Below are 133,835 nucleotides of genomic sequence, written 5' to 3'. Positions count from 1 at the left end.
CATCAGCGACCAGAGATGGAAGAAATGTATGGATGAAAATGATACACTGCAGGGAGATGAGGCAGGGGAAGTCGCTGGTCGAGAGAGCATGCTCCTCCAACCAGCAACCATTAGGGGGCTGAAAACGGGAGCGTGCACCTAGCCGGTGCACACACCAATCGCTGGCAATATGGTCGCTTAGCGACCATATTGCCAGCGATTTATGCCCGTGTGTACACAGCTTAAGATTTGGGTGGGGTTTTACTTCAAAGTTAGATCTACTGTATATTGCAGTGTAAAATTAAAGCAGTCAGTATTTTCCCTGCACAGAAACAAAGTAACACCCAAATCTAACTCTCTCTGCATGAATTACATCAGCACCACATGCAGTGGACATGGTTTTGTCTATTTGAGAAGGAATTTTCGGTACTTGTGTAGTTTCACGGCGCCACCGCGCGCACAGTCTGATTATGCTGATAACGTACATTACATCTAGAGCGACACGCGCACAGTAAACACAGAGTCTGGCAAGCTGCCAAGTTTCATGAGAGACTGTGCGCGCGGTGGCGCCGTGAAACTACACAAGTACAGAATTTTCCTCTCTCTAATGGACAAAACCATGTGCACTGCAGGGGGGGGGGATGTAACATGCAGAGAGAGTTAGATTTGGATGGGGTTTTCTATATTGCAGTGTCAAAAAATAAAGTGGTCATTATATACTCTGCACAAAAACAAAATAACGCACCAAAATCTAACTCTGCACATGTTCCATCTGCCCCCAACTGCAGTGCTCATGGTTTTGTCCATTAGGGAGAGAATTAGCTTTTTTTCAAGTGAACCAGAATCAGGCCCTATATCCAGTGGAGTTGCTCCTGGACCCACTACATGGGTCCCAGTTGTCTACAGGGTGAGAATCAGAAATCTCAGCCAAATGGAATAGTGTGACACTGTCAGTGGTGTAGCTAGGTGCCCCATGCCCCCTGTGCCTGCTCCTTACCATGTGCACCCTGTGGCTGATGATACACTAATTTATCTCTCCTCCCCCGACCTATCCCCATCACTCCAGTCCAAGGTCTCCGAATGCCTCACGGCCATCTCAGCCTGGATGACCCAACACTTCCTGAAACTAAACATGGCTAAAACTGAACTTCTAATCTTCCATCCCCCGAACATCCACACTTCTCCCACTATCTCCATCAGCATTGGTGAAACCGAGATCACCTCCACCGACCAAACGCGCTGCCTCGGTGTCATCATTGACTCCTCCCTCTCTTTCACCCCCCCCACATTCATGCTCTCTCAGTCTTGCCGCTTTCACCTCCGCAACATCTCGCGCATCAGACCATTCCTCTCCACTGACGTAACCAAAATTCTCATTCACTCTCTTGTCATCTCCCACCTTGACTACTGCAACATCCTTCTCTCAGGGCTACCTCTCGTCCGCCTCGCCCCTCTCCAATCCATTCTTAATGCCGCTGCTAGGCTCATCTTCCTCTCCCGCCGCTCTACCTCTGCCTCCCCCCCCTGTCTATCTCTTCACTGATTCCCCATTCCTTTCTGAGTTCTCTTTAAACTCCTCACCACCACCTACAAGGCTCTCTCCTCCTCCACCGCTCCTTACCTCTCTTCACTGATCTCTATCCACACTCCCTCCCGTCCTCTTCGCTCCGCCACCGACCATCGCCTGACCTCTCGCATAATCACCTCCTCCCACTACCGTGTCCAAGACTTCTCTTGCCCTGCCCCCCTGCACTGGAACAACCTCCCGCCACCCATCAGGCTTTCTGATTCCCTTACCTCCTTCAAGCGCTCCCTCAAAACCCACTTCTTCTGACTAGCCTATCCCTCCTCCTCCTCCTAACCTCTTTCGCTCCTCCTATCCTGCCTACCCTACCCCTCCATCTGTTCCCATCCGTTCCTACTTATCCTATTGTTTTTCATTGGTCCCCCCCATCTCCTTTTAGTCTGTTAACTCTTATGAGTAGGGCCCTCCTTCCTCACGTACTCACCCTACCTCTTTACCTCACCAGTGCTCCTGCCCTGTTCTTCCCTTCCTCTTCTTCAGTCTCCTCGACAATTTGGACACCTACTTCAGAACTGATGCTGATTTTAGTTCTACCAGCTATACCCCTAGTTATGCTGTATTTTATCAACACACCCTGTATGTTACCTTGTAATTTGTTTTATTTTTGCTATGTACGGTGCTGCTGATACTTTGTGGCGCCTTATAAATAAACAAACTACTACTACTGATGTCTACCCTGTGCCCCATGTGTGTGCTCCTTACACCCCGTGCCTGCTCCTTTCCCCGTTGTCCCCCCCCCATGCCTGCTCCTTTTTTCTCCGAGCCTCCCCCGTGTTTGCTAAATCCCGGCCCCGTGCCTGCTGCTTACCCTGCGCTCCGGGGATACTGCCAGCGGGCCATGAGGAGGGTGGGAGCCGGGAGGAGACCCAGCTGGAACCAATGATACCACCGCCGATCAGTGGAGGGGAGAAGAGGGGACCAGCAGCAACCTTGTCCATAGTAGCGCTGCACCTTCTCACCCCACCCCTCCCTGCCACCAACTTGCAGTTTTTTGTCAACTGACCCAGGCCATATGTACCCCCCCCCCCTCTCTCTCTTGGCAGGCCTGCACTTCACCCGGCACAGCGGGGAGCCGGGAGTGGGCGGGGGAGCGTGCAGAGCTGGCGGTGCAGGCACGGCTCTGGAGCTCATGCTCCACCGGCTCCACCCTCGCTACGTCCCTGGACACTGCGATGGTTCTTACCTGCCGTCAAATTCTATGTTTCTATGATATATTATGACAGAAAACGGCATAGTAGCCCCAGAGATATGGTATGTGTAGAAGCAACAGACCATTCTGAAACTAGTATTAGTTGGCTCACCAATTTCAGGGTCACTTTGTGATAGAATTGGGGTAGTCAAATAGGGAGATAGATGTACTGAAGGAACAATGTCACGGTCAAAAGGAGACATCATGTGATTACATTTACTGCATACTTGCCTACTTTTGAAAATTAGTTTCAGGGAGTATATAGTTGGTAATAGAATTTTGCAAAGCACCCAATTGAGGGTGGCGTGTCATGCTCCACCCAAAGGGCGTGTCTAGTTCCATATATGGAGAGATTGTGAAAAGAAATTGTGAACGTGGCACCTAGAAGTGTGGGTGTGTACTGTTACATCTGAGAGGAATCTTTTAAAATTACTTACATCCAAATGTAGATGAGCCCCAAAGAAGTTAGTAAGAGATACTATACTTGGTAAAGTGCTGGAATATGGTGCTGATGATACAACGTAAATGTATCCATCTCATTCCTTTTTCCCCAAAAAAAGTAACAGTATAACGTGGGCTAGGTGAAAGAAGGGAGATTGCTAGACTAATGAGGGAGAGATGGAGATTGCCGTTATTTCAGGGAGTCTCCTGCAGAATGCAGGAGGGTAGGTAACTGATTTACTGTCTATGTAAGGTATCAAAATGTTTGTTAACTCTATCGCCAACTGAGTAGCAATACCATTGGTATCAGACATTACATACATTGCCATTACCCATAGTGAAATGAAAGTGAGTTAGAGTAATGGAAAAACGTCTCCAATTGAGTAACAAAAGTATATCATGGAGAGCACACTATACTATCACGTTTATAAAAATAACCACTAGGTGGGGGTGTTGTTACACAAGGTATATGTAATACATGTAAATAGGGAAAAGAAAATAACAAACTACTTAAAAAGAACCTTGACGTTCTGTGAATCATAGTTAATTATGACAAATGATACAGAACAGGAGTAGCTGTGGGTTTGACTTACCCCAGCATTATTACTGTTCAGCTTGCATTGGGGAAAAAGAAAGCAGTAATTAATGCTGATAGTTTATAGCATTAGCAGGGGACGAAGTAAAAACCGGACCCGGACAAAATCCCGCAACATCGGGCCAGACACTACAAGCTCCGAAATGCAAAGTTTGATGTCCTGTCCGGGTCCCCTGCTATTGTTATAGACTAATGTTCTCTTTTTCCCCATTGCAAGCTGAACAGTAATAACAGTGGGGGAGTCCCGTCTGGGTTGATGCCTGTGATAGCTTTCATCAAGGACATGGGGAAGGGGATATTACAGCCTCTCTTTGTTTTTCAGACGTGTGAAAAACAAAATTTAGGAATGAAGATTGGCAGAAATGTCCCATGGTAATGTGTGCCTACCTAGCAGCCATTGATTAACATTTGCCATGACCGAGCATAAAAGCATCATACAATGCTTTACATTTCCCATAATACACCATTTGCACATTGGTAGAATGGGCATAGTGACCTGATTTGGCAGTAGGTAGTCTCAACCCAATGTGTTTGCAGCATAGAGCTCCAAGGGCATTAGGCATGTCTGTGAGGTTATAAAAAGTTACCCTGACTATATGCCACTTTCACCCCTGGCTGGGACAGCAGATACAGGTGTAGGTTAGAGGCACTATTGCTGGCAGAGGCACCTATATGGTTGTCTGACTATCAGTGACCATCTGGAAATTCCTAGTTGCCAATAAAGTATACCCAAAGGTTTATGGCCTATGGGGCATTTGTGGTCTCTGCATTAACAGGTGAGTGTTGTTTTTTGCTCCTGGGTCTTTTCAGTCTGGTGATATGGTCAAAGATATCTCATCATTCTTGAGTCAGGAATTAATGCTGCTCCTTTCCTAGGCATCAGGGTAGCAACTGTATGAATGTTAACTATAAACCTATGCAAACATGCTGCAGTGGAGGTTGTTTATTTGATTGTACTATTTTAGTCAGATTTTTGTCTTTAATTTCAAACTTATTTCCATTAAGCTTACACTGTTACCAACACTCAGGGATAGCTACAACCACCTAGCAAGGATGCAAAGCAGGGAGGCAATCTTCCAGCACTGCATCCATACTGCCGTGCTCTGTTACCGATGGCTGTCTCTGCCGGTCACAATATGGCAGGCATGATATGCAGTGTCAGAGCCCCCCCCCCCCGCTCCTCAGCACGGTTTATTACATTTCTTATATAGCGCATAGATATTCCGCAGCCCTTTACAGAGTATAGTTGAACATTCACATCCTTGCTCCAGTGGAGCTTACAATCTATATTTCCTATTACATGTACCCACAGATATTCTAGGGTTATTTTTTGTTGGAAGCCAATTGACCTACCAGTGTATTTTTGGATTGTGGGAGGTGTGAGGTTATCAGACTCACTGTAAGACTGTTATTATTATATTTTAGTAGGTGTAGTGATTAATGTACTTTTTAGTCCGTCGGTACCCTCTTGTTCTCCATATATGTCTATATTCCCCATAGCTGCATGTATTTCCAGATCAGATCGCTCTTGCCCAAATATGGTCTGACAGGAAATAGCCAGGAAAGAACATTGCATGGATTCACCCATATGTTATGTCCACAGGGGGTGATCCAATTCCCCTGCTATCAACAGGAAGGTTGTTCACAGGGGGTAATCAGGACATAATTTAATCAGACTGTGTTTGTGTCTCTATCTTCAGTTCCTTTGTGTCAATACCAGACTTAGTGGGACCGGGCACCGCAGGGGGTGATCAGCACACAACGTAATTAGCTGGGTATTGTATCTTGTGTTGACACTGCTCTGCATATCTCTGGCCACTTCCAGACTTTCTGGAACCAGACCCCAGCAGGGGGGGGGGGCAGCAGCAGTAGCTGGGAGGGGGTGATACCTGACTCTTGAATCCACCAATCAAGATCCACTGCAAGCCCACTTTTGGTTTGTGCACCGTGGGAATTGAGAAGTATGACTTGCACACAAGCCAGGAGGGAGATTTTGATGGACTGTCCTGGACTAAAAGGTTATGCTCTGTCTAGGTATCCTGTGGACTTATCTGCTATCACTGCTGTGTGGAGGAGTGATAGTTTTGTGCTTTGGAACTGCTGCTACAAGGACTGCCATTGGACTGCTACCCGATAACGTTTATATGCTACATTTGCCTCTTGTTCCTGTCTTTATCTACATGTGTGTGCTGTGATAAAAATAAACCATATTTTGGTTTCATCTGCTCGTGTCTGAGTGATTGAAGAACCCGTATCTTCACATTTGGCGGCAGCGACAGTGGGATCATTCAGACACCAACCATCGAGCACAGAAAGCACAGAGAACAGAGGATCAGACCATATGTAAGGAAACAGAAAATGCAATAAGGTGATGTTCAGCAAGTGAGCAGGTGTCATTCCTGTGAAAGGGAAAATGTTTCCAAGGAAAGAAAATCGATGCCTCAAGACCCCTGGAGCAGAGGAGCTCAGGGATGGAGGTTCTTCAGTGTATCGGCAGGCTGGGAAGCCGGATCTGTTATTTATTTTCAGAAAAATGCAGTATATTTGGGAGTACTGGGAAGAAGCTCAGCAAATGATCAGCGGGTGGAGAGTATCCAGCATACAGGACAAGTTGTGTTACCTGGGGGATGCATTCCTGCACTGTAAAGGTGAGGCGACCTCGTGGAATCTGCTGGGGGAGCCAGAGTTTGTAGAATTTACAGAGGAAGTGATTGCTACAGTTACCCAGATGCTACAAAGAGGACAATATTCTGAGGCTGAAGAACAAGTCCAGAATAAATTGATGCCCCAGATAGAACCAGAGGAAAGGTCTAGAAGGGGGCTACTGCAATCTGGGCAGACAACCGAGGGGTCTGCCACAGAATTAATTGTTACCGCAAGAGAAGGGTCGTTGTCAGGGGGGCCCCTAACTGCCCTTGAAGAAATGAGTATGGAGGAGCTGATAGCAGAATGTCAGCTGCGAGGTATACCCATCCAATCCTGCACTCGCGGGGAAATCCTTCAGCAGATCCTTCACGATCAGGGGGATCCTACAAAAGCATTTACCGATTATCGGGCATGTACCCTCCATTTTGGTGCACAGCTGAGTGTGTGGGAACAATTGGAATGTCTGGAGGAGTGCTTTATTGTGGCAGAGGAAGAGGCGACTGATCACAGGCTCCTGGACACCCCAGCATGGCGAGACCAGTGTCGCAGGGTGGCTGATGAAAGGCACTGCCTGCAACAGCTTCTCCCACAGCCTAGGGAAGAAGCTGCTCAGTGTTCTATACAGGGGAAGGTTATCCCCAAAATGAAGGAAGTGGGGCCTGTGAGCCAGGCACCCCAGGAGGAGCTGCACTACAGCTTCCCTTTTGCTGAGGTGGAAGATGCAGAATTATTAACCTGCTGCCAGGGGATCTTTGAGGACTGCGTCCAAGAGAAGATCACCATGATTAGTGGAGTATCCGACAACATCCAGGCCACAAGCATACCAGTCGCAGATGATGTCTTGCTTCAGGCTGCCCAGCATATTCAGCTGGGGAAGGTGGTTATCCTGGAGACTGAGGACTGCGCAGAGGAAGCGGCAGGTGAGACCCAGGCTTTTGAGGGGGTAGGACTGGCCTTGGACCAGCCTGCCCTGCAGCCACCAGCGGAATTGTTCCTGATGGAGGGTCCCTTCTCAGCCCTGGGCATTGAGACCAAATGCTGTACTGAAATTTGCCATGCCCCTAGTGTGGGTTTGAGGGAGGAAGGACTTGACAGAGTGGCGGAAGTGCCAGTGCCAGGGCTCCGATATTGGGCTGCCGTTTGGCAGATGTTCCTTGGGCAAGAGGGGGAGGTGGAAACTGCTCCCTGCCCCATTGTGCCAGAGGCAAAAGTATTAGCACACCCTATAGGTGTGCCCGGTGTGAAAGTTTACGATGTTGCAGAGGGGGGGTACCCAACATTTGAGGACGGGGGATTGCTAACTCACTTGTTAGTTAACATGCATAACTTATATTGTGATATTGCCCTTGCTGATTCTGCAAACCAGCCGCCTCTTCCAAGATGGGTTTGGTATGATGTCACTCTGTGGGACTCAGGTGGTCCATCCAAACCTCAGATTCTCTGCTCTGCATCCCACTACAGGTTGTTATTGGTTCCTGAACAACTTGGTACCGGGACTAAAATAGTAGGGGAAGGAATGTGAGGTTATCAGACTCACTGTAAGACTGTAATTATTATATTTTAGTAGGTGTAGTGATTAATGTACTTTTTAGTCCGTCGGTACCCTCTTGTTCTCCATATATGTCTATATTCCCCATAGCTGTGTGTATTTCCAGATCAGATCGCTTTTGCCCAAATATGGTCTGACAGGAAATAGCCAGGAAAGAACATTGCATGGATTCACCCATATGTTATGTCCACAGGGGGTGATCCAATTCCCCTGCTATCAACAGGAAGGTTGTTCACAGGGGGTAACCAGGACATAATGTAATCAGACTGTGTTTGTGTCTCTATCTTCAGTTCCTTTGTGTCAATACCAGACTTAGTGGGACCGGGCACCGCAGGGGGTGATCAGCACACAACGTAATCAGCTGGGTATTGTATCTTGTGTTGACACTGCTCTGCATATCTCTGGCCACTTCCAGACTTTCTGGAACCAGACCCCAGCAGGGGGGGGGGGGGGGGGGGGGGGGGGGCAGCAGCAGTAGCTGGGAGGGGGTGATACCTGACTCTTGAATCCACCAATCAAGATCCACTGCAAGCCCACTTTTGGTTTGTGCACCGTGGGAATTGAGAAGTTTTTAAAATGACTTGCACACAAGCCAGGAGGGAGATTTTGATGGACTGTCCTGGACTAAGAGGTTATGCTCTGTCTAGGTATCCTGTGGACTTATCTGCTATCACTGCTGTGTGGAGGAGTGATAGTTTTGTGCTTTGGAACTGCTGCTACAAGGACTGCCATTGGACTGCTACCCGATAACGTTTATATGCTACATTTGCCTCTTGTTCCTGTCTTTATCTACATGTGTGTGCTGTGATAAAAATAAACCATATTTTGGTTTCATCTGCTCGGTGTCTGAGTGATTGAAGAACCCGTATCTTCACAGGAGGAAACCGAAGTACCGGAGTAAACCCATACAAATACAGGGAGACTATACGCACAGTTGGGACCATGGTGGGTATCGAACCCATGACCTCAGTGCCGACAGCAGTGTCACCTTCCCCCCCCCCCCATTACCCCACCATCAGTGTGCAACACCAATGTTGTTTCCTTGCCTGTCACTTACTTCATGAGCACAGCACACCTGCTCTGGGGTGTAATAATGTGTGCGGAGAGGGAGGAATGGTGTATTAATGGGTACTGGTGATGAGGGACGATGTATTAAATGTATGCTGGGGAGGGGGGTGGCATATTAACAGTGTGCTGCACACTGGGTTTGTCTTTGAAAACCCAGCTGTGTGACAAGTAATTCCCCGTTTTAACTACTCCACAATATGTCCAGGCTTAAACTCCCCCATTACCCATGTTCCTACCTCTATTATTTTGCCCTAAACTCCTATACCTCTTCTTTTCCCTCCTGTCACCCCAATTTAATTTAACTCTCCCCCACCATGGTCCTACTATCTCATCACTGGGCCATTCCCTCCCTACTCTCCCTGTAAATCTTATTGCCATTCGTCTCCAACCGAACATGCTCCCTATGCACTTCCTGCAGTTTCCCTTCCTAGCTCAGGTACCCAAACCATCCCTACATAATCATACCAGTCATCCAAGTTAATCTCACCTCAAAACTATAGCAACCCTGAAATCCCACAAACTCTTCGGGGCTCTTTGGAATTACAGATTTGCCAGTACCAAATTGTTCCCAACCCATGACCAATTCCTAGACGCAATAGAAACCTGGGTTTTCCTCACTCATTTCTCCTGCTGTTCTCTCCACTGAGAGCCTCACAATCACAGACACCCCCAGCCCAAGGGACTAATGTGGAGGTGGTGTTGGGATCCTTATGTCCTTCAGTTACTGCCACCAACTCCTACCAACCAAAGTTTCCCTTATATTTTCAACATTTGAGGTCCATCAGGGCCATCTTAAAAAGCATTGTTGGAGATAGGCAAAGCAATGAACTGGAGCCTCTACTTGAGTTTAAAAAAAAAAAAAAAAAAACATAAACTTCCCAGTCTCTCCCACCTGCTATCAGCCATCCAACAATTAGCATGCTTACATCCATTTACTGTTTGGCTGGGGGCTGGTACAGAATGTTTCCCAGCAGCTCTGATTTGTTGTAATTTACAAAAGCAAAGCAGCTGTGCAGCAATCTCTACTAGCCCCACAAAAAAAATAAAAAATAAAACCATGCAGGCACCATCAAAGGCCCCTAGCAGCAGCCCATGTGTTAAGATGGCCCTGCGGTCCATGCTATACACCTGTTCACCTTGGAGTAGCTGTCCTTTACAGACCACCTGGCAATCCCACCAAATTGTTCAATCACTTTGCTTCCTGGATTACTCAATTCAGATATATTTCATCCATTATCTTATTTGATTTCAACATCCCAATTGATATTCCCACAGATTCCTCTAAACTCCTTAACCTCAAATCCTCACTTATTGCCTCCTAGTGGACCTCCTCACCCTTCCATGTGAGTGGGAACTTACTTGATCTGATATTAAGGCACTGTTGTGATATTTCTGACCTTCAACTCCCCATTCCCCCTCTCTAACCATCATCTGATCTCTTAACTTCTCACACACTGCTTCTCCATCTCTTTTCTCAAAGGTAAACATCATTAAGCAGAACAATGAGGCCAAGGACACAATTTCCTTATCCGCTCTGCTTGACTGTCTTCTCTAACTGCGCAGAACAAGCCACTTCCCTGTACTTTTCTTGTTGCTTCACCCTAAAGTGGTTGATAACCATTTCCAATCATTCTGCAGAAAAAGGAATACAGGAACTGAATTGTATTACATCCAGTTTACAGCATGTATTAAAACTGTTGACATATTGCTTCAATAAGAGCACCTGATCAAGAGACAAAGATGCATGACCTAGTTTTGTATGTGTAAAAGGATAACAATGCTGACGGCGGGCCATCCTCGCCATAGGCATTGCTCTGGGGAAAACCTCACCGTCCAAGGTTGGCGAGAATGCCCCAAAACAGCGAGGCCATTGCATATAGCCATGAGCCTTGCCATTTTGACGGCCACAAAAACAAAATTTGAAATTGATGTAACCACCACTGACTAGTGTTGCTTTACAGTGCACACTTGCCCTCTTCTGTGTTTCCCATGACCTCATTTCACATAAGGAGATACCTAGCACCTTCACAGGCTTTCCCTTTGATAGCAATCAAAATGTACACAACATAAATTACTCAGGAACTTTAAAATAAAAATTAATTTTATGTGCTTATAGATACATGCTCCTGTATGACAAGAGGACGCAAAAAATTTTCAGAGCAAAAAAACTGTTGATGAAAATATCTACCCAGCAACAAATGAGGTTGGTGGAAGCATTTTGTAGATATAGGACCAAAATATTTAAAGCTTTACTTTAAACCTTCAGTCTTGGCTACAGCCAAACTAATGACACATTAACAGTGAAAGGGGTATGTTTAACTTTAGGTCGATTTTCAGTTTGTTAAATGCATAAATTCTAATATGATGGGGGGGAAAAAACCCATAGGAGGGGAGGATGTGGGGCACTCTGGCTGCATAAGCCATGGCTTTTAAAGACATTAATTAATTGAAAAAATTGTGGCTATGCAAATAAAGGTGATTGTGGGTAATATAATGCATGTGTAGAACTGAAAAAAAGGTTTTCTAATGTAGAGGGCTGAACAATACTCATTAGAAGATTCCCATTACTACTCCCTCCACAACTATAACAAAACAAAATAAACCAGTAGAAGTGTAAAATAAACATACAAATGGGACAATTCATACTCGTCGTCCTTACTTCTGTTGCATTTCTTTATGCTCGGTTTCACTGACCGTTCAGCGTAGCAGAGAAAATTATGTTCCTTTGAACAGTTGTCATTTCTTGAACACTGACATTGTGTCCCAGATAATGTTGGAAAGTCTTGAGGCCCCCATACACTAGGCAAACTTGTCCTAATTTCCCTTGAGCTGCCCCGGAGGGCTCATCCTGCCCATCATCGCAGGGAATGCAGAGCGAAGATCGCACCTCTCCTGCTAGGCTCTTCCCTGCTCTGCATATAGGTGTATGCGAGCATTGCGGCACCACTGGTACACACCTACACAGACCGTATCAGATGCAATACATTGCAGGTGCTAAAAGGCAAGAGGAATGTGCCACTGATGGCTGCACATATGATTTATCTTATGTGCAGCTGTCTGACCTCCGATCAGATTAAATGTTTTGTAACTCAGTAATAGGCACCACCCATATTTGTTAATACGCACTATAAAATGCTGTGGCAAGGGAATAGCACAGCCTTTATAATTGGTAAAAGAATGGACATGGTGATTGTCCAGGTAAAAGGTAGGAGGCAGTTTGGATAGTGCTGCCACTTTCGGTACTTATGTAGCATCTGGGCGTCCGATTTAGAAATCGGATCGGTAGCATCGCATGCGACCAAATCGTATGCGATGGTCCCGATTTTTCCATAGGATTCAATGTTAAAATGGTCTGAGTCCATTTTAACATAGAATTCAATGGGAAAAAGGGGTCCTTTTCCTTTCCCCACTATCCAAGTGGGCATGGAGTTGGATATAAACCTGTGGCGAGCGTAGCGAGCCACCGAGCCCGAAGCGTGGCAAGCGTAGCGAGCCCCGCGAGGGGGGGACAGAATACTTAAAGAATTCTGCGTCCGCTCGCCACGCTTCGGGCTCGGTGGCTCGCCTCGCTTCGGGCTCGGTGGCTCACTTCGCTCGCCACGCTTCAGGCTCGGGGGCTCGCTACGCTTCGGGCTCGGGGGCTCGCCACGCTTCGGGCTCGGGGGCTCGCTACGCTTCGGGCTCGGGGGCTCGCCACGCTTCAGGCTCGCTACACTCGCCACGCTTCGGGCTCGCCACGCTTCGGGCTCGCTACGCTCGCCACGCTTCGGGCTCGCCACGCTTCGGGCTCGCCACGCTCGCCACGCTTCGGGCTTGCTACGCTCGCCACGCTTCGGGCTCGCCACGCTCGCCACGCTTCGGGCTCGGTGGCTCGCTACAGGTTTATATCCAGCTCCATGCCCGCTGGGATAGTGGGGGAAATGAACAGGACCTTGTTAACATTGAATCCTAGGCAAAATCGCATCACATGCGATATCAGATGCGATTTTGCCGAAAATCGCGTCAAATTGCATCTGATTGTATGCCTTAAGGAAAGTTGGCAGCCCAGATACTACATAAGTACCCCACTTTCTTCTTCATACACACCTCAAGCTGTGCATAGCCTTGTCCTGCTGGTACATTAGTACTAATCATATTGTGAGACAGTTAGTCTGGTTAACTTTTAAGACCATCCATATACAGAAGGCTAACCATATGATATGAGTTTACATACTCGGTAACATGTTTGCATTAAAGGACGCTGAGCTTTCGCGGAAACATTTATAAATTGAGAGTAAAAGCTGTAAAATCAGGTACCAGTACTAGCAGGACAGCCTGTCATGTTCCAGAAGACCACCCTTAATGGACAATTTATCATTTTTATTCAAAAAAGCCCTCATTTTTATTCATTTAAGTCAGGAATAGGAAACCTTCAGCCCATCAGCTGTTGAACTACACAGCCAAAGGTTCCCCCATCGCTGACTTAAGTGGAAGTGCAACCCCCTCTCACCCAGCTTAGGAACAGATCTACCACACGGACAACGGCAGCAAAAGTCCACCAATATACCACCCCATACCATTTTTTGGAGAAAAGGACCAAAGCAAAATTTTCCATTTAAAGAACAGTAGACAAATTAAACACCACACTTCTTTTATTTGACAGCATTTTATTCATGTTTAAGATTACAGATTTCTTATTGCTGATCTAATACAATCACTCATACTTTAAAAATGTAAGACTTGGAAAATGCTGTTCTGGACACTGCATTTCCATACTGCAGTACAGGATGACAAATACAGACTGCCCAAGACCTCTGCTGCTGGTAAGTAAGCTACAGTGGATTGTGCATTGCAGGCTCACCCAGCAGCATGGACGTATATTAGATTTATCAATGCCCAAAGGAGCTTTCATTGAAATAACAACATTTTGCTGGTATCCTGTATCTCCTGCTAGTCTGGAAATCTCAATAGTTAGCTATGTAGAGTATTAGACATTGAAACAAGACTTTGCTGATTAAGAAAAGCTTGAGCAGTTGCAGTAATAGAACAGAGGGATACAAGGCCCTGGGATTCATTTATTTATTTAAATAAAATCAACTTATGTATAACTTTTATACCGGAGAGACATTTTCTGGGCTGCCTTAACACCCACCCTTTCAGTTCACTAAACACAAGAGGCATCAAATTAGGCATGAGGTGCGTCATGCCTCTGTGACTGCATATGCTGAATGATGAATATTGGATCACACAAAAAAATACATCTGCCACTACTGTGTATAGGTCATTGGTATACAAACGCAAACCTTGCTGCTTCAAAATAAATCTTTCAAATTAGTGTGTGCTTTCAAAACAGTTATGGCCGCCAGTCAGGGTGTGGCAGGAATATAGAGAATATGGAGAAAAAGCAATGTCCATTTATAATCTCATCCAGGAATGGCAAATTCATACCGTATTCTCCTATCAGGTATTTCATATGCAATATAACATACACACGTACACAAGTCTATATATATGTATATACGACAGCCATATTCAGCAGGGCTCTGTATAATTGTATATACACATATACATACCCACACTGTGGCAGTAAGTCTTTGTATAGCACAAGATCACAACACAGTCTGAGATTCTGTGGTTACATAGCAGCAGAATACCGCAATATGCAGTAAAAGGAACAAAAGTACTACTAGATCTATATACATATTAAAATAAAAATTAGTCAGAAAATAGAATCATCAAATTCAATATAGATGATAATCCACTAAATTTATATCTGATTTAGAACTTTGGGAGAAAAAAAAATCAAGGATATCCATTGTAAAATAGAAGTGAATTTTAAAATCCGTTTCCAACTGGAGCAGGAATGGAGTTCACAGCTTTAACAGGGAATGTGAGGAGTCCCTATAGTGAGGGTGGCTCAGTCATTGGACTACCATAAGACGAGGAGTGATTTACATCAGAGAAAGTCAAAATGGCCGCATTTACTCAATGCACATGGTCAGTCAAGTGGTAACTTCAACCACTTCGTAAAATTAGCAGCTTTAAGTTAGACTTGGCAAGAAGTGCATACTACCAGAATATACACACACAGGTGACTAGAAAGGAGATGTAAGCTTGTACATTACAATCTAAAACACAATGGAATTTCATTTAAACTGCAAATAGTTGCTGCTCCCGAAGGAACAAGCAGTGATTGAGGCGGCTTTAGAACTTAAGTACACGTTTAAACAATGAATCAATGAGAGGTCACATGGAAATGATTTTATATACAACGTAAATTCCTGAAGACCACTTAATTTATTAAGAGAAAACGGTTTAGTTCTCGAATATATTGTGAAAATCCTACAATTACCTTGTCTGCCACCACCATTGGGTACTTCGACTCAACTCTCTATTCTGAATAGATAATTAATTTATGGCAACAAATTAAGATATTTATCAATTTTGACAGCTTTTGGAGAAATTTTTATTAAGATTATTTACACCTAAAATGCAAGGGAGCTTTCTATACAAACGTATCAATTTTCAAAATACAAAACTATTTGGGGATCTTACAAGATGCCTTACCTTATTAGATAAACTTATTTTGGATTTAGTGTAAAAGGATTTGAAATAAAGGTTTTCTTTGCAAATGATGAAAGAAAATTGTGGTCTGTGCAACCAGACTTGCCCACATCACTTTATGAATGCAAGCCATAACTCCAATTGTCCCGATTTGTGGGCTCTGTCCAACAGTTCAGAGATATATCCAGTTCACAGCTGATTTGCACACCAGGGAGCAAGGTCTTCATAGTAAAGTAGCATTGTGCTTTAAGAGCTCCAAACATGCTACAAGGGCACAGCCAAGACCCAGTCTCTACACCTCAAGGGATGTAAGGACATCGGGGTCATTACAGTCCCACTATTGTTATAGCAATGCTACCTCCAGTGGTAAAGGTGAGGAAATCGAATAAAATGACCACACCACCTGAAATGTCACCTCTCATTGAACCAGGTTCATTAAATGCAGCAGAGACATATATATTCTAGTGAATGCATTTTGCAATAGGCTAGCAATGTATTTTGGGGTGCTGTGGTAATGCAACAAGCACAAGTGTGGACCCTTAGGCCACCAGCAGGTGTAACAGTTCAGTGAAATACTATTTAGTGTCATGTTCTAGAGCTATCACAGCAGCTTAGCAGCGGCAGGCTGATGATTCTATCTTCTCCATTACCTGAAACAAGGTAGAGGGAATGCCACCGCCCAACCCCCTAACAAAAAATATATATATATCTATATATACTATCACTATTAAAATCCACAATAAAATTAATGTAGGTCACTTTACAGTTCATTAAGACATCCACACTTCGCATCCATCAGGAAAATCAATATTAAAAAGAGGAAATAAAAATGCAATGTAATGCAAAATAAAATTCAATTCAGGAGTCATGCTTGTTAACTTGTTCCCCATTCCCGTGTGCTGCTGGGATGAGCAGTGTTAACGGATTGCTATAAGCCTGTAAGTACAGCATACGTCTAGGAGTTACCTGTCACCACCCTATAACAGGCCCCTCAAAATCTGGAAACCTGTGGACTAGCACAGACAGCAGGTGCAGTATTATTCTAGGCATCTTCTGTAATAAATACCCTAATATATTGTTTGCTAATATGGCAGAAAGTCCAGTTCTTCTAAAAAAGACCTGGCCGAAGAGTGGCTGTGAAAGGCTTCAGTTTTTTCTTATTTTCTTTATACCAGATTTCCCCCGTCTTCCAATTGTGCCACACTTGTGGTACTCAATACCTGAGAGAGAATGGAGAAATATTTGAGAACAGACTGAATAATAGCATATGCCAAAATTATTGTTTTGCCATGTTAGTTTGATGCTACAATCCCCATTCATTTTATTTGCAAGCTCAAAAGAAAAAGGTTTTAAAGTATAGCAGAATTCGATCTAAAGCTTTGTCAAATGTAAGTTGACAAAACATATACAGTTGTCCCAGAAGTTATAACTATTAGCATTTCAAGCCTGTAAGAGGAGGATTTAACAACCAGTGACAAAAAAAATAATGTTCTTCAGTCAGTGCTCCTCTCTCTGGAGTACAGGTCACCACGGAATGCATTTAGTATGCCAGCGATCAAAATCCGGGCACCGGAATCCCGACTGGTGGCCACAACACAGGCGCTGAAAATCCAGACATCACTGGAGATGGCCACACTGCAAACCCAACAGTACCCATGCTGATTGTAAGCGTGCAGGGGTTTTATGGGGCCTACACATGGGGAAGACTTACTGAAGCATTCTGAGCAATGCTAGATTGCTCAGCACACAGCAATGTGATCTGTTAGGGACAGTGTTCTCCAGTGAGAACACTGGCCCTGCCTAGCGATTGCATGCTGGATATTCATCGCCGAGCGATAGCATCGCTATCGCTCCAACACACAGATCGATGTAGGGGATTTTTCTATGCAATCTAGTGACATCACTTAGAAAGTGCCCTGAAATCGACCTGTGTAAAGGCCCCATTAGTGCTAGACCTCAGGCTTTCCAAGTCTGGATATGTATAAGTCTGGAGTGTATAAGTAGGGCATTCAATCAGTGTCAGATTTTGACTTTCGGAAAATTCAGCACGGTTGGAAAACCGTGGATCAGCAAATGACTCGACGATCCATGTGTTTGTCGAAAACCGTGGCTGCTTTCTATTTTCCACAGATGTAGATTCGATTTTAAACAAAGTCAAACCTGCATTAGTGGAAAAGTCAGATAAAAATGGCTGCATTGAATAGATATGTCCAGATTTTTCAGGTAGATGATAAATCTGAACATTGAATATCCCCCTCTTCAGATACATCTGTGGAATCCAGTGATCAGAACAAACCAAACTAATGTTCTGAATCACAACTTCTGTCAGTTACAAAACCCCCAATACAAATCGAATATGGACTCTTAGGAGGGGTGTATTCAATCCCCACCACTATTTCCGACGGGGGAAATAGCGGCGGGCGCCTATTCAATGCAGTCTTGCCCAACAGCTTTGAAGAGGCAGATAGACACAACGGGCCTGACTTTAAAAGCTGTCTGGCCCGTTTTGTCGATAATGGGCGTGAATTGCGATCACGGACGAATCTTGACAATCCAACGGCTTTTTAAGTGGACACGCCCCCTTTTCACAGATCGACAAGTGGGACATTGAATCCCGCCTGGCGATATGCCAAAATGAGCCAGTGCCACGGCTGCTGGGACGGATCAACAGTCATGACCCGGGATTGAATACCCCCTTATACACTTTAAGCATAGTTAACACTCACAACTACAGAAACTAAACCCACTAAAAGTAACCAGGTTTAACAACCATTTCGCATTACATAATTTGCAATATTAATGAAAATGTGAAACACCCCACTGCAGAGGACAAAGCATGTACCTGTAGTAGTTTGGTTTGAAAGGCCCATTCTTGTTGAGTCCCAGGTATTTTGCCTGCTCATCTGAAAGTTCTGTCAGGTGGGCATCAAAGGTGGGAAGATGGAGGCTGGCCACATACTCATCTAAAAGTAGACAAAAAAAATAAAATCAAACCATTCAAACATGGCTATACATATACAGAGTAGTGAATATCAAGATGTTGGCACTCAAAGGGTTAATGCGAAACATCTGTGAGATGCTCAAAATATCCACTAAAAATTTGTTACATATATCTTTTTTTAAATAGTGTAAAAGATTATATTTCCTATATAAAATGTAAACATTATAGGTCATTATAAAGTAAATAAAAATTGTTTGATTGCCAATTTTCACACCTATTTTGATGAATTCACTGGGCACTCAAAGGGTTAATAAATCTATTGTTTTCAAAAGGACTTGAAATAAGGAATTTGGTACTTACCGATAATTCCCTTTCTCCGAGGCAGCAGGGGACACTGCAGTACTGACGTATGAGATAGAGTGGGTGCGTAGGAGGAGTCGGCACTTAAGTGAAAATTTCATCTGTGGCTGGCTCCTCCCCCCTCTATCTCCCTCCAGACACCAGTCTTAAAAAACGTGACCGAGAGAGAAAGGGGACAGGCAAAGTAGAACCACAGACTGTAAACAAAAATATTAGGTAAACCCTTCAACCAATAGACATGCATTCATGAAACCAAACAATACAGATAAATAATCCAATCTGTAAAAATACAGAATTAGCAGGACCCCCAAACAATCATGGCAGGAACGGTACTGCTGAAAAAACAAAAAAAACCAAAGCGCTGGGCGGGCGTGCAGTGTCCCCTGCTGCCTCGGAGAAAGGGAATTATCGGTAAGTACCAAATTCCTTATTTCTCCTACCGCAGCAGGGGACACTGCAGTACTGACGTATGAGATGATACCAAAGCTACTACACCCGGGAGGGCGAGCGCTGAGGATCCTGTAAGACAGCTCTGCCAAAGGAAGAATCTTCCCTGGCAAACCTATCAAACTTGTAAAACCTAGCAAAGGTATTGGAGCCTACCCACGTGGCGGCTCTACAAACCTGAGTCAAAGACACTCCCCTGGCAGCCGCCCAGGAAGTACTGACTGATCTGGTAGAATGGGCAGAAACATTTGGAGGAACCTGAATGCAGGCTTTTGCATACGCCTCCTTAATAGTAAGGCACAACCACCTGGCCAGAGTCTGCTTCGACGCTGGCCAACCCTTCTTTTCTGCCCCAAACAAAACAAATAAAGATTCTGTCTTCCGAAACGAAGCCGTCCTATCCACATAGATGCGTAATGCTCTTACGACATCCAAACTTTCAGAAGACCCAGGCAAGGCCGGAACCACGATCGGCTGGTTCACGTGAAAGGAAGAGACTACCTTGGGAAGAAACCTAGGATTAGTCCTTAACTCTGCACGGTCTCTGTGAAAAACCAAAAACGGAGGACGGCAAAGCAGAGCCCCCAGCTCTGAAACCCTCCTGGCTGACGCCAATGCCAAGAGCATCAGAGTCTTCCATGTCAACCACTTCAGGTCCACTGAATCCAGCGGCTCAAACGACTCAGATTTTAGAAACTCCAACAGGAGCCCCAAGTCCCAAGGCTCAGTCGGAGGAACATACGGAGACTGCAACCGTAAAGCTCCCTTCAAAAAGGTCTGCACCTCCGAAATGAGTGCCAATTTCCTGTTGAAAAATACAGACAAGGCGGAAATTTGGACCTTAATAGAACCTAACCGAAGGCCCTTATCCAACCCTGCCTGAAGGAATTCCAAAAGACGAGGAAGCTGAAAAACCGCTCTCTCCACCTTCTTCCTCTGACACCATGCCACATAAGACTTCCAAATACGGTGATAATGCTTGGAAGTTACCTCCTTTCTAGCCCTGAGCATGGTGGGAATTACTGTCACTGGAACACCCCGCCTTTTTAACAGGTCGGCTTCAACAGCCACGCCGTCAAACGAAGCTGCGTCAAGCCTGGGTAGGCGAACGGTCCTTGCTGCAACAGATCCTCCCTGAGAGGAAGACGCCACGGAGCATCGGCCTGAAGAAGCTTCAAGTCCGAGTACCAAGCCCTTCTCGGCCAATCTGGGGCTATTAGTATCGCTGAAGCTGACCCTCTTTTTATCCGTTTGAGTACCTGTGCTAACAAGGGAAACGGAGGGAAGATGTAGATGAGGTCGAAATTCCAATGAATCGAGAATGCATCCACCGCCCAGGCTCCCGGATCTTTCGATCTGGCACAGTAAAGAGGAAGTTGGTGATTCAGTCTGGACGCCATCATGTCGATCTGAGGCGTCCCCCACCTCCGTGTGATGAGCTGGAAAACATCCGGATTTAAAGACCATTCTCCTGGATGGAAATCCTGGCGATTTAGGTAATCCGCCTGCCAGTTCTCCACTCCCGGCAGGAAGACTGCTGTGAGATTTGACGCATAAGCTTCTGCCCATTGCAAAATCGGACGAACCTCCTTCATTGCTGCCCTGCTCTTCGTCCCGCCCTGACGGTTTATATAAGCAACCGCGGTCGCATTGTCGGACTGGATCATTATCGGCAGACCCTTGAGCAGGTCTTGGGCCTGAAGGAGTGCCAACCTGATGGCCCTGAGCTCCAGAATGTTGATCGATAACTTGGCCTCCTGGACAGACCAACGGCCCTGAAAAGTATAACCCTGGGTCACAGCTCCCCAACCTCTCAGGCTGGCATCCGTCGTCAGAATAGTCCAAATGCATGGCCTGAAACTTCGACCCTTCAAAAGATGAGAAGTTGACAGCCACCAGTTCAGAGACAGCCGCGCTTCCCTTGAAAGACGGATTCTCTTGTGGATCTCCAAATGGGATCCCGACCACTGGGACAGAAGATTTTCTTGAAAAGTCCTTGTGTGAAAACGACCATATGGTAGAGCCTCGAAAGAGGCTACCATCATTCCCAGTAGACGCGTGCAAGTGTGTGCTGACACCCTTCGTAAGGACAAAACGAGTCTCACCATCCCTTGAATTGCTCGCACCTTGTCCAAAGGAAGCGAGACAGTCTCGTTTTCTGTATCCAAGATGAGTCCCAGGAACTTTAACTTCCTTGATGGTGTCAGATGAGATTTCTTGAGGTTTAGAATCCAACCATGGTCTACCAAGAATTTGCAAGCTACCATGGCGTGTTCTATCAGCTTCTCCCGACTTGGCGCTTTGATTAGCAAATCGTCCAAATACGGAATAATTGTTATTCCTTGGAGCCTGAGAGCTGCAATCATACATGCCATGATCTTTGTAAAGACTCTGGGAGCTGAAGACAGGCCAAAAGGAAGAGCCTGAAACTGGTAGTGGCAATCGTCTATCGCAAACCTCAGAAAACATTGATGGGGTTCCCAAATTGGCACGTGCAGGTATGCATCCTTGATGTCTAACGACATCAAGAATTCTCCCTTTTCTAGAGATGCCACCACGGACCGGATGGACTCCATCTTGAACCGCTGATAACAGATATGGAGGTTTAAATCCTTTAAATTTAGGATAGGCCGCACCGAGCCGTCCGGCTTGGGCACCACAAAGACGCTGGAATAGAAACCTCTGCCCTGCTGTGAAGCCGGGACTGACACCACTACTCTTGCGTCTAAAAGACCCTGGATGGATCCACGCAGAGCCTGACTTTCCTCCTCTTTCCTTGGCAGACCTATCCGAAAAAATCTTGAGGGGGGGGGCGACGCGAATTGCAGTTTGTATCCCTGGGAAATGCTGTCCAGAGCCCAAGCATCGCTGCAATGGGATCTCCAGATTTCTGCAAACTGCAACAGACGCGCGCCCACAATGGAATCCCCCACGTGGGCTGCGAGACCGTCATGCCACTGGCTTGTCAGTGGCCTTGGGATCTGGCCTGCGGGCAGTGGCGGGTGCAGTAGGGGCCACTCTGGCACCTCTTCCTCTACGGCCTCTGAAAGAAGAGAAGCCCCCTCTTGTCTTACCTCTGAAACCTGATGTACCACGAAAGGCCCGAAAGGAAGGCGCCACAAACTGGCGCTTGGGAGGCGGAGCTGCGGAAGGTAAAAATGCAGACTTACCCCCCGTAGCCTGGGCGATAAGTTTGTCCAGTTCCGCACCAAACAATACATCACCTGAAAAAGGCAGAGCCTCGACTGCCTTTTTAATTTCAGCCTCAGCCTGCCACGGCCGCAACCAAACGGCCCTCCTGGCCACCACAGCTGAAGCCGAAACCTTAGCTCCAAGAGACGCCACATCTGCAGACGCTTCCCCTATATAAGTAGAAGCATCCCTGATAAACTCAGCCAAGGACAATAAATCCTCCTTAGGACTGTCCTGCTCCAAACCAGACACCAGCTGAGAAGCCCATACCTCCATGGCCCGAGCCACCCAGGCAGAGGCCAGCGCTGGTCTCAACAAAACCCCCGCTGTGGAGAAAATAGTTTTTAAGGTAGTATCTAACCGCCGATCTGGCGCCTCCTTTAAGCCGACCGCCCCCGGCACTGGCAGAGTCGACTTCTTAGAAAGTCTAGAAAGGGACACATCTGGTGATGGCGGAGCCTCCCATTTTTCCCTGGATTCAGGGGAGAAGGGATAGAGAGATTTAATACGAGAGGAAATTTGAAATTTCTTATCCGGAACCTTCCATATATCTAACAGCGGGTTATCCAGCTCAGCCGAGTATGGAAAATACACTGGCGTCTTCTGTACCCGACCAAAGATAGAAACCTGAGGCGGAGCCCGAGACTCCTCTAGGTTTAAAGTAGTCCTAACAGCCCTGATAAGGCCGTCCACTCCCTGAGCGTCCTCTTCATCCAAAAAGTCCTGAGGAGACTCCTGAACCTGTGGAGCTACATACTCCCCATCCTCTAAAACCTCTAACCCCTCATCATCATCTGAATGATGAGGGACAGCCAAGAACACTCCTGCCTTCCTCTTAGCAGCTACCTGTGAAGCAGGCATTCTCTGTGAAGTGCCAGCCAGCGACTGGGACAGAGAATCCACAGAAGAAATAAGTGTCCTGGCCCAAACAGGCTCTGCTGCAGCTATGCTAGAAAGCTGAGTCTGCATCAGCTCCCTGTCTTTCCTGGAGGCCACCAATTCAGCAGTAAGATTAGCTAACACACTGTGGATAGGATCCACCACAGACTGAGGAGTCTTAGGGACAGCTGCAGCAGCCTTTGATAAATCATAGCAGGGAGCACAGAGTGAAACACCCTTCATGTGCTGGGTATATTGACCCTTGCAGCTCTTACAAGCATACAGCTTCACAGCTGCCTTGGAAGAAGTACCCTTCCCAGCCATAATTGTACAGGTGACCCAGTATATAAATATATAGAGACACACTGGCTCACACACCAACACACACACACAGAAAAAACACCCCTTAGAAACCAATCTCCCAACAGAGAAAGTCTAGAGTCTGGGTGTCAAACAGGGAGAGAGGAGCCACAAACCCTCCCAATGCTTGTGTGTGTGTACAAAACCTCCGCTACTTACAGTACCCCTGTAGAAACGGAGGAACAGCGCTGAAGTGACGACTGTCAGGAAAGTGAACCAGCCTGCAGCCTCTCAGTAGCAGCAGTCACCTCTCCCAATGGCGTCCGCGCGGAAGAAGTACCTCCCACAAGCCATCTTCCCGCGCCCGCCGGAGTTTGATGACGTCATCGTCGCGCTGATGCCGCGACGATACTGCCCGGCCAGCGCGCTCTCCTCTGGCCGCCCCCTGTATGGTGCAACGCACCTCCTAGCTCTGGATGAGGGGGAAGCTGCCGTGGACCCGTAACGCTAGCCGCAAGCAGCTGCGGCGGGTCCCCGGAGCCGATGCTCCGGTGGCTGGGTACTGGAGGGTAGCTGCACGCAGTACCGACCAGACCCTCCAGAGCCTCCCACGAAGCAGGCACCCTGTCCAGGGATGCCTGTGTCACTAAAAACTGATAAAATAAAAAGAAAACACAAATAAAAACCTAGTCTCCTGTGGAGACCTTGCCGAGGATACCGACTCCTCCGGCACTTTTTTAAGACTGGTGTCTGGAGGGAGATAGAGGGGGGAGGAGCCAGCCACAGATGAAATTTTCACTTAAGTGCCGACTCCTCCTACGCACCCACTCTATCTCATACGTCAGTACTGCAGTGTCCCCTGCTGCGGTAGGAGAAATAACCAAAAATGAAAAGTTAGTTAATCTTTCCTCTACGGACACTCACCCATTTTCTTAGGCAACAGGTAGACATCCTGTTTGTAGCGACCCTCAGGGGCATTATAGAGTTCTATTAGTGCCAGTGCCTAAGAATGTGCAGAGAACGTTAAATTAGTATTTATAGATAGGGGGGGGGGGGGGGGGGGGAAACAAGGTGTAACAAGGTTGCCCGCGTAGAAGATGCAATCATGTCTAGACTTGTGGTTAATAAAATTCAGGTTCAAGGTGTGACCTAATTAGACGAAAGTGACAAAATACCTCCCAATAATGCATATACACGAAAACCATGCCAACTGTGTTTTCAAAGTCAAATTACACTGAAATAAAACCTCCATTTACACAAGGTATGCAGCTGGTTATTCTATTGGCAAAGAATGTTATTCATTTTCAGATGCTTGAAGGTAGTTGGATGCTTATCTATACAGATATTTAATAAAAAGGAGCATGTCATGTGTACTGTGATTACTAGCATTGAAGCCAGAACTCCAGTTGTATTTATAACACACCTGATAGGTACATGAAGGTGATGTAACAGCGCTGACATGAATATGCAACAAACTGGATATTTTGCAAACATTCAACTTTTATCATACGCTTCTTTTGTTCACTTTTGCAGACAACTACGCTTAGGGATACACACACCCACACACTATATACATACATTTTATTGTGCATCCATTAGGTGCCAGATGGCTATGCTCTAGGGCCAATTAGCATGCAAGGAGCACTCAGGCACAAGGATAAACGCAACCCAAGAGGCATGTGATGAAGCTCACACATTAGGGGCCAAATGTAATAGAGAGTGAGACTGAGAAAGTGAGACATCTTGGAAGAGTTTTATTTTTATTTAAAGAAGCAATCAATTACAAGGCAAAATCAACCTGGTTTGTCAGTGTAAATGATCACCGCTTTAAAAAATAAAAAAAAGGGAAAACTACCAAAATCTCTCACTTTCAGGGAGGGGAATGTATCAGATGCGACAAACTTCTGATGTAATATTAAGATGACACGCTATAAATGTCATGACTTGTACAACACTAAAGGTGCCCATACACTAGTAAGATTTATCTTCAGATCTGGCTGGTTGGAACATAAACATGGTTATGGATGAGTGACAGTTTGTCAGTTTTCCAGCATTTCCAAGCAAATGGTGAACTGTCATTTGCTCTCATCCATAACAATGTTTTTGTTCCAACTAGACAGATCTGCAGATAAATCTGCGTGTGTATGGCCACCTTTACAGTTCGATAAACATAAAAAACCTATTTGCCAAATACTGACCTGTGTGGTTGCAGTAATGGACAACACAAACGTCGGGACAGTAGAACAGCTCAGGTTGAGCAGGCGCCCCTGTGAGGAGGATTACAGAGGACAATGAGAGGAACAGAAGGATAAGATGCAATCATTTGGTATAGATTAGTGTTGCATTGAGCTGCACACTGAAAAAGCTAAATGGCAGTGCTTTTACACCGATTATTATCTACAGTAACCCTTTGAGTGTCAACATCTGAGAGATACGCAAAATATTGGCTAAAAATGCACATTTGTTATATCAATTTTAACAAAAAAAAAAAAAAAGGTATGTGAAAAAAAGATTATATTTCCTATACATGGTAAACATTACAGGTCATTATGATGACTAGAAAATGTTGATTGGCAATTTTCACAAATTCACTTGGCACTCAAAGGGTTAATATGTATAGGACTGCTGCCACTTTCTGAAAAACGTTCTATCCACTAGCAGCATTATGACACCAGACACTACGTATATTCAAATCAGTACCTCGGCCAGAAGAACAATCCTCTTGCCATCTGGCCAGATCACATGGTCAACCTGAGACCTGACTCGCTCCCATGTCAGCTCAGGAGTGCGCAGGCTTGCCTGAGAAGAGAATACCAGGAACAAAGTAAGAACTTCAGACCTTAACTAATCCGGCACTTCTGAAGAAACTGCGTGTGTCCTACTTTACCCACCATCTCAGTATAACCCAGATATTATATTACATGTGCACTGCTCACCACATCTATTTCTGTGTTGGAATGTCCCATGTTGCAGACAATACAGCCATTCTTCATACGATCTAGCTGTTCTCTGGTCACCACATTCTTGTTACCTTAAGAGTTCACAACATGATTGGCAAGATATTTTTACAAATCGTTCATACGTTATTATGTTGAACTAATACTGGGCTTACACTAGACCAACTTTCGGTACTTGTTTCCTAGCAGGGCGCCCAAGTTAGTTGCTTATTGGACTATTCTGCATACCCCCAAAGCGTGGCGAGCGTACTCGTTACGCATCCTTCAGACCTTTTCATACCCCACTATCCACGTCGGCGTGGAGTACATTTTATATAGTGTGGCAAGCGCAGCGGAATACATGTGAAGTAATGTGCGGGGCTTCAGGCTCGGTGGCTCGCTGCGCTCACCACACTATATAAAATAAACTCAACGCCGACGTGTATAGTGGGGGTATGAAAAGGTCAGAGGACGCGTTCCGCTGCCCCTCGCGGGGCTCGCTGCTCTCAGCACTCTTCAGGGTGGCGTGGATAGTGCTGCTGTTTTCAGTCAGGGTGCAGTGAATAAATTAACTGAATGAACTACTGAGATTGCATTGTACATCGCAAGGCACAAAAAGGGCCATGCGATGCGATTTCACTACACTATCGTACGTATGCTAATTGGGCTCCCTGCTAGGACACAAGTACCCAACTTTCATCCAACTAGGTAGTTGTAATGGTAATAATTCTTAGAGCACTATTTGTACTGTTACATTTGTCTTTCCTACACCCCTGTCCATTAGTCTTTGTTTGAAGGAAATAGATGACAAATAGATGACAAATCGGTGAATCATGGGACTCATTAACAATGTTTTACCTGTGCATGTGATCACAATATCCACTTGTCTGATGACCTCGTTTAGTTTGACCAGTCTGAAGCCATCCATGCTATAGGACAAAACACAGAGTTCTAATCTTCTTTACACGCTACAGACAACATCCGCTAATCAAGCCGACCTCAGGCATTACACTTACCAGGCCTGGAGAGCACAGATTGGATCGATCTCGGTCACATACACTATGGACCCCATAGCCTTGAGAGCAGCACAACATCCCTTACCAACCTAAAGGAAGAGCTCAATCAGACTGTGGTGCAAAACTAAGTGCGGGTGATCGATAAAATGCTACAATGCGTTTAAACCCTACATATTACGATGAGCTCAAATTGTCACATTATATGATTAATACAATCGACACAACACATTATTACAACACGAGTTTGCTAGACACCATGAAATATAAAAATGTAATAGCTTAAAAAGGTCTGCAAGTAGCAGAATCTGCTGAGCACTCACCTCTCCGTAGCCACAGACCACCACCTGCTTCCCACCAAACATCATGTCTGTTGTTCGTTTAAGACTGAAAAGGAAAAAGTACAACTTTGTCTTCTGATATACATCATTCACTCATATGAACAAACAAAAAAATTACATAGAAATTTTGCTCAACTACAATACATTTGTTCCAAATAGTTACTAAAATACTAAAGATTTGTAAAAACCTTTATTACTCGGCTCCCGCATACCGCCACTCCTTCAATGGAGCCCAAGACCAGGGAAAGAAAAAAGGAACCTTTACAACAAACCAATACCCAGCTCATGCAGCAGGAATTCCGCATGCTGGGAACACACTGGAGGGTTATCTGCCTGATAGGTTGTATCCAGATGAAATGGTATCCAGATGAAATGGAATGATCAAGCATTTATGACTAATTTGCTGCAAATCAGTCCTGCCTATATCTCTAGCAGCCTGTAGTATGCCAATAAATGATTGAATAGGACAGTTCTGCAATTCATTAATATCGTTCCAGTGTGTGCACACAATCTGGGCTGAGCAGGGTACACTGGAGTGATGGGGATTTGTTCGGACATTGGAACGAATCCTTGTCAGCCAAGATTGCCCGTACACACTGGAGCAATGTTAATGAAGGATAGAAGGATTACTGGGCAGTACGGACGGTGTAATGGTTAGCATTTCTGCCGCAAAAGCACTGAGGTCATGGGTTTGATTCCCACCATGGCTCTAACTGTGCAGAGTTTGTATATTCTCCCTGTACTTGCGTGGGTTTCCTCCGGGTACTCCGGTTTCCTCCCACAATCCAAAAATATACTGATAGGCTAATTGGCTCCTAACAAAATTAACCCTAGAATGTCTGTGTGTGCGCGTGTACATGTGGTAGGGAATATAGATTGTAAGCTCTACTGGGGCAGGGACTAATGCGAATGATCAACTATACTACTGTAAAGCGCTGTGTAATATGTATGCGCTATATAAGAAACTTAATTAAAAAAAAATAATAATAATTACTGTTCAGTCCTTCATTTGCATTTATGGTGTCCCTAGCGATTTAATTAGTTTTGAAATGCCACACATGAATCCGGACATCATTGCATGTGACTGCGGGAGCATGCCTATTGCCGGTATCCAGCTTAAGGTACAGCCATGTCATTTTAACTTTGGGAAAAACATCTACATGCCTGAGAAAAGTCTGGTATATTCAGACAGGTGTAAATTATACAACAAGAGCACAATGCATCCAAAGTGGATATGATATATCAGACACATCAATATAATTGCTCTAACATGTTCAAAAGAACTAGAAGTATTTTTTGTGTAGTATCGCACTGGATAAAATTGCCCTAGTATCCCTATTTTAAGATGTAGAGGGATATGCATACCTGAGCAAAATGAAAAACTCCTATACCAATTATAATATTGCCTTAGCAGGCTTTCAACCGTTATTATGGTAGGAGGTGCTCCCCCAAGTCAGAAAGACAGTACATGTACAAACGGAGAAAAGAAGACTTGTGTTGGGGGCACTGTATTATTTTGAATGATCAGAAAATGATGATTTAGGATTAAGACTTAACTTTTATTAATTTTTATTTATAAAATATAGAAAATCCCTTGTATTGACCTCCTGTAGTTTTTGGGGTCGGGACTTTATAACATTTTAAACACACTCACACATATATATTAATATACAAAATTTTGTTAGTCCGACACTTAATTTGTGGACTGTATATTTCAGTGCTGCTGGGTACCAGTAAATATTTACCTCTATTTGAGGACCTCAATAGAGGTAAATATTTACTGGAACCCAGCAGCGCTGAAATATACAGTCCACAAATTAAGTGTCGGACTAACAAAATTGTGTATATTAATATATATATGTATGTGAGTGTTTAAAATGTTATAAAGTTCCGACCCCAAAAACTACAGGAGGTCAATACAAGGGATTTTCTATATTTTATAAATAAAAATTTATAAAAAAGTTAAGTCTAAGGGCGGCATTCAATGAGCCTGATTCGCCATGTTTTTATGGCGAATTTGTGCTGTTTGGCGAATTTTGGACTAAAACGGTGAATCACCCTATTCAATGACCACATGGCGAATACATTTGAAGGTTTTTTTCGCCATGATTCACCGAGTAGCAATCGCTATCTTTGGATGGAGAAGTGGAATGTGAACTTTTAAAATAAAGTGTTTTGTTTTTTACATTTGGTGTCAAAAAATCAGGAATTTTATTCTGAGGGGCATGCTATTTTTATTCATGTGCTGTAAGCACATGAATATATATTTAATTTTAAAAAAAATATTTTTTTATTTTTATTTTTTACACAGCAGCCAGCAGGGGGCGCCGGAGCCGAGCCGCTCATTACATATTCATATATTCACTGCACCCGATCGTTACGATCGGGTGTAGTGAATATAGGTCCCCTGCTGGCACCCCCGGGGGGCAGCCTGTGCTGCCTGGCACCCGGGGAGCCCACCTCCCCCCCACAAACGTTCTGGGGCAGGCAGAGAGACTTCCATCTCTCTGCCACCGTCCTCAGGCTCCCTGCGGCATTCGCCGCAGGAGCTCATATTCGCCGGTCAGGGGCTCGCTGCCCCTGACTCGTTGAATACCGGAGCCGGCGAGGCTCCGGTACGTGGCGAATGTGCAGCGAATCCAAAAAAGGATTCGCTGCACCTCGCAGGTATTCTCATTGAATACCGCCCTTAATCCTAAATCATATCATTTTCTGATCATTCAAAATAATACAGTGCCCCCAACACAAGTCTTCTTTTCTCCGTTTGTACATGTTCAAAAGAACATAAACTATCTCTGATAAGGATACCTTACAATCACATCCTACCTGCAAAGGTTAATGTAATTAACTCATGAAAATGAAAACCAGATAAGAAATCCTCACTAAAGTCACCTTAAAAAGATTAGTACATGCCGAGAACTAAAGAAATAAAAAAAAAAAAAAAAAACACACCTAAAAACCAAAAACAAACCACCAACTTTAAGTGTCATGTAATTGCTGCACTTATTGCGATAGTTAAAGAGATTTAATGCTTCCAAATGCCGTGCACATCATAAACACATTCACATTAGCTGGAGCAAATATGTAGGTAGTGGCTGATCTAATGCTTGTCTATATTGTTGCTGTAACCCCACACCCCATAAGGAGTGTGGTGCTGGACAACTTTATATACATAAAAGAACGGTTTGGAGTGTCACAGCAACTTAAATGATTGCTGCTGCATCAATGAATGCTAAATTAAAGACAAAAGAACACTAGAATTGTAACATGTTTTGCTTCAACAAAGTTGCAAATACCGGGTGCCTCCTCCATAGTGTGAGCTCGACCCCTTCTTTTAACCTGGGTCGAAATGTCAGGTTGCTGGACCCGGAAAAGGCCCTTTCACACCACACAGGAACCCGGGTCAACCCAGGTTATTTTTGTTATGTGAAAGGTATAGGTCATTAAAACAGAAATTGTTAGAAGACTGGAGTATGTCATTGTCTCACATACGAAGTCATGGCCAATTAGAGCAACTTTTAGTAGCAAAATGCATTTTATCCATTCGCTCAAGCGCAAACCATTCCAGTATATTGTGCGGCATACAAACTAAAGAGTTGATGTACCAAGAAAAGGAAATCGCTGTGAAGTTGCCCACAGCAAGCACTTACCTATCATGTTATAGAAAGTACTTCATAAATGCTATCTTGAAGCCAGTTGGTTGCTATGGGCAACATAGCCACTGGTCCACTTCATTGTTTTTACCGCTTAATATATCATCCCATAAGTCATTTTTCTGTAACCCTCTCCATGCATAAATCTCTGTAGGCATATTAACTGCTTTGCTCTCAGTGCAAGTAGTTGGGATATTGTACGTATATACTATTCACAGCTTTAAATTAATCTATATGTGCCGACTATATGGATACACAGAAGTTATATTAACTACCTTCCCAGTTCTGGATCCAATTATATTGTGGCACACTCATCCTGTGCGGACAGGCCACACCCCAAAACTATAATGGTAGAATCACGCTTTGGTTAAGCAAAATAAAAAAATGAAAGCGTAATTGCAATGAACATTGAGCTTTTCGAGAAGAGTGCTGTAACATAAAGAGTCTTCTAAAGCCATCTCTAACTAAGCACATTACACAAGGAGTGACTAAATAAGGTTAGAGAAATATACTGGTCATTTTAATTCCCTCTACCCATGTTGTCCATTAAAGTAATTTCCATCCTCTTGTTAATTTTTAATCTAGCCAAGGTGATTATTACTTTACAGTATATGATTAGCGGTTACAAAGCAAACAGAATGCCACTTATCGAGCTGCCATTATCAGAGTCCTGTATAAAAGGACACAGGACTACAGAAGAAACCTTACATAACCTGACAAACACATTTTATTTTTACACGCAGACAGGAGGTACAGCAATGGATTTACAAAGTAGGTACACAAATGTCACTTTAAAGATGGGTATATTCAGCACTGAATATCTTGCAACAGCTCCGGAGGAAATCGTTCTGTTACTATTTACAAATCTGTGTTTTGCAGTTAGGATTAAATCCATTCATAATTAACTAATCTCAGGTGCATGGAAAAACAGAGACCAGAATGAAAGTGGTTTACAAATGTAACAAATAAAAGGTACTTGTGTAGTTTCACGGCGCCACTAGATCGCATGCAATTTACCATCAACTTCATTTCCTTACTATCCTCTAGGGCAGGGGTGGCCAACCGGTCAGAGGTAAAGAGCCGAAAAATATCAGTCGTCAAGTCAAAGAGCCAACATCATGCGCGCGCCGAAGGTGCGCGCGCCAAAAAGGGGCGTGATCGGGGGAGTGGTCAGGGGCGTGGTAATATGACACAAGGAGAGTGGCCACATGACAAAACTTTATGCCCCCAGTGCCAGATATGCCCCCCACAGTGCCAAACATCACATGGCCCCCCACAGTGCCAAACATCACATGCCCCCCACAGTGCCAAACATCACATGCCCCCCACAGTGCCAAACATCACATGCCCCCCACAGTGCCAAACATCACATGCCCCCCACAGTGCCAAACATCACATGCCCCCCACAGTGCCAAACATCACATGCCCCCCACAGTGCCAAACATCATATGCCCCCACAGTTAGGAAGCTGGGCCCTCCAGCACAGGTGTTGCCCACAGTGCAACACCTATGCTGGAGGGCCCAGCTTCCTAACTAAAGGACCCACCTAGAGGGCCAGGAGGGCCCAACAAACAAATGAGCCACGGGCCAAAAGGGCCCGACTAATGCGCACACAGGCCAGAAGGGCCTGAATTTGCCCACGGGCCTAGTGCCCGACACCCGGTGGTCTAGGGTGGATGGAGGGTAGGAGGCCAAAGGCCCCTACCTGGTGTTGGGAGAGGCCGCTGGGGGGAGCTTAGTCAGCTCTTTTGCTTCCCACCCCCGCTGGCCTCTCCGGGAGCCATCTTCATTTTTCTTGCAGAAGGCGCCGGAGATCTTCTGTCTTGATCCCGGCGTCTTCTGGCCTCTTCAGCGGCGCCGGAACTCTTCTCCCCGCCGCCGTCTTCTGCGCCATCCTCCGGCGGCTTCTCGCGTCTTCAGGAGCGCTCCTGCGCTCCGCCGGCGTGTAAAAGACTTTTCGCCCTCCCGCTGGTGTCTGATGTCAGACGCCGGGGGCAGGGCGGAAACGGCGCGGCGAGCGCTGATTGGCTCGCCGCGGCCGTTTCCTATTGGCCGCCGATGCGGCGTTTTGAATTTGGCAGCCGAATTGGCGCCAAATTCAAAACCCCGCTTTGCAGACGGGAGGCTGGAGCCGCAATTTACAGCGCGGCGAGCCGCGGGTTGGCCACCGCTGCTCTAGGGCGTGGAGTTGATTTTATATAGTGTGGCGGAGGGGACACAGACAGGGGTATTCAATGCCGCAGCGAGCGGCCGGCGAGGGGGTTAAACAGCGAGGATTGCTGAAAACCAGCGATCCTCGCTGTTTAACCCCCGCGCCGGCTGCTCGCTCTATTCAACCTTCTGGGGAAATCCTCGCCGTCACAGGACGGCGAGAATTCCCCAAAACAGCGAGACCCGCGGCTGCTGCAGAAAACTCGCAGTTTTTAGCGGCGGGTCTCGCTGCTTCTGGAGCCGCATCCGCCAACGGAGCGAGGGGGAATTAGCAGATGCAGAGGCTGTGTTGAATGCTGTCAGGGTGAGTGGTGACAGCGAGCAGGAAGCCCTGCTCGCTGTCACCACTCGCAAACAGCATTGAATACCTGCAAGAATGTATTCCATGGAATTGAATATCGTGAGTCGCTGTGAACCACCACAAGTAGCTTAATCAGTGTCCCTTTGCGGGGCTCGCCACACTATATAAAAATGAACTCCACGCCCTAGTGGATAGTGGGGAAATGAACTGGATAGTAAATTGCATGCGATCTAGTGGCGCTGTGAAACTACACAAGTACCCAAAGAAAAAAACAAAATGAAAAGAAAAAAGAAGCAGTTTGTGCAGGTTTAAGAGGGAAAACCGGACATTTTTAAGAACACTTTCACAATTATTAAGATACATAAAACCTTTGACTAAAATGTACTTTATCGTTTCCAGTAAACTACTATAGTTCTCTTTCAACACAAGTCTAATACAGCCTACACACATGCCGATATGAAGGCATTTTCTAAGCGACTTTGCTTAGTTCAGTGGCAAAGTCGCTTAGAAAATGCCCCCACATCGGTGTGTGCGTGTGGGGGCTATATCGACAGCAATGCGCGTCCCCGCGCGTCTTTATCGCTGGCCGAGATTGATGAACAGTGTCCATCAATATCAGCAGGGTTCTCCCACCAGAGAACACTGGCGCTGTCCTCTTGCTCAGCACACAGAGCTGACAGCTCGCTCTGTGTGTGGGCTGTCAGCTCTGTGTGCTGAGAGACTCGGAGCAGAACGGCCCGACATAGCACAGCTAGGTCGCCCTACACACATCGGCATGTGTGTAGGACCCATAAGATAATATGGTTGCTTAGAGAACGCGGTAGTGGTAACTACACAAAAGAACTTTTCTAAACAAACAGTGTAAATGTGTTACTGATTAGTCCAGCTGCACAGACAAGCTACAGTTTATAAAAAAAAAAAAAAAACACACACCTTTATGGAGGTTTCTACTTACAATTTTTTCTGCTAAAACATCTCAATTCCCTACACACAGTCAGCCTCCTGGCCAATCCGCTGACTGACTTAATGATTGGCAAGGTGTATACCCAATAACAAAATCACTGCCCAATAAGTCTAGCAGCAGAGTCATTTTAATACGGCCTCCCAATTTTAACATCATATTCAATGGCTTCTGCCATGGTCGGCTGTAGACAGCCAAATGTACCAATATATCTGGATAATCAAACCGCATCGGCCGTGCTGCAGGACCGAAATATTGGGTGTACATCACCTCCGATCCACTAGCGATCTTTATTGTATGTTCGAATAATAAACTGACCCCCGTGTACCCAGCCTTACATTTACCAGCACAGTTAAATATCACAGTAATTGCCATTACCCGTCAAGGATGGATTCTCGGCAGCAGTACAAGTTGTCAAATTTTTGTTTGGTGACAGAGTCATTGACATTCATGGCAGGAACACACAGCTTCCCAGCTTTAGACAACTGGTATAATCTGCAGGAAAGATAAAAGCCCACGATAATAAGACAACATTGTATGTATACAAGCTTGAAGCAAGTCTCCTACTGCATAAATACACCAGAACTATACTCCGTAACTTATACTCTAGATTGTGCTGGGCCGTAGATGGACTGCCCTGGTAACCATAAGCTTTTACTTACCGATGTACACCAGTTACACTTTCTTCCACAATACCCTTAATTTTTTTGAACATGTTAGGATATTTCTTATATATCCAGTGTGTGAGATCCCCACCATCGTCTAGAATCTGAAAAGAAAAGCAGAAAAAAAATTGGAATCATATTAGATCCATTTCTCAATGATTACCACAGAAAACTGCCTAATCTGGCAATTCACATATACCCAAAGTGTCCATGAGGGGGAGATCGATTTACATTTCCAACAATTCAAAATGAAAATGAAATTTTACTATTTCCAAATAAAATATTCATGGCATTTCAAAAAGGCGCCCCAGATGTTTCTCTTAAGTGTGAGACGACAGCCTTAACAAATACTTTGAAAACCAGAGGGGGGGGGGGGGGGGGGGGGGGGGGGGTAATCATGTACTGCACAGATTCAATTTAGAGCAGGATTATAGTTTATCTGGTGCCCAATTACAGCAAGTTATTTACTGCAGTCAAGCAAACGGTATCTGGACCCATGATAGATTGACTCTAGGTCGACCATTATTGGCGACGTGAAAAGGGTCGATATGAAAAGTGTCAACATGCAATTACCAAAAATTTGAGCCGACATGTGCCGACAGGTGGTATCTCATACCCTACCATCCACTATGGTGTGGAAGGAGAATTTAATAGTGTGCTGAGCACAGCGAGCCATTCGAGGGGAGACAATACATTTAGACAGTGTCCATGTCTACCTGTGTCAACATGGACCCAAAAAAACATGAACTCATGTCGACATTTGGACCCCGTCGACCATATGACTGTAGACCTAGACATTGTAGATCTAATATACCATAACCAAGCAAACACACTTGCAATAAGCTAACGAGGCAACAAAACATGCTACATGCTAAACTTAACCTCTGTTTCATTTGGAAACGGTTACAACTACACAATTTAAAGTTTCCCCTAAACTTTTATGGTATAATATGCATTTACTACTTGAAACACTTATTTAAAACTCCATCATCACACACTAAGATTGGAGAACAAGTTTGAAAAGGCAATTTGTATTCTCCTTAATATACTCATTAAAATGCTACAAGACATCTCCACATTTCACAGTCTTCCTCCTTGTCCAACACGTATCCAGGCAACTCTCACTTTCTTGGCAGGTCTTTCTGTCCATTTGTACCCTGCAGGTCAATGCAAGATTCCTGCTTATTTCACTGCAGCCATTGTGATGTGATCAGGATGATCGATGTTCTGTTCCAGAGCTAACAGTGATGTAGGAAAACAACAACCCATGGACTGATAAAATCTAATAAAACAAACTGCTTGTAAGTTTTTGTAGGAGAAATTGTTAAACCAGACACGTTCCTTCCTGGTTCCTTTTTGCATTCCATGAAAAAGACGACAAAGACCCATGACGTATCTGACACAATCATACCGCACAATACAAACAATGTAAAATGAGGCAAGAGTCAGATTACTGTATGAAATAAAGACCTTTCAAGTTAAAAAATAATCCCCTTGGCATGATGGACTTTGATCATTTAAAATAAAAATATACTGTAAAAATACTCTAAAAAAAGAGCCACACAAACTATGGTAGTCCATGCAGCTGACTGACAAGAGGATATCCAAATAAACATCTTTTTTTCTGCTGCCTTGTAGAGTATTTACAGAGGGATTGGGAAGTTTGTGGCATCTCAATTGCAGCAGCTCTTGAACAAGTTGTGCAAACAAATGTATAGATTTTCACAGATATTATAACAGCAGCTCAAATTATAACAAAACAGACAATGTAGTCATTTAGATTCAACCACATATATTTGTCTAGTATACACTAAGGGGGGTGAAGGTATTCCGTTTAGAACCAAAGAAACGATGGGTGATAAAAACTGAAGATTTCTGTTTAAATATTTGTCCCATGCCATCCAATTTGGTTGCCCGAAAAAAAACGCATACCTTCATAGAAAGCCGTGTGTGTTTTCTGTTGTCACATACCTGTTTTCGCTAAAAAGGTCTACAGCTTTTGAAGAATAGTATACAAACAGGTCATCATAAGAATTCAGGTATACACCAATTGATAATTAGACTCACCATGTTGGGCTGCCAACCTTCCACATTCACACAGCGGTCAATACACCACCAGAAGTCATCTTCGGACTCTCCCTTCCAAGAAAACACTGGGAACCCTGACAGTGGAGGAAATATGTATCAGGCATCATTTTAACCCCTTTAATATGAAAAACAAAATGGCCACTATCCCAGACGGCTTAAATGCTGCCATTAATAGTGAACAGAAAAATAAGCTCGCTTAAAGTAGTTAAGGGGGCAAACATATACCACATTTTATTTAAAAATAAACACAAAAAGGAAAACCAATACCCCAATATCTGCAAATGGTCTGTAATTATAATGCAAGCAAGAGGACAGTCCACAACGATGGAAATATATGACTAGTAATGTTTATATTACCTAGAACAACTAGCTAAACATAAATAAAAAAACACAACCTGTATAAAGAGTACAAACAAAGCTTGGCCATTATGCTCATGTGTAGCCTATGTAGCATAACAATATTTTAAAATCACTCTGTACATAATGCAGATGTTCTAACTATGCATAGCGTATTTACGTTCTGTAGCATGCAGCAAACGCCTATAGAATGTCACCAAAACTTACCACTCTCAGCCAGAGCAGCAGCTACCTCATTCAGAGTGGAATAAATATTGCAGGCAGCCCATCTACACTGAGCTCCCAGGGCTCCCAATGTCTCAATTAAAACCTGGAGAATGAAAGTTTTAAAAACAAAAATTAACCTTTTCCAAATCAAATCATTAGACTAGAAGTAGACCAAACCTGAAAAAGAAGAAATCGCCTCTCTGGCTGCTGTATGTGTGAGGATAACCAGACATTTTTGAGATTTAACAATTAAGCTAAAATTGCACAAATTTATTGAAAGCCAGATAATACATCCAAATATCCAGAAGACTCCATTATCTTCACTACCAAATGCAAAACAGTAATACTGTACGTGCGGCCCACCAGTAATGAAGGGGGTCAACGCTGAACTACAGTGGTGGCTTTTTAACAGTTAAGGAAAAAAACAAAAAAACTATCAGTAAATAGTTGCATCACGTGTGCTAGATTCCTTCAGTTCTACAATCCTGAAGTCTGTTTATAGGGCAGTGATGGCTAACCTTAACACTCCAGCTGTTGAACTACACAGCCCAGTATGCCCTGCATCAGTGCAAGCATGGCCAAATAGTAAAACTGTAGCAGGGCATACTGGGATATGTAGTTCAACAGCAGCTGGAATGTCAAGGTTCGCCATCACCGGTATAGGGCAACAAATACATTACCATTATGAACTACTTATCGGCTTGTGGGGGTATTGCAAAATCTGTATACAGTCATTTAAAAATAGAATTAACTAAACTTGTGGTAAGTAAATATAAATACACTTGAAATTATTTCTGATTAGCACAATGAAGCAATGCTTACCGCAGTTTGTGCTGTTATGTGAGTACAGCCAACAATCTTGGCTCCAGCCAATGGTTTCTCTCCTTGAGCTCTCTTACGCAGTGCCATCAGTGCAGGCATCTCTGCAAGGAAGGAAAAGAACAACCAAATCAGAAGGATCATTAAAACGTATTTAAACAGTAGAAATAGAATTTCAGTACTACTAAGAAACGCAATAGTATTGTAACTTTGGCAGTGATGACGCTACCAACAGCTACCAAGAGACAATACATGGGTCTGGGAAGTTATTCCGGATCCCATGTATATATCGCTCCATACCTTGACCTTTTTCTTCTGGAGAAAAAAATAAAAATAAAGTCCTGAAGTGGATAACAAGATAACGACCATTGGTCATGTATCGAGCTATCAGCCCATTTTGGTTTATTTTCCGGCTGAAAACCCATCAGGGCTAAATGGATACCATAGACAGTATTACAGGTAGCAGGAAGCCATAGCACAGGAGCAAAGGCTTTAGAACTAAATTTTTGAGCATTATACAGCCAGGAAGACTACATGTGAATAAAAGCCAAAATTCCAAGTGCATTTTTGTATATTCTGCAATAGTACACCACAAGTTTAAGGGTGTTCAAAAAACAGACAGACAATTGTCCAGCAAGTTACATTAAATAGACTTAAATAAGAAATTTTAATAGAGAGATGATAAATAACACCTCATGACACTCATGATTTCCAGAGTCCACAATAAGGCCAATCAGGATCATCGGAAATACATCTGTGCCCTGTACTGGCAGTGTGCAGGAATGCTGCGCTTGGGTCTACACCTGTCCTTTGTGGCCGTGCACCTGTTTCTCATACCTCTCTGACCACAGAACCAATACCAAAACCATTGTGTCTACATCATATATTGCAAATAATTCCCACAGGGAAGGTGTCCTGTGAAGATATTATTAAAGTATGGGTTATGTCAGCATTTTTGGCGCTAGCTGTGGCACTTGTCATGGTTCCTGTTTACTGTAAATACCAAGTAAACGTTTTGCTAGACAGTTATAAAACAAGCGGATTCTGAAATACATACTCCATATAGATTTCGCCCTAAACCACCAGCAGAGTTAGACACTTGTATATAAGGCCTGATTCAGGCCCATGAAACCCCCCCCCCCCCCCATATGACCGAGGTTTAAGTAGAGACCAAGTGCGGCAACGGTGGCAGCAACAGACTGTTTGTTGCAGAAATGGAGTATGATGGGAGCAGTCTGGACAACGCAGGTATGCATGATGTCACAAACAGCATCTTGCGACCTCAAAACAAGGCTGGTCTGTACCTGGCTTCCTAACTAGGTTGTGCAGCCAGTACTTTAGCTATATGTCAGCAACATTTTGCAGGCACATTGCGGGCGGAACCTGGCATGCAGAAAGGCCTTGCCCCTCTTGCCCACTCACCCCCCCCCCCCCCCATGCTAGCACCAGGAGCTGCAATTTAGAGAGTTCTTGATAAACTACAATTCACTCTGAATCAGGCCCACACTGAAGCCAGAGCGGAAAAAGTTACTGTTTTCACAATCTTAATTTCCTATTTTTAGCAGAGTACAAACTCAAATACATGGTAAAAAAAAAAAATCCCAAAACAATAAAAATTGGCTAAATACAAAACACCTTGTGCTACATTGTGTATATTTCTTAAAGGCATACATTAAAAGCTAACCTGGTTTTACGAACATTACCTTGCTCTGCAATTTCTATTTCCCTTCTCCCAAATTCAGCCTGCTTGATGTTCTTCACACAAAAGTCGCTGCTGCCCTTGGAGTTCTTCTGCTGCTTGTCCCGCGGAGAAGTCTCATCATCTGAACTGTCTGTGTAGGAAGCAGCTAGTGAAAGAGGATATAATCAGCAAAGGCAAAAACCTAGTTTGCCTCCATTGATGCAGGTTCAGAAGTTTCTGAACAATGTAGCGCAGTCACCTGAGCTGTGCATACTATTATACGGATTACACAATAAGATCATGCTCCTCTGCTCTGAGGGCAGGGAGTTCAAACACGGGGGAGAATCAAGACAAGGGGGTGGGGATTACCCCCCAAAATCCTAGATTTTGAAATATACATGTATTCATTACTTAGTAGTATACATCTTTAAGGCCCTGGAGGGCTGCACTTTTTCTGTGTCTACATACAGTACTATAGATTATAACGGTCTTGTCCCATTATTCTATTTGGTCTATAGCAGTCTGTTTTAGTATATGCTTGTTTGAAGTATCCCAATTTCTTGTCTTTACAAAAACTTCTAATGTTCTGTGGGTGATTATCAGAGCAATTAAACTGTTCTAGCATGTAGGGCGCGAGTGCTGTGTCCACATGCTGTATCGGGATTAGCCTCGCAAAGCAACTAAATTGCATACAGTACTGCTTTGGGTGCATGTATGTCGGAGCCGACTTATCGCACATATAAGCTAGCCACTTCAGGAGGCTGCAAGCTAAAGTTAGTATATTCCACAGTTAATTACACCCACAGCAGAAAAGCTCTATTGGAAGCCATTTAGCAGCAGCCAAAGGGATCAGTTAAATTCCCCCCATGATCGTACGTATAGATTTGCTTTGTGCCCTGCAAACATTAAGCCAATAGTAATCTTCTTATGCAACATATGAAATGTTACTGAGCATTACACTTTCATTTTGTAACTTTATGTTTTACGAAGCATCTTGAAATACCAGTATGTATTAATATTTGTGCACTTCCCATCATCTAGCGAGGGAAGCAATGTTACTTTATACGTCATCCCGACATTCCGCTGTTCCATGTGATCAGGTTTCTGATCTGTAAGGTATGGCTTCCATGTTATTTAAAGGACACAGATTGGTGGGAATAATAGTGTATATTATATGTACCTGCACACCAATGAACATCTTCTCTTTTGTAGATCACATAAGCCAACATTAATAAACATACCTTGATACAACCTGTTGGCATGGTTTACTTTTTCCATATATTTTCAGACAAAGTGGACCTGATGTGGTCTCCTTCAGTAAACTTAAAGGAGTCAAGTTTGTGGTGATTATTGTAGAAGTTATTATTAAAACTTATTTATAGGGTGCCATATGTGGTCTGCAGTGATGTACAGAGGACAAAACTATAAGACAGTACATGGTAACACCGTAAACAGTACACCAACAACACAAAAGCTCTTAACACAGCTAATTATACAAGAGGTACAGGGAAAATATTCAGTGTAAGCTGTAGTGGGCACACATAGGGCTTGGGTGCAAATGTATGGTTTAGAAACAATGAAAGATAAAAAACAAAGTTGTAGACAGAACCAGGAGCGAGTATAGCTGGTGAGCAAGAGTTGTAGACAAGACAGGAGAGCTCAAGAGCTTACATACTGAAGAGGAAAGAGACAAACTGATGACAAGTGGGAGCTGAAGGATGAAAGTGTGGTATAGACTGTTGAGGTGAACTGGTATATGCTTTTATGAAGAGGTGGGTTTAAAGTGCCCGTTTGCAGCTATGCAGGTCCATTGCTGATAGCCCGACAAATACCCCTTTCAGATTGCAAACCCAGTTTTAACCCTTCTTATAACCCAGGTCAAATTGCTGGGTTGCTTGACCCTGGTTAGGTGGTTTGGTTTACACCGCACCCGGGTAGTTCAGTCAGCCACCCCTCAATATCATGGGTCCGAGGTGATTTGTGAAAGGGGCCAAAGTGGGAGATCATCCCAGCTGTGTGTGTGTGTGTGTTTACATATAATTACAGGCATCTAAGTACTAAAAGTAACAAGCTGCTTTGTGACCCTATACTTTTCTGTTATGTCACGTGCTGTATTGTGATTAATCAGTCTAGAGTAGCAAAGTACACATCACATTTTTTACAAAAATGGTAAAAAAACAAAAAAAACTTTACAGCCTTTCTATTTCTTATCTACAAGTGTTATCTGCAGAGTTTTTTATAGCTCAATGCAGAATGCTGGCAATCTCAATATATTGGCCACATAGATACAAAGATGTCAAACTGTTTGCTTCTGTGTAACACATATCCCCTTGTAAGATCTATATATCTTGAGTCATTTATAAAATAGTAAAACACTAAGTGGACTACTTGAACTTTTGTAAAAAAAAAGTGAAGTGTTTAGTTTTTTGGAGTTGTAAAATTACCTTTTTTTTAGGACAAGACAATGTTTCAGATGTGTACATTTAAACTTTTTTTTAGTGTACAGTTTATTTTATTTATTTACTGTTTCTTAAATAGCGCAGCAAATTCTGTTGAGCTAGACTTCTGTAGCTTAAAAAAAAAAAAAGAAGTAACAAGTAGATGAAATCTTCATCGAATTGGTTAATTTCCCTGCAACATGCAGTGTTAGCAAGTCACGCAAATTGAATAAAGCGCCTTAAGGCAGTGCTTCCCAAACTGGCATTTGCATGGGTGCCACTGGTTGGAGCCAATTTATATTATTTATGGTTGATGTGACAAACAAAACCAGTGCTGATGGCTGCCAATCATAACATATGAGAAGAAACAGAAGTGGAACCCTACCACCACATAACTAAACCCAAGGATGACAGGTAAGCAATGTACTTTATGTAATACTTTGTTTCTGAGAAATATACTGATAATATAAAAAGGTGATAGTGGCGGAAGTTCACAGGAGCACGGAGGCAAGATTTTAGTTACTGGTCCGTTCGGGTTGGAGCCCCGGGGCACTTCTGCGGAGTCTCCCACCAGGCTGCCGGCTTGGAGCATCGGGAGGCAATGGAGCCAGTGCCCTCTTTAAGGCTGGTGCCCAATGGCAGATGACTCCATTGTCTCCAGGAGTTCCGCCACTGTAAGGTGATGAGATTCAGTACGTATTGGGAAACACCGATTTAACTAGTAAAGCTTTTCAGATTATATTTCATGTCAAATGCAGTGAAACTGTTCTATTAATGTAACGCAAGCACAATAGGAACAGAGGGGCAGATTTATTAAGCTTGGTGAAGTGATAAAATGTCTGGTTTTTATCACCGGCCAATCAGATACTAACTGTGAAGTTACAGGCTTGGTTTGAAAAATGACAGGTAGGAGTTCATTGGCTGGTGACAAACATTAGACACTATCACTTCACCAAGCTTGATAAATCTACCCCAGATTAACGTAATGTTTTTTTTTACATGTTAAGCTATATTTATTTAGTTTCTTATATAGCGCAGCAGATTCAGTTACATTTATAATAGTAGATAATATCTAGCATACTGTATATTACCAACCACTCAACTTTCACTGTTCATTAGATACATCTACCATAAAAATGCATCTAACGATGTCCAATTCAGCTAGCTTCTGAGAGGGGCAGGAATTTCAAGTAGAGCTCACATGCCCATATTGGAGTCATTGTATTCCAATATCAGCACTGCATTCACATACAAAAATAGTGTTACACAATATACACAGTGTGCAATGATCAGACGATAATTACCTGATTGGCCCAATTATTGCACAGTCTGCACACAGCCATTGCACGATATTAGACTGCAGCAAATGCACTGTGTACAGACATCGACTGGATACTATTAGGAACTATTTTAAAGTATTGTAACTATGAAAATGTAACTCTCTGAATTATACTGTACATCCAAAGCTTCAGTGTATGTGAGAAGCAGAGCATGGAATGTTCATTGGAGACACTGGTTAGCAGACCTTTACTGGAGTTCTTTGAGTGGCTGAGGATTAGACAAGCAAAAATATTTCCCTGAAGGTCAGTCCTCAGCAGGGCTCTGTCCAGAAGCTCACCCAACCCGCAAATCCCTGTGAGACAGAAGCCTTGCATTCTGGGCTAGATTCCCACGTTGACCTAAAGCCCTAGAAATCTCTGCTTAATAAAAAAAAGTGACATTGATAGAATATCTGCATGAGAATGGAGAGACACAGCCCAACTTGGAAAAGATCAAGCAGTTAAAACTGGTTTTCAGGCAGAAGGAAAAGGCAGATCTCGTGACTGACATCATAACCCTTTAATGCCAAACTCTCCTGTTTGTTAACCTTAAAAAAGGATAATCTTACAGCTTTGAAAATAAATTAAGTGTACCATATGAAACTTGCAGATAGTGTTTTATTGGACAGTAACTTATTACTGCTTTTAAATGGAGAATGACCTGACTTTACAGACATCACATGACCTCAAGCGCTGTGCACAGCACATAACTCACACCCACCACATAACCAAAATGATAGTAAAGCTGCGTGTTAAAAAGATCCTTTACACTGAGCACAGGTATTTAATGCTTTATCAGAAATGTTCTATAAAAGGTTCCAAAAATCATTAAAAAAAACTGCCACTTTGTGACATATAGGGTACACAGAACTATAAGGGCATTCTACTACTGTTATTATGAGGAGCACTCCTAAAGATTCTAGTATGCGGTCCTAAATTATGGAACATCTCAAGTATTCTCAATAGGATCATATGCAGAAAAAAAAAAAAAAAGCAGCGCTTAATTAAGCGCTGCTATTTTATTTTTCTGCTTATTGCAAATAGGGGACTGACCCTCTCCTACCCAGCAGCTGCTTTTAAGGCAACCACCCATGATTTAAGCACTCTCTGGTTCCTGTACTCAGTATAAGGAATCTTTGCTTGCATCAATAGGATCATTTACCTGTGCTGAAACAGATTGCAAGCTACACACCACCATTCTTGTGACTACAGCTGGCAGCACATACAGGTCCTTAATTCAGATCTGATCGCAGTACAAATTTGTTCTCATAATGGGCAAAACCATGTGCACTGCAGGTGGGGCAGATGTAAAATGTGCAAAGAGTTATGCTGGGTACACAGCAAAACGATTTGGGCACAACCCCATCAATCTGGATCCAATTCAGACCGATTGGATGCAGATTGGGTCAAAATAGTTTGGTTGGATCCAATTCCGATCCTACCTTCTGATTATAGATGGAATCGGATCATATTCAAATCGGATCGCACGATTTGTATCCAATCCAAATCGTTTTGGTGTACCCAGCATTAGATTTGTGCAAGTTATGTTTCTGTGCAGGGTAAATACTGGTTGCATTATTTTTACACTGCAATTTAGATTTCAGTTTCAACACACCGCACGCAAATGTAACTGTCTCTGCACAGGTTACATCTGCCCCACCTGCAGTGCACATGGTTTTGCCCATTTTGAGAACAAATTTGTACTTCGATCCGATCTGAATAAGTGCCTAAGTGTGAGGCAATAAGGGTCGTTATGCACTGGATTCCAAATGTTTCAAAATCACGGCACACCAGGCCATGATTCAGAAATGTTGCCACAACACCCCTAGGGCAAAAGTTGTGCTTCTGTTTGGTAAATTCAGTTTTTGTGGCTTCCAGTCGTGAAATGTTTGGACAATCAAATTGACCAAAAATGATCTTACCTGGTAGGCCAAACGCTGGCACCAGTGCCCTGTGGGAACCCTTACCATAATGAAAGCATCAAGAATAAAAACTAAATTAAAAAAAACATTACTAAATATACATACCAGAACTGTAACTGTCAGTTGATGACTGGGATATGGAGCGTGATAAGGAACGACGACCAATCTTCGTGGGCCGCTTGTTAAACTCCCTCTTCTGGTCTGCAAACTGGATCTGCTGCGATAAACACAAAAAGCGACTGAAACCCGGGACACAAATACAAATACAGGATCGGCAAAATGGATTCAAAATATGATCAGACTTCATACACAAACATTAAAAAAAAAAAAAAACACACAATAGAACAAAACTGAATAGGTGAGACTATAGAATTAGTTTTTTCTCTTTCTCAATGTAAACACAATCAGTGACAATTGCATCGAAACAGATGATACAGGATTGTAGCTATTTTGTATTCGCAAAGCCAGTGATAGTTCATCATCCTGACCATGTTGGAAGTCACTTCCAGTCTTTCTGCTGTATGAAGACATGCAAAGGGACTGGAAAATTTAGCCACAAATCATTTCTACAGTAGCATCAGTATTCGCTTGTCATGTCCACAAAAGGTATTGTCTTAACATATGTAACAATGATTTTACAGAGAATGCAGGAGGGAATGACCGTGTTTGATAACCATGCAACAACCCGCAGAACTACTTCAGTGTACAAGTTCATGGTCAGTAGCATCACCAGCCAGAGCCATAAACCAGCTCAAGGTGATAAAATACACTTTATGCAAGAAGCAGAACCTTTAAGTTTTCAGACAAACACAGACTCACGTCAGGAGCTGTGAGAACATATATATAGCTATATTTGGTAAATTAAAATGTTTAAATCAATGGAAAAATCAACCTAAATTGACGTGTTCCAAGGGATATGACAAGTATCCAGCCTGGTTAAAACAGTCTCAGAGGTAATATACACTATGTTTATGCATTTAACATGATGTTCAAGTATATATAAGAATGTTCAAAAATGCTAACATCCGAGCCATTTCCACTATGTTGTTTAAAACACCCAACGGGCTGATCGGAACAATGCACCAGTAACATAAGATCTGTTGATATTAAGTTGGTCAATTCAAGAGAGCAGCATGACTGTAATATTACCTTATGCTTGAAATAAAGCAAAACCAATAACCTTGTGTTATCCTTTGTGCTGCCCTCACCTGAGATTTCTCCTCCACATCTCCATTAACGTTGTATTTCTTTTTGTTATTCAGCATGCCAAGAGCCCACCACGTACCAGACATCTTTGGGTATGATCTGGGCTTACCTAAGTTATGTTTTATACCCATGGATCCTGGCAGCTCTGGTTCTATCCTGCCTATTCTGTTACTTTGGAGAAATCTGACCTCCCGAATTAATGACATTCTAGATTTCATTGTTACATCACTTGGTTTAATAGCCAATTACACCAACTTTTACTGACCTCTAAACTGTTAACGGCAGTGCCTAAAGATCAGTGTTCCATTATTATGCAAGCAGCACTCTAATTTACTAGTCCATTAGCTTTATTTGTAATGTGTTAAGCCTGGAGCTATACAAGCTTTATAAACGGCCATCCACACCCTGTTCTGCAGCAAAAGTTTACTGAATACATGACCATGCCATCAATTAACTGTTACATTACTACAAATACAACGGTTATTAGCTGTAGCTCCCCATGTATAGAGCTTATTTAGTGAAATTGTAATAGTCTTAGTTTGGAAAAAGGCTGGTCAGAGCTAGGAAAACAGATTCCTTACATGACTATAAAATTTTGTATTAAACGACTAACTGAACCTTATTTTGTTTTCACCTGTACATTGAAGGGGCACCTGCTGTAGGGATACACATGACTGCTGGAATAGATCAATGATCATTTTTAAATATAAATGTTAAGACATTACAAATAAATGGAAGCCAAAGTAGAAGCCAGAGCCACAGAGCAGCCTGCCCATAGTGTCCACCATGCACAAGATAGGGTGCAGGTAATGCATGTGGACCGATCATAGTAATAGGACTTTTTCTCAGACTACACCCACTCTCATAAATGCCAACCAGGGTTGGACTTGTCAACAGGGGCCCAGAGAAAACTCCCAGAGGACACCACTGTCTGTGGCCCAACCCCTGCTCAAATGAGGATACAGATTGTGCACTTGAATTATACATATCCTCCTTTATACTGCACAAGACTACAGTATTATTAATTTGGTACATTACCATGCATGTGCTAATGCCCCTTTCAGACCGCACTTTGTAAACGGTATATTGCCGTTTTTATACCGTTTTAAAACGGTAATCTGTGCGGTCTGAAAGGTGCAGAACCACTTAAACGGTTAGAAAATACAGTTTTTTCTAACCGGTTAAAATGCAGGGTCCTACCCGTTTCAGAACCGGTATTTTAGGCTCAAAATCGGCTCTGAAACGGTATTTAGGACCCAGCCAATGAGCTGGGTCCTAAATACAGCGCAGTGAATATTTAATGAGCGCTCATTAAATATTCACAGCACTGGAGCCGCCCCGCGCGCGTGTCGACACCCCTCCCCCCCGCGCGTGTCGACCCCCCCCCGTGCAGCCGGTACCTCCGTTGTGGATCCCGGCACTGCAGTTGAGTATGGTCGGAAGCACTTATGAAAAAAAGTGTCTTTCAGAAAATGGCTGCCCCATAGGAAAACCTGTTTAAAAAAACTGTCTTTCGTATGGGGGCAGCCATTTTCCAAAAGTCACTTTTCTTATAAGAAAAGTGACTTTTGGAAAATGGCTGCCCCCATACGAAAGACAGTTTTTTTAAACAGGTTTTCCTATGGGGCAGCCATTTTCTGAAAGACACTTTTTTTCATAAGTGCTTCCGATTATACTCAACTGCAGTGCCGGGATCCACAACGGAGGTACCGGCTGCACGGGGGGGGGGGGGGGGGGGGGGGGGGTGTGCCGACAGGGGGAGGGGGGGGTGCCGACAGGGGGAGGGGGGGTGCCGACAGGGGGAGGGGTGTCGACACGCGCAGGGGGGGCGCGGGGAGCTGCACGGAGGGGAGGGCTGAGGGCTGCACTGGCTTTGACCCTGTATTTGGAAAGTTTGTTACGATCAATTGGCTTACTTCAAAATATTCAAAACTCACAGAACGATAGTGAAATTGGCACAAATATTACAAACCGTACATAGTTATGGACACAGGCTAAATGGCACAGTTGGCATCCACACTGTTTTTAAGCATCAGTCCTATACCCCTATGATGCCACCGTCGGTATCTATTGGTTCAAACCAGCTTGGTCATGTGACTTCATCAGTGGGTGTGCCTATTACATGCATTTATAGAACGTCTTCATTACCATTCATTAGGAAATAGAGATACAGCCATTTTCTTGTAGATTAAAACCTATAAAAAGGTGCATCCACCTTCCCTGTCTCTATGTTATGTTATGCATATCCTCCTTTATACTGCACAAGACTACAGTATTATTAATTTGGTACATTACCATGCATGTGCTAATGCCCCTTTCAGACCGCACTTTGTAAACGGTATATTGCCGTTTTTATACCGTTTTAAAACGGTAATCTGTGCGGTCTGAAAGGTGCAGAACCACTTAAACGGTTAGAAAATACAGTTTTTTCTAACCGGTTAAAATGCAGGGTCCTACCCGTTTCAGAACCGGTATTTTAGGCTCAAAATCGGCTCTGAAACGGTATTTAGGACCCAGCCAATGAGCTGGGTCCTAAATACAGCGCAGTGAATATTTAATGAGCGCTCATTAAATATTCACAGCACTGGAGCCGCCCCGCGCGCGTGTCGACACCCCTCCCCCCCGCGCGTGTCGACCCCCCCCCCCCCCCCCCCGTGCAGCCGGTACCTCCGTTGTGGATCCCGGCACTGCAGTTGAGTATGGTCGGAAGCACTTATGAAAAAAAGTGTCTTTCAGAAAATGGCTGCCCCATAGGAAAACCTGTTTAAAAAAACTGTCTTTCGTATGGGGGCAGCCATTTTCCAAAAGTCACTTTTGGAAAATGGCTGCCGACAGGGGGAGGGGGGGGTGCCGACAGGGGGAGGGGGGGTGCCGACAGGGGGAGGGGTGTCGACACGCGCAGGGGGGGCGCGGGGAGCTGCACGGAGGGGAGGGCTGAGGGCTGCACTGGCTTTGACCCTGTATTTGGAAAGTTTGTTACGATCAATTGGCTTACTTCAAAATATTCAAAACTCACAGAACGATAGTGAAATTGGCACAAATATTACAAACCGTACATAGTTATGGACACAGGCTAAATGGCACAGTTGGCATCCACACTGTTTTTAAGCATCAGTCCTATACCCCTATGATGCCACCGTCGGTATCTATTGGTTCAAACCAGCTTGGTCATGTGACTTCATCAGTGGGTGTGCCTATTACATGCATTTATAGAACGTCTTCATTACCATTCATTAGGAAATAGAGATACAGCCATTTTCTTGTAGATTAAAACCTATAAAAAGGTGCATCCACCTTCCCTGTCTCTATGTTATGCATACTGTACATGCTTCATCTTAACAGATTTTCACTATCAAAACTTAAAAGGTGGCCATATACAGGTCTGACCTCTCTGATGCAGACCGGTCTTCCTTTAAAGTTTCCCGGCAGCTCCATGGGAGAGCTCCATCCGACGTGGAACTATATGTGCCATTTTTTGTATGCGCCAGCCAGGGGAGCTGACCGAGGGAGTTCAAGAGAAATGGGATGCGATGCATCGCAGGTCTTAAAAAGCACCCATGATGTGCCGCTGATGGTCAGATTCAAATTGATCTTACGTGCGCGCATCGGATCCAATCTGATGTCAAACATCACTGATCTGAGACCATTTCACCAGATATAAAGGGCCGATACGACAGAATCAGGTGAAATCAGCCCTGCGTATGAGCACCTTTACTTTATCATATACACATACACAATTATTGCAAATATGAGGGAACATTTTGAGACTAATATTTTAAGTAAACATAACAGTATTACAGAGCTAAATATGTGTTTATTTATAATAGCACTTTCTCTCCACGCACTACAGAAGATATTTGGTTCCCGTGCTGCCCTGCCCAATGTAGAAAAAAAAAAATTCTTCTCCATAGTAGGACTAAGCTACACTTGCCAACTGAGAAGCGCTGAAAGGCAAAGTAACGTAAGTCACTAGGCTTCTGCATGAGCCATTTGCTTCAGGTAATCAAAAGATGTATTAGGGGAATGCAGAAGGAATTTATAAAGAGTCACAAAAGCTCCATCTTCAAAAATTAATCTTTTCAAGAATGTCTTGCTTCAAGTTTCAAGACTGGAAAAGAGCCCATTCCTCCTCTGCTCCCTGAGGAGACCGACTGGTTTCTTTGTACATAAAATAGAGATCAGCCATTTTGATCATATTAACTAAAGCGGTGACACGTGATCAGTATGTCTACATAAGAGCACATGCATAACCAACATAAATCATGTCCAAAATGAATGCAAGAATATAGAACACTGTACCCGACTGGCTAGATCACCTGTATACTAAAGGCAGGCTTCTGAGTGCACTAAGTGATTCTGGCTAGAGCACTGAGCGATTTTGACTAGGTGTGTATTTGGCCTGGCCTGCACTGTATCACCGCGCATCATTATTGCCCACAGCATACACATGGTGCAATTTGGGCTAACCTCCTAGGTGATTTTCGATTAGTAAAGGTTGCCTGGCCAAAACTGCGCTGTATATACACATTTTAAGAGGACTTCAGGCTGAAACTGTCCAGTTGGCCAGCCATGTAATTAATTTGGAAACCGATCAGGATACTTGAGTGTTCCTATTTACAGCCTAAAAACATACTGTAATGAGTTATCAACCGAATGACTAAAAGCAATGCTACTTGTATGGTTACACTGCAAAAAGCACTAATCTGGAATTATTAGTTTTGATAGCTGATCACTGGGCAGGCACTGATGTTTGACCAAAACGCGAAACTGGTGTATGATTACATATTCTCTGTACAGCACTGGCTAATATAATTGGCGTTATATAGCCAACATCTGTCTCTCCAAATCAAATGTATTGTTATAGTGTTGGCCAAATTTGCAGATTATTGAATGCATGATCGCTGTTTGGCTGGCAAGTCATATGTAACTACTGCCCCCCTCCCCCCCCAAAAAAAGTCAACGACCAGGTCTAACTTTTGGCACAATAGCTTCAGCGTGTGGCTCCCACAGAAGCCATACCATAATACCTTGGTGTAAATACCTGAATGTAGCCCATTCAATGTTTAATGCAGTCAGGATGTAAAAGCAGTAACATCTATACCAGTGGTCCTCAACCTGTGGGTCCCCAACCATCTCAGAATGGGGTCAGGACTCCATGATTCTGAGCATCAGGCTAATGACTCCTTTGATATCTCAGCCAGTGATTCGAGGAGTCATCATCAGGCAGCTCCGCCCCCACTCCAGTGCTCTGCCTCTCCTGTCTGGTCCAGGTTCCCTCAACTACATGCAAATCCAGCACTCAATATTCAGGACTCTTAATATGTAAAGAACCTCTTGTAAGTGCAGCCCTGAACAGAGATTTTATGGTTATGCCTGTGGTTGGGGAAAACTCATTAAGTAAACACCCACTGTCTCCCTCTTTCATCTCCCCTCAATTACCTACACTACGGCCTCCCTGTCACATTAGCTGCCACTTGTTTTGTGCCTCTGCAATGCTACTGTCTGCGGACCACACATGGTGGGCATTCTGCAGTAACAGGATCGCAGTGCAAAATAGTTTGAGAACCCTTGATCAAGACAAAAAAAAATGAATATATTAGAGAAATAGGGGCTTTATAACCTTATATGGACACAAACTACTAATCGAATGAATGAATGGTTACAAAGTAGTGTCACCTGGGTGTCAGAATTTATTTACCAACATACAGTCAGGAAAGGTTACCAGGGGTATGCCATTTACATTACTAACATAGTAGGTAGTACATTCTTAATTACTATAGACAAAATAGATAGCCAATTAGAACCTAACATTTTCCCAGTATAGACAGTGGAAATATATGGCTAGGGATTACAACACATATATGCCTAAATGTAATTTCGTTTATAATATCTTGCATTTAAATACATTGTACTTTACAGTGTTTAACATTCCACTGAGACTGCATTCACAAAAGTAATAATCTACTTACAGCAAAGTCTAAAGATGGCCATACATCTACAGATTTATTGTCCGATCTGTCTGGTTGGAACAAAATCCTGGTAAAAGATGAGAGCAAATGACAGTTGACCATTTGCTTTGAAATGCTGAAAAACTGTCATTCAGATATTACCAGCTGTTTGTTCTAACCGGCCCAATCTGACAATCGATCTGTAGATGTATGGCCACCTTTAGATTTGTGTGAGTTATTTTGTTTCTGTGCAAGGTAAATACCGGCTGCATTATTTTTACACTGTAATTTAGATTTCAGTTTCAACACACCCCACCCAAATTTAACTCTCAGCACGTTACATCTGCCCCACCTGCAATGCAGCATTTGTTTTGCCCATTTTGAGAACAAATTTGTACTGGGATCAGCTCTGATTAAGGGCTATTATGCAGTGTTATATTTCACACAGTGTCACCGAAATTCCATTAGAGTATTTGTGCTTCTTCTATTATAAACACGTTCAGGAGAAAACACACAATATTCACAATTGTGACCATGAAAATGGGTCAATTATTAGGGATTTTTTCTCCCACCAAAGTCATTCACTTTGCACTAGGACAATCTCGTACTCTCTTTTACTATGCTAAAGTATATTAATGAACCACTCTAAAGGTGGCCATACACATGCAGATTTATCTGCAGATCTGTCTGGTTGGAACAAAAACCTGGTTATGGATGAGAGCAAATGACAGTTGACCATTTGCTTGGAAATGCTGGAAAACTGACAAACTGTCACTCATCCATAACCATGTTTTTGTTCAAACCAGCCAGATCTGAAGATAAATCTTACTAGTGTATGGGCACCTTAAGGGTCACTTATCTTAGTGGGCTGCACTACACTGCTCCTACAGTACATACCTTTCACTCCACTGACCTGTTTCCAGGTTCACATCATACCCATCATCTCACCATGACACAGCCTCCTATACTCTGACTACACAGGCTGTTCTCGGCCCTCTACATTCCTCAATGTAAACCTCTGAATAAACTCCTAAACTAGCTTCCAGCACATTTAAAGGTACTTATGTAGTATCTGGGCGCCCGATTTTAAAATCGGGTCAGAAAAATCGCATGCGATCTGATGCGATTTTCCATAGGATTCAATCTTAACATAGTCCTGTTCATTTCCCCACTATCCAAGTGGGCATAGAGTTGATTTCATGAAGCGTGGCAAGCGCAGCGAGCCACCGAGCGCAGCAAGCCCCGCGAGGGGCAGCGGATTACGTAAAATGTTTTCCGCGTCCGCTCGCCACGCTTTATAAAATCAACTCTATGCCCACTTGGATAGTGGGAAAATGAACAGGACCTTGTTAATATGGAATCCTATGCAAAAACGCATTGCATGCGATTTTGCCGAAAATCGCGTCAAATCGCATCTGATTGTATGCCTTAAGGTAAGGCATACTATCAGAAAATCGGCAGCCCAGATACTACATAAGTACCCATTTAAACTTTCCTCCCATTAGCTTTCAGTTTGTACTCTCTCCATTTTCCAGTATTCCCTAAATCTCAACTTATCGACAACACAGCATTATCTTGCCACCTTCCTCCCCTTCAATTTCCTTATTTCTATGAGCCACCGAATGTGTTACACTTGGCTCCTATTTTACTCCTCAACCAATCTCTCCTAGTCAAGTGTATTTCAAATATAGCCAAAATACGGGTGGAGGGTTTTCTGTATTTAGTTAATCTTCTGTCTCAAAATCAGCAACATCTAGCTCTATCTTGCATTAGGACTAGAATGCATCAAGATTGATTAATTTGGTGTGATACTGGTACTTTGTTATCTGTATGTAACTGAGAGGGCAGATTTATTAAGCCTGGTGAAGCGATACAGTGGAAGGTCATAATGCAGCAACCAATCAGCTGCTGTCATTTTTTTAAATAATTACAGGAGCTGATTGGCTGCTACGTTATCACTTTACCAGGCTTAATAAACCTACACCCCGAGTCTCTAAATCGGCACGTACAGTGCTATTTCAGGCTAAGTTCTATTGTGCTTAATGGACAGAGTGGTACACAGACATACAAGTGATGCATATCAAATTGGTGCATTTTTTGCACAACAAAAAGGAAAAAACATCTGATGCGAGCATTTTTTTTTTCATCTCCCACTGTGTGCCATATTGAGGCTAGATGTATGGGGACATATCTGTACAAGACTTCTGTCGTGCCACTATCTGATCATTATAATACAACAGCTTTCAAATCATTACATGTTCTCCAACAATTTTTTTTTAGAATACTAAATCTGGACCAATTGCTTCGTACATTGATACTAATATACATGATGTGCCACACTACCATTTGTTTTAGTTCTTTATTAGGATTGTTCAGAGCAGGACCCTCCCTGCAGGTTTGCATTTATCCATCTTGTATGTTACGGTTTTAATTTTACCTACTGTACAGAGTTGTGGAGCAGAGATTAGAATGTTCTACAAACATGCTCTTAAGCTAGGTACAAACCTATACTTTTATCTGCTGAATGATCTGATATCAGCCGATAGGTCCAATAACTGTAAAGATGTAGGTGTGTACGCAGCAGTGATAAAAAGCTTAAAAACACTTCTGCAGTAGGAGCAAAATACGACCAAATTTTGAAGACCAACCTCCCGCTGCAGGGAAGAACGTACTCACAGAGTAATAAATAGCTTTGTGTGTATGGGCACATGCTGACGGGATAGTCACAGAGCGGCCATCTGATCTATCGAGTGTTTGTCATAATGTGTACCTTGCATTACTCCTTAAATGGAAAACAAAAACACCTTAAGATGTCCTAGAGATGATCAAATAAAGAATATTGTATTTTAACCATAAGGGTTTGGATTACATTATACATCCAGCCAAACCTTGAGTATGCGGGAATGCAGAATAATAAACCATATAGAGTTCCACATGGATTACTCTCCAGGCAATTTACTGCTAGAAGGACATAATCTCAATTTATTCTGATCTATTTCCAGGATTTTCAACCTGGAGCTTTATACCCAATGAAAGTGTGAAGCCGACAAGAGCAATTTGTATTTCTTATTTAAATTGTGCAACCTCAACACTGCATTATTTTTTTCTTAATGATTTTCAAAGTGAAATTGATAAATTAAAGTTGAACCACAGTTTGGCAGGGTACAAAGTTTGTGCAAAGATGCATGCTATCTGCTTCTTGCCTTAGCATCATATATAAGAATTCACTTTGCTGGAGATTTGGGAGACTGGAGCAGGAGACACAAAAGGAATGTGTTAGAAGTACATTTGTCACAGAAACCACACTAGGATTGGCTCTGTGTCTGGCCTATACGAATTGAACTACTACTATGTAACAGGCATTTAAAATCAAAAATATAAATTCTAAAAGCACACTGGAGACATGGCATTCCAACCAACAGTAGGTATAGGCCAATGATGTATCTTGTAAGTGGTTGGCCCAGTTGCTAAAATATAATTTCTGGCCCCCCTCATCCTCTCCAACCAAAATTCACAATATGCAACACAGCAGTGGGGCTCCAGTGCAATGCACCAGCTACACCAATGGTAACTCCGCCTCTGGTAAAGGCATTGTATAGGATTACAAGTTACTTACTACATGAAGGGGCAAAGAAATGTACACTTCTGCAAACACCAGTGTGCATTTATTGACAGCAATGTAAACTACCAAAGTGCTTCAAGATTCCAGTACTGTTACGTACTTGGTTTGGGGACAAGCTACAAATCACTAGTTATAGGTAAAGTGTTCACAAAAGTCACATTGATAAAAGGCTGGTATTAATTACCTTAGGTTGTGCAAAACTAAAAAGTTAGAAGCAAAAGTTTAATTTTAAAAGCTGAATCGACAATCACTCTGCAGTTGCATACACTACTGTAGGTGAAGCTTTACACAATTGGTTGAGGGGGGAAAACCCCCCTGCTGAATGGGCACCATGGTTGCCTCACCTGTGATATTACCATTCTATGCAGAACTGCAAAGCCAATGATTGGATTGATCAGCTGTTTGATATTGCTGCTGGATAATCAACCCCACATCTATCGGTCCATTGCCAACTGTGTATGAGAATTGCTGTATTCAGAGTGTACGTTTGCTGAAGGACACCCCAGATTGTTACAAAGGAGGGAATTTATCAAAGCTTTGGGAGAGTAAAAAGGGAGAAATAAAGTACTAACCAAACAGCTTCTAAATTATATTTTAGAGGCGGTGTTTGGAAAATGCCAGTTGTAAGCTATTTGGTTGGTACCCAAGCACAAAGCTTTGAGAACCATTTCAGTGTGATTCATCTCATGCATGCAGAATGGTTAGAGAGCACGTTCATCCACTAGAACAAGTACTTTATGTATCAAAGCATGGATATTATACACCCATAAAGTGTTCGTCCTTACATACGTCCATCATGCACATAGGTATTTAACATCTAAAAAACATAAGCATGTCAAACCTCTCATTGAAGGTCACGGTCTACTTCCAACATGTGTGCTTGCATTATAAAAGCTTGTAAAAATATGAAAGCATGTGGTTGTCAGAAATGGCTTTCAATTGCTAAACCTACATTGTTAACAGCAGTAAATGCACATGTAATGTAGATCAATGCGTGTTCTGCTTCTATAGATCCTCTGCAGCTGGATGAAACCGAGATTGGAAACTGATACTATGGATGAATGTCAGGCTTGAAGACTTCCCATGCCCAAATGTAATGTATGGAATTGAATATTCATATAAGGGAAATTAACCCACCCTATGACTTCTCAAAGATGTACACTAAAGATGCCAGAGGGGCTTTAACTAATGGGGAGGGTAAACTAAAAAATTGATGCAAATGTCTGCTAAACGGCCAATTTCAGTCACATTTTCAGGCACAGTCTCTACTGCACGGTTAACCCTTTGAGTGCCAATGTTGCAGTGAGCGACCCTCAAAATATCATCTAAAAACACCAGCGTCGCTCACAGCGACTGTTTTTAGTATAAATAACTACAAATCGGCCGAGTCAATTAATTGAAGTTTAGTTAAATATTGCACCCAAAAAAAGAGCAGTGGCTGTGAGTGACGCTGGCATTTTTTGCGGATATTTTGAGGATCTCACAGCATAGTTGGCACTCAAAGCGTTAACAAAAAAGGTTTGCTTAGCAATTCTCACACCTATTTTGACATATTCCCTTGACACTCAAAGGGTTAAGGACACCTTACATCAGTGGTAGCCAACACTAGCCCTCGAGAGCTACCAACAGTTCACATTTTCCAGACAACCTAGCTGCTGCACAGGTGCACTCATTAATCACCGACACATTTTAAAAGATCCACAGGTGGAGCTAATTAGCTCACTTGTGATTCTGTGAGGAGACCTGCAAAACATGCACTGTTGGTAGCTCTCGAGGACTAGGGTTGGCTACCCCAGCCTTACATCTTTTCAAAGTACATGGTGATAACACTATTGAAATATAGATTACGTAGTTCAATGGTACAGTACATTACTTTTACACCTTTTTTCCATCAGAATGATTGAGACAGGCTTAATCATTAAACCAACTGCAAGATAGCTAGCATTTTTACCGGTAACACATCTACCATACAATATATGTAATGGAGCCCACACACGCACCGATCCCAGCGTGCGTTGTGGGCTTAACTAGCACACATAGCATCGCATCGTATGCCTTGTGCATACGATGTGCATGCGATGCTATGCTAGAAAAGGCTAGTACAAAAAGTATGTGCAGCACATACTTTTTGTACTGTACGATGAGGTGCCGCGGGAGCGCGCACCCCATCGCACCGCCAGCAACGGTGCGTGTGTGGGCTCCATTACAGTTACTAAAGCAAAATATAATAAAAATGAAAAAATATATAATAAAATAATAAGATGTCTTTCCCACTGCAGTTAGCCCAAAAGGCAATGCTAATACATAAAGAATTCTGCTTCATACAATGAAATGATGTTCTAAATCACGTATGTTCAGTTGCTGACTTTTGGAGCCGAGCAAGATGAATTTGGATGACCCTCTAGGCTGTTCCCTAGGGACAGAAACCTCTGCTTTGTCGCTTTAGGACATGGGTCTTCAAACTGCAGCCCTCCAGATGTTGTGAAACTACATGTTCCAACATGCATTGCCACATTTTTTCCTATAAGAGAATGCCAAAACTGTCAGGGCATGCTGGGACATGTAGTTCCAGCACATCTGGGGGGCCACAGTTTGAAGACCCATGCTTTAGGAGAACAGAAGGAATTTGTTAGTGGGTAGAGTTGTAGCCTTACCATCCAGTCTGGCATGTTAAAGGCAGTGGTATCCTGTGTGCTTTCTGTCCTCTCCATGACTGCACCTGAGAAATTTGCAGCTGTTCCACAAAGTGATCCAAGCAGTGTGAGCTTCTGCACTGCCAAACCAGTACCAGCCACTTGAGGAGCTTAAGTGGGATCCAGCCTCCCTCCTGCTCTCAAATTCTGCACAAAACACACTACTATTCAGGAGCTTGGATAGCTAATCTCCCAGACTCCGCAGCACTCTGTAACAGGACATAGGAAATCAGTCAAGCCCCTCCTCACATTAAATACGACTATCTCACATTCCCCCTTATTGCCCTTTGTAAAGTCAATAGCCTGAAACAATGACTCATTCTAATCTCAAGCTACAAATGTCAATAGTTTTAGATCAAGGTTAAGAAACAAACTAGCAGAGGTAATTTATAGCACTGCACACCTGCCCCTCCTCCTCCTCTATTGTAGTTTTCCTTGAAAAGGTCTCAATCTTAATCAAATAGCTCTAGCAAACTCTAATTACATCAGTAATATTAAAGGTAAACAAACTTTATGATTGTAGAATAAAAGGGCCTCAAACAGGAATGTTACTACATTTTATTTATAAGGCACCACAAATGGTTAGCAGCACCGTACATATGGCCCACATTTGAACAATACAGGGTGCTGTGGGGTAGATGTATGAAGCGTTGATAAAGGAGATAAAGTGCTTGGTACTTCGGGGCAGATGTATGAACTTCTGTTAGTGCAGAAATGCACTTAACGCTAGCTAACTGGGGGAATTACGTTTTCCCCAATGTATTACTAGCGCGCCTAACGTGCGCTAGTGACAGCCGGCCCAGTTACGCTCGGCAGGGCTGTCCCCTGCAATCCCCCGCCCAGTGATTAGCGGTGGGGGCGATGTATTAACAGCCGCACAGGTGTTAAAAATGGCCCTGGCTGCTTTCGCCAGGTCAGGGCTAGCATTGTCCTATCCCCCACTGCGGGGACAATGCTAGCCCTGCTGTGGCTCCAGGCTGCTTTGGAGATCTCACAGTAATAGCGAGATCTCGTGCATGCCCATTAGGGTTGGCGGGGAATGCGCTAGTGTGCATGGACGCCATTAAGGAGAGCAGTTAACGCTGGGCATAACGCTCTCCTTATCGGCTTGGGGGGTTTAATGCATTTGCCCATAATGGGCGCCAGCTTCTTGTTATGCAGGAGATGCGGGCGCACGTTATTTTAAAAATATTATGGCCGCAATAGTACATCTGCCCCAGTATAACCAGCAAATAAGCTCTTGACTGTTAAGTTACAGGCCGGGTTTAAAAAAGGGACAGTCAGGAGCTGACTGACCGATGATAAAGTACCGGGCACATTATCACTTCTCCTTTATCACTGTTTCATACACCTATGTCACCGAACCAGACAGGGGGGGTGGGGTATTCAATGTATACCGATAATTTCTGACAGTCTGAAATACAGATGTACCGGGTGTCATCTTTGCTGGCGGATCGCCACGCACGCGCGTCACAGTATCCGGGCGGCGAGGCGGACGCATTACTGTCCGCCTCCCGCTCGAGGGGCAGGGGGGGACCCGAGGAGGCTACAGGGGGGTGCGGTCGCCCGGTGTGGGCACCGGGCGACCGAGGGCAGCACCGTCTGAAGAGGACGCGCGCGCGCACGTCTCCTTCCGGCATACAGATGGCGGCGGGGCAGGGGATGGCGACGCCATCGCCATCACCTGCAAAGATGAGACCCGACCCATCTGTATCAGCATCAATGCAGCGGTTTCCAACTGCATTGAAGGCATGAAGATAACACTTTCTAGAAAGTCGAAACTGCCTTCTCAAAAAGGGGTGCTAGATTGTCGAATCCGCACCAGTTTGAACAATCGCAGCTGTTCAGACAGTCAGAAGGTTGAATTGTGACTGTTGAATTGATGTTGGAAACTGTTGATGTTCCGACAATCGAATTTAAGATTGCATATCCCCATAACCGTAACTAAAAAACTAAAAATCAGAGCACAGATAACGACGAGCAGAACAAATTTTTAAGCACACAATACACCGGAGATGTGGGGAAGCAAAGTAGTTGTCCAGAGGCAAGTTGTTGTAGGAAGATCTGAATAATAGTGTTCCCGCTAGGCTGTTTTAGCGGGGCGCTGCGCCCTTCCCGATTTTTAAAGGGCAAAATGCGCCCTGCCCGTCTCGCAGCGCCCCACTAAAACAGCCTCACGGGGAAGCCCAGCGTCGCCATTGACGGTGATGCCTGGCGCTTCCCCGGCAGCACAGTGGATTTGGAGGGGCCGGGCCGGCCCCCTTTGATGACTGTGGCGGCCGGGCCCGCCCCCTTTAATTACATCGGCGGCCCAAGCACGCCTCTCATTACGGCGGCAGCCTGGGGACGCCCCTTTTCATGACGTCGGCGGCCCGGGCACGCCCCCAGCTGTGACGTCGGTGTGCCCGGTCCGCACCCCAGCGCCCTGCCCGGTGTCACTCCTAGAGTGAACACTAAATAATTACAAGTGAGATGAGGGTATAGACAGTTGAGTTTGAGAGAGCTGTAATTGAACTGCAAGAGCAGAGGTCAGTAAAAACAGGAGGTAAGAGGGTCCTGCTTTAAGGAGCTTACAGTGACTAGTGATCAGCCAGTACTGCATGCTGCAAAGTGGTACCACACAAGTGTAATACTAAATGTAATATGCTTCTTTTCCATGATACACTATACACTAGAACTGGTTAGCTTATAGTGCAGGGATGGGGAACCTTCGGAACTCCACCTGTTTAACTACAAATCCCAGCATGCCCTGCAACTGTTGTAGCATGGTCACATAGCAAAACTGTAAAGAGGCATGCTGGGATGTCTAGTTTCACAACAGCTGGAGGGCCGAAGGTTCCCCATCCCTGTTGTAGTGGTCAAAGGTTTTAGGAATGTTCACGTTACACCTTTAATTTTTAAAGGTACACTGTACTGGTTCAAATATAGTATAGCTTGAAATATACTACCACCTTAGGTGGGAAGCGGCTGAAAGGTCTACAAGATAAGCAACTCCCAGCATACTGGTCGTTCGCAGCATCTTCAGATCTTACGTGCAGCACATAAGATCTGAGGATCCATTTTACGACTTGCGGGCCCATGCCCCTGTACCGAAACACCCCTTTTACACCAGAGCCTCGACCCTGGTTATTCCGCAATACTCAGGGTTGGTGTTTGGTGTAAATGGGGCCAAAAAAATTTTTTGTGTCCCGTTACCCGGGAATTCAACCCTTAGGGTCAGACACGGGGCATACCCAGAGTCAGGGGCCGTGTAAACGGGTGATCCAGGGACCCGTTCCAACAATGGGGGAGCCCATATCTCCAGACCGCAGCATCCTGCTGTCCATCGGGAGGTTAGGCAGGGGCTGAGTACAGCCTTTGATGCACTATGTAGACAGCAGTGCAGCCGGGGAAGAGGTGAATGGATGCTGTGTGCGGCATCCATTCACCTCAAAGAACGAGGCTGGGCTTGACCAGCAGCTTTCCCGGGTGCTGGGCTTGCACCCAGCATGTCTGTAGTCATCACAAGGGTCCTGGCGCGGATTTCACAGCCGCCAGAAGGGCAAGAAAACAAAGGTTAGAGAGTCAGTTTGGGCACCCAAAATAAACTTTGAATGCCCAATCAAACACTTAAGACAGATTTAGACTCATTGCGCTGCTAAAAAACATGAGGACTGACTAAATGTGTAAGTACTATATAGTTTGTCCAGTTCAGGGGAAATAGCAATATAGTATAATTTGCACTCTAGTGTATGGTTTGCCTAGCAAAAGAACACTGGAGAGCAAGTTAACTGCAAATGCTTGCTTCCATTTTTTATTTTATTAATCAAAGGTTTGGTAAAGCACAGTAGCATGTATTGGAACACAGAAGTATTACAGTGTACTAATGAAACCAATTATTGGGGTAGATGAATTAAGCCTAGAGAAGAGATAAAAAAATGGAGATAAAGTGAAAGGAGATAAAACCCCAGCCAATCAACTGTTTGAAAATGGAAGTTGATTGGTTGGCGCTCTCTCTCTCTCTTCTACAGGCTTAATACATCTGTCCCATTGTTTGAAAGGTTGTTTAAACATACAATCAATGCTGAAACTCAGCTGAAATGTAATTAGAACTCCTTTGTATTTGTTTTAAAATACTACAACTTTAATACATGGATAACTAGAAATAAACAAACATGACCAACAATTGGCAGTAGCAGGTTTCACCTAGTAAAGATACATACACTGAGATTTTGGCTATGTACGAGTTTGACTAAGCGATTTCCCTTGAAGTCCCCAGAAACCAAAGACATTGACTATACACAATGTGCAATTTGTATTATATGCAAATTTGGCAATGTTAAGATTCTGACTTTAATAGAACACTAGTTTGTACACAATATTGTCAAATTTGTGATGCAAGCACATTTATTTCATGTGATGCCATTCCCTCTGTGGCACGCATCGTCATCACAAGCTCTATGCACCATAATCATGGACATAATGTTTAAGATATCGCTATAAGACCCAATTTAAACCTTTCACACTGCATTGCTTCCAAGGTGAAAACGTTAGGAGATATGCTAGATGGCCAATGTTTACTACCATTCCCCTGAAAAATTCTCTTTGTTCCACCAGTGACAAATTTGAAAATAATGAAAGTTCAAAACCAGGCAATGGGGCAGATGTATTAAGCTTTAACAAGAGATAAATGCAAGAGTGATATTGGGGCAGATGTATTATGCCTTAACAAGAGATAAATTCAAGGGTGATAAGGAGAGATAAACGTCCAGCCAATCAGCTCCTTACTGACTTTTTTCAAACACAGCCTGTAACATGGCAGTTGGCAGGTGATTGGCTGGATGTTTATCTCTCCTTATCACACTTGCATTTATCTCTTGTTGAGGCTTAATACATCTGCCCCAAGGAGAGATAAATGTCCAGCCAATCACCTGCTAACTGCCATATTACAGCCTGTGTTTGAAAATAGTCAGTATGGAGCCGATTGGCTGGACATTTATCTCTCTTTATCACCCTTGTATTTATCTCGTTAAGGCTTAATACATCTGCCCCAGTGTTCCTAAACAGGTTACCCTGCCCATTAGTCTCAAGGCCCCCATACACCGCAGGCGTCGCAGAGCAGAGACTGTCGGCGCGAGAATAGAAAGAAATCTTATTCAAAAGACTGGGCGGCCGCTGATTGGCTGAGAGCTCAGCCAATCAGCGGCCGCCCGGTCTTTTGAATAGGATTTCTTCCTATTCTCCCGCCGCACCGACGGTCTCTGCTCTGCAACGCCTGCGGTCCCCGCCTGCACTACCTCCGCCAGGAGCCATCAATGCGCGGGGGGGGGGGGGGGGGGGAAGCTGCTAGTAAGACAGGGGGGCTGTATATAAAGATATATCGGATCTGAACATCGTGGGTGCTAAAAAGCACCCATCATGGCTCAGATTCCGATATATCTTATGTTCTGTAGGTCCTACGCCGTGATCCGATCTGATGCGCGCGGGGCCGCGCATCAGATGTCAAACACATGCGATTTTTGGGCCGAAATCGGATGAAATTGACCGAAAATCGCATAGTGTATGGGGACCTTAACTCCACAAATCTAGACTCATCTTACACAATCATATTCTAGAGGGGAAATCACATTTTGGTTCAAAATGCTTTTAGATCTACTGGATGTCCCTAAATCCAATGGATAGAAGAAACGGGAAATTGATTTAGGTAAGACATCAGACGCTCAATGGAGCAAAATTTTCCTCGTTTCATATTCCATCTCAAGATGCCTGAATCACACAGAAATGCATCTAAAACTGATCCACAGGTTATATCTGGCTCCAGAAATTAAATAACTTAAAACATGAGGGCCAAAAGGTATCATTTTGGTCTTGCCCCTCCATTACTGTATATTGGAAGGAAGTGTTTGACTTAATGTTCTGGATGCATCGCTACCTCCCTCTCCTTCAGCATCACTGTTAATTATATTTCCAGATTATGTCTTGCCCCACAAACGCTAGGTCCTAGGACCTTTATGGCTAACCCTGACACTACAAATGTTGTTGATACACATCCTAGCATGCTCTGCTTCAGTTTTGCTATTTGGCTATGCTAAAACTGATGCAGAACATGCTGGGATGTGTAGTTCAACAACAGCTGGAGTGTCAAGGTTAGCCATCAAGGCCCTAGGACATTTTTATTGTGGCCCTAGCCCAGAGCTGGAAACAATCCACTTCTCCTCAGTTACTGAAAGTCATTAAAAAAAACGTATTTCAACTTTACTATGGAAACAGAATACGTACCATACTTGTACTCTGCTTCCTCCCCACTGGTACGTTGGTCTTATTGGCACACACGTCACTGATGGAGGGCTCACAAAACTTCTCTAAAGAATCTCAAATGTGGCCCCCCCCCCCCAATTCAGTCTCAAGGAGAGAGAATCTAATCCTGTCAACACTATATAGGTTCCCCAACCTATCACTTTACTAACCACTTGCTTGTCCACCTATACAATCCGTGCACTGTTTTCTCCTAACCGCTAATTTATTTGGTACCTTTGGAATTACTTATTAACAATGTTTATGGTCTTTATGATGATACATGTACTGTGCCACATGGTTTAATTGCTCGTACGTTTTCAGAATCTAATCTGTATCCCCCATAAAAGAAAATTCAATTTTTTTAAATAAAAAATAAAAAGCTATAGTTATATGCACCACCCACATAAAAATGACAAAGAAAAGCAAACATTAGCTTGAGAAAACAGAGCTTTGTAAGAAAAAAAAAACAAAAAACACAATACTGCCAGTCTTTTAGAGCAAAGACCAGACTGACCATTCTATACAATCAGCAGCATCTGATATCTGAATGGACGCCAGCCAAATCAGGCCCCATAGCATTGGTATGACTAAAGGCCCCCATATACTAGGGTGATGTACATGCAATTTGGTCAATTTACATGCAATTTAAGCGTTAAATCGCATGTACTGTGCCCAGATTGCATGTACAGGACAAGAAGGGCGATGCAATGCGCGTTCCCTTGCGCAGTGCATCTCGTCCCTTCTTGGTCACCCCTTCAGCAGAGAAATCAGCCGCCGCACCGCCACTGCCCGCGCAAGGCATCGCTGCTCCCTCCCAGCAGGGGCAGTAGCAGCAGCCTCAGACAGAAGCACGTTATGAGGCTGCTGCTGACACTGGCCAGCAATGATTACAATATTTGATTATTATTTATTTTTGCAATCAGCTCACCACCCACAGCCAAGGGGTGGCGGGGACAGCCCCAGGCTTCAGCCTGGGCCAGGATTCCCCTTAAGGGGGGCCCCTTTATTGGGGGGTCCCCACTTACCTAGGGACCCTGCCCGGGCTGACCAAGCCAGGGTGCTAATGTTTTGGTCAGGAGACCTTATGTAAAAGTGTCCCCGGGCTGTGGCATGACACCGCTGGCTGGTTACCAGGATACGGGGGGACCCCCTACTCTGTCCCCCCGTATTTTGGGAACCAGAGCCACAAGTCTGGTGCTGGTTATAGAAATAGAGAGGGACCCAAGCTTCCCCCCCCCCCCCCCCCCTGTATTTCTGTAACCAGGACCGGCTGATTATAGCCGGGCGGGTTTTTTTATTATTTATTTTTCTATTTTATTACACATATAAGCATGCACAGATCTGACTGCTCCATGCAGTCCTCAGCCAAATATGCCTGGAAAATGAGTATTTTTGCTGAATTACCGTCAGAATTCAGCAGTACTATTTAGGCCAGCCCACCCAGCACCCTGTAGTACAGGCCATGAGATAAATTGTATGGTACAAGTGTAAGCAGTAAGATAAATTGCATGCAATATCTGATGCGAAATAAGCACTCAAGTACAGAATCTGATACGCAGGACTCCTAAGAAACTTCCGGGGAGTTCAAGGGAAACTTCATGCAATTTCAAGTGTCCGATAAATTGCCCTAGTGTATAGTCATCTTAACTAGAATATGTACACTAGAAGGTCACAAAATGAAAATTAAAGATTAGAGCATCTAACCTTGGAAATGCCATGTTCCAGACCACTTTACTTACGATGTAAAATATACCACAGACAGCATAACTCAGTAGGCCAGGGAGAATTAAACCAGTTTTGATCAGTGTGCCGATACAGGATTGTATGGTTATTGCTGAACCACTGCACCTGCAATCATTGTGAAAACAATGCACAAAGCACTGCATTGATTTAACCCCATACAGGAGATTAAGCCTCTGAAGAATGGACAGTAATTAGTGTATCAGTGCTGGCTGGGGCCCTGTAGTGGAAGTGCAGGAGCCAATAACGTAACACCCTTATAGTTTTTCCATTTTGCAGAAATGTAAGGCCATGGTCTCAATATGTAGTATGTAAAAGCCTTACCCCGCTGGCATTACAGGTTATAGCACACTGCTGAAAGAATTGTAAGAAAATTCAGTGCTCTTAAATGCAAAGGATTATAGAATGCCTTACTATGTTTCTGTAGTCCTGAAGTCCTAATTTTATTGCATACTACAATGGAGATTTCACAATAAAAAAAACAGTCCTCAAAGTAACAAAAAGGAAGATCACACCACCTACTGGATTGTATTTTAATTGCCATATTTAGGCAAAGTGAACAAGTAACAATTGTATTCTAGTAAAATAAAACCCCATTAAACAGTAATTAAGACAGTGGTTCCCAAACACTGTGCCTGGGGTGCCTCAGGATAGTGATCCAGGACCAAATCAGAATTTTGTATGGTTAGAGGTTTTATAGTGACTATCCACATGCTTTATGGTTTTACCTACCATAAGGTATGTAGATACTCAAAAGCACAACTGTTTACCACCATATAACTGAAACTAAGGGTAAGCGCAATAAACTTAGGTGGGTATTCAATCTTGCCCGCTATTTCCGCCAGATGAAATAGCAGCCGTCGCCTATTCAATGCTGCAATTTCTGACAGCATTAAAAAGGTGGTTTCCGACAAAACAGACCTGACTTTTAAACAAGTCTGATCTGTTTTACCGGAAATGGCCACGGATTGCTGAATTCATGGATGGTTTTCGACAATTTCTGTTAGTTTTCGCCAACTTTCCAACACTCGACAAGTGCGCGCTCCCGTTTTCAGCCCCCTAGTGTCATTTTCATCAGTGACCAGCTCTGGTCGCTGATGAAAACAGGACACTGAGCAATATGATTGCTAGCAATATATTGCTCCGCGTGTACACAGCTTTAATGTAATATTTTTTTATCTCCAAATTTAGCAATAAAGAACTTTTATCCGAATGGTGCTATGAAAAAAAAATGCTAATCTAGGTTCAAGAACTTGAGTCTGCCTAGAAAGTAACATTAGGGGGAAATTCAAATAGAGGAGTTTGATCAAGGTTGGACTAGTGTATGGGGGCCTATAGTGTTTTAGGCTGTGTCTTTAATTTTTGCAGTTTTCCCTTGAGCTTCCCAGGAGGCTCACTTATGATTTGGCACTTGATGTGCCATTTTTGCATGCGATTTATTGTAAATGTAAAAAACTCCCAGGGAGCAGGCAGCGGCAGGGTCCGGAGAGCAGCACAAAGCAGTAGGCACTGGGCGGTGGGGCGGAAAGCAGCTGCTGAATTTAAAAAAGTATTTTGAAAAGACAGGCCAGACACTGATTGGCTAAGAGAATTCTCTCAGCCAATCAGACGGGAGGCCGCTGGTTTGTGATAAATGGCACCTCAGATTTTAGACCTGCAGGTCAGTGAAGCATTATTAGAGCTTGTGTATCATGAACATCTGATATTACACTCCATGCTGTATAACAAAGTAATATCCCTTTCACTTATTTACCCCAAGCTTATTTCCTGGGTTATTGCCGGGTTGACCCTCAGTGTAAAATGGCCCCATAAAAATAACCCAGGTCCAATGACCCTGTAATCCAACCCGAAAAATGTTGCTAGTTGAACACGGGTGAGACCAGTGTGCAGAGGTAGTGTAAACAAGTAACCCGGGTCACCCAACCCAGGACCCTTTAAACATCAATGGGGGTGAATGGACATAAGCAAAATATTGGCAGTTCTACATTTTTACTAGAAGGGTGGAAAGTATTTAAGCCAATGAAAGTATTTTAGGGATGCATTACAATGTTTCACTTACTTTTTTACAGTTTTGTAAATAACTATATTCTAACATCTGCAAATAAAAACCCTCCCCCACCACCCTCATATATATTGTTGCAACTTTTTATTGGCCTCATTTTGTGAATGAAACTTTTAAAAGTGCACGATTATTCATTGGCAGGGTGTGCCAAAGAAAGGAACATCACTATGTATTGACAATGACCATAAAAATTGATTTTCATTAGTTTCAGGGGGAGTACGCACAACCTCCCTCTTACCGCCATGGTCATACACAGAATATAGGCATGCCACAATTTTAATATGCTTGTGTTCTATTCACTTTGTTTTGCGAATATGCATTTTAACTGAAAAGCCCCCCCCCCCCCCCCCAAAAAAAAGACCCCCGCACTACAGTCGCCCCATAAAGTATAAAAACACAACTACAAGGGCTGACGAATGTGAACGGCAGCGAGATGTACACGGACAAATTTGTAAGTATGGAAATGTTTTGTCATTAGCAGCTACAGTATTACTTACGAAGGAACTTGTATATCCAGTTTAACAGGCCTTTAAAGAATTCTACCTTGTCGTCAAAAAAGTTGCTGTGTAGTTGGATCTTTAGCCAGTGTCTTCATTTAGCATGGAGTAAAGCTGGCCGTACATCAGGAGGATTTCAGACACGAAAGCACAATTTTGACGGGTCGTGCAATGAATTGAGTGTGTTTTGAGTGCAAATCTTGAGGTGTTCTGGTATGTTGTGCGGGCCCGCAGATCGTGAGTTGCAGATATTACTAAAGATCTTGTATGAAATTACACAGATAAGACCTATTGTGTGTCCAGGAAGCTGCTGGGGAAATATTTATAGACAACTTGTATCTGATGCTGGTCATCCTGATGTATGGCCAGTAAAAGATATGTATTCAGATAAAGCATCGTAGGGTTTACTACAATTATGTGTACAGATCTCAGAGAGGATGTAATAGCAATAAAAGAAAAAAAATGGGAGCTTACAGTAAATAACGCATTGTCCTGAAAAGTTTTAGTTTTAAAGGCATTGTAACGGAAACATTGGCTGCAGCTACACATAACCTCACTTGGAGTTAGTTGGGTATATAAACTACAATGAATAACACCAATTTGGATAAGTATTGGTCTTTTGCTAGATGGCAAAAGTACTTCTTATAAAAAGTAAACAAAAACAATTGCTTCCACGTAAACATAATAGTTAAACGGTATCCATCATTTTCTAAAAAGGTATTTATTTTTTTAAAGCTGCATTCACACCTTTTTTAGGAGCATGGTCATTGTAGCTCCAGATCAATTTCCTATGCAGAACTGTTGAGTATTCCAATAACTGTAAGCACTTGCATAGGTTTCCAGCTTTAATGTTTGAATCTGTGTGTACCCAATACAACCTAGAATAACTTAATAACTTCAGAATCTAAAACCGTATATCCCTAGTTATTCCTAACTTATTTTGTTAGCCCACCTACAAGGTATGTGTGTAATGCCCACAAATGACCACTAGATGGAGAAAAGAGTCTGTGTCTTCAATAGTCTCAATACGAGCAACACATCTACACACTGGTGCGTGGGAATCACATAATGCCAGAGAAACTTCATTGTGAAAAATGGGATCAGTACACAGGTGTCAAGGTTTAATCCGCCACCACCACCCTCCCCTTTAAGATCTGCAAATGATGAGATGCGAAGTTATGTTACCATGGGGAGCTGTGACAATTAGTCAGCATTCTCCGATAAGCCTAATGTGAAAACTGCAAATAATTTACAGATTTTTGACTCAAATCTATTAACAAAATGAAGCTCATACGTCATCACTTCTTTATTTAAAACTAGTATAGGCATTATTATTCACAGTAGGTCTCTTTGTGGTGAGCTGGAGAAAACTAGCCCGGCACAGTAGGTACCGGTTTGTACAGCAAGAGTATTTAGGGTAAGCCGGCCAATGTACTTTTTGAGGCACTCATGCAGGGTTAGTATGTAACTAGGTGACAGTAACTCCACAAAACCAAACATATAGATGCCAAGCTCAAATGGCCCAAATATGAATGCATACATGTACCATTAAAGCATAGTGTAATGGATGAATTAAATACTACTTGTATCAAGAGGAGATTCATATTTGAATAAAGCTGTATTCTTAAGCCAAACAAAGAGCCCAGCCCCAGCCTAACAGGTTTGTGATAAATGGCACCGCAGACTTTAGGCCTACAGGGCAGATGCATATACAATAGAACTAATCTATACCACGGACTAGTGACGCATTATTAGAGTTTGTGTATCATGAACATCTGATATTACACTCCATGCTGTATAACAAAGTAATATCCTTTTTGCTTATTTACCCCAAGCTTATTTCCTGGGTTATTGCCGGGTCGACCCTCAGTGTAAAATGGCCCCTTAAAAATAACCCAGGTCCAATGACCGTGTAATCCAACCCGAGAAATGTTGCCGGTTGAACACAAGTGAGACCAATGCTCAGAGGTAGTGTAAACAAGTAACTCGGGTCACTTCAAACATCAATGGGGGTGAGCCCATGCCTCCTGACCACAGCATACTGCTGCCATCTCCAAGCACAAAAGTTTTCTAAAAGCAGCAAATGTAGAAAAAAAAAAAAAAGACAGGATGAGCATTTACTTTATGTATATTTATCTTAGACACCAACATTAATCAACGGTGACCACAAAGAACAGACCTGCTGATAAATACTTCTGACACACACTGCGTATCCATGGATGGAAAAGTACAACAGTAGCTCAGTGCTCTGTAGGAAATTGCAAGGTCTCCAATCCTGGGGAATATTCAAGAGCACAAAGCAAGGATAGATTGTAAGCTGGGGGGGGGGGGATGCAGTGTCTGCACTAATGTTGCTGGCAAAACCACAAGGAACAAATGCAGTTGATGGCCGGATTAAAAAAGCTACTTTTGCCAAAAGAGATCAGGGACTAATAAATAAAATAAATACGAGGGACAAATACACTCAGATCTCGGTGTATTGACCATTATACCGGCGCTCCGCCTCCAGTGAGGAGACATTTCCCCATTCCCTCCAATGTGAAGGGATCAATAGAAATGTCAGTTGGTCAGCAGTGACAGGGCATTAACTGCCCGATGCGGCAGACTTACCACTTTCAAAAGATCTTAGATTGACTTGCTGGACATTGCAGGATCGGTCACCCGCATATACGCTGCAATTATATGGCTGATGTACCAATATCAGGAGGATCGACCACATAATTGTAATATGTATGCCCTGCATCAGGTACGTGTGCAGCAGCCATGTCCAGCTCAAGTCCTCTAAGGGGCCACATTTAAAGACTATAAAAACTTTAATGGGATGCGAATCATTCAAAAGTCATGTATATACATCTGGTAATACACCACTTTTGGCATTACTATTAAGACTAACATTAATGTCAAATAGTTGCTTTGATTCTCAATGATGGCAAACCTCTGGGTTTTTAATTAACCCTGTGCTTTTGCTAGAATAAGGAATATAAGATTACGAGTGTTTGCAGACTATGTGATGAGCTTTGAATTTTTTTATTTTATTTTTTAAAGGGAGATATGCAGATATATAAGCTGGACTAATGCTAGGTACACACCAGATTGATCATGACTGGGAGCAGATTGTGAGACGAATGTATGATGGTTGCATGAATTGTTGGAGCACACAATCTGCATACGATCTATACCCAGCTGATTGAATCTTTTACAAATCCTGACTGCAGCAGGTAGGATCTCCAAAAACGAGCGGCGGGGACACACATCGTATTCGGATCTAAAATTGGGGGATTTCAGGACAAATCGTTCTGGTGTGTACCCCGCATAAGCTCCAAATATGCGGGGACCAATTTTGCATGATGCCAAGCTATTTACAGCAGTGATAACCTTGCAAACTGCAATGACAGGAGAATAGAATTACTATTCTAGAATGGGATGACATGGGAGGGTGCCTAGAAAAAAGCCATTACTGGGGAAAAAAAAAAAAAAAAAAAAAAAACTAAAAAGATTGAGAGATTGCCAGAGTAAGGCCAGGTATAAAGTAGAGAGTAATTGGCACAATATGTAACTTCAAGGGAAACTCAACTGTGCACTCCCGTGCTATATAAGAAACTAGATAAATTGTATAGAACATCCACTGTTTTTTGGGGGGGGGCAAACAGAGGATGTTATTATGGAAAAGCAGCCTGGGAAATGTATGCAAGCAGCCCTAATGAGGCAGTGTCATTTGAGAGGGTGGGGTCTGTTGAGGGGGTGGGAATGCTCCTCAAAAGGCCTATTTCTGAGTAAGTTGGACAGAATTGCGTATTTACTGACCCCTCTATACCTGCCACATTACTGACTCCTCCATACCCACCACTACACTACTGACCCCTCTATACCTCTAACGACTACTCCAACAGAGTGATGCTGGTCTCCTGGAGAAATTGCTGGGAGACAGCCACATCAACAAGCAGTGGAGTGAGCCTGCAGCCTGCTCCTCGCAGATGCTAGCAGACTATAGGTCCCCATACAATGAGCCAATTTGGTCCAATTTTGATGATCGGGCCATGAAATCAGACCAGATCGACTATGTGTGACATGCCGTCGGGTCTGATGCTCAGTCCTGTGGGCATCAGACCCGAACCCTGTGGTCGCACCGGCGGGACATCAGATGTCTCGCAATCTGACCCATCAGTGGCACATTATGGGTGCTTCTTAGCACCTGGGTCGATGAAGCACACACCTATGTGCAGCAAACAGTAGGGATCGTGCAGAGGACAGGCGTGGTCCGTGGGGCAGATAGGAGGGTCTGTCTAAGCATCTGCATTTTGCCGTGTGGTGTGGCAGGATGTGGCTGCTTAATATTTATATTCTTTCAGCCAGTGTCCGTCCAGTCATTTCAAAATATTTAGCAGCCGCATCCAATTCCCGCCCCACGGCAAAATGCTGCTACAAGCTCCCATCCGCTGCTTGTATCCCTCTGCTTGCCACTACCTGCTGCACGCCCCTCGCCACCACCATGCGGCCGGACCCCGCCGCAGCTCTTCGGGACTACATGCAATAAATCGCATGCGATTTATTGAATGTAAAAATGGCCCATCAAGTACCAAATCGCATGTGAGCGTACAGGGGAGCTCAAGGGAAAACTGGTCCTACTTGTTCTTAGGACAAATCGGCCCAGTGTATGGGGGCCTTTAGTTGGACACTTGTCAGATCCCCCAGAAATAGTGCACAAGCAACTTGCAAAACGAAAGCGGCATTAAAAAGCAATGATTTGTATTGTTTATGTTGTGTATGTATATTAAGCTATTTGTTTTGGGAAAACAAAACATGTGTATAACTATAAAACGGCAACAAATCTTTCAATTTCATTGTCATTTTCAGCACCCTAAATTCTATTAGAAAGAGATATACCCCTTTCCCACTGCAGGCTTTACACGTGTAAATGCCGGTTTTTTAGCCTTTTTAAACGGCTAGAGCTGCAGTGGGAAAGCTCCAGGTTGCTTTACACGGGTAACAAATACCGGTTTTTGTTACCCGTGTAAAAAGCAGTGTTTTTACCGTGTTATAGCCGTTTTTTCGGCAGTGGGAAAGGGGTAGCCCTTTACCCGTTAAAAAAAAAACCGGCATGGGGTCCCCCCCCACTGCCGAAACCAGCACCAGGCTGAAGGAGCCGGGGCTGGTAATAAAAAAATCAGGAAACCCGACAAATAGGGGTTCCCTGATTTTTTACAACCAGCCCCAGGCTCCAGGTCCGGGGCTGGTTCCCAAAATACGGGGGACAAAATGACTAGGGGTCCCCCGTATTTTAAGAACCAGCCCCAGGCACAACCAGCCAGCAGGGTAATGCCACAGCCGGGGGACACTTATGATATAAGTTCCCGCGGCCAAAGCATTAACCCTACCGACCAGTCAGCCTGGCCAGGGGCCCTGGGGGAGTGGGGACCCCCCCAATAAAGGGGCCCTTCCCCTCCAGGACTTACCTGACCAGGCTGAAGCCTGGTGCTGTCCCCGGTGACCCTGGAGCGGTGGTCACCGGGCTGATGGTATTGTGTAAAAAATAGAATAAAAACCATTGTCTTTTACTGGTGAACTATGAGTCCCAGCAAGCCTCCCCCGCAAGCTGGGACTTGGAGAACCACAAGTCCCAGCCTGCGGGGCATTAAAGGGCCCGCTGGGTCTTGTAGTTCCACAGTAAAAGAAAGAGTTAAATAAACACACTGACACACGTGAAAAATAAAAGTTTAATACATACATAACACATACATACTGATACTTACCTATCTTGAGCCCGTAGGTAGCCCTGGTCCTGATGTCCTGGTCCGTGTCGGCGTCTGTATCCAGTCGGCATCCCTGTCGGCGACGGCGTCGGCGGTCCGGAGTCCGAAGAAATCCATTTGGGAAGCTGTGGAAGGAAATCCTACTCACCTGTCCCAGCGCGACGTAGTCCAGGTAAGGTCTTTGCAAAAAAAACAAACCGACACCCGAACCAGACCGGACTGACGGAGACACACGTGTGTTTGTTTACATCGTGCGGCTCCGCCTCCCGAATGCCGCTATTGGCCGCCTTGCGGCCTAGCGGCTACTGATTGGCCGCCAGGCCGCAAGGCGGCCAATAGCGGCATTCGGGGGCGGAGCCGCACGATGTAAACACACCGTGTGTCTCCGTCAGTCCGGTCTGGTTCGGGTGTCGGTTTGTTTTTTTTGCAAAGACCTTACCTGGACTACGTCGCGCTGGGACAGGTGAGTAGGATTTCCTTCCACAGCTTCCCAAATGGATTTCTTCGGACTCCGGACCGCCGACGCCGTCGCCGACAGGGATGCCGACTGGATACAGACGCCGACACGGACCAGGACATCAGGACCAGGGCTACCTACGGGCTCAAGATAGGTAAGTATCAGTATGTATGTGTTATGTATGTATTAAACTTTTATTTTTCACGTGTGTCAGTGTGTTTATTTAACTCTTTCTTTTACTGTGGAACTACAAGACCCAGCGGGCCCTTTAATGCCCCGCAGGCTGGGACTTGTGGTTCTCCAAGTCCCAGCTTGCGGGGGAGGCTTGCTGGGACTCATAGTTCACCAGTAAAAGACAATGGTTTTTATTCTATTTTTTACACAATACCATCAGCCCGGTGACCACCGCTCCAGGGTCACCGGGGACAGCACCAGGCTTCAGCCTGGTCAGGTAAGTCCTGGAGGGGGGGGACCCCTTTATTGGGGGGGTCCCCACTCCCCCAGGGCCCCTGGCCAGGCTGACTGGTCGGTAGGGTTAATGCTTTGGCCGCGGGAACTTATATCATAAGTGTCCCCCGGCTGTGGCATTACCCTGCTGGCTGGTTGTGCCTGGGGCTGGTTCTTAAAATACGGGGGACCCCTAGTCATTTTGTCCCCCGTATTTTGGGAACCAGCCCCGGACCTGGAGCCTGGGGCTGGTTGTAAAAAATCAGGGAACCCCTATTTGTCGGGTTTCCTGATTTTTTATTACCAGCCCCGGCTCTTTCAGCCTGGTGCTGGTTACGGCAGTGGGGGGGACCCCACGCCGTTTTTTTTTTAAAAATTCTCCCCCCCCCCCCCTATCTTTACACTGCTTAAACGGGTTTTTAAACGGGTAAGTGTGAATGTGACAAAAACAGCTTTTAAACGGTAATTTACCGTTTAAAAGCTGCAGTGGGAAAGAGTCTTATGGCTCTTACCCGTTTAAAGACCCGTTTAAAAAAAACGGGTCTTTACCCGTGTAGGCAGTGGGAAAGCAGCAATAGAAATGGATACAGTTTGGTGCGCCTGGCAGCCTACAGTGGATGCACCTACAATAGTGACCCCTCACTACAGAAAAAACAGAAGCAACAAAAACAGATTGAGGTGCTCCCTCTGCTGGCGCCTGGTTGAAGGAATATTACGTTCCTGGAGATGGAGAAAAGATCCTCTTCTCCAATATAGATAGATAGGTTGAGGTCAAATAAAACACCTTACGTCCCTCTTAGAGGTATAAAGTTCCTCTTCTCCCAATAAACCGACTCTCAAGTAATGGAAAATGGTCAAAGGTCCCTCCGGTTCACAAGGTTGTCCCTCTCGTAGGATGGGTACCCAAAAAAAACAGAGAGTAGTAGATGGCGTAATACCATTTATTACAGAATAAAACAGAACAAACTTCACGGGGTAAAATGGACATGTGACATCAATTTGAAAAATGGCTAATTACCAGATGAGATGGAGAATCAGAAAAAATCTGTTTCTCAAAAAGCGCTCAGAACACTTGTGGAGATGGATTCCGGATTTCCCCTCCAAAGTGGGCCAAGGAAGATGTTTAGGTAACCAGTCCAGATCAAAGATGTCCACACGCTAAATTCTATTAACATAATTTTTAGGATCCCAAAAAATGTTAACATTTGTTGTCCAGTGTAGTTAATAGGTCTATAGAAGAACCAAGTCAGACCTATTCCTAATGTTGCCATATATAGGATTACTTTACAGGCGTTATATGTGACTTATGCTACTTTCTGCCATCAGCATTTTTAGGTCAATAAGTTTGAAAAGAACCTCATCAGTTAATTAGATCAGTAATCTTTCTGGAGGTATGATCAATAGGGTCAAACTAATAGGGTGATCATGGGATAGGTCGCTTGGGTCAACATGGAAATGGTTGACAAATTTTTGGTGGCTAAACTACGTGACTGCAATTAGTGTACAGCTTCACTTGCATGCTTTGCGCAAGGCACCTCCCTGGCCTAAGCATAGGTTCCTATTTCTACTCGTAGTTCACGTGAATGGTCACTGATGAGAAAGTAAAAAAAGATAAAATAAATTAAATCGGATGGACAATGGCTTGATTTTAACTAGCATCTTGATATTGTCTAAAGTGAACCACGTGCGGATGATTAACTAAATTATATGTTGTATCAAGTAGCACTTTGCCCTGCAGTGGTGAGAGATAGTGATTGAGCAGCAGGTATCATACAGCAAGCTGCAACTACAGTCACATTAAAAACGCAAAGTACTTCTCCTATACTAGCATTGCTGTCTAATGCTGGGTACACACCAGGACGACAAGGGTCCGATCCCATCAATCTAGATCCAATTCCGACCGATTGGATGAAGATTGTGTGACGATTGGGCCCAGGATTTCCGTCCAGGTGTGGACCGATACCGATCCGATGCGGTCCCGCGGGTCGGTCTTTATTCAGATCTTACCTGCAGCAGGTAGGATCTGGAAACGACCATACTCCCGGGTGCGGGTCACCATCGGATCGGAACCGCTCACGATGTGCATCGTGAGCGGGTCGTCCTGGTGTGCACCCCACATAAGGGCCATAATAAATTGTTATATCATGCCAGATCACCCATCTAAAACTAAATGCAATTTAATTTTTTTTTCCCACGCTGATCATGATCATTAAGGTCTGGTTTAGCTGCACATAGAAGCCAAACCCAACCAAATAGGTGCACCGTGTAATGTCCCCACTTGGGTGACCTCACTGACTTCAGCTCTCCAGCCCCAAGAAATGGGAGCTAAAATGCTGGCACAAGTATTTGAATACAGCCTACCTTGTGGGGTTGGTCATTAGTAGCTATAAAATAACTTGATGATCCAACGCTGGCTGATGACCATCAATATGATATCGACTAAGGGAATGGGAGACATTCCCTTAGTTTCTAAGTGGGGGGCTTCCAGTCCCAAAATGAAAAAACTTCATTCTAACCAAATTGCAAGAACTAAATCACAATTACCATGGAAGGATTTATTACAAGGATAGAAAATATATCAAGTATTATGTCCACCTATTCATGACAACAGACCAAGATTCGTATGAAAATAATGTGACAAATTGTGATTCTCCAATTACAGTCTGCTTTACTTTTTGATAATCTCTGCTGGCGTCTCTAACTCCGTTACTCTCCAAAAGCACATGCGTTGCTAGGAGAACAGTTAAATTGCTGTAAAAAAAAAAAAAAAAAAAAAGGACTTTGTAAAGCAATACAAAAGGGAAACAGAACACAAAGCATGTTGTCCTGGACGGAGGAAGAGCTCAACGGAGTCGGTCCTCTATAAAGCCAACTGGCCTACTTCAGCTAGAACTCAATATGCATGGTCATCCTTAAAGGAGTCATGAAGGGAAGAGGTGTGAGGGGAGTAGGTTTGTCAGAGGAAGAATGGAAGCCAACATTATAGCAAATCTAAACAGTATGCATTGGGCGGGTAATGCAAAAGGCATGTTCAACATGCTGAAATTTAGGGTAGCAAGTGTGACCGATACTAATGTAATGTATTAGAGTGGAGTGAGATGCACACTTCAAACATTTCTTTAAGTGGGAATTTAATTCACAATGATGGGACGTAATTTGCAGTTTCATAAAAGCAAACCGTAAAAAAAATTTCTAAATAAGTTTGGTCTCATACCCCACGGAGATGTGCAGTGATGTCATTTGATGCCTCTTGGTTGAGGTGTTAAGAACACTAATCTGCTGCATTGTACTTCATATCCTTTAATTTACCATAGAAAGTTGGACCTTATTAGAATACTAATCTGCTGCACTGTAACTTTAATTATGAACCATCCAGTACCCACAGTTTAGAAATAATAAACTACTGGGAACTAAAACTTCAGAGATACAGTTTTTCCGTCTACCAAAATGCAAATGCAAATGCAGCAGGTGATGTTTATATTTCATAGAGGGAGAATAGAATAGGTGGCGAGCTACACGAGCCCGCAAGGGACTTTGTTTCGCTGGCCACGCTTTCTGAGACCAGGCAGTCGGGATCCCGACTGTCGGTGAATCATACCACACCCGGTGTACACACAGTAAATTTGACATTAGATTTGGACTATATAGTCAAAATCGCATGCAGATCGCACAGGTTTTTTACCTTGCGATCCCAATGCGTGCTCCAGTGACAGCACAAATCGAAACCCAGACAGACAGGGCAGCAATACCTATATCAGGGCTCGACAAAACCCGGGGGCCAGGTCGCCATGGCGACCAGATTCTGCTTACTGGCGACCAGATTTGCCAGGAAGCAGAACCCCCGGGAAGAGTGGTGGCTTCATAGCAGCGGGCAGCGCAGTTCACAACTCTCCCGGCTGCCGGGAGATGGACAGGGAGAGGCAGGGAGCTGGCAGCAGCGTCTCTGTAAGCAGCGGGTCCCCGTGGCTGGTTATACTATCAACACTTACAGCAGCCTTGGGTGCCTGTTTCACACACGTAAAAAGATGGCGCCACAGTGGGTTATGTTCAATATAACAGCCAGCACGGCGGCAGAGCGGTGCAGAACTCTCCCGGCTGCCGCTGTATCAGACCAGGTCAGTAGCGCGCCTATTTTAAAGCTCAAGCACGGCTCCCGATTAGCTCGTGTAATAGGCGCGCTGCTGACCTGCTCTGATGCAGCAACAGCCGGGAGAGTTCTGCACCGCTCTGCCGGGCTGCCACCGTGCTGGCTGTTATATTGAACATAACCCACTGCGGCACCATCTTTTTACATATCTCAAACGGGCACCCAAAGCTGCTGTAAGTGTTGATAGGATAGCAAGCCACAGGGACCCGCTGCTGCCAGCTCCCTGCCTCTCCCTGTCCATCTCCCGTGTTTTACCGGGCTGCCACTATGCTGGCTGTTGTATTGAACATTATAACCCACCATGGGGACCCGCTGCTTGCGCAAAGGGAGGCACCAGATAACAGAGCCCCCCCCCCCATATTTTTTTCTCATCTGCCCCTGCCTGGCATCAAGCCACAAACCTATAGCATTGACCATGTAGGTGAGCAGCACTGTGACATAATATGCCATGGGCATTATGGCATGTGGTAATATATGTAATGGGTGTTTGGTTTACTGTGTAATGGGCATTACGGTGTGTGGTGTATATGTAATGGGCATTATTGTGTGTGGTATAGTACGCAAAAGGTTTTTCAGTGTGTGGCATAATGTGTAATGGGCATTGTGGCATGTGGGTATGTGTAATGGGTATGTGACATGTGTAATAGGCATAATGGTGTCACTTTTTGGCGCACACTGTCACTATTTTTTTTCTGGCTCCTACATTTTCATCCTGGCTCCTAGATTTTTTAAAAATTTGTCAAGCCCTGCCTATATAGTGCTAATCTAATGCAGATTGTATGAATTGTATGTAAATAGTACAGAGTTAGCAAAGATTGCATAGCAATCGAATCTTAAGTCGAATAGCAAGGGAATCTCACTGTGTGTACACACCGCTAGTCGAATAGCAAAGGAATCTCACCGTGTGTACACACTAGAACTGAAAACCACCAGATTTAGCGTATGCATTAGTGTATGGCTGCCTTTAGTACACTTGTCATGATCTTTTTTTGCACTGATCGCACACAGCGGCTAAATCCATCCAAACTAATTGGCACGCCTGCAAAAAGTCCCATTTGAGTACTCAAACAGGTGACATTTCAGCATTCAGGGGGTGCAAGCTTTAATGCCGGCACTCCGATTACATATGACTCGCATTACATTCCTATCCCCAGTCAGTCAGAGGGTTTTATCTATGTGAATCAATGAAGGCCTGTTTATACATCTTTACAACTAATCAGGAAGGTCAAGTTTCATCTGGTGATAGTCATTCTAATTTCAGGTATAAAAAGTGTGGAAATTCCATATATTTTCAATGAAACCCGCAGATAACAGATAAAATATATATAGATCAATTAGCAACTTTTACACAATATACTGCAATCGTTTAGCAGCATAAATTATACAAAAATGTGATCAGTTATGTGACAGTTTTTAATGTTTTGCATCTTATTTTTCACAGGTTTGACCTTATTTATTTAAGGATATATAGAGATAGATTTTTATATCTATATGCTTATGCCCGTGAAAAATAGGATACAATACATTAAAACTTTCACGTAACAGATCACATTTTAGTATAATTTAAGCTGCTAAATGATTGCAGTATACAGAGTAAAAAAAAAAAAAAAAATTATATATCTAGTATATGTTTCCTGCATGTTTAAACATGGAACAAAGTATGTATGTATGTATGTATGTATGTATGTATGTATGTATGTATGTATGTATGTATGTATGGTTAACTACACCTCCCCTGAGGTGAAGTCCCGCTAGGGACCACTAGAAGCCACTCTACTGACCAAATGACTCCTTAACAGAAAGTGAAAGCAAAATTATATGTTTCACATTTGCTGGATATTGAGAAAAGAAGCTGCGAAGGCAGATAGGGACTAAAGGGGACATGCAGTGACAATGCTGAGAATTCTGAGTGATGCTAGATCGCTCTGTACAGAGCGATCTGTCAGGGCCAGTATTCTCTGATGAGAACGCGGGCCCTGCCCGGCGATTAGAGATGAATATCCAGCCTGCTGGATATTAATCCCCGGGGCATTAACGACGCCTATCGCTATACCTCTACTCATGGAGTGATGTAGGGTTATTTTCTGAGCCATGTAGTTAAATTAAGTAAAGGGCCCCACACAGCGCACAATTTTCAGGCACTTTCTGAGCGATTTTACTAAATCGCTCAGAAAATGCATGTAAATCGCTGTGTATATAGCCCACACAGCGATTTACATGCGCGCCCCCGCCGTTCTGAATCTGCACAAGATTCAGAATGGCCCGGTCAGTCATCAATTCATAACAGTCGCTGAGATGCTCCTGCTCATCTCCCGCATGTGTGACGCGGGGATGAGCAGGGCCATCTGAGCGACTGTCATGCCGGAGCACGCTGCCCAGATGAAGCCCCGCTGCCACCGACCTTGAAGCCCCGCTGCCGGAGCCCAGCTGAAGAGACGCTTCCTGACCTGCCGGGTGCCGCGCCCGCCCTCTGCAGTCAGATGGAAGCTGCAGTGAGAGGACGCGACGCTGGAAGACACCGGAGTTGGTAAGTATACTTTTTTTTTTTTTTACACTGTGCCACCAACGGTTGAGGGGAGAGGGGGATGCCACACTATACCACCAACTATGAAACTGTGTATGTGTTATATATATATATATATATATCAGTCTTGGCAGGCACATCCAGAGTAGCCAGCTGTTAGCACAATGATCCGGTGCCCTCCAGAGTGGGGATCCACTGGTGTGGTCCACAGCGTTCTCCATTTATGCCTTGATAAAAAAGCCGAGGAGGCTTTGAAACGTTGGCTCATACTGCCTGTGTGCGGGTGAATATATATATATATATATATATATATATATATATATATATATATATATATATATATATATATATATATATATATATATATATATATATATATATATATATATATATATATATATATATATATATATATACATATATACATACACACACACAGTGCAGTTTGATGGCATGTGCGGCTGTGACAGTCGTGACAGATTTGAAATCTCCCGTGCTGAATCTCCCAATTTGAATCTCTGACACAAATCTCTCTGTATGTGGCTCATTGTCTGAAATGAGCCACACGAGTGAAATCTCTTGTGCTGAATCTCCTGTTATGTATCTCTGGCACACATCTCTGCGTATGTAGGGCCCTTTACAATCAGAAAATGGCCGTGTGTGTGTGTGTGTGTGTGTGTGTGTGTGTGTGTGCGCCATAAGTCATTTTGACAAGCTTTTAACTAGTGATTTATAGTGCTGCACAGTATCCTAGTGACCCGATACTACAAATGGCAACCAGTCGCATAGCACGAGATAGTGAACAGACTCTAAATTGCTACTCTGGGCTCTGCCTGCACTATAAAACACAACTACTTTCAAAGGATATGCTGAAAGCATAGGGAGTCTGCATGGCTGAAAGCTATATGGATGGAAAATTTACAGAACACAAACAAGGGATAAGTTACGGGAGCACAAGCATTGCAGATATTGTTCACTTTGCAGATGAATATCAAATAGCAAAAGTGCCATTCCATTTAATTTGTTTGGTCTTAAAAGACAAACGACATTGCACAAAACATGTATGACCACTACAATATCATTTAAAGTTGAAATAAAAATCAATGAAATGCGTAAGGCAGGCAAATTTGCAATTAATTTTTAGCGTGACATGGTAAACATTACAGCAATGTCACATTTGCTACATTTGTTTCACAGGTTATCAGTTGTTACCTACAAGCATTGCTCTGGGTAACTGTTTAAGCTGCATTCCCATTAATAACCATGCTAATAACTAAAGCAGAGACAGGTTTACAGCTGGAGATAAGCTTCAAACATATTTCCGAGTTACTGACCCTGAGTCTACAGTTGTCACGGAACTCTGAGAAGGGCACAATAGAATGGTCACACAATGTGGAAGGAACAAGCTCTTCCATGTCACTGTGACAATGTATATGTACAGTTTACAAATATCATTTATTTAGTATTATTCAGTACTAATAGGGCAGAACGGATGGTGTAATGGTTAGCATTACTGCCTCAGCGCTGAGGTCATGGGTTCGATTCCCACCACGGCTCAAACTGTGCAGAGTTTGTATATTCTCCCTGTACTTGCGTGGGTTTACTCTGGGTACTCCAGTTTCCTCCCACAATCCAAAAATAAACTGGTAGGTCAATTGGCTTCCAACAAAAATTAACCCTAGAATGTCTGTGTGCGCGCGTACATGTGGTAGGGAATATAGATTGTAAGCTCCACTGGGGCAGGGACCGATGTGAATGTTCAACTATTCTCTGTAAAGCGCTGCGGAATATGTATGCGCTATATAAGAAATGGTTAATAAATAAATACTAGTGATGGTGTGTACACACGGCAGATCCTGTCGTGAGATGAGAGTCCCAACGCGATCAGATCGCATCGGGACTCGCATCTCACGGCATGCCAGAGGGCACAATTTAGACTATATAGTGCAGATCTGCACTACATAGTCTTGCCTGCCCTCTATCTGGCTGCCGATTTACGCTCACACGGAAGCGTGCATCAGGCTCGCAAGCCCTAAAAAAGCATGCGATTTGGCTTCTGATGTTCCCTATATCAGGAACATCGGAAGCCAAATCTTACCGTCTGTACACACTATAAGCCCACTCAAAGCTAGTTTGCTACCTTGTGATTGCCTTAGTGTTTGTGCATATGTGAGAAAGATGAAGTTTCACCCACTACCAACAGATGCCAGTGTTTCAGAAATATTTATATATATATTTATTTGTTCTGGTTGAAGCAGGCACTCACCACAGATAATAGATCATAGTTGAAAAGGATTTATTTCATAGGTAGTCGACGTTTCGGTCCACGACAAGGACCTTTGTCAAGTCAGGCACATGTTAATCAACAGACAGGAAACACCAGACACTGCCTGGTGTTTCCGGTCTGTTGATTGACATGTGCCTGACTTGACAAAGGTCCCTGTCGTGGACCGAAACGTTGACTACCTATAAAATAAATCCTTTTCAACTATGATCTATTATCTGTGGTAAGCGCCTGCTTCAACCAGAACAATTATATTTGGGACTTTGTTTCCTTTAAAGTGGAGCACCACTAAGCTGCCCCTTGAATGGATAGAGTGCGGTTCATCAATACGTATAGATATATATCTATCTATATATCTATGTCTAGCGATCGGTCGAGATAGATAAATAGTAAGACAGCAAAGTGCAGCCTCACCTCAACTCACATATAGTCATGTAATAGGTTACCATTTGTAAACACTAACCAGCAACTCAACACAGATTAAAACTAAAAAAAGGGCAAGTACTAAAATGTCAGAAAATCTTTTAACTTGGGCAATAAAAAAAATAAATAAATAAAAAAGGAGTGCAATACATGTAATTATTAGTAACTTTTTATTACCACTGCCATCAATGATGCAACTATAGAAGGCTACTGCAAACATTGCCTTGGTTTCTCCACACAGAGGCTGTGAAAATTTGATTCAGCAATGTCCAATTTTCATAGGACAATTTTGGTTCACCGTAAGGAGGCACAACAGAAAGAGACCCAGATGCCATTTACAACCAGCTGCCATCTCGTTTGTTGCCTTCACTTTTCATACAGCAGTAGTGCCACACAGTAGTGCCAGTTACAGGTCATGTCCCCAGTAGTGCCATTTCAGATGTCCCCCGTAGTGCTTTTAGCACACAAAAAACAAAAAAAATCCACTTTCTGGAATGTATGGTTTTTGGAATAATTCGGATAACGGATATTTGGATAAGGGATACTCAACCTGTAGTGCCAAATATTGTATGACTCCCAAATAATGTTGTGGCTGCACTTACGCTCTATTTATAAATTATAATCAAAGTCCTCAAGAGTTAATATTCTACAGTAAGTTTTCTATTTCTCAATTCTACTTATTTTGAGGGGAAGTGCATCCTTGTTTTGCTATTAATGTAGTAAAAAAAGGTAAGGGATTAGCCACTACCCCCCCTGCTGGTATTATACACAGCCGTCTGATTATGGTGGTTGGTTATGACTCCAAGTGGGACCAGTTCACTTTATTACTTTACTTTTCATTATATTTTATTTCTTTTTTTTTAATTCTCCACATTTCTTTTTTTTTTAATTCTCCACATTCTTCATGTAAGCATATAATATGAACACCAAAATCTACCTATGTCTAGCTTTTTCATGTGGTAATTTATGGTAAAAGTAGTTTCTATTAATGCAAAGGTGCTGAATTACCCCCAAAAACAGAAATTCACTTTGAATAATTTCCACAAACTTAAAGCACAAATTGTTGCAATTCAAGAGACACTTCCAAAGTCATAATTCGCCCCTCTTTACCGACCATAAATATCCCCAGTGTTGTATGGCTAATGGGCCTTCTAAGAAAGCTGGTGTAGCTCTCCTTATAGCTCAACACTACCCTTTTGCGTTAGCCTCACAATACAGTGATACAGAAGGGAGATACTTGATTCTGACAGGTCAGTTGGAAAGTGCTGACAATATGCTGGTCTACTGCTATGTGCCCAACACCAAATAACTGCCCTTCTGCAAAAAAATAATTAGGATTCCTCAAGATAGAGTTAGAGGGGCCCTTTTAATCCTGGGAGACTTTAAGGTACTCTTTACCTAGAACGGCGCTCACGATTTTGATCTTAGGCATCGCAAGGTAAAAAATTGCGTCGGTCGCATCGCATGCGACCAAAAAAATCGCATGCAATGCGACCGACGCGATTACTGCGATTTTACATAGGGAACAATGTTAAATGGCCCAATTGACCCGATTTTACATAGGGAACAATGTGAAATGGCCCACAGACCACAAATAGCCACCCTGAAGTGTGAAATGGCCCCCCCAAGATCAACGTCAACCCGAAGCGTGGCGAGCCCGCGAGGGGCGGCTGTACGCGTCCTCCGACCTTTTCATACCCCCACTATCCACGTCGGCGTGGAGTTGAGAATAGAAAGTGTGGCGAGCGCAGCGAGCCCCCGAGCCCGAAGCGCGGCGAGGGGACGCGCATACCTGTGAAGGCCGCGAGGGGACGCGCATACCTGTGAAGGTATCCACGTGCGCTCGCCTTGCTGCGCTCGCCACACTTTCTATTCTCAACTCCACGCCGACGTGGATAGTGGAGGTATGAAAAGGTCGGAGGACGCGTACCGCCGCCGCTTGCCACGCTTCGGGTTGACGTTGATCGTGGGGTGGCGTTAACAATTGTGGGGGCCATTTCACACTTCAGGGTGGCTATTTGGGGTCTGTGGGCCATTTAACATTGTTCCCTCTGTAAAATCGGGTCAATTGGGCCATTTAACATTGTTTCCTATGTAAAATCGCGGTAATCGCGTCTGTCGCATCGCATGCGATTTTTTGGTCGCATGCGATGCGACCGACGCGATTTACAATTTAACATGCATTTCTATGTAAAATCGTGGGCATCGCATCGGTCGCATCGCATGCCATTATAATGGCATGCGATGTACATGCGATGCCCGTGATGGGCGCCGTTCTAGGTAAAGAGTACCGACTTAATATGGTCTTCGATCCAAACCGCTCGATGAAGGTTCCCGGTTCTAATCTCCCCCAAAACTTCTGCCTGCACATGTTACATCTGCCCCCCTGCAGTGCATGTGGTTTTGTCCATTTGAGAAGGAATTTGCCTATATCACCTGTGTGTTATTGCACCGTGTCAACACTCCTTAATTCATATTAGTACTGCTGCCACCACAGCTCACAATTAAATTTCCTTCTCATTGCATACAAAGGACAATGGGGCAGATGTATTAACCAGCGTTAAGTGCAAAAATGCACTTAACGCTGGTTAACGGGGGGGGGGGGGGGATTACGTCTGTCCTAATGTATTACTAGCGCACCTAACGTGCGCTAGTGACAGCCCGCCGAGTTACGCTCGGCGGGGCTGTCCCTGCAATCCCCCCCAGGGATTAACGGCCGGGGCGATGTATTAACAGCTTTCAAGGCGTTAATTCGCCCCGGCCGCTTCGCCAGCTCAGGGCTAGCGTTGTCCTATCCCCCACTGTGGGGACAACGCTAGCCCTGCTTCTGGCTAGGGCTGCGCTGGAGATCTCGCGTTTTTTTGCGAGATCTCGCGCATGCCCAGTGCGGCCGGCCGGGGGACAGGAGATAGCGCATCAGTATTAACTGATGCGCTATCTCCAGAAAGGGACATCGCCGAAGGGGGGAGTTAACGCTCCCCCGCTTCGGCAGACAAGATGTTAATACATCTTGTCGATGTCCCTTCCTGCTTCGCCTCGCTATTGAGGCGAAGCAGGAAGTATCATAGCGGCGCGATAAGCGCTGCTATGATACATCTGCCCCAATTTAACTAGCAGTATAATTTTGAATTCTAGAATGAACTTAATTTGAGCAAAACATACATGAACAAGTGACTATCTAACAGGGGTGAATCAGAGTTGAGAGGTACAATCTTCAGGTTATACCCCTTTCACACCAGAAAATGCAGGGACCCACCCGGGAACATGGTCCAGGGATCATGCCGGGCCACTCCCGGATTGGCCCCTTTCACAGAAGAAAAGTCCCTGCATTTTCTGGTGTGTGAAGGGGGCGGAAGGAGGCTGTCTGGAGGCGGGCAGGCGGAGAGTACTCATCCTGGTTGCTGGTCCTCGGTGCAGGCAGGGGATCCACACAGGCGGCGGGCGCGGATGATGCAGCTCTCCAGCGGCAGTGAGGGCGCTGGAGAGCTGTGCCATTTTTATACGACACCTGTCCTGTCATATACGCCCGCCGCCTGTGTGGATCCCCGGCCTGACAGCACAACAAGGACCGGGAACCCAGGTAAGTACCCACTACCCCTTTCACACCGGCCAGGTCCCCGGGAACAACCTTGCTCCATAGCAGGGTTGAAATCCCAGCAATTTTTGCCAGGATTTTGGCCCGGGAACCTTACACTCCAGCGCTAGTTGAGAAATTGGGTTAAATCTGCCCAATCGCATGTGTAAGACATTCGATTCCTCACCCATTAGGCTGGAGGTCAAAGGGGCTGCAAATAAGATAACTCATACTTCAGCGGCACACCGTGGGTGCTTTATATAAATCTAGTCATCGTCTGTGTTCTCTAGAACAAAGGCAGTGACAGATTGCTCAGCACACATCGCTGGTGCAGCTCTGTGTGTTGAGCGGTCTGATCTTAACTAGATGTGTGTAGGCCCCTTCAATCTGCAGTAAAAAAAAAAAAAAAAGCTAGCTTGCTGCGGCTCTCGTGTGGCGTGTACAGCACAAATCCTTCCTGGTTCTCCTAGTACGGAGACTGCTGCTGCGTGGGATAAAGGATATAAAAGCAGTCTTTTTCATTTTGTTGCCACATGCTGACTCCTTAAGAATATGCAGAAAACAGATTAATATCTAGAGATCAGCTGGCATTCGGATCATGTGTGCTTAAAAAAAAAAAAAAAATCAGGGAATGTTCCATCACATTACAGCGCAAGAAAAGCCACATATTATAGCTTATTGTCAATTGTATCAAAATACACTATGGCAGCCACTACAATGCATAGGAGTCCCTTATATAGGTAGGTAGACACAAGTAGTTTAAGAAATGCCGGAGCGTATACAACAATAGTTATCCCGCTTAAATTGGATCAGGGCAGGGTGCAGGGGGTAAAGAGGCAGCATGAGTCGACAGGAGGGCCACAATAGTAAAATATGAATAAGTTCACATACAATTAAGGAAAAAAAAAAATTGTGAAAAACTCATGCTCACCTTTTCATGTGTTGACCATTACCATGTCAACCCTTACCACTAGCAAAAATAAACCGTTCACTGCAATACAGAAGCCACCGCTGGGAGATGCTCTCATCTCCCAGCACCGCCTCCCGATGACATCACCCGCCTGGGCGCCAGTGGGAAAGGTTTGCAAGCCACGTTGATACAAAATCCCAGGTGCAACCTGGCTTGCAAGTGGAAAAGGTGTACTTTTGTCCATGTCAGCTGCAATCAGAAATTGTGGGGCCCAGGATTCATTTGTATGTAACATTTTACTGCTTTATATTATGTTAATAATCAATTAAAAATACATTCATTTTAGACGTGCTATTACTATTAGAGGAAATATCACTTTCAGGTAGGTTCTGGTGGATTGAGCAAGGTAAAAAGGCATACAAGTCAGTCAGAAATGCTGCCAGACTATCTAGAATATTGCACAGCTACATGAGTATGGAAAATTGGATTTTGGTACTTACAGATAAATCCCTCTCAGATTTCATAGGGGACAATGAAAGTTGGCATTAAAATTAGGGTATTGACAGGTAATTATGGGAGCCGGTATTTAAATTTAAACGTGTGGCAAGGCTCCACCTACTCTATAATCCTCCCCCCAACCAGTTAAGAAACTGTGCCTGAGAAGAGATGGAAGTACAAAACTACAGAGGAGGGGAGCATGAAAAGCCAGGTAAACCATAAAAACAACCACAACAGACATAGGCAAAGCAACTGTAACGTCAAACAACTGCCCAGGGGCAGGCCAGGAGAGGCAGCTATATTGGGTGCACGGAAATAAGCCAAAGGGGTGACTGACATGTAATATAATATACATTGAAATAAATAATCCATGGGTTGTACATGGCACTCATGGAGAAAAGCCATCTTGGGCACACTACATAGGTTACATCTTGGAGGGTGTCCACTTAGCAGAAGTACAGTATAACATCTAGATGGCGAAAAAAAACAAAAAAAGGCCCAGTCCCGCAGAATACGCTACACCCGTGCCACGTTCTGCAGGATGGGACCTTTTATAAGCCCCAGTCATTATTGCAAGGCCCAAGATGCGCTATAGTGCATAAGTATAACACTTTTACTGCTAGGTCAGTGCATAAATGGTGTATATAGTACACCTTTGTTTTGAAGTACAATAAATCTGGAGTTTAATAGGACACCATTTAATATTCCTCCTACTAAAACATTGTTTGGCTTGTGTCACACAAACAATACAGGGCATGACACATCTGTATCAACAGAACTACATGAATGAGACGACTACAAATAACTGAAATTGTGTGCTGGACAAGCAGTTCTTCAATTACATGCTACATAATCAGATTGGCATTTACAGCAGAACGTTATACAGTCCAGGTGCGGCAAACCAGCTAAACTTGGATGTTCTGTTTTAAAGCAGTAATCATTTACAACATTACAAACTGTCCAAATTCAGCCGGCATCCCGGACCTCAAACAAACACTATTACATCCCGCCATAAATGTCAGTTTAGCGTTAATGTAATCTTAGATCACCTATTTAATAATATTAATAGGTCAACAATATACAAAAGCGCAAAGTATCATGTCCTAAAACGTAGGGTGAAAAATTAACATGCAGTTACGGGCTACAGCTGGCACAAGATAGACCATGTCCCTTACTAAGAAACATACCAGGGATATATATATGCCTTTACAAGCAAAGTTTATTTAGTTTAATTTCAAGTTTCCCACATTCTAAAGAGTTCAAATTAAGACATGCTCGGCTTTCGGTAATCAAATTGGTTAATAGATATTGATAATTTGCTTGCATAAAAATGTAAGCGTTAACAGCTGTGCTAAAGTTTAATCTGTACTAAAGAGTTTAAGATTATATTATTATTTCATCATTAATAAATCCAAGACTTTTGCAAGCATGCATGTGATACGGGAAAAATTGATAGAACAGATTTTATGTTCCAGAAAGGGCAAAGGAAACTGATAACATACGTGGTAACTTATCGCACCACTAAAACCGCTTCTTTGTTGCCAGGCAGTTACAAGCAGTAATCAGACAAGATGCAGAGTGTACGACATCAGGTTAATTGACCACATAGAGGAAAATCAATACTTGACTGATCATTCCTTTTTTCTAGTGCCAGTTATTACAATGGGCTAAACGCAACTGTAGATTACTTGGAGACTGGTAGTGGGGCTCTCTAGTGTCCGTCTTTCCATCCTGGTTGCTTAAAAACAATTATACGATTACAAAACAAGAGGATGGTAAACATGAACAGATACGGAATACGTCTAATAAAACAACATAGTATAATCTGTACTTTCCTCTACAATACTCTGTGGCAGTCATTTTAACGCAATGAAACCACCAAGCAATCTACCAGGGAGGGAAGAAAATGTGATGTCAGAAATGAGTAACTGAAGAAGCGGTTTGGCTCCTAAACTAACTTTACGCACAGGTCTGAATTAGTCCCCGTCGTTTTTGGTCTGTGCATGGTCGCCAATGCGCATGTTTCTCTTCGCCAGTAATGACTTCGAGTAAGTCATTAATGAGATGCAGAAAAACAGCAAAAAATGCTGATTTTGCCGCATAATCGCACATTCTGAAAGTGCAATTTTTAGTCACGTCGGAACTCGCATCCAGATGTTTTCACATTGAAAAGTACACAATTCGCATATTTAATGAGATGCAAAAACGGGAAAGTGTCTAAAATTCGCCACATATGTAGACCATGTTCTGAGAGGCGAATTGGCCAGAACCCTGCACAGATCATTGCGATCTGTGCATGGTCCTGTGTAAAAAAAAAAAAAAAAAAAAAGTGTTTTTATTAAAAAAAAAGTGTTTTTATTAAAAAAAAATGAAAAAATAAATGGCGTGTGGTCCCCCCTCTTGAGCATAACCAGCCACGGGCTCATTGAGCTGGACCTGGTTCCAAAAAATACAGGAAAAAAAAAAAAAAAAAAAAACATAGGGGTCCCCCATATTTCTGAAACCAGCCCGGACTCTTGGGCCGGTCCTGGTTCCAAAAATCTGGGGGCCAAATAATCTTGGGGTCCCCCGTATTTTGAAACCAGCCCCGGGTTCCAACAGCCCCCGGTGTCATGCCACAGCCGGGGGACACTTTTTACATAAGGTCCCCCGGCCGAAACATGAGCACCGTGGCTGGTCAGCCTTGGAGTGGGGACTCTCTCGCTCTCTTCTCAGGGCTGAAGCCCGGGGCTCTCACCGGCGTCCGTGGCCAGCGGACACCGTCCTGATACGGTTAAATCACACATTCCTAACATTGCTTTATGCAGGTGAACTAAAAGTGACAGCAGACCTCCCCTGCATGCTGGGACTTGGAGAACCACAAGTCCCAGCATGCGGGTCATTAATGGGCCTGCTGGGACTTTTAGTCCACCTGTAAAAAGAATGTTAAATTAAAACACACAGAAAAGTATAACTTTATTACACACACACACACCCCAACATACTTACCGCACCAGGGTGCAGCGCTGTCCTCCCTTCTGCAGAGTCAGCTCACCCCGCACTGACAGCGGGGTGAGCCAGCATTCTCCTGCGCAACATAAGGCCCCCATACACTAGCCGATTTTGGTCATATTTCGGCCAGATCAGTCGGATCTGGCCGAAATCGGACCAAAATCGTCTAGTTTTGATGTCCCCTCAGATCCGATGCGCGGTCCCGTGCGCATCGGATCTGCATCGGGTGGTCGGACCTGCTGCACGTCCGACCACCCGACTTGGGACCTAGTGGGGCGGCGCGGAGGTGGAGGGATCAGGGGGGGCTGGGGACACAGGCGGCATAGAGCCGGGCAGGGGGAGCCGGGAGCTGTCAGTACTAAATAAAATAAAAAATGCCCATACAATGAATGGGCGGCAATTGGCTGAGCAGCCAGTCAGCAATTGGCTGAGAGAGCGCTCAGCCAATCACAGGCTGCCCATTCATTGTATAGGCTTTTTTTTCTAGCACTGACAGCTCCCAGCTCACTCTGCCCGGCTCTATGCCGCCTGTGTTCCCTGCAGCGACCCCAGCCCCCCCTGCTCCCACCAGCAGCCCTGCTCTGTAGCCCCCCCCCCCCCCCCCCCCGGGTTTTTTTACATGTGATAAAATAGAGACGATTTCATGCCACCAGCGGTGTCATGCCACAGCCGGGGGACACTTTACATAAGGTCCCCCAGCCGAAACATGAGCATCGTGGCTGGTCAGCCTTGGACGGGGTACCTGGAGGAGTAGGGACCCTCCAATAAAGGGGTCCCACCAGTCCAGGGCTGAAGCCCGGGGCTGTCACTGGGCCTTGCAGAACCACAAGTCTCAGCATGCGGGGGAGGTCTGCTGGCACTTGTAGTTCACCTGCATTAAGCAATGTTAGGAATGTGTGATTTAACAGGCTGGCGTCCACTGGCCATGGACGCCGGTGACAGCCCCGGGCTTCAGCCCTGGACGGGTGAAGCCTGGGGTGGTCTGCTGTCACTTTTAGGTCACCTGCATAAAGCAATGTTAGGAATGTGTGACTTAACCCTATCAGGCCGGTGTCCACTGGCCACGGACGCCGGTGAGAGCCCCAGTCTTCAGCCCTGAGAAGAGAGGGAGAGAGTCCCCACTCCTCCAGTTACCCCGTCCAAGGCTGACCAGCCACGGCTGGGGGACCTTATGTAAAAAGCGTCCCCCGGCTGTGGCATGACACTGCGGGCTGTTGGGAGCCGGTGCTGGTTTCAAAATACAAGTGACCCCCAGATTTATTGTCCCCAGTATTTTATTTTTGGAACCAGGACAGGTCCAAGAGTCTTGGGCTGGTTTCAGAAATACAGGGGACCCCTATGCTATTTGTCCACCGTATTTTTGGAAACAGGTCCGGCTCAATGGGCCCGGGGCTGGTTATAGGTGACCTCACACCATTTTTTTTTTCTTTAAACACAAATTCGCACATTTTCATGACTAAAATTAGCACATTATCGCACCCGAAATACGAACCTCATTATATATGTGAATTCGCTGCAAAAAAATGCAATTTTAAAAAGTGCCATAATGGACGAAATTAAAATTGACTAAAAATCGCATCCTATTAAATGTCACCCCATATTTTTGCTATATATTGTAAGGACAGGTGTACAGTCCAATTGCTCAGCTGTTATCTCATAGATAAATAAGACAGGCCCTTTTTAAAAATAAGTCTAATAAGAGTAAATCACGCAAACCGCTCTTTGAATAGAATGCTTTCTTCCAGTCTGCCAGTTAACCCATCCTTTACAGAGTCTTCATACAGCACACCATGCAGTCAAGTAAAAAAACCTTCATGAATCAGTTGTCCTGATGCAGGGCTCCAACATTGATTATTCAGCCCACACAATAATTGCCAAGCTCTTGTTCAGGCGAAGTCCTAGGCAGGAAACAGACGGTACAGAACAGACAGCAGTGTTGTATTTGCAAAGGACAGCTTCTGCATACAAGCCAGTTCACCCAAGAAAAAGACCAAGAAAATGAATTTCAAATCAAAAACATTGTAACACCGAAAAAACAGGTTAGTATAATACAAGTGTAGCTGTAAAGGTCCATACACACTGGGTGACTATGCCCAGCCTGTATGGACAGCGATGATCTCATTAATCACTGGGGGGAAAGCCGCTCAGTGCATACACATTGAACGGCTTTCCCTCTGCCCGGCACCGACGGAGAGGGTGGGCCCGTCCTCAAAGCTGCTCATCTGCTGGTATAAAAAGATGAATGGCTTTCCCGGCGATGAGGCGGGAGCGCGCAGCAGCGCTCATTGCCGGGCCATACACACTGGACGGCTTTGAGCTGAAAGCTGCTCAAACATGCTGTTTGAGCGACTTTCACTTCGAAGTCGCCCAGTGTATATGCCCCGGCGATGAGCGCTGCTGCGCGCTCGTGCTTCATCGCCTGGAAAGCTAATTTGTAGATTATAGTACAGCTGGATATATTCAGAACAAAAACCTCTTTAGTTTAGAGGGAGCTGGGTACCGGAGCGGTGGAGCGTTCAGGCGGCAGCAGATGATTTCAAAAACTGGACGGCCCTCTGATTGGCTGAGAGCGATCTCTCAGCGGCCATCTGAATGTGAGGCCGCCGATTGTCTGAGAGAGCTCTCAGTCTCAGTGGCCTCGGCCAATCAGAGGGCCGTCCTGTATTTCAGTCATATGCAGCCGCTGCTGCGTCCCGCCGCCTGACAGCTCCGGTCACCAGCCAGGTAGTACCCCACAGCACCAGATGTCCATCACAGATGGTGCTGCACTAGGCACCACTTGATGCGATGGGACATCACATCGCAATGTCCCATCGTATAAGTGCATGGGCAGCATTACAGATACCATAAAAGCATTGCCCTTAATGATCTGTGGGAGGGGCTTAAGCTGAATACTTAGAATGCCAGACTGAAAGGTTACCATTATCAGTAAATTTTTATCACCATAGTTCATGACTAAATATTGATTAGTTTTGAGACAATGGAATTTTAAATATAATTTATAGAAACTAGAGTCAGTTGAGAGGTTTATGGAGACCAAGACTAAAGTGCTAACAACATTAAGGTCAATATCTTATCTGCTTGTTTTTTATCAGAACACCATAAAGTAGGGTTATAACTGTGACTAGCAAGTTAACTTTATTTGCTATATTGGCATCATGCACTATTTAAAGGCAAAATGTCCCTAAAGAAATTTAATGTGTAACTTTCATTGACTATACAATGAATTATAGGTGATCATTCAAATTCCTACAGGCTAGGTCACTGGGTGCCAGTCAGGATCCCGACTGTTAAAATACTGACGCATGGGTTCCTGACGGCCATACGCTATTCTCCCTCACGGGGGAGAATAGAATAGGTGGCGAGCACAGAGAGCCTGCAAGGGGCTTTGTTGCGCTCACCACGCTGTCTGAGTCCGGGCAGTCGGGATCCCTACGTCAGACTAATGACTGTCGGGATACCGACTGTCGGAACCCTGTGCCACACCCAGGTCACTGACCAGGATATATAATGTATTGCAGTATAGAGGTTATTTAGCAGACTGTGTAGACACTTCACAGGAGTGGATCATAGGGTTGACCTAAAATATGATGACAAGGGCTAGGTCTACCTCAAAAGGTAGTCATGGCAAACGGGTCAACACAAAAAAAACACCCTGACATGACTGTGTCCATTTGTACATTTTAGCACCTGGCCCAGAATTAATATACCGCTTCACTCACCATGATCAGTTCCCTATTGTAGTCAACGTGGATGAAATCAGTGTGCAAAAATCATGAAAAAAACAGTCATGTTGATCTTTTCATGTGTCGACCAGAGTTTGGATTTAATTTTCACTAGGATGTCTACACCTCTTGCATTTAGAATGAATCAACAAAATCCAAACCATCTCCGTCACGTGAATGGCTGAATGCATAGACACAGCACATCAGAATGTTAGGGCTATTTCACATACACCAGTTCTGACCAGACGGTAAAAAGCCGACAAACGCTGTCAGGCTTTTTGCCGGATCAAATGTTGTGCTAAAGACGTAGAATTAAGGGGGCAAAAGCAGCAGCATTTCAAACAACACAATTCTAAACTCTAAGTTAATAAGCATCTTAATATCAAAATATATTTCTTCTATGCTTCTAAAATGAATTCTTCCTGCTGCTTTATGTAGACTGGTCAGTGACTGCATGCTGTGTGAATATGGGTGCAGGGATTAGCGGCAATGTCAAGTTGGGTATCAGGAGATAGTTACAACAGGACTGTCCAATCTAAACACGGATGTGCGTGAAAGGCACCTACTGTAGCTCACTGAACTTCAATGATAGCATGGCCTGGCCGCTTGCCTTGCCTTTTCAGCAGATAGATTCTGCTGCTACATGGTGGCCAAGTCATATGAAAGGACCCGATCAGCTGTAGTATTCATTACAACCTCGAGATAGCAAAAACCTGTCTGGGAGTTTGTCATGCCGGTCAATCGCAGCTAGTGTAAAAAAGGCCTTAAGTTACCCATACACGGTGTGCTTTGCAGGTGCGATTCGCGCTCCCATGCACATTCCATCACAGTTTTAAAAGGATTTGCTGCACATACTTTTTGAACTAGGCCCTGTTTGCATTGCACACATATCGCATGAGATTTGGGTGTGATGTGATACTATCTAGACCAAAACACATACAGTGATCGCACACCGTGTATGGGCACCTTTACACTGTATTTATTTACAGTTTTATATAGCGCAGCATATTCCGTAGCGCTTTACACTTTGAAACAGTGATGAAACAAACTGGTAAGATACAAACAGACATGGAGTTATGAGGGCCCTGCTCGCAAGTTTACAATCTATAGGGATAACAGGAGGGATACATAAGGATAGAATTCCATAGCCTGACAGTCCCATCAGATTACTAAATGGTCCTGATGGGATGCAATTAGATATAAATGCTTCTGGAGGTTATGTTGTACATACTACTGTATGTAGTTTGCTGTAAGTGAGGCATTCTTTGAGCTACCTGCAAGTGCCTATATCAACCTAGGGATCACTCTAGGCTGCTTTGGCAGGGTGCTGCTCTGTGCCTTCACAGGCCACAGTTTCCCACGGGTGAGAAAATTTGATGTTACCAATCACCACTGAGTTAAGAGATGTTGGGCACATGCATACAATATATAATCACAGTGAGCAGAATGTGTTGGGGTAGTCTCGCCGGAGGCAGGCAAAACGAAATCCCAGATAAGCCACGGCATGTGCTGCCTTATCAGGGCTAATAGAATAGCCCTGCAGTGAGACAATTACCTCCGATCATTGATCAGAGATAATTGAATATTGACATTAGTACTGGGCCTGCCCCCGAAAGTGATGACCGTGTCCCCGATTTAAAATGAACAGTACCAGTGCCCGCACATCTTTTCTCTACCCGCATCCAAGTGGGAACAATGTCAACATAGCCCTATATTAATATGAATTTTATTGTACATAAGGAAGCAGTTCATTTTCTTAAACATTTTTTAACTGCGTATAGTATCAAGACTATTGAAAACTCTTGAAAAATGTATATAACGCAATGCTATTTGCAGCACAGACAACTACCTTATAAATAAATGAAAATCACATGCAGTATAATCCTAGCGAAGAACAATGCACATGAAATAGCTGGCGTTCTTACACTGAACAAACATTCATGTTCTCTCACTCCTTTGGTAGAAGGGAGGTGCTTCTATATGTTCGGTATGATTTACCTACTATCAAAATACCAACGGTCAAAATACCAACAGCAATTGACAGACTGTCAAAACACCAACATGGTCAAAATAACGACATTTAAAATATAGACAAGTTTTTCATATTTTTGGAGTCTGTATGTTGACATAGGTGCTTCAGGCACGGTGCCTCACTGCGCTCGGCACACTACTATATTCCCCCTCCATGTCCACTGGGATGGTAAAGCATGTACAAGTCGGTATTTTGACCATCAGGATTTTGATTGTAGGTAAATTGACCGCATCCCGCTTCAGACAGTAAGCAGACAACTGCAGAAATGCAGGAGATCATATATACATACATATATATGCTACTTACAGTTATCTTTTTCTACAACTTTGATGAGTTTACCCTTAGGGATATATAAGCTCCTCCCCTCTAACCTGTTCCCCTTAAAAAAAAAAAAAAAAATCTGTGATCGGTTGAAAAAGAAAAAGCCAAAAATTATCCATCTCGTATATACAACCAATAAAAGGTAGAGACCGAAGTGCCCTAACCTGAGATTTATGTTCCTACCAAGTAACCGCAGTGGTCTTGTTTGGGCAGGAAAAAGAAAGTTATCAATAATGTTCAATTACATTCATGTCTATTACCAGGGAATGAGTGCCAAAGCATAAGATAAATAAGCTTTCCTTGGCCAATGTAAAAAGTCAATCACAGCAGGAAGCGGCAGCCCGCTAACCTGCTGCTTGCCCGCTCTGTTGTCTTGATGTGCCGATGTTTCAGCCATCCTTTGGTTAATGCCCCTCTCTATGAGTGCCCCTACACAGTGACCCATTGATGAACTCCAGCCACCAGATCTCCACTCTCTAAGTGAAGCTCCTTACTGCCAGACAGGTGGCTCCAGGTAAGGAGGAGAGTACTCTGAGCTAGAAGTTACAGGGCCCAAAAAAAAAAAAACCTCCTGGGGGTCAGCTAACTCAATAGGAACCTACTGCTTCCAGCATTAAGTGCAAAAATGAGGAAGGAGCTGGAGGGGAGGGACGCTAACCCCTAAAAGAGTTACCTCATGAAGTGCTGGCTCCTCAATCCCTCATTAACCCCATGGTAAAAGGTGCCCCCCAAACAAAGGCAAGGGAAAACCAGTAAGCCTCAAAATGTAATACAAAAGTAATAAATGTTAATGCAAACTTTATTTTTATTTTTTTAACTAATGCTTTATTGAAAGCATAAAGTGTTTTTATCTTTATAGCATTGAATATCACATATCTGGAGTATGGATTAGTACTTGTACTGAATGATGCGATGCTTGAAAATCAGCTTTCTTTGCATGGCCAAGCTGATCTCATCATTGGCTATGGCTCCTCAATGTATAGGAAATTTAAAGCAACAGATAGGTCCACTCCTGCATATAGCAACAAGTCATATCGCTGCCGTGATGTGTACTATGCTGTGCTATATCGTACCGGTCTTCCCACACAGCCCATTTACAGTGAACGCCCAGCACCTGCAAATAGAGCAAAGCGCATGCTTCGTGACAACAACGGGTCTGGACACCTCTGTACATGGTCAACAAAACTAACCAATTTACACCTGGCAGATTTCCCCTTTCCAAAAGATGTGAAAGCAGGTGTCTGTGGGTAGGATTACCTTTTAACAGCTATTTACATTTTTAAATTAAGCTTATAAAGCTTTAGTATCTTGCTATTAGATAAAAGGGTATATAATGTAGATTACAAACACAATACATTTCAGGACTTCAACAACATTTATTTTATTTATTTTTTCAAAGAGGTTAGTCACAATGGATTAAATTACAGCTCCATACTTTTGAAATACAGTGAGGAGTGTTTAAATGTCTTACGTATCCATCACATGGTAAAGAAATGAATGCAGAAAAGCACTGTAGAAAGATCATGCTTTCTGCCTTTATCCTGCAGTGGTTGCCAAGGTTATAGTCATTTCGTCAAATGCTCTCTCCGCCCCCATCCTCTAGCTGCTAGAAAGACCTCTTAGGAGGTCTGCACTTGGAGAAGCTTTTTAATATAATAGTGTATAATCTCTGCAGCTTTTCTGATAAATTCAGTTATCAACCAACCAAACATAACTGCAATATCATTCTAGAACACATATATAACGCTCTTTATACCCAAATAACTCAATAAACATACCACAAGCAATCATGTTCCTCACTGCATATAAAACCACTACGTTGAATATTATGTTGTTGTGAGTAGGTGTAAATAAATAATTGTTAGTGCCTTGTAAATGCTTGTGCATTTCCATTTTAAATGCCTGCTACAAAAAAAAAAAAAACCTGTTGCAAAAAGGAACCGCTGGTAAACACTGAAAGTTAACGTTAACGTCGCCAGGACCCCTGCCAAACAGTCACTGACTATATTGCTCTTGTGCATAGCGTTAATGAAAATCATATGGTGTGTACCCATATTACATTCTGCCATAATTTAGAAAATTATAAAAATGACCAATTAACAAAGTCCAGCAAGACTTGACTTGGACCTAAAATTGTTGTATCTAGAACAAAAGCAGGACAGTAATAAAACAGCAGCAGGATATAGCTAAACCCAATCAGCACCAAAATAGAAAGGCTTTGGTAAAATGCAGTGCTACTCAGTTTGCCTTTCAGGTTTTATTATAAATGTGCTGTGCATTTAATTAGAATCAGACAATCTCCGGCAGAGCATAAAGGTCATTGTGTTTGGTTAACCAAGTGCAGTACATGACTATTTCAGTCCTTGCCAGTACCAATCCTAAGACAAATGGGGAATAGAACAGGCCTTCTTGAACACTTGATAGCAATAGTTCACCTGCAGTGGCATAAAACTTGCCAGCTGTTGTCAGACTACACATAACAAAACTGTAGTATGGCCTGCTGGGATGTGTAGTTCAACAGCTGGGAGCCAAAAGGTTCCATATTACTGAACTAGAAAAGCATAGCATGTTGGGGAGCAATTAACCTAGCACTGCATACTTTAATATTTTTATTAACCATTACAGTGTATGGACCTTCCACAATAACTACTGACAAATACCAAGCTGAGTAAGTTATGCTCCCATTGAGATCTGTCACACAATTTTGAGCTTTCAATCTGTAATGTAATTTGGCTTGTGGAATGCAAAGTGTAGGCCACACATGTGCAGTATAGCAGGAGACATGTACAGCAGCAGTTACGTGCTAAATGTGAATTTGCAGATAAATGTATTAAGAACATACTTGACAACATTTTGTTTCTACACTCTGGGAAAAGCTAGTAGAGGAGACTGTCTACATCATTTCCAGGGAAAAGCTGGAGCTTGAGGGGGGCCGGGAAGCGGACCAAATTTTCAGGAGCCTTCCAGCTATTCTGGTAATATAGGCAAGTATGTGATAGAATGGATATAACCAACCAGCAGACATATCTGAAGCTGTAGATTCCCTTGATCTCTCCCAGGAATCTGATCTGAACCTGGGCAAATTTTCATTCAATCCACTTCAGATACATCCAGGGGTTTAAGTGAGGGGGAACAGGGTGGAACAGAGTTCCACCACCTCTAATGGTGAGGTGGAACATTTTAACTTCCACATTGGCACAGTAATTCTTACAGAAAAGCATTCTAGTTTGCAGTGGGATGCCAAAAACCCTACCACTGGCACTGTCTTTATCTAATGGGGGAAGGGGAGGGGGGGGGGTAATTAGGTGGCATAGAGAAATTAGTTCCAACACATCTGCATGACCACTTTAAAGGTCCCCACACACTAGAAAGATTTTTTGTCCGATTTCCGACCTATCGTCCGATTGTTACCGATAATCGGCAATAATCAGCCGGTTGGTCGAAAATCGAACAATCGTTCTAGTGTGTGGGGGCCTTAAGTCCTGGATACATGTGATCAATTCTATGTTAAAACACCTGACCGCTTCAGATCAGATGGATCTTTGTAGCACATAAGATTATTTTTTTTTGTCATCAGATGCATTTGAGACTCAAGCCGCACATCTGATCTGAGAGAGCCCTTTTTTCTACAGATCGGTCTGCCAGATCTGAAGAAAACAAGCCAAATTTGACTAGTGGATGGGGGCCTTTTTTTCAATGTTTGCCTAGTGCAACACAACACAGAGTGCACACACACTATGCAAGGGAGGTGAGTGAAAATGTAGGTCAATTTTGCCTAAATAGCCAAAATAGTGTTTTTTAGATTTGTAACTAATTTTTTTTTTCCATTTATCTAAAGCCCGGTACACATGGGGAGAGTCTAACCAATATCGCCGCGTGAATGGGGCGAATGTTGCCAGGAGCTCCCCTGACCACCCAGCAATGGTCACTGGAGCATGCTCCTGCAACCAGCAGCTTCCACCAGCAGTGTCTCATTTTTATCAGGAACCATCGCTGGTAGCTGATGAAAACAGGACACCGGGCGATATGCTCGCTGAACGATAATCGCTCAACGAGCATATTGCCCCATGTGTACAGAGCTCAAGTCTTCTCAGGTGTTGGGAAGGCCTCGTGGCACCATATAAAACAATTATGGTAGATAGATATACATACACTTCTTTTTTATTGAAAACTACTGTCTGCCAGGGCTTTTCCCCTTTCTATATTTTACAATTTTGAACCTGTATAAATGTGTACCAACAGCCAAAAGTGCCAGCATCATCTTCAGAGTTCTGGCGGTCACATGATGACCGGTTCCGTTTCAAGCATCAGTTAAAATGGCTCCCCGAAATCCTAACCTTCCCCCTAGTGCCTAACTCGTTTTCTGACTATCAACATAACAATGGCAACATTTTATATTCACTGTGAACCTGTCAACAGTTTGAGGATGTGGACCTGGTGCCATTTAAGTTTGAACCATGTTGACAGTATGACCATAGTGATATTTACAATCTCTGCTCACACCCTCTGCTAATGAAATAGCTTCAGGTGCTTTAACTGGTAAAGGCCATGGATAAATGAATTATTTAACCCAAGGATATTATCACCATTATAAAGCCTGTTCAGATGCAATTCATTATTTCGAGTAGTGAGGGAGAGATGCTAGATGGGAGGAGCAAAGGTTGTTAGAATTTCTGTTGTGGGGATAGTAAAGGCTTAGTGTTCCCGCTAAGGTTCTTTTGCAGGGTGCTGCACCCTGCCCGTTTTTAAAACCTCAAAATATACCCTGCCCTTTTTGTGTGTGGCACCGTGCTCCCTTACGCTGGCCCCCACTGCACTGACATGCCACTGAGAACTGTCGGTGTATGTCATCATGTGTAATGGGCATTACTGTGTATGCCATCATGTGTAATAGGCATTATGGTGTGTGGTATAATGTGTAATTGTCATTACGACAGAATATGTAATGGGCATAGCAGAGTATGACCATGTTTAATGGGAATATATATATAGTTTTTTTTGCTTGGTTTGTTTCTAATGTAAATTTCTAATATAAAATGTGCCCTCCCGATTTTTAGTGTACTGCCCTAAAAAAAAAAAAAAAATTCCTAGAGTGAACACTACAGGCTGGTGTGTTGTATACAGTGTTGGGTTGATAGCTATAATCTGATTAGCTCATATGGGCAAAACCTGGGTCATTCCATGGTAACAAACATTACATTTTGACTAAACAGACCATATGAAATCTTTTTTGGCGCATGTGTTTTGATTATTTTGTGCAAAGTAAATGTTTGTGTGGTACATGATATGCTTTAATTTTGATGCAAAGCTTGTCATGAAAACTGGTAAAAAAAAGTTACATGAAAAGGACATTTACATGGAATGACCCACCTCCATTTTTGAAGCTTTACCAATTTTACCCCTAGATGTTTCATGTTTAGAAGGTATCCAGTTTTAAAGGTTTGCCATGGGGTACTGAAGAGAAACAATCAACTAATAAATATATTGTTTAAAGCAGATTAACATTTTTTTCCCCCTCGTATAGCTCCAATAAGAGTCCGCAGGCAGCAGGATGTTGGCAATTGTGAAATGCTACAACTTTACCTTTTTCTTAGCGCGGTTGCATTAGATGCGACCACAGCAAGCTGTGCGTTTCTTGTCATTATCCCAACTGAGGCGGTCAATTAGAAATGCCCACTGGGTGGCTGCTGGAAGATAGTCTCCCAGTACCTGACTATATCAGAGGGTCCACCTGTTGGTCCTGCACCTATGGCTCTGCCCCCTACGGAGTCCCAACCACTACTAGCCACAGTGACCAAGCAACTCAGTCCTGAGCACAGTCTTCCTCAGGATCACTAACTGCACAGCCCAGCAGCACTTCTCCCATTCAGGGCGTGCAGACTTGCACTGTGTCCAGATCACTGACCGGCTTTGCTCGGGCAGAACGCCTTTCTGTTCATACCCTCTGCAGTCTCAAGTAAGAGGGTGCAGAGGTGTGTCTTGCAACCACCTCCTGCTCTTTCACAGACCCATCCTCATTGCTCCAGATAAATACTGCCACCCATCCTAGTCCCTGATCGCGTTGGGGATTATTCTGATTCACTGGGAAAGGCACAATCACTCTCTAATGGACAAAACCATATGCACTGCAGGTGGGGCTGATGTAACATGTGCAAAGTTAGATTTAGGTGGGGGGTGTACTTCAAACATATCTATATTGCAGTGTAAAAATAAAGCAGACAGTATTTACCCTGCACAGAAACAAAATAAGACCCAAACCTAACTCTCTGCACATGTTACATCAGCCCCACCTGTAGTGCATATGGTCTTGTCCATTAGAGAGTGATTGTGCCTTTCCGAGTGAATCAGAATAACCCCCTTAGTAACCATTTGTTTCATTCAACTGCAAAACAATTCATCATGTTTATAGTTTTCCTGCTTGTGGGCGTAAAATGCTGCAAGTAGTATTTCCCATTCGCCAACATCACTGACACTTGGTTCTTGGGTCTCCATATGGTAGTTTACTTACTCATGGTCGACATTCAAACTATCTCCTGTGTCCATGGTGACATATGGAAAGTTAGAAATTACATTTTAACAGCGGGTACTGTTGCATTGCATGTAATATCAATGCTCTCTGGTGGAGAAGAATACCAACTGTCTACATCACAAGAAACTTATAAGTGTTTCAATTAAAAAAGTGTATGCAGTGCAACTATGGATAAACATAAATGAACACATATAGCAAAGGGCAAATGTGGAAATTAATGTATACATTACTTTTGAAACACATGCCAATAAGAGGTAGAGCAGTATCTGTATCTACAAAATAGCAAATACATTGGTCACTCTGAAGTATCCTGGACGAAATCCACATTGAGGCTATAGAGTGAGGGACCTGCAGTGGCCCCCATAAACATGATCAGTACCCATTTCAGGGTCATTCATTACTGCCAGAATTCTTCCACTAGATACAATTAACTTAAAAAGTGCAGCATGGAAGAGTTATATTTACGTAAACTGTATAAAATCAAAATAGGATTACCATATTAAAAAGGACAGCAAACCATAACATTGACCCATTCAAAATAATGGCAATCCCCAGCTATCTATTGGCCAAAACGACTGACCTAAGCGTACTCTCATTTACATGTCGCCAGAAACAGGTGCATTTGGTTTGGTGAGCAATAAGTCATATTTATGCATAGCGCGCCAACTCATTTAAAAGCCGCTCTGCCCAAAAACTAGTACTCTATCAATATTCATCAAGGAAAGCTAAACCAGAACAGCGTTCAGTGTCAGACCATACCCCAGTTTTAATCAGAGGTGGATGAAAAGACCCATAACCCCAGGAAGCAGCATCTGGCATTTAACAGCAGACATTTGGATTCATGTGAAGCTTGCAAGGATGTGTAAGCCTAATCACTGACTGAGCACAGACAGATTCATTCATTGAGCAACTTCCTTTACTTTATATTCCACAGCGCTTCATCCTCAGCCATGAGCAGCAAACAGAAAGCTTTGAAGAGCGCAATAGGTTTCTGAAAACAAGGCCAATGGTAACTTAACACCACATGTAGAAATGATCAGTTTAATAGTATAGAATTACTTTTGAGTTTATATTGGCTAAGGGGCCAAATAAATGTTTTGGGGTGTCTTTTTCCCCCCATCTAAATGTGAAGATATAGATGCCCAAACAAATGTCAGGATTCAATTGTGTTTGGGCTCCTATGCATATCACACTCAGACGGGATTTAGAGTGTTAGATTTGGGTGGGGTTTGTACTTCAAACTAATATACAGTAGTACGGATGGTGTTATGGTTAGCATTACTGCCTCACAGCACTGAGGCCATGGGTTTGATTCCCACCATGGCCCTAACTGTGCGTAGTTTGTATATTCTCCCCGTACTTGCGTGGGTTTCCTCCGGTTTCCTCCCACAATCCAAAAATATACTGGTAGGTTAATTGGCTCCCATCAAACTAACCCTAGAGTCTGAGTACATGTGGTAGGGAATGTAGACTGTAAGCTCCACTGGGGCAGGGACTGATGTGAATGTTCAATTACTCTCTGTGAAAGCGCTGCAGAATATGTGTGCGCTATATAAGAAACTGTTAATAAATAAATTAAATAATATATGTTGCAGTGTAAAAATAAAGCAGTTATTTACCCTGCACAGAAACAAAATAACTCTGCACATATTACATGGAGTATGCTTTTGGGAGTGAACCAGAATCAGGCCCAGAGTGTAGTAACATAACACCAGACATACAAATAAGTAGGCCCATTTATTCATATCAGAGTTTGGTCAGGCAGGGAATGAAATCAGCTGCACCAGTCTAAAGGTCCATGATTAGCAAAGCAACTGATGTGAAATGCTAACATAGTGAATACAGAGAATCATTGTTTTCCCACAACGATTTCAGAATGCAGACATGCTACAGTCAAGATCTATTCAAATCATAAAACAATGCAGTTTACAAAAATGTGATGCATATATTCTGGAAACTTATTAGCATCTAAATAACAAAAGGTTGGCACTAACAATCAACCAGATGTATTAAATCCCAGAAAGATAAAGTATTATAGCGGCACATATGCTGCTATAGGGATTTTTGCTTTACCAGAAGCAATGCAGATGATATTTTAACATCTCATTTGTCAAACAGAACCCACCCCCTCTGGCAAGCCATGTCAGAGTACATTAGTCTAGTGCTGATGGACTGTCTTATGGGGCATTACACACACAGCGATTTAGGGGCATTTTCTAAGCACTCTCACTAAATTGCTTAGAAAATGCCCCTACATCGCTCTATGTGTAGGGGCCATAGCAATGCCCGGCGATTAATATCCAGCATGCTGGATCCAGTCATTCACCAGAGAACACTGGCCCTGAAAGATCGCTCAGTACACAGTGCTGACACATCACTCTATGCTGAGCGATCTTTCTGAGCATTCTCGTACCACTCAGCACCAGGGGTTAAAGTGAGGGGGAACCGGGTGGAACAGAGTTCCACCACCTCTAATGGTGAGGTGGAACATTTTAGCCTCCACATTGGCCCTGCACAGTAATTCTCACAGAAAAGCATTCTAGTTTGCAGGCGGATGCCAAATACCCTACCACTGGCCCTGTCTCTGCCTCATGGGGGGAGAGGGTGTAATTAGGTGGCATAGAGAAATGAGTTCCCCCACCTCTGCGTGACCACTTTATGCCCTGCTCAGCACATATCCCAGTGTGTAGGCCCCTTTACCTCTTGTCTAGCTCAAGTGGACATGCATGCAATCTCCCATGCAGCCCAGGGACAGTGCTGCCCCTGCTGGGGTGATGGGGCAACATGTGCAGCTGTTATAGGAAGGGTCAGCACCACTGACCATTCATACATTTTAGTGGCACATTGGCAATGCCAATAATGACAGGCGATGATACTAGTAATCCTCCTAATACCTAATTATACATCTACCTAAAAGTATCGACCAACCTCCTGTCATTTTTCTAGCACAGCCTGTATAACTGCAGTTAAGAGCCAATCGGTGTGTTCCTTCTCATCTCTTTACCAGGTTTCATACATCTCTTACTGTTTCTCTCCCTAATAGTTGCATAATAAATTAACAAAGCCATCGACTTCCCCCCAAAGGGCATATACAGTATTAACCAAACATTGCTCAAGTGCCTGCATACGTATTAGTGGTTACTGTTCCTATATCCTGTAGCTGTTCATGCTGAGACTTTTAGTTCTACAACATGTTCCCTAATCAGAAGGAAGATTAACAGGACATCCCAAGGTCACCCAGCTGGGATGACAGCAGGGAAGATGGCCATATGACTGCGCCGATCCTCGGCACAGAGCAGCGACGGTGACACACTGAACAGGATGGAGATACCGAGCCATTGCCCAGCTGGCCTAGGACCAATCACCACCAAGCTGAGGGAAGGACGGGGAGTGATCTCCCAGCGCAAGCCAGTGCGCACACCTGAGCGCATCACCCCATGGCAACTGCGCGCACCCTCTCGCCAAGAGATGGAGGAAAAATAGTCCCCACCACTTCATTTATTATGGTTTAACGCGGGTGAGAGACACGAGGCCCCTACTGCCATCCTCGAGCTTATGCAGCTGAGGCCGATGTGGCACGGTAACGACAATAGGGTGTGAGAGGAAAAACGGGTAACAAGGCGCTCCCGGAGTGGGTGTCAAGGAAGAATATCAGAGATGATGAGAATAGTTCGGGTGACTGACACCCGAGGACCAGTGAAGACAGGTCAGGTGACGTCATGGCATAACTGGGGGGGTTGTTGGGCCGCTGCTGCCGGGGACACATACCGGGCGTCAGGGGTATAAGACACAAACACGTCACAGTGTGACCCGAGGAACATTACCTTCTTAACCGTGCGAGGGGCCTCGCTGACCGCCCCCTCCGAACTGCCCACACACTCTACACCGTCCCGCGGGCGCTGTGCCGGGTCACTCCTCTTCATGGCCGAAGCCGGGACCCCCTTCATGGGCTGGCTAAGAAGGGGCGCCCCGTGGCTGTCGTCGGGCTCGGTGGCCAGGATAGCGACACTGGAAGCGACGGCAGCTACGGTGGCGGCTCCCTCAGGCGGCCTCTCCCTGGCTGCCTCCTTCAGCTCTACCTCTGCCATCTTTGCGGATACGACCTGCACGGACATAGCGAGAACAAACCGACAAGACGACGACTAGGGCTTCAGCTGTTCTCCGGCTCCTCTCTACGAATACTCTCAGTGCCAGTGATCTCCTCTCTCCGCTGATGCACACACAAACACTAGCACGCTGCCGGCAGCCGCTAGCACGCCCCCACCGGCCGGCCTGCCGCCTCCTCCGCCGCCGTGCATCATGGGAAACGTAGTCTCACTCATCGCATGGATCTGAGCAACTTGCCTGCGCCAGACTACAAAGCCCAAAATGCTTCGCTTTCTACGCGTCTCCTCGCAAGGCATGCCGGGATGCGTAGTTCCAAATCTTTTTCAGTTCGGACTTGGCTGTTTCATTTCACTACGCTGACCAGCATGCTTTGCGCTGAGACGTGAAGACTACAGATGAGCTTGGGAGGATACATTCACTTTCAACTCTCTTTATTAGCAATAGCGCACATGAAACAATTATCTAGAGGCCCTGTGGTATTTTGTGCACAACAGTAGCACGGCTCTTTTAAAATGGTGCAAGGCTTGAAGTGATTAGTGCAGTGGTCAGGGAACTCAGTCCTTATTACCCCACGCAGTGCATGTTTTGCAGGTCTCCTCACAGAGGGCCCCATTTATCATTGATCGCATTTACAATGCGATCTGGGCGGAATATTACCGCCCATTTCGCCCGAATGTATTACCTGCTGTGCGCAGGGATAGGGCTCCGAAAGGAACCCGTCCCTGCGATGCCCGGAGCCGGAAGCCAGGGGGTCTGCGCATGTGCGGTTACGCGCTGACCGCTACCTTGCTGACCGCACTGCCTCTCGTGCAGTGCGATGTGTAGCCATAGGCTACAATGGGCTCTCGCCATCCCAGAGTGGCGATAGCCCAGGGATGCGAAGCCAGGCTGCCCGATGTATCGGGCAGCTTCGCATCCCCCATAGAAACCTATGGGGGATGCAGACAGCGGCGCTGCTGGGGGGATCGCAGCAGGGATCAGAGATTCCTGCTGCAGTCCCCTGTGATACATTAGGCCTGGGGTAGCCAACCCTAGTCCTCGAGAGCTACCAACAGTGCATGTTTTGCAGGTCTCCTCACAGAATCACAAGTGAGCTAATTAGCTCCATCTGTGTATCTTTTAAAATGTGTCAGTGATTAATGAGTGCAGCTGTGCAGCAGCTAAGTTGTCTGGAAAATGTGAACTGTTGGTAGCTCTCGAGGGCTAGGGTTGGCTACCACTGCATTAGGGGGATACATAATATTTGCGGTTAACCCCCGAAAACGGGTGTTTTCGGGGATATAGCCGCAAATATTAGTTGATAAATGCGGCCCAGAATCACAAGTGAAATAATTAACTTCACCTGCGGACCTTATAAAATGTGTCTGTAAATAATTAGTACTCCTGTGCACCTGCTGGGTTACCAGCAAAACATGCACTGTGTGGGGTAATGAGGACCGAGTTCCCTGACCACTGGATTAGTGAATGCATACCTCCCAACATGACCCTCTCCAGGAGGGACAAATTGCTCTGTTCCTGGACTCTTTCTTAATGTATGATTACCATCACATGTGGTAAAACACCTTTCTTTTCAATGAACCAGTTCCACACAGGTGATGGCAATCCTAAATTAAGAGGGAAGCACAGGAACAGAGCATTGTGTCCCTCCTGGAGAGGGTCATGTTGGGAGTATGTGAATGGATTTTGTTTTAATGTTTTAAATATTGTGGGTCAAGCCAATTGCAGGTGGGGTTTTTGCCGCCCACAACTTATTGCGCTAACAGCCATAGGGTCGCGTACTGAATTGTGGGGGAGATTCTCACTACGTATCTGCATTGACCTGTATAGCAGGGTTGCCTACCTAACCCTCTCCTTCAGGGAGAATATGCTCTGTTCCTGGGCTTCCCTGGTAATGTATGATTACCATCACCTGTGGGGAGCTAGGTAAAGGGCCCCATACATCAGCAATTAATTGTGACAATTTTCAGATATGGAGATGATTGCCACAATTAATTTTAGATGTGTGGGCTCCCCCTTTTGGCAATCCCAATCAAAATCGCCAATCGATTGCTTAATCAGGTTTTTAAACATGCTTAATAATCTGGTATTATCTGCAGATCTTTTTTATATGTGTGGGCATTCCCAATTCGTCTTCTTCATCTATTTATACCCCTTTTAGACCAAAACACCGGGTCGCACCCGGCTTTTTGGACCCTGGTTGAAGCCGGGTGCGACCTGGCGTTTAGGGGCATTTACACCGGACGGGCTTAAACGCCCGCACCCCCCTCCCGGCGCTTGAAGATGACAGCGCGATGTCCTCTTCAAGCGCCGATCGACGCCGCCGTACCCGGAACGCTGCTAGGGGCAGCCCAGCACTAAGGTAAGCTGCTAGGCTGCCCCCAGTCCCCGCGCGCAACCCCCCCGCCATTGGACAGGAGGTGAATGGATGCCGCACACAGGCATCCGTTCACCTCCCTCCCCCGCCGCCGCTGCTGTCTGCAGGGTATAGCAGACAGCAGCGCCGGCTGTCAGTGTCAGACTGACAATCCGTCCAACCTGCGGACGCTGCGGTCTGCAGGTTGGACGTTCCCCATTTACACCGCCCTCTACCCAGGTCCTAGCCGTGTTCTACCCAGGTCAGGACCTGGATAGAAGTCCCGTGTAAAGGGACACGGCGTAAGGGATTTACACCGCCGAAGATCCGGGTCTGACCCGCCGCTGACCCGGATTTTTCGGTGGTGTAAAAGGGGTATTACATTATGAACAGCAATCGATTGGGCAATTTCCAGATATGAAGATGCAATCTTTAGATGGGAAAAATCTGCCGATCACTGAAATAAATCTGTAATGTGTGGGCAAAGTCAGATAGATTGTAAAATCCATTTATCTGGACAAAAAATCCCTGTATCTGGAAATCCATAAATTGTGATTGCTGATGTATGGGGCCCAAAAGGCCTTTCACCACAGGTGCTGGCCATCATACATTACCAGGGAAGTCCAGGAACAGAGCATTTTCTCCCTGAAGGAGAGGGTCAGGTAGGCAACCCCATAGGCGAATCTAGGGGGTGGTCCGGGGGTGCACAGGACCACCCATTAGCCGATTTTGTAGCTGAGGGATGGGGCTTTCCAACGAGCCCAGCCCCATGTCTCTAGCCCTCTGGGAACCGGAGATACGGTCAGGCAAAGCTGGAACGTTTTCCCTATAGGATAACATGGGACCCCCACCCAGTTCAACGGTTGCCAGTTCCCCCTTCGGCATCACTGAAGCTCAAGGTTGATCTCAGTCGAACCCAAATCGCTGGGCCTTCAATCTGATACCAGGCTGGATCCATATGGGTTAATTGGTTCCAGGGATATTGAGGTTAAACCGGTTTTTTTTGTTTTTTTTTTAATTTCTTAAATGTAATTTCATGACTGTTTATGTTCTTTGAGGGCAGATTTCTCTGGAACCAAACAGCCCAGTTTCACGGGACCAAAGCCAACTCAAAAGCTCTTCAATATGATACTGGTCTCATGTAAATGGGTCAGTTGGTTCCAAAGATATAGCTGGTTTGTTAAAGGGGGGTAGGGAGAGGAGAGTGGTTGTCTCTCCCGCTCACACCAGAAAATGGGACCATATTCACGGGTAAATCCCTGCATTTTCTGTTGTGAAATGGGTATTATTTCAAAGGGGCATTACGGTGTGCAGCACCATGTGTAAGGGGCATTATGTGTGCAGCACCATGTGTAAGGGGCATTATGTGTGCAGCATCATGTGTAAGGGACATTATGTGTGCAGAATCATGTGTAATGGGTACTATGGTGCACGGCATCATGTGTAATGGGTACTATGGTGTGCGGCATCATGTGTAATGGGTACTATGGTGTGCGGCATCATGTGTAATGGGTACTATGGTGTGCGGCATCCTGTGTAATGGGTACTATGAGGCCATCAAGCAAGAACCCCCTAGCAATGAGCATGTAGGTAAGCAGCACTTATGTGGCAAATATGTAATGGGCATTACAGTTTTTTATATAGTATGTAATGGGCATCATGATATGTGGCACAATGTGTAATGGGCATTATGGTGTGTGGCCTTATGTGTAATTGGCATTACGGCGTGTGGCTTTATGTGTAATGGGTATTACGGAGTTTGCTAAAATGTGTAATGGGCATTACTGTGTATGGTCTAAAGTGTAATACCACACCCCTTTTTGTGATGCCACGCCTCCTTCCCATGAGACCACGCCCCCTTTTTGACACGCGGCTACGCCGCGCAAAGGTCCCCCTGCTATTACGTCGGGATCTGGGACCACCCATTACCATAATTCTAGATTCGCCTATGGGCAACCCTGCTGTATAGAGCAGTGGTAGCCAACTCCAGTCCTCAAAAGCTACCAACAGTTCACATTTTCCAGACAACTTAGCTGCTGCAAAGGTGCACTCATTACTCACTAACACATTTTAAATGTTCCACAGTTGGAGCTAATTACTTCACTTGTGATTCTGTGAGGAGATCTGGAAAACATTAACTGTTGTTAGCTCTCGAGGACTGGAGTTGGCTACCCCAGGTATAGAGCAAATACGATGATACATGATGCGTGTAAAACAGCCAGATGTACCTATTAATTCAGATGTAAAAAGGGAGGGAGTTGGGTTTCCACCTTCCAAGGAAGTGTGGGAAAAGAAAGGGGGCTCAGTGAGCAAGACCTGTTTGACTTATAGCTAGGGTTGCCACCTCACCCATCATTGTTTCCTCATTGTAATGCGCGCACGTTCCCAGAAAAGTGGTCTATTCAGAAGTGGGCATGGTCTATTCAAAAGTGGGCATGGTCTATTCAAAAGTGGGCATGGTGTCAGACATGTATTCAAATTCAATGTGTTACCATCACATTACAGCATTATATAATATAAATACTTGTTACAAACATGATATATATATATATATATATATACACATACATATATATATATATAAATACATATACATATATATATATTTATATATATACATATATACGTACATATTATATACAGCTTAACTTTATTTACCTAATAAATGGCTGGCTAGGGCAGGGCTGGGGCCCGGGCAGCAGCAGGAGGAGCAGTGTATGGCTACCAGGAGCAGCAGCAGAGAGGATGTCGTCCCCCCCCCCCCCCCCAAAGATGCCCGCAGAGGTTGGAGGCTGCACAGCTCACAGTCTCACACAGACATGTGGCTGGCAGCGGGAAGGCAGAGCAGCAGCGGAGGCAGGCTGGACAGAGTGTGGGAGGAGTGCACGATCTTCATCAGGCAGTGGGTGGGCCTGAAGGACAAAAACTCGCAAGATGATGACATCATCATCTTGCGAGCGCGTCTGTCAGGCCTGGCAGGTGCAGTGGCTCCACAGATGGCCGCCCTTGACAGTGGGGACATGGGGAGAGGCAATGGAGGCTTTCTTAGACACCCGGATTCCGGGAGAATCATGGAATCTGGGAAACTGGAAAAGCCTCCTTGAGGGCTGCCACCGATTCCGGGAGAATCCCGGAAATCCGGGAGAGGTGGCAACCCTACAGCAGCAGCTGCTTAAAAAATACAGGTTTAATCAGAACTGGAAACAAACTGTGAAGTTACAGGCTTGGTTTGAAAAATGACAGGTAGGAGCCGATTGGCCGGTGATAAAAACCAGACACTTTATCACTTCACCGAGCTTAATAAATCTACCCCATATTGAGATAATAATAAAATACAAACAATAAATTTAATAAACCATTTGACCATGGGTAAATTATTGGACATAAAAGTAAATGGTATCAAAGCAGTTGCAACAATAAAGAACACTATGATAAGAACTATAGCACTGTCTGTTCCTATTGAAACCTGGAAACATAAGGGCCGTCTCAAGGGTGTGTATAATTACCATCCACCTGTTTGGATAGAGGGATCAAAGTTCTTTGTAAGTAGATGAGAACTCCTCTTAATGAACAGGGAGAGTGGATCAGAGTCAATGGTAGTGGAGTGGAGAAAACCGCTACTTGCGGCCTTGAGAAAAGATTGTGGTCCATCCATGCTGGTTCGGGCAGCATTCAGAACTTGCGGGTCGTGCTGTAACTTGTAATCCATCTACAAGTCACAGCACCACCCTCAAGTTCTGAATGCTGCCTGAACCAGCCTGGATGGACTGGAATCTTTTCTCAAGCCCACAAGTAGCGGTTTTCTTATCTCAATATAGGTGTAAAGTCAATCCAACAGTCTTTTGAGTTATTTTATAAGTGCTGCTTTTCCCACTATTGTACCTATTAATCCATCTGATAACCAAGAAGAGGCTATTAGGCCTCCTTCTGGGAGGAGGTGATTGTTAATATTGGTAGTATTTCTATTTCTCCTATATCACCTCGCATGTGTTTGGTTTATAATTGGAGTTCCTCTCTATATATCTACGACTATATGTGAATAATTTGTTTACCTTGGCCAGGGTGTGTATTGCACATTCTTGGATGAGTCCTAAAACACCCTCCCATTTATCCTTGATCGCACTAGTTAATATCACACTTTCCCATGAAAATTGTATGCGTACCAAACGTTAATGTGCTTTAAATTTTATCAAATATGGGATATCTGGAAAAATCACTGGTTTCTCTTGAACCAGATATTAGCCTTTGTCTACTACTCCTGGACTCTCGTCTTCGGCCCCCCTTGGTGTTCATATCCATTTCATTTATTTTTAACAGTTTCTTTTATAGAGCACACTTATTCGGCAGCGCTTTACAGAGAATATTTGAACATTCATATATATTTGTCATATTTCTTCTGTGATTGTATTAACTTTCTCATATTAGCCCCCAAATATATCCCCCATCATACTCTTAATGTAATACCCCTGATAAGGATGTTTAAAGTCCATCACATCTTGATGAAAACATTCACATTGCTCTCTCATATTTGCACCCAAGTTTTCTATAAATTGGTCCAAGTGAGCATGTAACGAATGATTGTACGATTGTAATGATCATTCTAAAAGGGACAATAGCAACGTTTTTAAAAAATAAATGAAGGTTTATTTTTCTATATAGAGATTCAAAAGTAGAAATTAAAATAAAGACTTTTTGTTGACTAGTGTTATTTATGACCTGATTTCATTCGTATCTAAGTATGGAGCTTTATCAACAATTTACTATTATACGTCATACTTTTGATAATTGAGAATTATATATCCTTAAGACGAGGCACTGATATTTGTAATTGACACCTCTTTCAAAAAAAGGACAGTCTATTAAAAAGCTCTTGTGTGCTCCCATAATGCATTGTGGCAGATTGTCATACAAGTATGCAAAGTAAACAGGGCAAACACAAGACTTGCAAGAGAGGGTTTCTATAGATATATAGTTTGTTTATGTAGTCCATTGTAGCCTATAGGCTAAAGAGCGCATTTCCGGCACACCAGCAGACCCCTGCACCTTGTGCACATCGCGCACAAGCAGACCCCCCCTTGGCGCCCAGCGAAGCAGATCGCTTGGACAGGCACCTTTTGGGCCCCCTGTCTCTGCAGAATAATACATTCACCCAAAGGATTGGGAGGTAAATAACATGCTTATTCCATTGCATATACAAACCAATGATAAATGTGCCCCATATGTGTTACATAGGTGATAGATATTAAATTAAATACTAAACTGTTGTATTATTAAATACATTATTTGAAAGTGCTGAGTGCTGCTGCATTAGCCTTGGTTTGCAACTCAAAATCATAGCACAGACCATCAAACTACATATCACAGAGGTACTAGCAGCAGCAGCTATTAGTGATTCCCCCTTGCGCCACATTGTCAGCGCTGCAGTGGCTGCTGGGTACTGCTAATCATAGTAATAGTAGTGGAGTCATAACATTGAAGAAATTGTGGAATTGGTATTATACTGTAATTGTTATTTACCATTTGAAATTCATGGCTTTACAAACTTATTTGTAGAATTATCTTGTCCTAATCTAGTGACCTAGTATAGCTGTTTTCCTGCATTTGTTTCACAAATTAGTTAACAGTTCTATTTCCTGATTTTAAATCATTTCACTATTAATGTTTTGTTTACCCCAGACCTCCCCTATCTTAATCAGTGAGCTAATAAAGATATGTGACACAAGAGGTTTCCCTGTGCAAGTATTTACAAATCATTTTGGCTGAACAGAAACTTCTAAACACACCAGACTTTCTGCCACCCAAAGTGAAGAATCGGTATCTACAAGCAATTACTATGTTACTATATCAAAAACGTTTACATTAAATGTAATGCCTTGTGTGCTCCGCACACTTTACCACTCACATGGATTCCAATTGAGATCAGTAAAGTATAAAAGGAATAAAATTAAAAACTCACATTGACTATATGCATGTCACACATACGTGTCGGGGGCCAGATGGGATTCCGACTGTTAAAACCCCAACTCTCGGGTCCCGACGGCCACCGGCTGTTTTCTTTTTTTGTGAAAAAAGGTGGCGAGCTATGTTCGCCAAGCCACTGTGCCCATAAGTGGCTTCATTGCCCCCCCCCCCCACCGTCTGAGTCCAGGCAGTCGGGCTCCCGACTGTCGGGCTCCTATACCACACCCACGGTGTCAACCTATCGTTCGGAATCCAGTAACACCTTCTTAATACCATTGATGCCAATGACAGGTACAGAGCAGGCCTCTAAATCTATGTCTTGTCTCAGTGGCATAACTAGATATTTGTAGGCAGTGATGTAACTAGACATTGTGATGCCCTGTGCAAGAAAGGGAATTGGTGCCCCCCCCTTACTGAAAATAGGGACAGTGCACATCGAAGATTGTCAGCAAAATATTAGGGGCATGGCATCATGGGGAAGGGGTGTGGACACATCATAGTACCATTTTCACCAAACAGTAGTGTTAGGTAGAACCCTTTAGACAAACTGTGCCAGTCAGAGCCCATTAGACACAGTGGGGGAAATTTACTAAAGGAAATTTGTAAAAAATAGGTGTATTTGTATTTAGAAATACACTTATTTTTGACATTTACAATCCCGAAAATACAGCAATTCGTATTCGTATTGATAGCACATCAATACAAATACGAATTGACGTATTTTCGGGATAGTAAATGTCAAAAATAAGTGTATTTCTACATACAAATACACTTTTTTTTTTTACAAATTTCCTTTAGTAAATTTCCCCCATTGCATCAGGTAGAACTAGAACCCCTTAAGATGCACTGCGCCAGGTAGAGCCTCTTAAGCTAGGAAGAGACCCAATACACACATTAAAAACAGGCAGAGCCCATGTTAGACATTATTCCAGACAGAACCCCCATTACACTTTATGCCAGGTAGAGCCCCATTACAAACATTACTCCAGGTACAGAAGGAGAGGGAGACAGAGAGAAGGAGAGGGCGAGAGGAGGAGCATGTATTACCTGACTCGGCAGCTCCAGAAGCTCTGATGGAGGAGTGCACTTCCCAGCATTAACCCCTTCAGTGATCATCTATGCTTCAGTGCCCATACCGGAAAATTCTCAGGATTGCCGTTGCTTAGCGCTGGGCAGCACCGCTGAGTTGATCGCTGAACTCAGCTAGCTTCAGCGGATCCCGTTGATTGGCTGCGCCCCCCACCCCATGTCCCCATTGCTGGGCAGTGGCTGACATAGTGCTCAGCTGCGCTGCCCGGCCTCGGGACACAGCATGGTGTTTTTTTTTTAGGTAGCGCTCCCACTAAAAACTCACCCAGTGGGGAGTGCTACCTAAAAAAAACCACCACTGAAGGGGTTAAGCCCGCCTCCTAAAACCCGCAACTTGCACAGCTTGTGCAGCCGCAGGAGAATGGGGGAAAGGGGGTATGTTATGGTAGTGGGGCAGGAACTGTGGTGCCCTCCATGTCTCAGCCACCAACCCGTTTCACTGTTAGGACAGCTTTAGCAAGGTGTCCTTGATAAAGCCATCCTAACAGTGAAACGCGTTGGTGGCTGAGAGGGAGTGAACTGCAGAAACATATAGGACCCTGCAATTGTCCCAGAGACCGGACCAGCCTCATTCAATTCTTTTCCATCCAAACTTTCCCTTCATCGCTATAATACAGCCCAGGAGTGCTGTACCATCTATGGTGTGGAGTTCACGGACCAGCCTGGGCAGTGCCGTAACTATAGCACCACAGCCACCGTGACGGCAGGGAGGCACCAGGGGTCTTCAGGCGCTATTGTTACTCCCCCCATCAGTGTGCAGCGGTGAGCGAGCAGGGGGGTCACGTTCAGCGTGGGGGTCCGTGTGGGGTGGGGGTAGCCTGGTCCCTGCGGCGCTGAGTATGACATTGCCAGGGTCCCTGCAAACAACGCGCTATCCACCGTGCGGCGGCGCGGGAAGCGCTTCTGACTTTGAAAACATTGGCCGCACGCTGATTGGCTGAATCTCAGCCAATCAGCGTGCGGCCAGTGTTAACAAAGTCAGAAGCTTTCCCCGCGCCGCAGGGCGGTGGATAACGCGTTGTTTCCAGGTCACTGCAGGGACCCCGGCAACATTATACTCGCAGGGACCTCTCCCTGAACGCACACGGAGCCACACGGACCCCCCTGCCAACTTCACGGGGGTCTTGTCTTTTACCTGGGGGGGGAGGGGCGCAAATGTTTTTGTTACGCCACTGAGCCTGGGAGTGCTATCCAATAGGTGAACCCCCCTCCCCTAACATCAGGACTTTTCAAAGGGAACTACCCACTACCACTAAGGGGCACATTTATGAAACCATATTTGCGGCTAAATCCCCGAAAACACCAGTTTTCGGGGTTTAGCCGCAAATATTAAGTATCACCTAAATTTCTCATATGGGGACCGCAGCAGGAATCTCCGAACCCTGCTGGCATCCTCCATAGGTTTCTATGGGGGATGCGAAGCTGCCCGATGTATCAACATCGGGCAGCCCGGCTTCGCAACCCTGGGCTATCGCCATTCTGATATAGCGACAGCCTATTGTAGCCTATGGCTACACATCGCACTGCCCGAGCAGGCAAGAGGGGTCGGCGGGGGTCAGCGCGTAACCGCGCATTCGCTGACCCCCCGGCTTCCGGGTTAGGGCTTCGCAGGGACGGGCTCCTTTCGGAGCCCTGTCCCTGTGCCCTCAAATTGATACATTCCCCCGATATGATCGCATTTTACAATGCGATCCTGGACGGTAATATTCCGCCCAGATCGCATTATAAAATGCGATCTTGATAAATGTGCCTCTAAATATGCTGAATCTTCATTTTGAGTGATGGACGTTTCTTTTGAGGCAACAAACGGACCTGGACAAATAAACGGACGATAAAATACGGTACCGTATAGACTTTCACTCCCCTCCAGGCAATAATTCATTTTTTTATATCAATTCCTTTTATTAGTCTTTGAATGCATTTACTATGGTTTTTAATGTCATAAATATTTTCATTATATATATATATATATATATATATACATACTGTGTAATATACAAAATTACTATTGATTTTACTGTAGCGCGGAGCACAAACCATTCTTTCTCCATACAGCATTGGAAAGTGCATACCCAATTGCTGATGCCGGCACTCCTGCAGAGTTTCGTCACTATAAACATCACTGGGTATACACATGCGCTCTTATTCTAATCGCCATGCTCCCCTGAGTGTTCGCACAGGGGAGCGATGGTAACCGACTGTGCATGCGCATATACCGTTATGAGCGTGTGCAACCATCGTGTGCAAGCCATCCTGTTCACACCTAGCAGTGTGGGTGGGGATATTTAGCGTGTGAGGGGGGGGGGGGGGGTAGTGCGGGAGCCGTTTCAATAACACACAAAGCTTTGCACGTCAACCAGAATAACCTCCATTATTTAGTGTGTACTCAGCTTTAAGGATACAACCAGTATCCTCAGCCTGAATAGAATCAAATCTGGGTACACGGTTAAAGATTTTTCTGTCCAATCTGTTTGGTGGGATCAAAAATGTATGGGAATAAATGAGTCCACCATTTTCTCCCAAATGCTGAATAATGCATAAAGAACATTGGGTCTTATTTTGGTTCATTCTTTCTGACAAAATCCTTCTTAGATGGACAAAACCATGTGCACTGCAGGTGGGGCAGATGTAACATGTGCAGAGAGAATTAGATTTGAGGGTTTTACTTCAAAGTGAGATCTATATTGCAGTGTAAAAATAAAGCAGTCAGTATTTTCCCTGCACAGAAACAAAATTACTAACCCAAATCTAATTTTCTCTGCACATGTTACATCTGCCCCCCCTGCAGTGCACATGGTTTTGTCCATCTAAGAAGGATTTTGTCAGAAAGAATGAACCAAAATAAGGCCCATTGTTTGGATACATTTGTTGAATCAAACTGCTTTTTTTTTTAAAATAAAGTAATTTTTTATTGAAATTTTTCATATAGAAAATGAGATAATTCCCAATAAATAAAAAATCCCTGACAGAGACAAAATGTACATTCAATTTGTAAAATCAAGCACCAATGGATTAATCATGAGGTGATGAACAAATTTAGGGTGAATGAAACAAATATCGACTCCCTTTATCAATATATATCATTATTGCCCGAAGGCGTCATCCGGGCACTGATAGCACAGGAGAAAAAGGAGTGCAACTTCAGGATATTAACATACATAAGTATATTACAACCCTTCAAGGAGAAGTGAACAGCAAATTGTTATCCGTCAGGACTTTATATTAAACTAAATATCCCATCCCACTTTCTCCCTCCCCACTAAACCCAATCCCCCTCTAAGTCTACCCAAAACAACCCCCAAAAACAAACCTACCATATAACCCTCCCCCTGTACAACCCACCCCCAACTCAGGCGTACTTGGATCCCTTAAAGAAACCTACCCCTAACCTATAAGAGAGAATAAATGAGTGGCCTTTAGCTTCTGTGTAAACTAATTGCGCCAAAAATCTAACCTACCCCTCCCATATTCCCCACCTAATACATTAACTATACTATTATTAATTAACCTACTACATAAATGTGTAGATTAGTTTTATTTGGTAGTGTTATTTCTTTCTACACCCAGTGAAGGGAAAAGGAGAAACTTTTTGTGGGCATACCTCACTCACCCAATTATGGCCCTTATTCTGGTTGGTGCGGCCAGAGCCGCACACGGGGCTCCGGCCGCACAAACCAATCCCCGCCCACGAGACGGATCGCCACGGCCGTCCGTACACGGACGGCTGGCGATCCGCATAAAAATGGTGGAGGCGTACGCCTCCACCATGGTGGGAGCTGCCCCCTGCATTCGATGGTCGTCGACCATCGAAGGCAGGTCCGCACGCCCCAGCAGCTCCCGCAAGCTGAGACCACACGGACAATCGTCCGTGTGGTAGCTTGTATGGGGGCTGAAAGCTGACATCCGGCGACGTCAGCTTTCCGCCCCCATGAGCTGCGTCATGCCCTCATTTCCATGCATACGCCCCGCGTTTGCATGGGAACGCCCATGAAACGCGGGGCGTACACATAGGGAAATGAGGGGATGAAGCCCCTCACGCCCCTATACGCCCCCTTTGCGGCGGACGAAATACGTCTGCGGCGAAGGGGGCTGCACATGCGCAGAATGACCTCTGCGCATGTGCAGACTGTAAACATCGGCGGTACGGCCGCACGCGGGCCGTACCGCACGAAACAGAATAAGGGCCTATGAGAGGAGGTACACATATAAAGGTTTCTTTCCTTTAAAGTGTCCAACTTCTTTTAAAACATCAATAGATGGGTGTACCCCACTCAGAGTAAATCAACTGATGTATGTGCTCATAGCATGTTCTTTTCCTTGCATCTTCTACTGCTTAAAGTGACCAGAATTTCTCCATTAAGTGTGGATATAGAAAAAAGGGAAAACCAAACATTGTGTAGACTTTTTTTTTCAAAGTGTATTACATCCTATATGAGGATGTAATTTAGTCGGCATTTCTCATTTACCAAAAAAAAAAAAGGAAGAAAGAATTTAAGAATGGTGTACAGAACTGGTACCGAAACTCACACTTTGCAGTGTTTGTTAACGTGTATAAAGGTATCTTTATGAAGATTTCAGTGATCAGGATATCCTTCACCTTGTGCAAAACATGCATACAATAGGTAACAAATGCCCAATAGTGATGGTGTCTAGAGTGGATTAAAGGTTTTGCGTACCAGACTTACGGTTAAGTAAGTCTTTACCTTCATGTAGCGTTTTCTTGGCCCTACATTCCCATTGTATACTGAGGATTTATTTTACAATAGTATGGCCAATGCATAGAAGAGCAAAAGAAAGGGGGGAGTGTTTCAATATTCTTAACAATTATGGAGATATAAGTCTCTCACGGTACTTATGTATTATCTGGACTCCCATGTTAAATGCATCCCATTTTTTCATACCACTACTATCCAACTACGCATGGAGTTGATTTTATATAGTGTGGCGAGCGCAGCGAGCCACCGTGCCCGAAGCGTGGCGAGCGCAGCGAGCCCCGCGAGGGGATGCGGTCTCATAAGAAAAACGGGAGTCCAGATATTACATAAGTACCGTCTCTCACTCCCTTTTCTGATTTTAAGAGGAAACAACTTTTCCCAATAGAGTTCTTTAAATAAACAATCCTCCATCCCAACGATGGTAGGATACCATATATCGCCAAAAATCGATAAAATACAAAAAACCAAAAGGTCCAAAAAAAAAACAAAAAAACAGATAATGTTAAAAATAATAAAAAAATACATACATCCAAAGTAGGGTCAAAAAGGGGTGATAACTGCTCACACTCCACACTGGCTGTTGATGCGTTTCGGTGTGAAAACACCTTTTTCAAGACATGCTCGTGGAGGGTGAGAGGCCATCCTTTTATACCCTGAGCTAGGGATGGCCATCAACTATCGATGATTCAAAATCATTGATGGTTCATGGCCGATGACGAATACTTTTGCCATCGATGAGGGAGAACCAGATGGTTTCCCTCCATCAATGGAACAGCAAAACAATGTTTTTCTTTTTTATTTCTTCAAAGTGCCGGGACACTGAGCATAGCTCCGCCCCCCCATCACCCACAAAGCCCCAGGCCAATCAAACACAATGAATGACCATCGATATGTAAAAATATCGATGGTCATCCATTGCATAGTTTAGCACTATCGATGGCCAGATGCCGAATTCCCATCGATGGCAATGGCAACGATGGCCATCCCTTCCCTGAGCAGCCTAACCTCCCAAGCAGGAAGTGATGTCATAGTAATTATCCAATTAGTTCTTTCTGCAATTCAAAATATATGTCCAAATACTACAATATCTTACATTAATTTTTACAAATACATTCATATCATTTGATATAAAAAAATGAATAGCGCAATGTACAATCTCCATTTAGCTTTAACTAATTTGTCTGAATGACCAATGTCTGTTTTCCAGCATTTGGGAGCAAATGGTCAATTGTCCTTTTCTACCATTACCAGATTTTTGTTCCCATCAGACAGTTCTGACAAGTGTGTGCCCATCTTTAAATGGTGTACACACTGGCTGATATATCGTCCGTTTAATTGAATGGCTGATATATTGCTGAACCGTCGGCCAGTGTGTACCAACTGGACTGTCTGTAAACCCGCACCAGAGCCAGGGTTTATTGATAGCTCAATGGGCTGGCACATGCAAATGCACTTGCCCAGGTATGATGTCACTTCCAAAGATTCATGCAGCATGTATGGAGACCTCGCTGCCTGATCAGTCTGTAGATATATCTACAGATCAAAGGATCTGCAGCTATATCTACTAGTGTGTACCTAGCTAAATGCCTCAACAGGCCCATATCAGGTAATAACACCTATGAACTCAAATATTTAACCACCCCATTTCTAAATATACACACATCCGGTCAGTAACCATTAACACTCCCAAATGTTACAAGGATTGTGTTCTCTTTTAATTGTCATGTCACAGGCTGAGAAGTACAGTAGTACTGCACTGGATCTTTACTGTTTTAATAGCTTCAGAGCTCCACCTAGTGGTCACACTGTATTACTTCTTTTTGCAGATTTTTATTGCATTATTTTTATTTTAATCCTACCCTAACTCCTATGACACAACTCCTGATGCATATTCCATTGATGTTTAAATAGTATCTTTCCGTAATGAACTTCATCAGTTGATCATCATCCTTCTGTGTCAACCTCTTCAACCTTTTTTTTTTTTTACTGTAATGGTACTGGCACTGCGTTTATCCAACAACCTTGATATACTGAAAAAGCTGCTCACCACAAAGGAATGGGCTGGCCTCTTTAGAAATGGACAAAAATACAAGACAAGTGGGAGCGCTATATGAGTAAATTAATAAAGTTTTTATATAATTGCGCCTTGTCTATTGTGGAATAAAAACATTTTTTGTAAAATACAACAAAATAATATACTTATAACAGATATAAACCCTAGAGAATATATTTCTCATGTGAGATTCTGCAGACAGAGCAACAAATATATAAACAATAATGTATCTGTGTCCAAAAGGGTGAGTATGGTAAAAACTAGCATTGTATAGTCAGTGGCAAATGCAGGATTTTTAGAGGGGGTTCGAAATGTAATCCAAAATCTCTGCATTGGAGTAAGTACGGGAGTCTGGGGGAGAGGTAACGGCCCTGAAAATTGGTCTTTTTATACACTGGACACTCTATGGAATACAGTACTAATATTTAACAGTACAGATGGTCTACAGCAGTGTTTTTCAACCTTTTTACCTTGCGGCACACTAAATAAGATTTTAAAATTGCCAAGGCACACCATGAGATTCCCACAGGGCAAAATACATTGGGCCCCCACAGGAAAAAAAAAAAAAAACCTTTTGGCCCCCATATAAAAAAAATCACACTGGTCTCCACAGGTAACACAAAGAAAATACATTGACCCTTTACATGAAAAGAAGAGACCAGTAAATATCAGTTGAACTGGTGGTGGCTACAAACTGGTTTGGGCATCTCTAGATCTGGGGGCACACTTGGGAACAGCTCAAGGCACACAAGTGTGCCATGGCACAGTGGTTGAAAAACACTGGTCTACAGTATAGGCCATTTCAAACACTTAAATAAGATAAGTGGTCAGGAAAATGTTAAATATATCATAATAAATACACAAACATAATAGAACCAGTACTGCACTTTCTAAGCTCACAATCTCCCACTTCATGGTAAGGCTCCTGTCTTTTCCTTCTGGCAGCTGCTTTCTGGTCCATTGCAATGTTTGAGGGCTCAGATCCATACAGACAGCAAATGTGGTAGAAGAAGCTGGTACACTAGGGATGTGCAGCGGCTCTGCTCTGTCCCTTACACTGCATGACGTGGTGGCAGCTCTGTTGATCATATTATATTCCAGTGCTATTGTCATAATTTAAGGCACTTGCCAAGAGGAGGGGGGTTTCCGGGCAACCAGAAACCACCCCTGCGTTTGCCTATGATAGTGAATTACATGGTAAACTGTCAGACTGGCAGGAGACAGCAAGGTTTCTGTCAGCAGGTGCACAGTCAAGGTGCTTGGAACCATTGGCGTAAGTTTGTCCCAGTTGCCCGGAGGCAAGAGATATATATATATATATATATAATATATATACATATACATATATAAATATATAAAACAACCCCCCCCCCCCCCCCCCCCCACACACACACACACAACCTGAAATTATCTATCTAGTGAGAACACATATATATTTCAGAACTCAGCCACACAAGCGATATCAATGGCTTCCAATTAAGTGATTTAAACTTGCAGGAGAGGAGAGGTGCCCCCTTGGCAGCACGAGCCCGGTGGCAGATGACTACATTGCCTCCCAGAGTTCTGCCTCTGATCCTAGTGAGGATCAGCAGCACTCACTAGGACTTGATGTAGGTGTGAATTAGGTGCAGAACACCAAAAATATATCACCTACCTCAAGTCCTAGTGAGTGCTGCCGATCCTCACACCTATATATAAGCTCCCACACATCTTATCTTCTGACATCTCCAACATCATCATGAATGATTTCCATATTGCTATTACCAGCCCACTTTCTCCTCATGCCTCTAAACTCCTCTTTCTAATGGCTTTCAATCCTAATTCATGCAGTAATTTACTGCACACTAAAAACAGGTCCTTTAGTCTGACAGGGTGAATCCATTAGCAGCATTAAAGTAACACTAATAGCATATCCCCCTTAATTTGGCACTGGTGTTAATCTCTTCACTTGTAACGCATTGAGGGGTATTCAATGCGGCCAGCAAGGGGGTTTGTCCTCGCCAAAAACAAGCCATCCCCACCAAACCCCCTCACCGTATTCAATGTAAGGGACAAATCCCTTAAATGGTGAGGTTCGCCGAAAATGCATCAAGTCCGCTGCATTTTGTGGTGAGCTCTGCCGTTTTAATGGCCACACTCACCGTTTCCTCCTCGCCTCAGGGAGGGAAGGGGAGGGAGTGGAGTACTGAAAGCGAGCTATCGGTGTTCTCGTCATTGATAGCTCGCTGCCAGGGGCATTGAATACCCCTTTATCTGAGTAAAGATGTGAGTGTGTGTGTGTATACGTATGTGAGATTTTACAAAGAAAAAAAGGGAATACAATTGTAACACTGAGCACATTTTATTCATATGTACAGATACAAAAATACAAAATAATTTTACTTACAGCTTGTTGCAGTCTACATTGAAGCTTTAAAACATTTTGGTTTTCATGTACAAATGAAACAGTATACAAAAGTTAAAAAATGGTTATTGTACAATGTTTGAGCTAGAAGGCACATATTCCCCTGTACATTTAAATTGAACAATACCTTTTTATAAATGTTAAGCTGTGGTTAGTGTGTTGTGCATATGATAGCTAATGTATTAACATGCAAATGTAAAAGCTTAAATGTACTACAGAAATCAAAGCAATACGTAGAATAGGACAGTTATACAGGAACAATGGCAGAATTACACTCACTGCATAGGTTAAGCTGATATTATTAGGTATGTAGATGATGGTGCTTAGCCACAATTGTGGAGGCGCCTTCGTAAGCACCTATTATCGTCTCAGACTAACCCCACAAAAAAAAAATTATTCAGGGCCACTAGCAAAAAAAAAATAAAAAAAAAACAAAGCATGTAGTCTTATCATCAACATAGACAATCATCACGTTGACATGACAAAATATTAGTAAAATGCCAATAGTGGTGACTTACCTGGTACAGCAAACAATGGTAGCATCAGGCTAACTTCTGGTAGATCTGGTGCATCTTCCAGCGGTAAGTATGGCTAATCTCTAACCCTATCACCATAGCATCTAACCCTAAGCACCCTTCCAATAACATAACCCCAACTCTCCTAGGGCGGGATGTATTAATATACATCGCCGCCCTTCGCCTGGCAGCGGCCGCGATGCTGCCGCATATGTACTAACATATGCGGCTAGCATCGGGTTGCGGTGACGGAGACCCCCGCGATACCGGTGATGTGGTCTGCGGGGGTCTCCGTCACATCCCGGCGGCTGGCAGTGTCCCCCTGCTTCTCCTCCTCCCCCCTGCACCCGGATGTCCTCCCGGCTGTGACACCTGCTGGGGGAGGAAGAAATCAGGAGGACAGGAGGCGCACGGATGGCGATAGAAGCCCACCCTCTGGGTGGCGATACCCTGCCAAGCGAAAATGGGGCAGACGGGTGATGGCAAATAGGAAAATGCGGTAAAACACCCGTTTTACCGCATTTTCCCTTTAGCACATCCCGCCCCTAGTTCATTATGGTAATCCTCCTGTCTCACAACAGAACCCTCTGCTGCTGGTCCATGTAGAATGTCCGTATTTCACATGTTGACATTTCACATGTCCACACTGAACATGCCATCATCATCAGCTTCATAGCTGACAATATTCTAAATGTTTACATTATGACTGCACCCTGTCTGCAGGACATCCAAGACAGACCGCTACCATAGCATAAAACATTGCTTGTTCAGGGTTAATAAAAAAAATAAAATAAAAAAAATCTTCTTTCTTTCATATACACACATGCACATACACACTTAAAGACTTTCAGATACAAATAACACAGTAAAATTGGAAAGATCAAAACATTGACCCATGTAATATATTTGGTGGGATACTATTATACATTTAGGAGACCGATAATCCTAAGAACTAAAGCACCTACAGTATCTAAAAAAAACTCAAGAGGTAAAATGTGGAAGGAAAAATATACAAGGGAATTTAGGGCATAATTCAAAGTGGATTGGGCACAGGTACAGTACAGTGAATCTGCGTAAGCGCAAGGTATGTTCTGCACATGTGCAGAAAGGGCCTTATGTTGTTGCACGTAGTTCCCATCATCTGCTGCCTGACTGACAGGTATCAGGGTTGAACGAGTGGGCAGGGAGTAGGAGGCCTGCTTCCCAGAAACCAGGGCATGTCAAGCTGCACTACATTTTCATCAATCTCTGAATCAGGCCCTTAGACCCAAATCGTTCACTTGTCTTGGCCATCCTGCCTAAGTTGGGATATCATTTGAGGTGTAAATTATCCAGTTAAAACCATTTCTATATTCCAAGCGTTCATTAGAAGGAATATCTGTAGTAATCTATTTTTGCATCCGACATATCATAAAACCACACATTACAGCTGTAGGAGTGCAAGGGAGCTGGCTCTATTATCACAATATATTACAATCTGCTGAGTAACGGTGTGTACACGGTACAATCCAGCATGAGATTTTGACTATATAGTCAAAATCTCATGCAGATCGCACAGGTTTTTTACCTTGCGATCCCGATGCGCACTCCCAGGAAAGCACAAATCGAAACCCAGTTAGATGGGGCAGCAATGACTATATAGTGGAAATCTAATACAGATAGCATGAATTGTATGTAAATAGCACATGAGTTAGCTAAGATTGCATAGCAAGTCAAATAGCAAAGGAATCTCACCGTGTGTACACACCCTAACAGTGACAATTCAATTAAGTTACAAAGTTGCATTTAACCCGTGGCTGCATTCCAAACAGGGGATACGGTCATTAGGTCTACAGTAACTAGGTCGACAAGCATTGGGTTGACACGCAGCAAAGTCGGCATGGATCTAGGTCGACATGGGTCTAGGTCCACAGTCAAAAGGTCGAAATGGGGTTTTTCACTGTTTTTTTGAGCCGACAGGTGGCATTTCATGCCCTACCATCCACTAGGGAGTGTGCCGAGCGTAGCGAGGCACCGTGCCCAAAGCATGGCAAGCGAGGGTATATGTTGCACTTGAAACTGTGTCCATGTCGACATTCGGTTAAAAAAAACTGTGTAAAAACTCCATGTTGACCTAGATCCCTGTCGACCTTGCTGCATGTCGAACAGTTGCGATACATTTACACTTCATTCAATATTTATGTTGATCCCCGGAGAAGCAACCTTTACCAATCGAACAAGACTTTAATGCCTGACATGCTGAATTTTGTAGATTTGCCAATACAGACCAAAACATTATCTAGATTGTCAAATTAAGGATTTTGTAATATGCAGAATGTTCCCGATTCCCCAACAGGCCGCCAATTATCTATTCCCGCAAATCAGCAAATCAAATCAGTTCTGCCTCTGATCCTAGTGAGGATCAGCAGCACTCACTAGGACTTGATGTAGGTGTGAATTAGGTGCAGAACACCAAAAATATATCACCTACCTCAAGTCCTAGTGAGTGCTGCCGATCCTCACACCTATATATAAGCTCCCACACATCTTATATTCTGACATCTCCACCATCATCATGGGTGATTTCAATATTGCTATTACCAGCCCACTTTCTCCTCATGCCTCTAAACTCCTCTTTCTAATGGCTTTCAATCCTATTTCATGCAGTAATTTACTGCACACTAAAAACAGGTCCTTTAGTCTGACAGGGTGAATCCATTAGCAGCGTTAAAGTACCACTAATAGCATATCCCCCTTAATTTGGCACTGGCGTTAACCTCTTCACTTGTAACTCGTTGAGGGGTATTCAATGCGGCCAGCAAGGGGGTTTGTCCTCGCCAAAAACAAGCTATCCCCACCAAACCGCCTCACCGTATTCAATGTAAGGGACAAATCCCTTAAATGGTGAGGTTCGCCGAAAATGCATCAAGTCCGCTGCATTTTGTGGTGAGCTCTGCCGTTTTAATGGCCACACTCACCGTTTCCTCCTCACCTCAGGGAGGGAAGGGAGTTGAGTACTGAAAGCGAGCTATCGGTGTTCTCGTCATTGATAGCTCGCTGCCAGGGGCATTGAATACCCCTTTATCTGAGTAAAGATGTGAGTGTGTGTGTATACGTATGTGAGATTTTACAAAGAAAAAAAAGGGAGAACAATTGTAACACTGAGCACATTTTATTCATATGTACAGATACAAAAATACAAAATAATTTTACTTACAGCTTGTTGCAGTCTACATTGAAGCTTTAAAACATTTTGGTTTTCATGTACAAATGAAACAGTATACAAAAGTTCAAAAATGGTTATTGTACAATGTTTGAGCTAGAAGGCACATATTCCCCTGTACATTTAAATTGAACAATACCTTTTTAGAAACGTT

At 43.9% G+C, this 133,835-nt stretch overlaps 1 protein-coding gene across 8 annotated transcripts; it reads right to left on the bottom strand.

Annotated features, from left to right (window-relative positions):
- Window positions 1-13,682: 13,682 nt before the first annotated feature.
- On the bottom strand, window positions 13,683-111,562 carry AHCYL2 (adenosylhomocysteinase like 2). Of its 8 annotated transcripts, none has more exons than XM_083183283.1 (17): window positions 111,107-111,562; window positions 46,732-46,843; window positions 40,970-41,113; window positions 39,270-39,370; window positions 38,448-38,550; window positions 37,863-37,957; window positions 35,793-35,899; window positions 35,509-35,625; window positions 27,987-28,050; window positions 27,667-27,755; window positions 27,509-27,579; window positions 26,651-26,745; window positions 26,415-26,513; window positions 25,913-25,981; window positions 24,639-24,717; window positions 18,438-18,558; window positions 13,683-16,815 (listed from the first exon to the last, which is right to left on the bottom strand). In XM_083183283.1, exons 1-17 carry the CDS (start codon window positions 111,395-111,397, stop codon window positions 16,809-16,811), a joined length of 1,764 nt encoding a protein of 587 aa, XP_083039409.1. In that variant the 5' UTR covers window positions 111,398-111,562; the 3' UTR covers window positions 13,683-16,808. The 8 variants fall into 8 exon arrangements, with proteins under 8 accessions (XP_083039409.1, XP_083039411.1, XP_083039410.1 ...); XM_083183285.1 differs by having other exon boundaries at window positions 40,970-41,098; XM_083183284.1 differs by having other exon boundaries at window positions 13,684-16,815; window positions 46,732-46,840; window positions 111,107-111,561.
- Between the last annotated feature and the right edge of the window lie 22,273 nt (window positions 111,563-133,835).

Source organism: Crinia signifera, chromosome 4, assembly GCF_055691185.1.
Source record: "Crinia signifera chromosome 4, ASM5569118v1, whole genome shotgun sequence".
NCBI lineage: Eukaryota > Metazoa > Chordata > Amphibia > Anura > Myobatrachidae > Crinia > Crinia signifera.
This window is presented reverse-complemented; position numbering and strand designations above follow the sequence as displayed.

What these genes read in the sequence shown, in the direction of transcription:
- AHCYL2 (XM_083183283.1), bottom strand. Translation starts at nt 111,397, where the DNA reads ATGTCCGTGCAGGTCGTATCCGCAAAGATGGCAGAGGTAGAGCTGAAG. An exon ending in TATTGTGATCACATGCACAG is followed by an intron (nt 26,746 to 27,508) that starts GTAAAACATTGT and finishes TGAACTCTTAAG; the next exon opens with GTAACAAGAATGTGGTGACC. An exon ending in CCATTACTGCAACCACACAG is followed by an intron (nt 24,718 to 25,912) that starts GTCAGTATTTGG and finishes GCACATTCTTAG; the next exon opens with GCACTGGCACTAATAGAACT.